Raw genomic sequence first — 144,179 nt, forward strand, 5'->3', positions numbered from 1 at the left:
CCAGCTCTGATCTATGAAAAGTGTGTGGAAGAGGAGGAAGGCTTTGAGGGGGCACTGGATCTGTTTCCTCCTGGTTACAGCACTAAAGCTGTGGAACCTCAGCTCTCTGGTAAGATCGCTGATTTGAAGAAAGAAAAAAAAAAATCAAAGCTTTGAATCTTTAATTTACATCCAAAGTAAAAAATACAACTTAAATCACGTTTATATATAAATACATTCTAAGTTTGTCATAATGTTTTATAAAAAGTTGACATATGTTAGTTATTGTGTTACCATGATAAAGCGTGGAGTCCTTTCTGGGCTTGTGACTTTGTACATTGCAATGGGAGGGTTTTGTCACAGGTTCTTTTTACTGACATCAGTTTCTTCTCTTCCTTTAGTTCCTCTTTATGTTCTTGATTCATTTTTCTCTTTATTTTTTTTCCTTCACTCACAAAACCTAAACATTGTTTCAAGTTTAACTTGACTTCATGCATCAAAGAGGATTAATGTTTAAATGAAATGTTGCACAGTGGAATAAATACAGCTGGTTGCTTCACTCATAAAGAATTAAAACAAGCAGTGAAGCACCTAAATCTTTCTCAAAGTTTTTTTTTATACGCAATTGACTGCAATATTTTTTAATCCATCTAAATAAGTTATTAGTATTGTACTGAGAGCCAACATGAGAGGTAACTACAGTGGTGTCAGAAATGTTGTCTGACTGTTTAACCTTGTTTTGTTTTATGTTATATGAAAGGCTAAGTGCTTTATCTAAGCTTTCATTTTTGTTAGAGAAACTGACTTGGCCCAGTCTACAAAGCTTTATCTTTTTTATTGGTCTTTTCCTCTGTTCCAGGGAAAATGCTAGTCCTCGACTACATTTTGGCAATGACGAGGAGTACAACTAGTGACAAGGTGGTGCTTGTCTCTAACTACACCCAAACACTGGATCTATTTGAAAAGCTGTGCAGATCTAGAAGGTGCTTTTGGAGAACACATTTTTAACATTTGCTTAACATTTAAATCATTTGTTAAAGTGAATAGTGTTCATCCTCTTTCTCTTTCAGATACCTGTATGTGAGACTGGATGGCACAATGTCCATCAAGAAGAGAGCCAAGATTGTGGAAAGATTCAACAGTCCATCTGTAAGTTTAAAACTCGTGTTTAAATACTGAAAGCTTTAAAAAGCACAAACAGGACCTGATTATATCTGTTTCACAGAATCCAGAGTTTATCTTCATGCTGAGCAGCAAGGCTGGTGGATGCGGCCTCAATTTGATTGGTGCTAATCGTCTGGTGATGTTTGATCCTGACTGGAACCCAGCCAATGACGAGCAAGCAATGGCTCGCGTGTGGAGAGATGGCCAGAAGAAGACTTGCTACATCTACAGACTCCTCTCTGTCAGTTAAAATACAAGCATAAGATAAAATGATTTTCACCTATTTTGTTTTTCTGAGTAGCTGTAAAAGTATATAATCCTAATAAAATGATACAATTTTGGCAATGACCTCACAGAAGTCTGTTGCTCAAAGCTGCAATATGTCCATCGGCAGGATTTCACATTAACAGATGTTTGCTTTCTCATAGACGGGGACCATTGAGGAGAAGATCTTGCAGAGACAGGCCCACAAGAAAGCCCTGAGCAGCTGTGTGGTGGATGAGGAGCAGGACGTGGAGCGCCACTTCTCTTTAGGCGAACTTAGAGAACTTTTCACTCTCAATGAGGACACGACCAGTGACACACACGACAAGTAAAATTCTTTTGTTCTAGCTGTTTCTGCTGCTCATATTAGCCACTTCGACATGTCAAACACATAAATATTGTACATGCCAGCTGGATGCTATGTGATCACATCACAGCTTCATTTACAGAGTACAGACTTTACTTAGTAGATGGTGCAGGTGTTGTTGTTATGCACATGTAAAGGTGGGTTTATACTCGCAAGGCTTCTGCATAAGGTTGGTTAAGGTGTTGTATGCTCAGCATAGACTCAACATGCACCTCTTCCAGACCTGACGTGCACTTTCTATTTTACCTTTGGTAATGCAGAAAACCAAACACTTCCAAGTCCTGGTAGTGTATTTATGTTCCACAGAGATATTACAGATTCAATGCATTTAAAGTTAGGTCCTAAGATAAAAAGCCTAACCTAAAATGCCTTCCAGCTTCAGAGGTTGACACTATTAAGATATGTAACCAGGGAGACTAAAACAACTGCTTATCAATCCACCTGATGTATTTTAGAGTGATTTATTTAAATTGACCCATGCCTTAAATCTTTCTCTAGGTTTCGCTGCCGTCGCTGTGTAAATGGCAGAGAGGTGCGGCCACCTGCAGAAGATTCAGACTGCACCAGTGATCTTTCCCAGTGGAACCATTGTGTTGATAAAAAGGGTCTGAGGGACCAAATACTGAAAGCCTCCTGGGATGCTGCAGTCTCCTTTGTCTTTCACCAGCGCTCTCACGAGGACCAGAGGGGTGTGCTATAGCAGAGCGTACTCAATAGACTGTCATTCTACACGTTATGTACATGCTGATATTTATTTTCTTCTTGAGTTTTCATATTTTTCTTCTCTTTAATTAAAAATGAAAAAATAAAGGGGGAATAATAAACTGTCCAGTAATTTCTGTACATAAGCTATATGATTGCACACATAGGACGTAGTAGCTGTTAGTTGTCTTTAAATTAAATGTCATACAGTTTGGAGGATGTTTGGGAAGCTTCAGTTTTCCAAATCCCTCGGAGGAAGGGAGAAGGAGTAGTCTGTAAAGTATCTGCAGGGTCACATGACATATTTTAAATGATATAAAAATAATTTGCAATTGTTAACTTGACTTTGTTCCATAGTACTTTAGCACTTAGCTCAGGAGCCAGTCAAATGTACTTCAGTGCATTCTGACAAGGTTATACACCATTTATATCAGAATTGGTACTTTAATTATTTATTTACATTTTATTAGTTTGATTAGGTGGTTATGACCTTTGAAAAAGGGTTTTCCAGCTAGTCTCCTACTTTTCTCAGTATAGTTATTGGTTAGGAACAGGAAACAACTTCTGCCAATGTTATCTGCAACAGCACCTAATCAGCAGCAAGAACATAGACATTACTGAGGCCCCTCTGAATGTTAAATTCCATGCTTGTGTCTGTTTATTATTATTATTAGTAGTAGTATGAAATTAGTTTTTAAACTAAAAATTAAAAATATAATATAACAATTTCATTAAATTAATGTATTAATAAATTAATAATATAATTTATAAGTAAATTAAAAAAAATCAATAATATAAAAATTAAAATTTTTATATTGAAATCAAGTTTGCCATTATCGCAACTCACCAGTTGGTGGCGGTAGTTTGCTCTTTTGCCGAACAGCAGCAGCTCAGCAGAGAAGAAGAAAACCAGCCGTTGAACTGATGTTTCACTTTTACATGTTTATTCTCGTTTAAACTTTGTAAGCTGTGATACAGCAGAAAAACATTAACAACCATGACACACAATTCCGCGGGAGGAAGTCTGAAGAAACTTTGCTGTGCTGCTGTTAGGGAACATTTCATCTCTCTCGGGACCGAAGCAATTGTCAGTAAGTGTTTACTTTTTAGAAACGCACAACTACTCGCATATTTTCTCGGGGGAGAGACTCAGACACTCAGCAGTTATGTCACCACATTTCTTTAAAATATTATTAATTACCACCTATTCATGAGTTTCCTGGTGGAGTTACAAACCAGTTACAAACTGGCTTCCTCAAGGCGGATTTCCCTCTCGGACTGGTTTACTGGTGGTTGTCATAGTTCCCCAGTAGACTGGACAGCCTTCTGTTGTCAGCCCCTTTTCTCTGGAACCAGACCCCAGTCTTGGCTTAAGATACAGACACCTGTACCGCTTTCCTTTTCAATGAAGCTTATCAACCAGGACAGTTTTTGATGATGTGACTCTTTAGAAATCCTCATTGTACCTGTCATGATTTATTGGTAGTATGACGTTATTTGGGGGATATTGTTACTCAGTAAAGATGAGTGGCTTTGTCTTCTAATGTTTCTGCTAAAATCTAGGTCTTCCAACACCTCTCATCAAGGATCTTCTGCCTCATCTAACAGTATGTCAACTGGATGCTGTCCAGCCAGCCTTGAATCAGAGAGGTAATAAGTGACTCTTCCTCCAGTTTCTCTGGACATACTTGTTTTGAAAAGTCAATTTGGGAAAAAAATGCTTTGTATACTTTGTTTTAGGTATATCCACTTCTGCTGCATGGTTGGCAATCTTGGAGGAGCTGTGGAGCCTTGACCATGTAAGTTTGACTTATTGAATTATGCAGATGTGCATGTTTTATATGTGTCTACCATATGTGACATGCCTATATTACATTTTCAGGCAATCAAGTTCCCCACAGAAAAAGAGGCCAAACAAGAAGTTATGACCTGTCTTTTCCGCCTTGTGCTTTATGGCAAAAGGAACCGCTACATTAATAAAAATCAATATAATTTAGACACATCTTTCCTATGGACTGCAGCTAATTGTATTACACATTTCTTTTGTAAGGCATGGCAAATAAGTTCCCCAAAAGTTTTTAAGAGTTTAACTTCAGGACCACAGTCTCTTCTAAAAATTTTGGAAAAGCGCATCAGGACTGTAACCATCAGTGATTCCATGGATTTATTAAAGGAGACCACACAGCCTACATTGTACATCCTCCATTGCCTGCTTGACCATGGACCTGCTACAGAACTTGTTGTAAACGTACCCAGTCCCATCATGCTGGCATGGCTCTTGCATGGAAGGGGATCACAATATGTGAACCTGGAGCTGAAGAACCTGATGGACAGTCGTGTATTACAAACTTCTTCAACCAGGGAAGACGGAGCTGGACATAGTCCAGGTCTTTTGACCATGGTTTCGAATGACCAGAGTGAGGAAGACATTCCATGCAAACGCTCAAAGTTGGATTCTGCATGCTTAGAGGATGACAGTGGAAAGCTCAGCTTTACTGTGCACCCACAGGTTCTCTGCCAGAACTTTTCTCAGTGTGGGAGTAATTCTGCAGTTCCTTGTTCGTCAGGACGGATTGAGGTTCTGAAGATCCAGCAGTGTGAAGCTGAAATTCTGAGAGTCTTAGTTTCTGCCCTGCCTACATTTTTCTCCCTTTGCTCTCTGAGTCTTCACAGAAGTTGTAAGTATGCTTTTTTTGTATCAGGGTAGATTCAATGGCCATGTTGGACTCATGACTAAACTAGTTCAAATGTTTTGATTATGCACACAGTTGTGTGTGAACAAACTTTGAAAAAGAACAATCACTGTGTTTAAGCAACACCTTTATAGCCTGTTCATTATTATGGAACAGTGTTTTTTTTTGTTTTTTGTTTTTTTTCTTCTGGCCTGCTAAAACATCAAACTGGTATTTTCAGACACACCACATGCATGTTTAGCAGAAACAGGAGATATGACACAAATAAATGATATAGGTGCAAATGAACCATTTCTGCCCATTCTTGTAATATGAAACACTATTCAGCTTTTTTACCATTATTGTCTTTCAGAGAAGCATCAGTAGATGACACTTTCGTTCTGCTGTGTGTTTAGCAAAATTCAGTGAGTCTGATGTGTTGGGCCTGGCCTCAGCCCTGAAGCAGCTCTCCAACAGCTCCCGTGGCAAAATCACTGATCTCACAATGAATGCCCTGCCAACCACCAAACTCATAGAGAAACTACTGGATGCAAGCACTACTCTGACGTCACTTCATGTGGAGGTCCAGAATATGATCTGGGGTCCAGGAATCCCACTTGATCTTTGGCCAGTTCAGTCACACAGGTCAGGTGCGGTCAAAGTTTGTAATATATTTTATTATAGGTTCAGAGTCTCTCACTTCATTTCCTAAGTGTTTTTTTTTCTTTTGCTTTAATACTCTTGCAGCCCTTCTTTAACCTAAAACTCATGATTGAGGATTGTAAACCATATTTTTTTAATAATGATAAAATAAACTTTTCAATTTAATCTTATTTGCAGTCCTAAGCAGCAGCTGAGAAATGTAAAAGATTTATAGAGAGGGCTCAAATCTTTCCTGAGCTGTGTGCAAACCTGGTGAACAACAACACAAAACGTCTTACTACTGTTTTTTGTCAGCAAGGGTTTCCCCACTAAGTACTAACTTGTGTTTTATTTGTGGATCAAATACTTATTTCACTCATTAAAATGCACAACATTTTTTAACTGTTATATTGCATACCTACAAACAAACCAACATTAAACATTTAATTTCTTCTTGCAAAGAAACTTACAAATTAGTCAGGGGATCAAATTTTTATTTCCCCACTGTATATATTAAGATTGTTTGTCTCTTAGATTACACATTTAATTACTCTCACACTCATTTTAGCTCCCCACAAAGTGGCACTTTGGTCAATGTTGTTGTTTTAAAAGTCTGTTATAAATAAATTTGCAGTTGCACACAGTTGGTCTTTATTTTAATAATTAGGTGAAGGCTGAAGGTAACTGATAGCACAAGGTTTATATAGGTGTGACTACATATGCATTTCAAGAATTTTTCCAAAATGTTTTTTAACTTGTGCTGCTAGCAGAATTTCTCCTTGTACATTGGACTTTTTCCTCAATATACTATGATTAATAACCATTGCTATGAAAAAGTTATTTATCAGTATGATCCACTGGTCCAGCTCTCTAAAACTAAATCAACAAGTAAAATAATACAGCAAATCCTGTACAACAAAAAGAGAAGGAAGTGGAGGAAATTTTAAATGATTTCTTCTAATTGCTCTAACATTCGTCGACCCATAATCGGACTAAGTGGTTCGGATAATGAATGAATGAATGAATGTTCTAACCATGAAATAGAGATTTCAAACTAACAAAATGGATTAACTAGAAGCACTAAAAGACACAGAGGGAATATAGAAAATATGATCAATGTGCTTGTACACTGCAGTCTTATTTCCATCTGTCATGTATATGTGAAATAAAAATAAGCAGAAAAGATATTTTGAAGTTGGAAAAATATTTGTTCAATTTGAAAAACAAAACTTTTTTGGACATGAATGCTAGTAGAATCAGACTGAGGTGACAGCTCCCCAATTTTTTTCCAGCACCGTGGCCCCTGCAGAAGCTACAAGTGAAAGTAAACGAATTCCAGTCAAGCCTGAACTTCATGACTTATGTGCTGAGACACTCCCCACATCTCACCTCACTTCACTTAGCTGGCCTGCGACTGCCCACCGGCTCCTCACTGAGCCCACTCCTTACCACTCTCTCAGGTAACGTGTCACATCTGTGTGAGATGGTTTTACAGTTGTGATTGTGTTTTGTGTATTTTGTGCTGCAGGTATCCAACTTGTGAAAAAAACTGCTTGCATGCTTGTTTGTTTCTTTTGTTTTTCTTTCTTTCTGTTATTCAAGCTATAAACATAAAAACCAACAGAACCTAATTTATAACACTAATTGTTCCATATAAAACAATTTGGACTGAAGGGGAACTTCTGATAAATGCAGTTGGGTAATATTTCTGTAACATAATATTTTCACTTGAACCCAGAAGTTTATTTTGATAAGAGTGAGTTTATTCGTTAATTTATGAAAAAGTGGACATGGCTATGCACAACAGACGTCAGGGCAGCTTGTAGATATATTTTCTGGTTAAACATTAGTTGTGTAATGCTGTATGGTGTCGTACGCTAATACATTTGACTACTGGCTGCCACATATGATGCAGTAAGTTGTGCTTATGCAGCAGCTGTGTATATTAATAAAGACTTCAGCCAATATTTTAGATGCGATTGTGTCTTGGTCATAGGGCTTTTATTTCTTTTAAGATTTTTATTTTCTAGTCTTGTAATTTTGCATTCTGTCTGGTTTTATTTAGTAGTTTTTGCCCTTGAGTATTCTGTTTTGCTTCTTGTTCATCAGCTTACTTGTATTGTTACTCATTTTGTATTGTTAGCTATTATGGATCGGTAAGAAACAAAACAAGACCAATATTCTTGACATTAATTTCAGACAGTCCATTGTGGCCTTGTTAAATCCTGTTCGAGATTTTACTTTTAAATGTTAAAACAATGACAGACTTCTGTGACATTTTTTATATTTTCCTATTCGTCTGCTGAATTTCTTAATTTTTTGTCATTTTGTAAATGTTACATTTTCATCACATAAAGTTATGTTGTATTATTTACTGATCAGTCTGTGTACTGTTAGGAATATCCTGCACTTCTGTGTTGTTTGCTCTCTGTTGTAGCTGCTAACATCAGACTGGCAAATTCTCATTTCAGAGTGCAACCACTGCTTGAAGACTCTCATTTTGGAGGATATGAAACTGTCTGATTGTCTCACTGAGATCCTGAATCTACTGAAAAACTGCCAACTGGAAGGTGAGAAGAAGAGGCGAGTCAAAAAGGGACGTTTTGACCCCTTTTTTTTTTTTTTTTTTTTTTTTTATTGTTTTGTTTGTGAAGCCATTACCTGGTCTTGCTTCATACCAGGTTTTAGATGTGTCAGAATACTGCAAACAAAAAAAGCATGGGAAAAAAAACAAAAAAAAGCATGAAGATTATAAGCAAATTCTTTAATTAAAACCGGCTGAAGATCCAGGTGCCTCATTTGGGTGCTTGAATTAGTTAAAGTAACATCCTAAATTCTGTCCTAAGAGTGAAATTTAGGATGGCCATAAATACAAAAAAATCTGTATTTTGGTGGGTTTGCATGTTGGTAATTAATCATCTGTTAATCAATTGGATATTCAGCAGAATACCAGCTGATATAACTTTGCAACACTGAGCCTAAATCATGGCAGAACTCTTAACAGGATCTCTGCCTGCCTGATGCTGCTGGAAATAGAATTTGATAACATCTGATAGTGATAATTTCTCACCTGTCTGTTACACATTTCTTTTGTAAGTTATAAAAACCGATTGCAGAAAAAAAGTGACGAATCTTTAACAGTAAATCGGCTGGCTGGCTGAAACCAGTGACACCTGCAAAAATAATGCAGGTTTTCTGTTCTACTACTAGGCTTGGTGCATGTGCATGGTCAGAAATGTGCTCAGATTGATGCATCTTCCAACGAACAAGCACAAGTTGATAGGTCCCATACTTTGCATGGTCGATAAACGAGGACCCAGAATAAATCTGAATGAGCTTAAAAAAAAACTGCAGTAATTAAAAAACATTCATTTTCATCCTTGAAGAAGAACTCTGTTGTCATTATGTGGTTGGAAGTGATGGAAATAAGCAGCTGGAACACAGGAATTTACTAATTCCTTCAAATGCTGCCAGGTGACTGTTTCCATAAGGGTCCACACTGTTAAAAATATTATTTATAAAGCCTTTTGACAGCAGCTACACAAAGTGCTGTACTGCTCATCAAATAACATAAAACAGAAAATTAGTAAAATACAAGAACATAAGAAAAAATGTAATACAGGTCCAATCAGCGTTCCAGCCTTCTAATGCGGTCGAATTCTCAGACGCCCTTTTCCTTTCCTCTCTCAGAGCTTCGATTTAATGATTGTCGTCTTCTGGAGACATGCTCGAATAAAGAAGAGAGTCTGCTGCAGCTGGTGACGGCTCTGAAGAAAGTTTCTTCACTCCACACACTGAGCCTGGCACAGAATCGGCTGGGTAGGAAGTATTTTCATACATAAATGTATTTATTTATTAATATTCACACAGGATTAAGTTGGACTACAATTTTACTACCCTTGATAATAAAAAATACTAAACAAAAAATGTAAAAGAGGAAAAGTCTGAGTAAATGTAAGAATGACTACTTTTTAATTTTGGTTGTATTGACTTTCTACCCCTTCAACATTTTTTGTGTTAATGTTGTATTTTCATGTATTTCTCTAACTGGAAGAGAAAGAATATATTGACATGGTTTAATGAACTTTAATGACTTGGTCAACAGCCAGGAATGTGTGTGTGCTGGCTGAGCTCTTCTCAGGACCCCCATCAAGCTCCATGAAACATCTGGACATCAGGTGAGCTCTGAACTGGTTTAAATGAATAGTCTGCAAATGAGTCCTTTCCTCAGACTTAATTTACTCTTTTTTTCTTGCCGAGCTCATACTTTCAAAAAGTCCCAGCATTGAGATTTGTGGAGTGACGCTTAAATGAGCTAAATACATCACATGGGGAACAAAGTGACAAGGGATTTTAATAATTTTCTAATAATTTTAAAAGATTATTAGAAATAATTTTTTTCTTAACAATGAAGTGTTTTTTTTATATCCATCTTATGAGTACTGTTCATTTTCTTCATGGACGCAAAGTGATCATGAAATCAGCAAATCTTCATTTTCTCACTAACAGTCCTGTTTGCTGTCCCAGGCTGTCATTGTTGGTTTTCCCTGCTCTCTCAGATGTGCTTGATTTCATCTCCTTTAAATTTTTTTTTTGTGGTAATTAATTCGTTCGTTCGTTCGTTCATTCATTCATCTCTCTTTAAGTCTACTGTAGGGTGTTGAAATCAGTCTTTTTTCTTCAGTGGAAAGTAGCTCCATTGATAATTCTTCACATTGTGCTCTGTGCATATAAATGTGAATGAACCGTGAAAACGGTGACCAGTACTTGGAAAAATCAAGTAATCTGCTTTTAAAATAATTCTGTCCTAAAAAATAGATAATGGGTTTCTGCTCATCTGAGTGAGCCCTGTTGCTCTCCTTATACTGTCTCCTCTGGCACAGAGCACCACTTCAGATTTCCTGTATAAAAAGAACAGTTGTGTGTCTAGAATATAATATTAGTATCCAGATTTATAAAAAGATATCATTTGTATTATAAAAGAGATTTTAGTCTGACCAGCAAGCGGTTGAATATATGGACAGACTTGGTATTGGACATCCTGTGATTGGTCATGCCAGAGGCTACTTCCCATAGCTGAATACTGATTGCAGAACTGTTTTCTCTTGTATAAACACTGGTGGACTGGCAAGTAAGTTGGCAGTTTAATTCACAAAGTGGCTCGCTGCTGCTGGCTTGTCACTGTTATTTTTTTTAATATAAAACATTCAGTAGAGTTATAAGTGCAGCAGTTAGAGAGAAACGGAAACAATTTCCAGGTGAAAAGTCACGGACGTCCTGTTTGTCCTGAGCAGCAACATCAGATGGTTAAGCACTGCTTGAGGAGTAAAAACCAAAGAAAAAAAAAAACTATAAGCCTGAATTTTTCTTGCAAAATACACTAGACATAGTTGTGCTAACCTGCTGGCAAGTAAAGTTTCTCATTTGTGAGGTTAAAGAAATGCTATATCTGTGCTGGGCACTGTGTGTCTGCTATGCTAAAGTATGTCATTGGGTCACACATATTTTCAAACATGAACTCACTGATATGGTCAGTTTATTTACATGTTTAATTTAACGTAAAACTATATTTAAGCTTACTTTGTCCATGCATAGACAAATTCCAGAAGAGAATGAAAGGGTAAAGAAATACGTTTTTTCAACTGGGGACATTGTGTCATCCCAAAAACCAGAGTTGCGGGTCCCACCGGCACCTCAGCCAACCCCCCTGCATGGGGTTTAGTGTAATAGTGGAACTGTAGCCATACTGATCTTTTCCATCTTTGGCATGAGTATTTAACTTGCGTGCCCTCTGAACTGGTTTTATCACATCATTAGCAGCAACATTGACTATCGCTAGGTTTGTGAAAAGTGTTGAAGCCACTGAACATATTTTTTAAAGAGTTATGTAGTTGTTCCTGAAATACCAAATGAACATTTATGGGGGAAAAAATGTTTATGACATTTCATGTTCTTAACAGCTCCAACTTCATTCAGCCTGCCGAGTTACTGGAGTTTGCAAAGAGACTGAGGACCTATCGACCCCCCCACAAGCTGATCATTGACCTGAGGAAAAACCCTGCTGACCGAGATCCTGACACATGGGATGCTGCCCTGCAGAGGCTCCGTCCTTTCACTCTTCTCCTGTCTATGGGATGGAAGTCCACCAATATGATGGTCGACCACATAAGCAACATGTGAACGCTGGAAGGAAAGCTTGTAAAGATTTGTATCTTTTGATCAGTTTTATAGCTTTATTTCTTCATTAGCCAGATACAGATGAATATGTTCGCTCTACGCTCAGAGCCAAATCTTTCCAAATGTGTTTGAGAAGTTTAAAAAATGTTTCATTGTTCTGCTTTGCAATTAATGCTTGTATTTTTTTTATTTTATGTTCACATCCAAGAATTGTGGAAATAAAGCTGCACACGTTTGACATTTGAATAATTTATTAAACCAAAGTCTGTTACACTTCCAGAGTCTTCTCTCAGACAAGTGTGAGTGATAGTGGACTTCATTTACATGTGGAAAGCCTGGAGGCCTCACACTGAGGTGAAGAGCAGCTCACAGCAGGTGTTTTTATTATTTTCTTACATTAAACAGTAAGCAATAACACCATCTACAAACTCAGTATAATTCAAGTAGGAAAAAATCAGAAAAATGGATTAGAAAGAACAGAATATTTTTGAGTGAATCTTTTAAGCTAAATACTGAAAGACTGCTTTCTCATAAATTTAGTCACATTTTAGTAAATTCCAGTTAGAGTGAAGATCCTATCTGCATGCTGATTGGTTGATTTGAAGAGTTTGTCTACAACCACTGCTTACATGAAACAAAGACACAAATACATCTCACACACACACACACACACACACACACACAGCAGCTACATGTTAACCTCACCATCTCTGAGGCGTCTCGTTACTAAGTGATCTGATCTGAAGTAAAAACTGCTTCATGATGAAATTTGTTGTCAATTATGGGACAGCTGGGAAATTTATGCATTGTCTTTTCTCAACCAAAAATAAAAAGAGCTGTTACAATGGACACTGTTACTTTAACACACCAAAACCAGATTTTGATTAGCATATTATGAAATAAATTAGGCTAATGTTGGTCTAATAGCATTTTGACAGATGCAGCAATGAGGACACAGTGTTGTGGCCAGTTCCCAAACCAGCAGTCTGTGACTTGAGAATGTGTGGAGGTTTCTGAAAATATGGAAACCGTGAAACATTTTCTGTCCACCATTAACATAATTCACAAATACAATATTTTTTCTCACACATTCAAAAGCAGCGAATAAGAATCCAGCTTTGAGTCATAGTATAGACAACATATCCAGTTGGAAATACCAAAGCATCTTGTAAGATTCATGATTCCAGTTGTCCACAGATCATTTACTAAGCAGAGTAAATCCCCCTCACATTGGATAGCAAGTCGTCAGAATCAGCAGTTTTGAGCTGAAGTCCATCCCAGCTGTCACCTGCCGAGGCAGGATACACCTGCCACAGCCTCCCACCTCCAGTCAGGTTAAACTCAACTAACCTAACAGCTCATGTCCAACTTTTAGAATTATCTGATCCCTAAATTGATGGTGGACAGAAAACTGTGGGGTTCTCAAACTTTTGGACAGTGCATATAAACTGTGAGCTGCATACAGAGGAATTTAGCTTTTACCTCCACTTAGATGCTTTTACTTCTTTTTAGTTTGTATATTGTGAATTTTGTCATTGTGAGCTGCGTATCACACACCACACACACACACACACACACACACACACACACACACACACACACACACACACACACACACACACACACACACACACACACACACACACCATTTTTTCACAACAAGGTTAATTTAGGCCACAGACTCACTGAGACAGAACACCAGCTGGTCCTCTAGTTCAGAACCCAGGCACCTACTGGGCACCTGAATGTGTCCATCAACCTTTCAGCCAAGAATCATACATGCAGCTAAATTCAGTATAGTCGTTTCTTACTACACTGACAACTACAAACACATTGGCCTTTTCACACATTCCCTCACATTCACACACCTGTGCAATAACAACACACACCTTTAAGCTTACAACACATCTCAAGAAGGCATTAAGAATATCTGAAATAAATATAAATAAATTAAATCATATAAAATAATGTGTTAAAAACCTAGAAATTCCATTACATATACAAAAGGAATCTAAATAAATATATTAAACAACAGTACTTGCTCACAGACAGAGTGGATGGATGAGATACACATTTTGTAAACAATGACAGACGGAAAGAGACGAGCACACAGACAGCTAAACATTCACAAACCATCAGTAAGCAGAAATGTGTGTTGGGGCTCAGCGTTGGTGGTGAACTGATTTGCTGCAGGGTTCAGGTGGCTCGGTAAAAGCTTTCACTTCTCATTTCCCTTAAAAGAAGTTCTGGACATGCTGTGTTCAGACATCATGGAGAGGATTACTGGCAGTGCTTTTCCTCCGTGAATCTGTTGCTCTTCAGTTCATGAAGCTGTGTTTAACAGCCAGAGTGACTGTTCAGCACCTAATACTGTGGCAGAGTTGACAAACGGCGAGATTTCTGCAAGACTACCAAACGCTAAAGGCTGCAACACTGCCATGAGATCACTTCGCAAACTACAACCGAGGAAAGGAAGAACATCCCAACTTTGCTTTTGGATCCAAAGTCACTGGTTCATTTGTTAGCACCGATTAAGCCAATCAAGAGGAATCAATTACCCAAAACCAGTATGTGTAGTGTAGAGGCTGGTTAGCTTTCCATGTATTAAGTGAATAAAACATGGACACCTAAAACCACTGCTTCTGCAGGACTCCAGATCTGCAAGATCAGTCATCTACGACTCTGCTGTTCAGTGATGCCTCAGTGTTGAAGAGGATGGAGTCTTGTTGACTTCATTCAGTGATGACCCCCCCAGCTTTCTGAGGCTTTTTATGAGTAAGTCTGAAGTAAATACAATATGTCTACATCGGAAGCAACAGTTGTTGGCTTAAAGTTTCCTTTTCCTGACTGTGTAAGCATAAATGCCTGAGGTGAAGGAGTTCAGGTATCTAGAGAGTGAAAACAAGAGGCTAAAGGCAGTACTGTAGATGTGATGGTTATAAAGTAAGCAGAGAGAGAGAAGTCTGGACAGGAATGATGCAGACCTGGACGTACAAACTGACAAATGGTACAACATTACAAAATCATTTTTAAATGAAACCTTCCCAGGAATGACCTGAAGTCAAACAAAGCAGCGTAGCTTCAGTGTCCATGTTGTCTCCACCCAAAAGCTTCATGATCAACAGAATAGTCATCAAAGTGTGTTAGCAGCCTGACATTATCTTTAGGTCGGTATGTTCTCTTTACCCGGTAGGGTGGGAGTCGTACAGATGGTGCAAAATTTATATTTGTGATAATCTAGTGCTAAATATGGATGCATTGTTTTGCCTGTAAATTTGTGAGTAGTCATGTATATTTATCATGCGCTTTGTTCAGTCATCTTATTGATGATTGATGCTTTACATTATATGGTATTGTACACTGCAAGACCTGGATGTAAATGCGTGCATGTGCCAGTGCACATGTATTCAAGCAGGGGGAAAGAAAGGGAAAACTTAATTCATATAAAACAAATAAATTGGACTTTAAAAAAAAAAAAAAAACACAAAAACACACAGAGAGGTCTGCAAATCTGCCTGTGAAGGAACTGATGAGATCCCTGCTAATATCTTCAGACTGAATGTGTGTACTGTAATAACGTATGTGAAGGCACACACAGTACTGTAAGCATCAGAAAACTGTTGACGGACCGCACCCACACATTAGAAAAAACAGCTGGTTCAACTCAAAAAGCAGAGTGGTCAAACTCAAATCAAGGCAGTTTCTGTTAAAGTGAACATGATGGAGATGTTGTTCACCCAGCAGCAACAATCTGTATGTGTGATGTCTCTTTGTGGGAGGGGGGGGGGGAGTGTGCAGGACCTGTGACAGCAGGTTAAAGGGAGCGCAGGGATGCTGAGGTTAAAGCACAGCTGTTGGATGTGTAGATGTGACCGGGTGGCTGGGACGGTGGGAGGGGGGCTATAGGATTCCATCCATGAAGCTCGTGTCCAGCCTCTGGATTAGGACCCGGATGAAAGACATTTCCTTACGGGTGTTTTCAAAGATCACCCTGGGGTCATCTGACTGGCAGCGCAGACAGTTGGGAGCCATGACCATGGCCAAGTTGTTCACATCCATCTTGGTGATGACCACGTTAGCAGGCTGGGCAAATACCTGTACACATCACACACACATACGGTTATCACAGGACTGAAGATTTTGAAAACATTTTATGCTCTGGGTCTTTACAAACTAATAGAAACAGTCAACCTGTTCTTATAATCTCTTTTTTGTGCACAGTAGTGTTATTTTTTTTGGAGGTGCTTCATTTTTCTATGATCTGTACAGCTTAAACTAAAAAGTTATGAAAGTCAGTGGGCAATAATAACTCATTAAAGTGTTAAAATTATGTCATAAATATGATTTGTCATCATATTTTCCTGAATATTTCCAATTGTACAAAAATAATTAAATGAATTCTTTACAGAAGTTAGTTTTTTTTTAAATCTAATCCTTTCAAACAGCAGAGTACAAAAGTGTTTTAATCTGTAATACAAAGCAACAGAAATATCTACATAGCATCTTTTTCTACTGTGGTATCATGTGATGAAGAATATTTTAGTACCTAATATCGCTGGAATATGTACAATAGAAACAAAAAAAAATTTTGAATCAGATTTCAAATTCAGATATTTTTCGTTTTCATAAAACTGGGTTGGGTTTAATCTTACTAAATGAACAGATAAAAAATGAAAGCAAAACACATAAATAAAATATCAAATAATTAAGTTATTTTAATTACATTCATTGATTTAATTTTTGAAGCATTTTTTTTGAATGATAGTGCAGGTTTATAAGTACCTACTGTACTAGTACTAGTAACTACTACTAGTAACTCTAAACTCCTTCACCTGCTCTTTTGAGCATTTCGTCTATGCTATTGACTCATGATGTGCAGAAAAATAAGAATAATAAAATTTAATCTAACCTAAATTATTATAAACTCAGCTAAAAACTACTTTTGTTGTGCCAAAAACAAAAAAACTATAAGTCTGTTCAAGAACCATAGTAAAGACAAGCAACTAACTATGTTGTGACAAAAACTACTGAAAACCAGTGGTAAAACTATCAAAAATACCAAACTGCAGACTGAAATAGTTTCTCTATCTCCCTCTCTTTCTGTTTCTCAATCTGTCTAAAAATCACTGCAGAACTCCGTGTCATATAATAGTAGAAAAAAAATGCTCTTGCATTTAGCTGGGGTTTTTTGTTGTTGCTTTTTAAGAGCCGTTTAAACAGCATTATGCTAATAGAGGAAAAATGCAGCAATTTTTTAGACCATGGGTTGCTGGGGTGTGATGTGAACTTAATGCATTTAGTAAAGATTTGTTTTCTTCTACAAATTGTGAGCACATTGAGTCAGGCTGCATCTAACAGGAATCTGAGTGGGAGTTTTTATTAACTGCAAGGTGATTAGTGTCCCATCTCCCTCCTGATTTATTCCAGTTTAATGTAAATATCAGGTAATTTAATATGGAATTAAGACCAGACCTTTGTCAATAGTGTCTGCAACTGTGTAACAGTGGGTGATACCTGGAGGAAGCGGATGAGGTAGCAGAGCACCAGTTTGTTGATGTGCGGCAGTCCCAGAACGACATTGACTGCTGCCTCTGGGTTATCATAGTGATTGATACACTCCTCGTAGAACTCGTGAGGAATCAGCGGCTCTTCCAGCTCCCTGTACCAGAATTTCAGCAGTGATGCTGAAACCCCCCCCCCCCCCCGAGGACACAGAGAGAGTTCATTTAAAACCTGTTAACAACCACACCGAGTCATCTCAACAGCTGATAGCAGCAACAGAAACATCTTTGAGCTACTTTTTACACAGATAGTTTGCTGTAATGGTGCTTAGGAGAACTCACAGTGACACCATCACACATCTCTGTTCACACCGACAAAACAGAGACAGTGTAGTAACATCCTAGTTTCTGCTTTAAGCCAGCATGGTTGATTTGTGATATCAGAGGCAGGGCGGCAGTGTTAGTGTCCCAAGAAGTTTTTTCCTTTTCAGTACTGATGCCTACCTGTGCTGTTGGCTCAAGGGAAAAGCAACTTTGACCCATGATTCTGTCTGTGTATCTCACAAACACACAGAGGTTCTGATGACAACGGACACCAGAATGTATTTCAGGAACTAGTGTACTGTTCATGCTAAAGATACACAATATTTGTCATCTTTTTTTTTTTCTTTTTTTTTTACTGTCCTTAAAATTCCATATTAAAAATAACTAACCTTTAAGATGTAGCTGTTCAAGTGTGTTTATCTTATTTTGTTTTTAATCAGGCAGCACTTTGGGTTACTATTGTGTTTTAAAAGTTTGGTATTAATAAAGTTGTGCTAAGTTAGATCATTTCTGCAGTTATGTGATATGTTTTATATGTTATAAAAACAGCTGCATTAAAGTTTTAGTTTGATGGTTAAATTTCAGCTGAATGCACAGTTGCAGCATCTGCTGTCTTAAGTTGGCTGGACCTTGCAGACCGATGCAGGGATTTTTATCACTCTGGCTCTGAACCAAAGTTGACTTGGAGAAACATGAATTAGCCTGAAGTACACCGGTCTGATAATCAGCTGTCAGCTCCATGGGAACAGATCTTACTACTGCATGTAGAATGAACAACCTGAAGCGCTATCAATAATTATGACTCCAGACAAAGAGATTCTGTTTTACTATGTTGGAAAACACAAAGCACACACAGCTTTATTGAAAATTTTCTCAATCTGGGCTCTTCTGCTTTCCCTTATTGAACAACATGACCTTCTCTGGTGAGATGCGTCTTCCTGTGCAGGTACTGACTGCACATTCTGAAAGGCAGCTAATGGTGATCTTTATGGTGAGTTCATCTACTGGTGTAGTGAGGACAGCTATTAGGAAGTATCTGGTTGATACTGGTTGTGTTTGTGTTTAAGTGGCCTCATGGTGGCTACAAAAAGCGTAATGCAAAATGGAGTGTCAGATGAGTACCTGGGATGTGTGGGTCTTCTAGTCCTGTGGGGATTTTCCATTGATCCACTTGCAGCTTCAGGGCATTGACTTCATCTATGTCTCCTGGTACCCTGGAGGTCAAAAGTCACAAGTCAGTTAGACTTCAATGCTTGGAAGTGGATATTTCCAAGCAATTCACTTAATTCCACAAACACGTCCAAGTTATATCCTGCCACTTGGGGGCATTGTCAGGAATATCTGAGCTGTCAGCTGCTCCTGGTTGTTTTGCAGCTATTGTGGTGCTTTAGCTCTGCTGCAGAAACACATACAAAGTATAAATGACTGCTTTGTGTTGGAGGGAAAGCAAGAGTTAAGTAATGAAGGTTTTATATTCATCCATCTGAGCTGCCTTGTGATTTATCTTAAGTCTGATCCATATCCTTTAAAAAAAACAAAATGTGCAGAGACATATTTGTAGATATTTTATCAACCTGCAGCTCATCTCTATGTCCTGTGTATGTGTGACAGTGTACAGCTGACATGACATCCATCCATCCATTTTCTTCTGCTTATCTGGGGTCGGGTCACAGGGGCAGCAGCCTAAGCAAGGAAGCCCAGACTCCCCGCTCCTCAGTCACATTTGCCAGCTCTGTGGAGGGCGGACCCCAAGGTGATCTAAGATATCTCATTCTTTCGGTCATGACCCACAGCTCATGACCATAGGTGAGAGTAGGAACTTAGACTGACTGGTAAATTGAGAGCTTTGCCTTCTGGCTCAGCTCCTTCTTCACCATGGCAGAGTCTGCATTACTGCAGAAGCCACAATCTCACGCTCCATCCTTCCCTCACTTGTGAACAAGACCCTGAGATATTTAAACTCCTCCACTTGGAGCAGGACTTCCCTCCCGACCCAGAGAGGGCAATCTACTCTATTCTGGCTGACGACTATGGTCTCAGATTTTGGGGGCGCTGTTTCTCATCCCAGCTGCTTCACACTCGGCTGTGAATCGGTCAAGTGAGAGCTGGAGATCACGATCAGATGAAGCCAACAGGACCACATCATCCGCAAAAAGCAGGGACCCAATCCTGAGGTCACCAAGCTGGATCCCCTCAACACCTCGGCTGTACCTAGAAATTTTGTCCATTTAAGTTATGAACAGAATCAGCAAGGGCAGTCTTGGCAGAATCCAACCCGCACTGGAAACAAATTCGACTTACTGCCGGCAATGCGAACCAAGCTCTGACACCAGTTGTACACGGACTGGACAGCACATACAAGAGGGTCCGGTACCCCATACTCCCAAAGTACCCCCCACAGGAATCCCCGGGGGACACGGTGGAACACCTTCTCCAGGTCCACAAAGCACATGTAGACTGGTTGGACAAACTCCCATGCCCCCTCCAGGACCCCAATGAGGGTACAGAGCTGGTCCACTGTTCCGCGACCAGGACGAAAACCACACTGCTCCTCCTCAATCCGAGATTCGACTATCCGGCGGACCCTCCTCTCCAGGACCCCTGAATAGACCTTACCAGGGAGGCTGAGGAGTGTGATTCCCCTGTAATTGGAACACACCCTTCGGTCCCCCTTCTTAAAAAGGGGGACCACCACCCCAGTCTGCCAGTCCAGAGGCACTGTCCCAATGTACACGCGATGCTGAAGAGACGCATGCTCGAGTTTTTGCCTTGGCGACAGCCGGAGCCACATGTCGCTTAGCCTGTTGGTATCTATCAGCTGCCTCCAGAGTCCCACAGGCCAAGAAGGCCTGATAGGCCCTTCTTCAGCTTGACAGCATCCCTCACTGCTGGTGTCCACCAACAAGTCCTGGGAATACTGCCATGACAGGCACCAACGACCTTACGGCCACATCTCCAGCTGGCCGCCTCAACAAGAAGCATGGAACACAGCCCATTTGGACCCACCTGACATGACATTAAAGTCTAATTTGATTTGACAATGAAAGAGCTACTTAATGCCTGCCATACCATAAAACATGCCGGGTTCAGATTTCTCCAGAGCAGAATAAAAATTATAAATGCCCAAGATTTCTACATCACCTTTCAACCTCAACTAGGTCTTAACTTTTCACGTCTGCAGTCTTTTATCCTTTTCCATTCACAGCTGCTTAACTTGCCTTCTCTCACTTACCTGAATATGCCTTCTGTTTGGTCTCCATTAAGGCCCAGAACCTCTTCAGAGAGACGAGTCTGCACCCAGGGGAGTTGGCGGTCTGGATATCGCTCCTTCTGAAGCACCATCACTTCCTCCAGGGAGGAGCCAAACATGGATGGACTGAAAATGGCATTCCTGGCATGCCTCACTTCCTCTATGCACGGCTTCTGCAGGCCCTACAAAAACACAACAAAAGCAATTAAAGAGAAGCTCCATCAAATACATTAATGTGTGAGAGAAAAACACACATCCACCCACAGTTCACACTGCTCATGAATGTGGTGTTAGCAACAATCACAGCAGTGATAACTGGTCTCTACCTAGCTTCCACTACAAGTTCTCAGAAAAAAGTTTGGTATCTTTTTTTTTTTTTTTTATAACTGCAGACAAATGACCTAGTTGTGAGGTCAATTAGCTGTTTGATCAGCTGTCATCAATCCCAACATACAAACGCTCCACAGATGTGATTTAAGAGACATTAAGAGATGGCCTGTTATCTGACTGAATATTAAGCATCTCTGAAATGTCTTTAAAGTGCAAGTACACCCCACTTTTACTAAGGGGGTACCCAGTACAGGTAACTTTCATCACAATTAGGAAATACTATATTGTTCACAGTAAAAGAAAAAACATTTTGGTACACTATCCTTTTACTAACATCTTTTATTAGGGCTTAAAGCAGCAATATGCAGAAATTCATTATTTCTGGATTGAAGGAATTTTAAAAATGGCTATGTAAAGAACTAGAGGTGTAATTTGATCTAGAGAACAGCATGACGTCACACACAATCTTTGTGTTGATCTTCAGATCTGTGTACATTTATGTGAATTGCCTGCTTCTCTCTCCTCTCACAGCCCTCAGCCCTTCCTATAAAATGCGGAAGCAAGCGAACATTGGCACTTTTGTATTTTCACAGTGAAATTACAGAGAATGGAACAAAATGTTCACCTGAAGACAACCAGGATCCAGCATTATCTTTAAAAACAGCTATGATCGTTGGCAAAGAAGTTATAGGATAAGGAAATGTACAGAACAGATGAACAGTGGCCTTGTATTTCCAAAGGGGCGAGTCATGCAAGAGCTAAATGAGCTACAGTTTGACTCGGAGCTAGCGCTTCTTCTACTTTATGTAACTGCATAAATGTTTTAAATCAGTTTGACATGTTCTACAAAGTGATGAAATTGTTTTGGTCTGTGTTTTTGCACATTAGTCTGCAGACAAGGCCAGTGGGGTAAGTGGTACATGGAGGTGTGGCTCATCAGCGCACTTTATTTTGGTCTACAGTCAGTGCGTAACAGCAAACCGTGTGGTGAAACAATTTTACTTTTTGCTCCTTTAAGAGAAAGAAACCAGTAAGACAAAAGCTGTCACTGTATCTTTACCATGTGAGTAAAAACAGAGAAACAAGCGGGCTATTTATATCATCATGTCACATTATTGTCAAGAGTGATAAACTTGTGTGCATGACAACATGTTGAAAGAAAGAAAGAAACTAAAAAAGAAACAGAAAACAAAGAGAAAGAAAGAGGCTTTCCTTTGCCTACCTTCTTGGCACCAGTCAGGGCAGCTTTTGTCAGTTTCCTGTAGCAGTATTTGGCATAGCTGCTAATGGCAACTCCTTAAACAACAACAAAAACAAAAATCAAAGAAAGAATTGTATCGTAAGAGGGCTTTCTAGTTGGTCAATTTTGTATAAATGTAATTAACTTGGACAACAGCTGTTCCCCTCTCATTCAGACACTAACACATTGATGTAGTAATAGATGACAACCAGTTAAGAGCAACTGGGGTTTCAGCATATTGCGACTTGTCAACACAACTCTTTTGGCACAGTTTGGGAGGTTTGGTAGCAGCTTAACATCATTCAAGCACAGCAGCCTACATGAGTACCATTGCTGATGTTGTCCATCCCTTCAGGACCAAAGTCCTATAGTGACCAAAGATGGATAAAATGCAATGATTTTGTACTATAAGACAACAGGCAAGGCCGAATTATCCAATAGGCATGATGGGCACAGGCCCACGCCCTCTTGGGGCCCATGTGAGACCCATGTAGGGCCCATGTAGGGCACACACCAGCAGTTTGGACATTAAACAAAATGTACATAAAATTCAGATAGTTACATCACAGTATCTAGTGTGTTGCTATTCCCACCACTGTCTGAGAGATGTTAGAAATGTTGTTTCACAGTGTATAATTCACAATTTTTACAATGGTGTTGTGGGGAAGTGGGCCCTTGAAACACTCTGGGACCAGGGGCCTCTGCACTTTTAATCCTGTCCGGACTACAGGTATTAATTTAAAAATGGCTGAAAGTATTTCATGATCTGAATATGATGACGGTATCAAACAGTCAGTTGATTCAATGTACACATCCTATGTTCCTGTGTCAAGGTGTCCTTCAGAAAGTTACTGAGCCTCACATTCATTCTGGTGTGTGTGTGTGTGTGTGTGTGTGTGTGTGTGTGTGTGTGTGTGTGTGTGTGTGTGTGTGTGTGTGTATGTGTGTGTGTGTGTGTGTGTGTGTGTCTGTGTCTGTGTGTGTGTGTGGGTGATGGAGAAATGTGTTCTGTTAACAGGATAGGAAGAATTTGTGTGTGAAAGCACTTTTGAGAGCATCAATGTACATTCCTCCCTCACCCTTGGTGTCGTTCAGGGGGTCCATGTGTCTGCATATGTAGCCCTCCAGGTAGGTGTGGAAGCGGGGAGTAGGTGGAAAGAAGGCGAGACAAATGGCCATCAGCTCCCAACCACGCTCCAGGCTATCATATCGGAAGTTCTCTGTGGTTTGACGACACAGCTGAATGTAGAGCTCATCACGAAGACCCTGGTTACTCCAACCCCTCACCACCACCTGACAGAGACAAGCAGACAGCATTTTGAATTAAAATTTTAATTACAGGATAGGGTTACGATTAGGATTGTGCATAATAAACATCAGTGTGCCATCAAAACGAGTCAGAAACACAGAGTTTAAGACTGAAAACTTATGTTTTGTTACCTTAAAAGGTCTTTCTAGTAATTTAAGCATTCCGTTTTTCTATTTGGGTTTACACTATACATTTCTTCTCATTTATAACACACAAATTTTCATCATTAGAGTAATATTAATTTTTTTCTTTTGTGGATGCAAGTATTGATGACTGAGAACTGATATCTGCCAGTGTAGCAACACTCGTGACCACATTAGGAAACAGTTTTTGCTGTCCACACACCTCAAGAGCCACAGAATTGGGGTCAGCCTTAGAACGACGGTCCCCCATGTAGGTCTGAATGAGCTTAAAGATGTCCACAGCCTCCTTCTTCACTGTGCGGTCTGAGGTCACAATCATTGGTTTCTTAATGGGCTCACTGCTCCAGGCCAGCATGTTAGCGATCGACACTTTTCTCCTGAACAGGCCCTTTAAGAATGAGAAGGAATGAACAAAGAAACAAAAAAAGTTCATACAAAGACAGAAAGACAGGAAAGATCTGGTGAGGAGTGGTTACCATTGTGCTTCCTTCAAAACCTGTTATAATCGTAATCAGTGTTCAACAGAAAGCACGATGCTTGGTGGCTTCTAAGGCAACAACATGCACATCTACAGCATTTGTTCCTGTGATTTAAATGTGTGTAACTTTCCACCATTGTTGGACTAAATATATGTTTGTTCAGCTAAATACAACTCAAGAAGGGATCAATTCTATGAATGGAGCTATTAAGTGGTCTTTAATTGAGTTTAGGTTTTTTGTTTGATCACAAACAAAAACTAAATTTAACAGCTCTCCCTCAAGACTGTTAACATACACTCACAAAATTGCTGATTGCATCCAAATATGTTATAATTCAACATATGTGTGTTGCTCTGTTGTCACAGTTAGTGTTTTGTTTTTATTTTTCTTCTCAGATTTAGTGTTGCAATGCAGGGGTCCTAAACTTATGCTTAAACACTTTTCTTCCACTCAAGACTCCTTCTACTACCAAGCATTTCCTTTTTGTCTGCTGCTCTTGATTCATCAAACCAATAGCGCCAAATATGATGCTGAAAAATTAAATCATCATTGCTTCCTTGTGGGTACGCTTGTTTTACTTCAGGATGACTCCAGAAAAAAGCAAGCTTCTAGGCTGTTTACTGTCATGCATTTAATTCTTTTCATCTTTAACTTTGAAGAATGTTAGACTGTGGTGAGGTAAACAGGCCTTTTTGTTTTTGTTAACAGCCTTTCTTTTAGAAAAGCACATGCTCTTTTATATCCATCCATTCTATTTTCCATACCTGCTTCATTCAATTCAAGCTTAGTTTTTAAATAATCTTTTGCTTTCACTGATTGTTATTCACATACTGTTCTCACTACTGCTCTGGTATGCTGTATCTTCTTGTACAGCTGCAGACCGATTGTCCTGCCTGGCAGTTTAAAGTCTTTGTGGTGTGTTCAAGGGCCAATTTCTTTGTTCAGACACTGGTGACATGAGACGACCCAGCAGAGGACTTCTGGTCAGAAACACCAACAAAACATGCAGGTTTGGGATCACCACAGGGCGAAGTGATTAATCTCCTTTCTGTAATACCTGTGTGTGTTTGTTGAAGTGCTTGGATGCCCAGTTCTCAATGTCAGTCTCGGACGAGGGCTTTCTCAAGCTGAATTCTTGGAAAATGCCACAGCTAGCACTGGGCATCATATTCCTGGCATTCCGACTGGCTTCAAACTGCACACAGGCTCCAAGATCCTCCGACTGGTAAATGGAGTCAGAGAGGGAGAGACAGGAAACATATTAGATCATTTCTGTGCAGATGTTGTACAGGAAGAGTGAAGATGGAGTCGGTACCTCAGACACATTTGAACCGAACTGTTAGACTAATAGACAAACATTCATGTCCTCAGTTAACACAAAATCCCTCATTTATGGTTATTTGATCCCATAATGGTTTGAATTGATGCCTTTCATCATGATAAGTCACTTAAATGAAACTGCATATTTGTATTAAATTTTGATGCAGCAGGAACTCAACCTGATCTCAAGGGATTGTCTCAGTTCCTCGTTTTGCTTTGTATTAATCACACAAGCCCAAATTAAAAACCAGTTCTTAATTTTCAATGTTCTGCAGCTACTTTGAAGAGAAATACCGCTGTCTGTTCACTGGATCTTACATCCTATTGTCTATGTTAAGATGAACATGCAGCAACCATCTGCATCTGCATATAAACAGCTTTATTATGATGAAAAATGCAGTTCCAGATGAGCAGATATTTTCATCCCAACTTTGGATGGTGGCAAAGGAAGAACACACTAATACAGCTAACATATTTAGTTTTACCTTTTGGCAAAACAATATATGCAAATGAATGATTTTCTGGCATTTTTCCCTGCTGTGATCCTGCTTGTGGTTTCAACCATGTGAAATGGAGGATACAGTCTGTCCAGTGTGTGCTCTGTTGTTCTTTCTCTTCTGTAAATGAAGAGCTCCTCTTCACAGCCTCAGCTTTGAAGTGAAATGTTGCGTCACTGAATTTAAAAATGGATAAAGTGGGAGGAAAAGTGTAAGCCAAAGCAGACAGGAAGGAGAAATGTCCTGTTCTGCAACTGGCAGAGACGTATCAGTTCATTTCTCTCACTAAAACAACGCAAAGCTTCACTGTTAACACAACATGGAGTTTAATTTCAAATATAAAACTGTCTCTGGATGCTTGTGTTTTATTTTTATATTTTCTTGACTAATGTTATCTGCTGAGTACCATTAGTAAAAAAGTGAAGAGAACCTTCTCTGGTGCAGAGATGAATGGTGAACATTGTTGGTCCACTGACTTTGAAGAAAATGGCTATTTTAAGGCACATCCACTTGGTACAACAACCAGTCTTTCTTAAAAAAAAATTACAAACAAGAAGCTTACCTGTGAGGGGTGGAGGAAAGGTTCAGGGGAGGCCAGGTTGGTCTGGACTGAGAGGCTTTTCTCCAGCAGGGCTTGAGGGAAGCCGAGCCGGTCAAAGGTACTGCGTTTCCAGTGGTGGCCATCGCTCTGTGCCAGAGCCTCGTCCTCACTGAAAGCTCTAACCACTGGTCCTGGTAACGGCAGAGGCATAGCCCCATCACTCTCATAGCCGTCTTTGGACCCTCCACCTTGGGCCTGCCCCCCACCCTGCCCGGAGTCCCAACTGCTCCTCTGTCTCATCACTTGTTGGGCCTCCCATGCCAGTCTGGCCTGGGCCAGCATAGCTTCTGACGCTGTGCCTGTGAGCTCCACATCCCCACAGCGTCCAAGCTCCTGGGGGAGAGATGGCTTTCGGCTCTTGCGTTTGCGGTTGCCACCAGGGGAGAAAGTCCCAGGGCCGGTTGTAGAGGAGGAGAGTGAATGGGTCTGGGTAGATGTCCAGGATATCGAGTCTTCATAAAGCAACCTCTGGCTTCTCTCTCCACCTTCCCCACTGTATTCCAGGAGTAGGCGGGGGTCTCGGATCAGAGATTGGCTATGCTGTAGAGTATAGGACCCCCCATATGAACCACCATAGCCTCCAGTAGTGCCGTATCGAAGTAGCCTGTCAGCTGTCTTGAAGCGGGGGCTGGAGGACGACTGTTCTACGTACACCAGCTGCTTGACGTACTCTTTTCCAACAGGACTGTACTCCAGACTCTGAGCCTTTTCTGGACATTTCTGCCGGGTCAGAACTAGATGGCCATAGGGTGATGGACTCTGCTTGGGGGAGTGGTAGAGAGGGACTGAAGACTTCCGGGCAGGTGACTTTCCAGAGCCATGAAAAGAACAAGAGTCAGACAGGTTCATGTCAGTGGGGGGCTCTTCGTAGATTGGAGGAGGCTGATATTCTGAAGGCGGCTCCTCATACAGCGGTGGTTCAAAGGCATAGCGGGGCGACGGAGGCTGGGAGTCGGCTGAAGGCCGCCGAGGGGTACCTGGGCAGCCCAGTTCAGCTCGCTTTAGAAGTGGAGACTGCCGGCGGTCAGCGTAAAGAACTGGGGAGCCATCGGCTTCTGTAGGGAGGTTTCCCCCAGAGGAATGGCGGGTTCGTGTGGCAGTTCCCCCTCCAGAGGGAGCACCAGCAGCTGGAGGGTCACACGGAGAGTAACCATTTCCCTGATGAGCCAAAAAGCTTGGCTCTCGGTCTGTCACCTTAATCAGCATTCGCTCCTTGGTACCAGTGTTCCACCTGAAGGGAGAAGTCCTGAGAAGAGAGGAGAAACAGTTTTATATTTGCATACCAGAGACCAGTGACATGAGTTCAGTTCTACACATTAAAACCTGTTTGTTTGGCTTAACTAAACTGTCTTTGTCCAAGTGGATAATCCCATGTGGTCGTCGGAGAGTAAAAACAAATATGATGGTTTCATTTACATTGATCTGTCATAACATTATGAAAGCCTGCCTAATACTGAGTTCTCATAGTGCTACAAAGCTCTGATCAGTCACGACATGACATGGAGCCAGTAAATGTGATCTGGAATGACTGATACAAGGACGTTAGCAGTAGATCCAAATAGAAACAGTACACTGAATCATAACAAGATGATGAGTGTCACTGACTTCACCTGTATGTGGTTTTATTGATCTGATTGATCAGTGCAAGTTTCTGAATAATTGGGCAGGGTTGTTGTTAGCTGTCCAGCAGCTGTCCACAACACTTTGAGGTATGCCTGTCATATGATATATGAAAACATTTATGTTACTCGTAAGTAAAATACAGATGATTAAGCTGCTCTTCAAACCTGACCACTCGAGGGATCTGTAATACAAAGTAGGATCAGTTTTATGGATATAACTTTGGGCTCTGGATTTTCAGTATCATGAAGCACCATGGCAACTGATGTTGGAAGTTAAGATAGGAAATAAGCAGAGATGAAAGTTCCACCTTCTGACCAATCAGATTTCTTAAATAAATGATAAAGAAAGAAAAAAAGATGTGTGTGTGTGTGTGTGGACAGTGATGGACTATATGCCTCTCTTAGACTTCCACTCAGGTTTCTCCAACTTGTTCCTGATGATCTGAAGTAATCCTTTTATTTGTCATCATTCTCCCAAAGTTAGTGGGGAGCATCAAACATAAATTGTATGTTTATGTCCACATGAAAAGCTTGAGTTAAAAATAGGCTAATTGAAACTTGTTTATCACATTATCTGAGCGCCAGGACAAAACTTGACTTTAGATATTTAGAGTACCGGTAATCACGATGGCAGCTTTAATTGCTACTATTTTCTCTTTATTTTGGTACAAAAACAAACTATAACAGCTGCATCTGGGGAAAAAGACTCAAGAAAACATCTGTACATTTATTTAACAAAACACACATTAAATATCATCAGATCTGGATCATCACATTTTACTGATGTGACAGTCATACTGATCTAATTTATTTAGACTTCAAATGATTAGCATTCATTTTCTGTTGTGTCATTTTTACTTCCTGCTCAGCTTTGCACTTCAACATCATTAAAATACATCATTGTGATTGATCCCCTGATGCAAACCTTGCTAGCTGTACATAAATGTGCACATACACAGAGGATGTCTAAATGATCCACAACATTGCCACTCTGCTCATTTTTGTGGGAAAGCTGCTGTTTGTGTGAGACACTGAATGCAAAGCACAGAGACAAAACCAAACACGGTAAAGTGACAACAATGAGTCGAACCATGATGTTTTTGTAGTCGCACAGATTCACAACAGACAGCTCCCACTGCTTTCAACACACTCTGGATAGAAAGGCTGCGGCCAAAAGAAAAATCACAGCAAAACATGAAGATGTGGGAGAAATTAAGCAGGAAATAAATCACAACGCATTTCGAGTGACCACAGACATGACTGTATAATTCTGAATGCTGTATGTTTTAAATCTGTGTTCTGAAAATGACCTCTGTTGTGTTGATCTTTTACAAGATGACATAAGAGCAGACTAACAAATTGCTTTTTTACTAGTTTACAAACATATAAATGATTTCAAAGTTATTAGAAGAGGTTCAAGAGAAAACTATATGTATGGGCATTTTAGCAACGGTTAAAACAAGGCTGATGCAGCAACAGACCTTTCCTTCATTCCTTCCATTCAGTCTTCCTCTCAGCAAACAGGTTCCCCTGTTCTGCTGGTCAGAACAGCTGAAAGAGGAGTAGGAGGAGGAGAAAGAGGAGGAGGGTCGTGTGGGCTACATAACAAGAGGTGAACGGCTGAGAGGGAGGGAGGTGTGAAATCGATTGCCGCACTGGCCACCAACAGCTTTCAGAGTGGTCCCCCGGACCTGAACTCAATGGTTGCTGCTGTGTGAGTGTGTTTACTTGTGAATGTTAATATGCGTGTTTGTGTGTGAGAGAGATGAACAATGATGGAAGGATTAAACCTTACTGAGCTGCTGCTAAATGGACTGCAACTTGCTGCATCCTCCAAGTTCACTCTATCTATCTATCTATCTATCTATCCATCCTTTTACATCTACAGCTTCCTGAGTTGTTCTAATCATGTGACTTCTTAAATTAATAAACATGTCCTGCCCATCTTCATCTCTCTATGTTATTGCAGCATTTAGCTGTGGTCTTTCCTCTAATTTCTCTTCTGTTGTTTATTTTGATATTTGTCTCTACTCTCGGGTTTCTCTCATTTTGTAAAGACATGAAATTAGATAATTCATATCTAGTTCACACATAAACACATAAATAATCAATTTAAGCTAAATTTCAACAGACTGGAAAATGAATACACATGCAATTAATTTGCAGTTTTCTACAGAGTAAAGTGTTTAAACTATGGGAGGGAGCCAGAGTATACAGAGAGAACACACACATAGATGAGAACATGCAAACTCCACTGAGAAAGACCCCAGCTGTGGTTCAAATCAAGAAGCTTCTCGTGACATTGCTAACCCCCACTCCATCATGCAGCTCATTTCTATGAATTGAAACTTAAATGTATGAGATTTGAATTTGTTCAAATATTAAAACACATGTATTATATATCAATCTATTCATCTCCTGCCATGAATTCAAGGGTGGACCGGGCTGAAAAGCTCCACTTCTTCCAGCTCATCTAGGGAGAATGCCACAACATATCAATCAATATCGTGACCATAAAACCTCTACATCTGCCTTTATAAACTAAACACAATATATTTTGAAGTGTAATAATTAAATTAGTTTTGATAAACTGGCCAAAAAGGCCAGGTGGAAGTCATGAGGATTAGATTTTAGTACAACACAGGCATGACAAGTAACAGATCTTATAGTCAGCAGCAGCATGAAATAGCATTTTGTTTATTTTCCGTAATGTACATCTTCTCCCTCCTATTCCTTTTATAATCTAATCCTTTCTCAAACAGATGTATTAGCTCCAACAAAACTGAAGTAACATTGTTGCCTAACTAGGCAACAATGTTAGTAGCCGGATGTGATGGGAATCAATACTTACATGATGGCATCTCATTCTACCATGCAACACAGTCTGACGTATCTTGTCATTCTCTACTGATAGATATCATTATATCAAATTTAATTCTAATTAAATGAATTTTTAATGACATAGAGTTCACAGAACTGCTGCTGATTAACTGACTTTACATTGCTTTTAATGATTTTTGAACATCTGACTGAAAAACGCTATTTTCTGTCCATGTCAGCAGACAGCATGACATCAAGGTGACACTGTACCACCTAGAAATAAACACTGAGGGTTTAGTTCCTCATTTCTCTTCTGGTTCTCACATACTTAATAACATACTGGAAGACACAGTCTAGCTATATAATTACCCTGGGTGGCTTTGCCTTGGCTTCCAGTACTACTGTGAGGAACCTTGGAGTTTTACAGAACAGGATCTGTCCTTTGACTCATATATAAAACAGGTTTCTAGGACCGTTTTCTTATACCCATGTTATATCAACAAAAATTAAGAACATCCTGTCTTAGACTGATGCAGAAAAACCATTCCATGCATTTGTCACCTCAAAACTGGACTACTATTTTTTTTTTTTTTTTTAAAATATATAATTGGGCTGTTCCCGAAATTCTCAGAAAAGTCTCTGGTTGATCCAAAATGCAAGAATTAACAGGAGACATTAGATTTCTTCAGGCTCTGGCATTGGACTTATCAGACCTGAGTGTGAACAGTGTTTGGGTGCTGTGTAATGCTCAATATTGGTGAAAATCAGTTTGCTTGTCTAACAAAAAATGAGCAGCCTTACCTGTCTGCTTCTTCTTTGCTGCTCTGTTTTTCAGAAAGCTCCTGGTCAAGAGAGGAGGAGGTGCTTCCCTCTCGGCTGACCCCACTGTTACGTCCCGGGCTGTTGTCAGCAGATACTCTCCCTCGTTCTCCACCTGTAGGACGAGGGTTGGTCCCATCTGTGTGCTGCTTCAGAGTCTGAAGCTTGGCCAACGGGATAATGTCGCATGCCTGTGGCCGGTGCCACACTGTCCGCTGGGTAGAGGCATTATAGTAATAGAAGCGTGACGTGTTGGGGTCAAACAGCTCCCACCACTGGTTGTCACCAGTCCGTTTGATGCGAACTCCCTGCGGAGGGTCCCACACGCACTCACCCGTCAGCAGGTTAGCGTACATACGCTCTCTTGTGCGTGGCTCAATGATTTCCACCCATTCCAACCTGCAGGGGGGAAGAGTTCAAAAGGAAACTTAATGTTAGTCTAGAAGACTGGATCTTCACCTCTGTGTAAAACAAAATGAGAAAAGCTTCCTGCATTCGCATCCTGGGTTAGAGGGTTAGGGGTTAAACATAAACACATAGATGAATATCTGATGACTTTTTCAGAAGAACTGACAAGACAGGAAAATAAGACAATTTTGAGAGATGGATGGACACGAGTGGGCTTTGGTCATTTCATGAGGTTATTTAATGACCAGGAGGTTTGTGTGTGGTTTGTCAGATAATGCAGACACCTCTAACTGCTTACATACACTGAGTCTATCAACCAGCTGACCCTGTTATTTGGGTTATAATCAGGAAAAAGCTCTCAGACATCCTGAGCTGCAGAACTCTTTCCTCACCATAACTGTTTACAAGCAGATCTAACAGCAATGAACACATAAAATAAATACAAGAGTAGTTCTGATGATTTCTCTGACTGTTCTCAAGAAATCTATCATACAAAATAATAACGTAGAAAAAAAAAATCCCTCTGTGTGACGTAGAGGAATACTTGGTAATGAAAACAAGATAATCGTCATAAAAAATATTGCAAATCCCAAAAAAGCTGCTGGAATGCTTTCTGTAATAAATCCAGAGCAAATCCTGCCACTAAGGCCCCAACGGACTCTGACCAGCTGTATGAATGTTAACTTCAGGTTTATTTAACACGATGGACAGTTAGAGAAAATGAAAGTTGAATATTATCATGGAAACTTCACACGAGTGAAGTTGTGGCTCTGGATTTGGAGGGTTTCTCATCATAACCTCCATGTAGGTTCAGGTTGCTCTTAGCCTGCTGTCAGACCTCCATGGGGAAAGAGAATTTCAAGGGTTTTTTTTTTTTCACAATCACAAACACTATAATTTAGTCTATACAGGTTCGATCGATGACTGTGCTTCCCAACGCCTCCATGTCTCTCTCTGTATCTGGTTTTATTGGTGCTTTACAGTTTTATGTTTGGTAGGTAGTAATTAATGTTGTTCTCAAGGGTATGTAAACTATAGGATGACTGCTTCAGAATGAATCTTTGCATTATTAGTTAGGCTAAAATGAAATTGGAATTTACAATGAATTTTGCTAAATCTTGTCCTTGAACATTATATTTATGATTAAATGGCAAATTAAAAAAAACATTTAAAACAGCTAAACAAAAACTAGTCATATTATTAGCCATTAGTCATGATTAGTCATATTATTAGTCATGATATAATCAACTAATCAAAAGATTAAGCAGAAGATTAATTAAGAAAGGAATTATCATTAGCTTCAGCCAAAGAGCCTTGTAGAGCAAAAAAAAACTGTGATCAGGTTTGATAAACCATCTCAGTGGTGGTGTTAACATTTAACAAAAAATTAAGTGAAGTTTATGTTCAGTTCAGGTTAGAATTGAAGAGATGTTATTAAAACTAGTACTGAGAATGAAAACATTAACTAAGATCTGATAAACAGAAGCAGGGAATCCAGCCCTTTGTCATATGATGATGTGTTTAATATGGATAGCTCCCTCTTTTTTTCCTTCCATACATGCATTTGTATTCATGAAAATAAAATCAAGCCTAGTTTAAGGATTTTTTCTCAAAGTGTTTAGTGTTTGGCTATCCTTCTGTGTTGGCGCACTTATATTATTTTGAACATTGCCCTGGTCCAGATATTGACAAAGCCCTGCCAGTAATTATTCAACAATCTGTCCGTACTAAACATAAAGCTGCTTGGTTAACAAGAAAAGTAGTGATAGAGGCCTTGCTGAATCTGAATCTCATGATCCACCCTGACTTGAGCTCTATTGACAGTGTAGCTTAAAGGCTTCATCCTCTTCTCCTCCGGTGGATGGAGGAAGATCCCACATCACCCTCAGTACCAACAGCTGATGCATGACAGAGCGACCAAAGTGCAAACGCTGCCAAAATGTCCTTGCCAATTCATAATGCATTTGTCCGAAAAAGACCATTATTCAGCTCCATTTGCAAGTCAGTGAATTAGATATTAAACTGGTCCTAATCTGAGAATATCCAGATATTAAAACAGAAATATGAGAGCAGCATGAAAGTTTTTAAAGGTGTGTCTTCACAACTTTTTTCCCTTTGTTGTGTCAGTGTGAGGGCTTTTTTATTTTTATTCCAGACTTTTCCATCACCCCGCAGACTGCTCCATTCATGTAAATTAGCACTGCTCTGTAATCAGAACCCGGTTAAGCATCAAAGCCTGTGTTGGTGAAAGAGAAGGAATATAGAAAGAAGTGATACATCAGCTGTCAGAGTAAATGCTTGTCAAACAGAGCAGAACAGGTCAGTAAAACAGGGAGATCCAAAGCGGAGATAGTAGGATTAATTACCCATAATTGGTTGATGTGTTGGCGTTCCAGATGACCCAGTTTGGATGGCTAACTCTTCTTTATGTGCGCTAGACATTCTGCATATTCCCAATGTAGACATAAACACTTAAAATCTGTTGTTTTTTGCTTGTTTGTTTGTTTTTTTTACAAACATCAGTGATATGTTACTTTTTTTTTATTGCTGATGTGGACCAATGTGTCTGGAATAAAGATGACAGGAAATTAAATAAAAATACAACCTTAAATCATAGCTTTAAAATTCTGATTTTGGCTGTATTGTAAGTTTGTCAAAACTAGATTTGTTTAAGACTTCAAGATATTTTCTCATACCTTCATACTTTTTAATGGTGTTTGCTTGCTTTGCGAAGTGAGGTTAATTTCATGTTGGCAGTGAGGTAAAATGTTTCTGTTCTGGTTGCAGATGACAGGATCCAGTTCCCACCTCTGCAGGTCTCTTCCTCAGCCAGACAAAGCTGCCTGATTTTTCTTGCGAGTTGGATTACTGATGGGTTCTGGCTCCATTTCCCTGTCAGTGCTTCACAGCAAGATGCAGCTCTTCCAACTGGAATATGGTTTAGGAAACACATTTTTAGAGCATTTACCACCTCCTGGATCTAAACTGAAGTTTTTTAGTGAATTTCAATAGTTTTCAAAAGTAGCAGAAAGTCCAGACTCTAAGTGTCTTTGTGGGGTAGAGTAAATGGGAAAATTGTGTGTCAAAAAATAATATTTTGATGTGACAAAAAATATTCATACAGCAGTTCAATTCATCATTTATCAATTGTTATCATTGTCTGATTTATGTTCTAAATAATAGTTTTTTGTTGAGATTATCAGATTTCCCTTTTCTCTGCCTGAAGCTAACATGACTTAAACTGACAGTTCAACCAGATGTCATAAAAAGTTAAAGCATTTCCCATTTTTCCAGTACAGTCTCAGGGAATTCTCTCTTGAAGGTAAGCAGCCAAAATATGTCAACACATGAAACTTTACAAGGCATGTGAAAGGAGTCATGCTTCAGAAATAAAACACAGAAATGAAAACTATTTATCCACAAACAAAATTTACACCCCAAATGGGCATTGTGCAAAATATTTAAGATTTCTACTGCGTGTCTAATGCTTGTTTGTAGATTAACACTGTTTCTTATTGTTTTGTTGAGTGTGCTGATGTTGTCAAGGCAGCTAACAGCACTTGAGTCCAAATTCCCCTCAGAGGACAATAAAGTGTTTCGAATCGTACCGTATCATTAGAAACATATAGTTAATTGTGCAGAAGAGACATTTCTCTCTCAGGCAGTTTGGCTTGGTGGACATTCCAAGAAAATGGAGCATCTTTTATCCACTTCAGTAAAGCCATAGAAAGAGAGACCAGGGGAGAATGTAATTAAGAACTTTCTGATTAAACAACCAGTCAGCATCAAGCATGACCTTGGAGAAACAGCACCATGCAGGTCTGAAATAGAACAACTTATAGCATGATCAAAAGTTTAAAACCGGATTCTCAATGTGGAAAAAAAAAAAAAAGGCGATGGTGGCAGATAACAAGCATACACACGCGATCAATCACATGATCCTTTTAATTGATGGTGCAGCTGGGACATTGTCACAATGTCACAGTCCTGGAGTTGTACCTTGCAGATGACCTGAGCTGTTAACACCAAAGTCATCTCTTTAAAGGCCCAACAGGCTCCATTACCTCCGGAGACTAAGGAGGACGACCACACACAACCCTTGCGTCTTTTTTTAGGGGAAACCTTCATAGTTCATGGTTTGGCATATGCAAGGCCACACAGTGCAACATCACAGAAACATGATGGGGGGGAAAACTGCAGGACAATCATCAATATCTCTCTACCCTGCTGTGATGGCCAGCAACACACATCTACACCACCAGTATATTTCCACTTTCAATTTTAAAAGTCTAAACGTTATACATACCATTTCACACATTATACTGGGGTTCTGGTTGTTCAAAATGTAGTAGCCATTTTATTGTGAGTTAGTTATGCTATACTGGTATTTAAGTTTCCCCCATTTGATTATTCAGGGGGTCAGTTTCTCTATGTTCATTTGTTTATTTGACTTCTTTAGTTCTGATTTCTTTTAGTTTAGTTATATCTTATTGTCCTATTATATCAGTCTGTTTATTTAAACAGAATTTTTCAATTGTAGGGGTAAAAAAAAAAAAAATCATTTTTGAACAAAACCTTGAGTGTCCTTCTTCCTTACTGCTTGACCCCTAACAGCTGCTTACAGGAGGTTTATCACATATCTGAAGAGTTGACGGCATCATTGGTTCATCATCTGAACTTTTTCTGCACCAGGCATCATACAATACACAACATCTTACTAACAGAATGATTCAGTAAACATTAGAAGTGTTATGCTGTTGTGGATGCTTTGTTTGTTTTGTTTTTCTGATTTAATTTTTGTGATATGTTTAGCTTGCTTTTGTCACTGGATGATAACATAAATTAATGTAATGCTCAGAAAAGTTATAAATCCATTTAATTTTTTTATCATACAGATACATAAGAACAAATACTTTTTTTTTAACCATATTAGCTCTTCTTCTAGCAGTTCAATGTAATTTAACTTTTCCTCTTTCACTAATGCTTCTGTAAATAATCAGAAATTGGTTAGTTGTATTTTTTCCATCTCTAGTCATACAATCAGCAGAAAATCATTCAACCCCCACCGTTTTGGACATGGGCAGTGTCTTTGCCATTTCACTGGTGACTGTCAGGTCATGTTTGTACAGTACAGCTTATCAGCTTAGCTTTTAACAAAGAGAAATACAAATAAATGCAAATCTGAAGCTTACTAATCAACACACAACATGCCATTTGTTCAATCCTAAAACCAGAGAGTATTAACTTAACAATGTAGTGAGCTTTATCATACAACCAATGGAAACATTTAGGAACACAGACACACACTCAAGCAGAAATTGTATACATGTGTGTTTTCTGTCAATACTCCCCCTCTTCCTCTTCCACCAGCTGTCAATGTCATCAATACACTGCTATCCCTGCTCTCTTTCATATTTAGATGGCCTGGCCTGTACTCACCAGCAATCTGTGTCCAGCAGCAGCAGAAAGAGTTTGACAGCTCTACGCTGGGTCACATTCACTTTATGACCTTAAACTGATAAATGAAATATGCCAAAGTGATGGAGGAAACATGTAAAAGTGATGAAAGCAGCTTACTTAAATGATGCTGACAACATGCTAAAGTGATGGAAGTAAGAAAGTAATGAAGACAATATGTTGCAGTAATGGAGGAAACATGCAGCCTTCTCAGCACTCCTGTTCACCCAGCTTGGCTGGATCTTTCTGCTCTGCAACCTGTTGGTACTCCTCTCAGTCTTCCCTCTTGTATCCAACTTGTGTCAAAGTACAGCTGTGTTATATTGTTGGCCAGAGAGAAGCATGTTCCTGGCATGTTCTACAGTTATTCTTTCTTAAAAAAAAGACAACAGTAATCACATAGATAAAACCACGCAATTGTCGGTATGAATCGGATTAGGGTTTATTCTGATCATAGGTAATAGGTGAGAGCCATTTCAGGTTATTAATGAGGCAGATTTTAGGGGACAATAGCATTCATTGCTTTTCCGGACCCACTCATCAGAAACTGTATTTGGTTCTGGACCAAATACAGTTTGGTGGCTCTTCCCCTTCACAAGTCTCGCCTTCTTTTTATATCTTTTTTTTCCCTCAAAATAATCAACTTCATGTCTGAGCACACTGTGACAGATGAAATAATGTCTTCAAAAGTTTCATCATCTCAGCAGTCACCGAGAGGCAAAGTGAAGGAACCAGTGTGTCACCAGCAGCATGGAGCTTCCAATGGAAAACAGCAGCACTGATCTTAATGCAATGCTTCAGCTTTTTTTTTTTTTTTTCACCCTGAATGGCTTGAAACCATCTGCCCAACTGACAGGTTTAATAAGAGACTTTGTGAGTAAGAATACACACATTAGGACAGATTTGTGTGCAGAAATTAACTTGGGGTGCAGCAACATAAAGTTAATTTCTGTACTCATGTGTCTACATTTTTCTGTTGTATATTCTTACCCTTGAAGTCTCTCTTTAAACCCATCTTTTGGGCTGATTATAAAGATGTTTTAAAGACTAAAAGCTAGATTTGCTGAATGTTCTGCCTTTGTTGTCTTTGTAGCTCATGAACTCAGGAAAACACTGTCTCATAATGCAAATAGTGAGGATGGCCTTACCTTGGAGTTATTTTAGGCCAGCAGCTGTCCTTTGACTAACATGTTTCTATCACCACCACTGATAGTATTTCTCCTGTTTTAATTTTTCTTGACTGGATATAAATGGCCCATTCTAAAGGGATAAAAACAGTAGTCAAGAGATTAGATACCAAGAGAAACACAGTCTTTAATGATATATTTATCTATCATTGACCTTGAATTTTGTTTCACATTGCACCTTTAACATTCAAAGCCAAACACCATGCAGCTGATGTGGAACATTAAGCTACACAGTGTGAGCACATTCCATGAAATTATAAAGGCTGATTTGACAGATTTGAAGCAGAAAGTTAATCTGAAAAATCATCTTCATATCCACCCTTTGGAAAATAAGCAGCAGCTGCGAGTTATTCTCAATGACTGGCCGCTGTTGAAGTTTGGAAATGAGCGTCTTAGTACAAGCTTGACAGGAGCTGATGGACACTGTCAAGACTGACAGAGTTATTCTATACAGACAGCAAGAAATGTAACCATTTAATGCAGTTCAGAACTGGTATTCAAAGAAATGTTTCATGAACAGCATGAATTACCAGGAAACAAACAAAAAGATTGCAATACCCAACTTTACAACCAAAGGGATCATTACACACGTGGACAACAATGTTGGTTCCGTTCAGTCAATGAAAGAAAAACTCACAATGGTCACAGAAATAACTTGCATCTGACAAAAGTAATAATAAATAAAAATTCTATGAAATTGAACAAATTAAAGCCAGACATTGCCTTTCAATCGTGCTTTAATTGAATTACATATAGAAAAAAAATAAACTCATGTCTGATTTTCACTGGTAAATTTGATATTATTTTTATTTATTATTACTATTATAAGATTCAAGTTATTTCTGTGCCCATTGTGAGTTTTTCTTTCATTGACCGAAGCCTACCAACAATTCTGTCCATGTGTGTATGAAATAATATATGATAAGAGCTTAATTAAAATTAATCTTTCATGGTCCCAAAATAATAAACAGATAAATAAAACACAGACAAATAAATTTTAAATTCTGATTATTTTAAAGTTTCATACTTGTGACAGCCTTTTTCCCCCAAATGCTTTAATCTCATTTACCACAATAATTCAGGGTTGTCAAGTTCTGAACACTTGTTCCTTTTGAAAAAACTGCAACGGGCTAAGTGGTGGGTGTTAGCTGCTTACTGGACCCACACAGGTAGATGGTAACCTGCATGGTTTTAACTTATCCCACCCACATTGTCATGACAAGTCTGGGTTGGTCACTCCTTTTGTTTCATTGGATATATTATGACTAGGATTTTTTTAAGAAAAAAAGATTTAAAAAAAAACAAAAAAACAGGAAAATAAGTAATTACGTCATATTTCCAAGACACATTGGTGTCATTTCCTCTTTTTTGTTTGTATTGTTTTTTGACTTTCCATACTAAAGCATACAATGACATGAGGTTTCCTACTCTGCACAACATCCTGTAAGGTACAAAAACAATCCTTCATGTCACTACAGTAATAAGCCATACAAATAACAGAAGTCAATACAAAGTAGATGAGGCACAGGAAGTAAGGGATAAAATACCACCATGATCTGGAGGTGACCGAAGGAGACTGGGCAAATTAAATAATGAGAGAGGACATTATGAAGAAGAAAGCCCTGTCATGTGATGAGGTATAGACTAAAACTCACCAATCTGGACAAAGGATATTCTACCAAATATTAAACCAAGATGTGAAAGTTAACCAGATACCAGGACAGAACCAAAATGACAGTAGTAAGTCAACCGTAATCAGGATCATCAGACTAACCTGCCAAAATCTGTATTTCCACAAACAACACCAAACCTTAACTAGCTTGGTTTGGGAACTTTTCCAGAAGGTTAAGGATCATTTTAGCCCTAGATCTTCTACAGATCAACTGAGGTTTGAAGTTCAGGCTAGATTAGGTGAATTAAACCCAGTGAAAGTTGTTGCTCCACCTGTTCTGAGCTCTTCCTGAGTTTCAGCATTTCCATAGACATAACAACCAGGAATGCAGCTAACACAAAGCCAGTCCATACTACACACAAAAACGTGTTATTTTATTTGTGCCTTCGAGCTTAATTTATGAAAAACAATCATTTCACTGTTCACTGCTCCGAATCACAGCCTTCTTAACCAGATTCAGAAGTTCCTCGGTGCTCTGCAGAAGCTCCAAAGTTCCATCCATGTGAGTCTATATTAATTCAGCACAACTCCCAAATAAAACTGCTGTCATTCACATGTTTTTCTGTTTTATTTGTCAAAACCTGTGGTTGAAAAGCAGCTCATTAATACGACAGCTCTCTGCACCTTACAGCATTACAGGACTGTTTCTCTGTAACCACAACTGTAAGATAAACACATGGCTAACTGGCATTTTAGCATATTACTGCAAGTAAACCAGTTACATTGCAGTTTGTGCAACTTCAAAGTAATCTGAGGGATGGATGGAATAAAAATAAAGTGACAAAAAAGGAAGCAATGAAAATATATGGTTCAGAGGAAATGGGTGTAAACTGAAAAATGAGTGGTTCATTAGAAAAGACTTTGATTCTGATCTGACTATAAAACATTCATATAAATACTTATGATTGACCTTCTGATAAGTTCATCATTTATCACCTGAAACACAAAGTCTACCAGGTATCATTTTAGGAAAGTGCTCTCAACATCATCTAAAACATGTCAATTTGTTTTAATCCATTTTTATTTCACAATTCCGTGATTAGTTTATCAGCATTTCTGTCTCTTCAGGTTCATTTAGTTGCTTTAGTTACTTCCACCCTTGAAGCTACTTCCATGAAATGATAAATGGGAGATTTAACGTTAAAGATTAAAATAATTCATTAAACTCTAATGGCTAAATGATAAAACATGTTGGGGTTTTTTCATAGTACTGCAGCTGTTATAAATAAATCAACTTCAAACAAATCAGTTTACTTGATAACTATATCACTGTTTTTTCAGACATGCATTTATCATGTTTGCACATCATTTTCACATAAAGTAAAGAAAGTCAAACATCAACACTCATCACCTTCTGCTACATCTTCTAGAAAATGAAAAAAAGACTTCAACAGTCTCCTCGCCCTCCAATAGAGAGCACGGCCAAAGTGATCTGGATCCTCCAAACCCTCTCCTTCACAGGTTCCCCAACATATATCGTTAACATATACATACATACATACATACATACATACATACATACATACATACATACATACATATATATATATATATATATATATATATAACTTTAAATCTCATGATCTGAGGGATCTCTATAGCACTATGACCTCTTAATCTTGACTTTCAAATTATTCTAGTTTGTCATCCCAACTCAATACAACAATGTTCATACCCTCCCCCAACCAGCCTCAAGTAACACATCAGCCTGAGTCTGGTTTTTGAAACTACTGCCCTTTTTCTTGCTCCTTTTCCCTCAAGTGTTAATAGCAGATTACAACATGGAAGAAACCGCAGGTGGTGTCGTTCCCTCATACAGCTGGCATATTCCTGAATGCCTGTTTGTGTGAACAGGCCTGTGTTCAGATCCAGGAATCCTCTTTAGTCATTAATTAGCTATACCAGACACTACAAGCTGATGATGTGTTGATCCACTCCACCATATGACACCAGTCATCAAATATGACTGCACGCAACAGTGATGATGCATTTTCAACATACCTCTGAATGAGTGAATGAAGCCTGTAATGTGTGGCACTATGACCAACACATCTATATTTGAATAATCCTCCAGAGCCACACAGCACACCTGCTGGGCTGATTTACATGAGGCCAGATGACCCCAGCAACATGCGTTTAGCATACATCAATTATTTACCCAGGCCTCTGAGCTCTCTGCTGAGGAAACTGCCATTCTCTGTAAAGTTTACATGGACAGGTTTATCAACATCTTTACACCATCTGACTGTTCATCAAGCACCACTCCTCTCTGCAGCATCCGGCATGCAGGTGCACTTTCTCCATATTACCCTCATCTTCAGTCATGGCCATCAAAGGAATCCCAGACCACTGATTCAAACACGGTTGGTCATCAGGGAGAATTTCTTACTGACCAGGCTGACAAGATGCTGGATGATCTGGGGATTTGGTGATGCAGCACACACAAACTAGTTAGTATTTTCACTTATATGGCAAGAGCAACGTTGAATAAGATCGTGTTAGTAAGGCAACAGGATTGTTCCACTCCTAGCGCTTCTACAAGGGAGGCGCCTCCATCCGTCATGACAAGGGATGCTGCGAGAGAGGACCTGGGAGATCCGGATAACCAAGACCCATCCTGAGCCTAGCGGGGCTCTGAAGTCAATGTGCTGCCAGCAATAAGTAGGCAACATAGGTTAGGCTGCTTTCCTACGAAGAGGTGGCAATTGAGACCGACAGGTGCATCACCATCAGCATCACCACCACCATCCTCCTCCTCTGCCAGCCAACAGAACTACCATCTACCACTGCTTTGAACCTCGGCAGAAATCTATGAGAAGAAACACCCAAACCCAGCAGCAAACACTCGGTCACTGGGCAGAAAACCAAAAAACAAACACGAGCATTTTTCCTGGATTTTAAAAAAAAAAAAAAAAAAAAAAAAAACGTTTAAAGGTAAGATCGTACAGCGGCGAGTTAGCTAGTCCGCGCGGACACCAAACGCACCACGGTTAGCTCCTGGCTCGTGCCTTTCCCTGTGATCGAGTTCAAGGGTGAGTTGGAAAACAGCACGAGCATTTCGTTAGACTCACCTCTCTGCCATTTTCCCTACGGCTATTAAAATCCTTAAGGAGTAAATTCCACAACGCCTCCCATGTTGCTGAAATTGCGGTAGCCGCAGTCACCGAGTCACTCCTTCCAGACACGTGTCACCGCCCAACAAGCACCACACAGCTTCCGGCATGGTCCTTCAGAACAAAGCCTTTAGCTCGTGCAGCTTAGTCACTGTCAAACATAGAAAAACTGCTAAACGTGGACGATTTAGGCAGCAAAAGCGTTTTAAATGTAATAAATTACTATTTCAGAACCAGTCATCGCATACATCACCTGGAGCTGCATCAAATTTAGGTGGAATTTTTTTAAAATTTGATATAATCTTCCAATTTGAGCTTTATTTATTGGCATATGTACTTTTTTGTTTATCAAAATGAGAAATACTAACAGAAATCATACATATTGCTAGTACATTATATTAACTTTGAATAAATTGTTATTTTGTTATGCACCTGGCGTTCACAGACTTTCTTGCCTTGTAAAAACAAAAACAGATAAAGATTATATGTGTTAAAATTAGTCCGATTTGCTCTGATTGACAATATTACTCTGTATTGCAGAAAGAAATAAGGCAAATTCAATTACACTGAACGCCACCGAAAATCTGCCTTTAATTTATTTAGTAAACTAATTAACGTCCGGTATGAACTCATTTCAAGCAGCCTAACTTAACTCAAAAGGTCACAAGCATTTTCTGTGGTAACGCGCTCGTGTTAAATGACAGGGACTACAAAGAAGCTGTAGGATCTTTGTGAGTAATTAAATCCCTGCTCAACACAGATTTCAGGGGACATATTCACCATGTTGGCAGGATGTAGAAGGTGGCAGCTAATCTAACTGCATCAACATCACCGCGCTGATACAGTAACACACACACACACACTCCTGATTAGGTTACCTCACTGATGTTTGAAGATACCCAATGATTGGACTGACAATGACACTCAGCCTCTTTAATATGAGGTCTGATCCATCAGCCCATCACAATCAGGTCCTCACATTTACAAATGATGATTTATTATGGTATTATTTCTTATGTTATAGTACATTTATCTGATTTACTTTGAATGGAGAAAGTTCTGCATTTTGTGACCAGGTCTCATGACTTGTGACCTCTTTGCAGAGACTAGATTAGAGGCTCAGCTTGAAACCAGTAAAGTAAAGGTTACCTTGAAAGGGTAAGAGAAATACCAGCTTCTAAGTGTAAATTAAATGTACCCTTGCTGTACAACATGTGAGCTTCTCTCAGCCATCAAACTCTATAAAAATTAGTACACGCATGGCTCGATATGTGAGCAGGCCCCAGAGGGAGATTCTAAGTAACACGAGAGAAGCAAAGCATTAGCTACTGATTGACGGAACTGTCACTCAAGACTGTAAGATCAGACATAAGAATCTATGCACTGTCTGGATTGACAACAAGAAAGCCTAAACTGATGCACACAGGGATGCTGCAATGATTGAAACTCTGCAGCAAAGACAGGACATTTAGAGTCATCATCAAAAACTCAATGGGATTTTGGAAGACGACCCAGAGGAAACTTCAAAGCTATTTGAACAAGTTACTATTAAGTGAAGCATCAATCAGAGAGTCGCTCTGTCCTGCTGATGTTCTGCAGGCCCGAATCCCCTCAGCCAGAACATCAAACAGATACAGATCACCACCTTTACATGATGATATAAAGTTGCATGCAAGGAAGACACTGACTTGCTGATTTACCTCACCAGGATATATTGCAAGGCAATTGTAATGTGATGCAGGCTGACAAATGGCTAGTTATATCAGTTACCTAGCTAGTAAAATAACCTGAACAAAGGAGGAGATGGAAGTCACTGATAAAGAGACAAATGTTCCTCACAATGCTTGGCAGGTTTTCACCACAAACCCAGTCTTATACTTGAAGTTGTCTTCACAATGTGTGTGTGGAAATGCTCTTTCCTTAACTTTTAACACTGCTGTTAGTTTTGCTGTTGACTGTCACTCAAGATTATCTTTTGATCACATTTTTTCTCAGCTAAAAATAGACAGTCCTTATGCAAATAATATTGTATGTCCTAACCACATAATTTGTTCTGTTTGCTTAACGCAGACCAGTAATTAACCCTCCTAAAACAGAGGAATATGTTTTACATGACCACAGGATATGTCTACAAACATTAATGTTTACTCTTTCGCTGGCGCTTACTGCTCAGTTAGTGTTTAATAATTCGTTGAAGGTCAAACACATTAAGGTTATTGCCTATTTCTTTTTGTTAGAACCCAAGATTTGATTAATTTGCCGCCAGGTACTGCATATGTCTGGCACAGAGGTGAATCATAAAGATAAATATCTCAGTGAAATTCAGCCTCATTCTAGGTGTGGAAGGACAAGATTTACTGCCAAGATTTGCAGGGGATAAGTGCAAAACAAGGTGTTTCAAGTTGGGCTCTACAGTAACTCTTATGCTGCTCATTCAGAAGGAGATACAAAGGAGTACTTAATTGAACTAAATCAAGTTTTTCCTTTAACGGTCAAGTATCCTATCTGTTTCCAATTTTAGGTGAAAAATACCACAAACAAAAGAGGAGCTGCACCTTATGGTATGGTTTGCACAGTTATTTAGGAGCAAGCAGGTTCCCGGTTCAAATTTTGTTTGACCTTGTATTGCCTTCTGTGGAGCTCTGTTGGTTGATGTGTGAGTTCTTTCCAGGTACTCCATCTTCCTCGCACGGCCCACAACATGCATGTTTTAAATTGAACCACGGAGTGAGTGAGTGTAAGGGGTAGTTTGTCTCTCTGATGAACTGTCAGCCCATCCAAGGTGCACCCTGCATCCTGCCCAATGGTTGCTGAGATAGGCTCCAGCAACCTCAGATGATGATGTCCTTAAGAATGATGATGAATGATGTCCTTAACCAGGTAAAGAAAATGGATGAATAAAGCTGGAATAGAAAGACAAAGTCTAAGACTCAGTACACAGATCAAAATGCTTCAACAAACTAAGAGGACATTTATAGTAATAAACTATTTGGAGTTTGTTTAGTCTAGAGTGCAGCTGGTGATTCTTACATGGTTAAAGTGATATGTAAAATTCAGGGCGTTGTGATGCTGTTAGAGATAGTGTGACAGTGGTGTCAGAAATGAGACAATACCTTCACCACTGCTGCCATGCAAACTGGAGCTGAGCATCTGTTTTGGAGAACCTATACTGTCTTACTGTGATATTGGTGGAAATTAAATTTCCAGGTCTGTCCTGGTGTTTTGATGCTGCAGAGCTCAAGCCAGCCCCTGGTCCAGTGACTGCAAACCATCAGTTTCAGTACTTGTCTAGTTTCACCAGCTCTGTGGCAGGTTTTGCTGACATGTCTTATATGCCAGTTTACATCTCGTATGACTCCTGAAGTGGTCATTGCCCAATGTGCTTGCCTGCATGCCAGCCTTATCTACCCCCACTCGTCCCACCTGTTCCCTGGCTGGTTCTCTAAGGGATCCCTGCACCAACTGTCCAAACTGCATCCCAGCCTTCTCCCTGATGACCCATTTCCCAGCCTGCTCCTCCGGCCCTGTCTGTGTCCATGTCGCCCCCTACTGGAACAGTTAGTCATGTCTACCAAAACACTGCAGTGGCCCGCCTGTCTGCACAGCCACTCTTTTGTGCCCTTTCACCTTGCTTCTGGCCAAAATGCATTGCTGGAACTGGCTAACTTAAGTGTGTCAAAAAATAAATAAAATAAAATAAACGTTTGTAATATAGATAAACACAACTTTCTTACACAAGTTATTCAAAACATCTAGAGCTGGTTGTCAGGACAACCAAAATCTCCACAAAGTCCAGTGATGTGTTGTGTTGCAATTTTGTACTTTATTTTCAACTAGAAGTGATTATCAACAATAACTACAGTTTGTATCCTATGAAATCAGGTAGTTTTTGAGAACTGATGGCATTTGAAAAAATCCTGGTCCCTCCAGCAGGCTTTACATTGTACCACTTCAATACAGACAGTTGAATTTGCTCTGATGAAGCTGGTGTTGGAAGAAAAGGGAAACCCAAACTTGTGTATCAGTGCCGCAAAGACAGAAACTTTACATTCTATTCATGTACAGGAGTACATGGCACACTCTTATAGGCTGTTGACCGCAGAGCTGTTGCTCAAACATCCATTGATGAGCAGGCTTAGCCTGCAACTATCGTAACATGCCTGATTTACAGATACGTAATAGACTGCGGAGTCTACACTAATCACCTGCTTCCCTCTCATGATGTCAACAACTCATATGATTATACTGATCTTTCAACCAAGGTGAAATGATCACATTCAAACAGAAGCAGCTTGCAGGCTTATTACAGGACCACTCCCATCTTGCTCACTACATGAGGGACCTGCAAGCCTCAGCCATGCAAAACAGGAACACACTGGTACTCAGGAAAAGTATAGTGATACCAGTGCAGTCAGTTCTTGTTGCTATTTATTTTAACTATTTGGTTTTGTTAACATTTTTGGGGGAGCTTTACATACAACTCAAAGCATTTTTCTTTTTTATTCTTAAGTTTATTAAACAAACAAAAGCCCACATGATTACGACGATGAAAAATCAAGTAATTAGAAATTTAAGCAATAATGAATTTAATGATTGTAGTTAATCTCTCAATATACTCAAAAAACATTTTAAATGTAAAATGAAAATTTTGTCTTTAGGGAGTTCCTACCAGCTCCATTATGGGACCACTGCTGTTGAACATTAATATGCTCCCACTTGTTTTGTTGAATATGATACCATAGTTATGCTGATGACAAACAAATTACATCACTATCTCACCAGGAAATAATAGTCCTGTCCAAACCCTGATCAAATGCGTTGAAAAAAATAAAAAGTGAAAGTGAAGGAAATCCCTTCAGTTAATTGAATTTTCAAGAATTTACTTCAAAACCTTGCTGTTAGTTTAAAAAACGGTTTGAACAAATCTTCTCTTCTCTACTTTTTTTTACATTCAATTTGAATATATTAGACCCAGCACAACTTTCTTCTCTCACTACTTATTTGTTTAGTTTGTTTCCATAGTTACCATAGATGGTAACTACCATGGATGGTAACTGCTGGTCAGGATGCAAAGTGATGTCATGTCATGTCTCTGGGAGAAATAGCTGCTCTTGCCTTTTCTCCTGACCCAGATTGACATTTACTGGCATTTATTTTTACTATTTCACAAAAACTTATCTTATTGCTATAAGTACTCCTTTAAGAGTCCAAGCAGAATTGACCGTCACACTGTAATAAAACACAGCTAGACTGTGTTGATCTCATATCTCCTCTGATACAGATAAGAACTTTGACTTGTTCAGATAGCTTTATTTGTTTTTTAGTCTGGAGGGATTTGGTCTTAGAACCACTTTTTTTAAAATTAAACTATCTTTATAGTCATATGCAGCATTCATGGAAGTAAACAGAGGCAGCTTTGAGGTGGCAAAAGCTTGTCCCCTGCCTCTGTTGATTTTTCCGCTTACAATTGAAGTAATAATTGAGATAAGATCATATGAGATTATTGCCCACCAGAGAGGAAATCAATCTTTCAACAGCTCCAGAAGAATGGTACACAATGAAAGCAAAAGTATGAAAATAACACAGTGCAACCTCTCAAAAGGAAAACAAAATGTCGAAAGGGCATTGGCTCAATGACAAGTTAAGCTGAGTCTGATTCTGATTTTGAAATTATATAAAATATACAGATTATTGGAGTAAAGTAAAAAAAAAAAAAAAAAATGCATAGTTGCTTAATCCAATAACACTGCAGGTTGAATGATTTACTGGTTACTTGTGCTGAGTGAAGAAGTGCTGTGTGGGAATGAAGGAGTAACATCATGTGCTCTTTTTGAGATCAAGGTTGTGTAAGGCTCTTGCTGAAGTGGCTGTATATTGCTCCCACAAACTTACACAGGGTTTACAGATGTTGGTCATGCATCAGTTATACATTTTCAGCACCCAGTTCTCCAATGTTCAAGTGGTCTCTATCAAGATTTGTGTACTTGTTTAGGCTGGTACAGGATACAACAGGAACACGTTCTGCTGGACTACTTGACCTGTGCAACAAACTCCAACTTTCATCATTGTTATGATTCATTTGCGATTTTCTCCATTTTCTTCCTTTGCTGAATCACCTCACTGTTAATGTATCTGCTGTCCTGACTCATCTTAGGAGACTGACTGTGGCTCTGTTTATTTGTCTAATGTGATTTTGTTTAAAATTTAAATGAGGAAATTCAACTGACCACCTCACTTAATGAATGAATGAATGAATGCATGAATGAATGAATGAATGAATGAATGAATGAAATGGATGAGAAATAATTAAAGCAACTGGTAGACAGAAAGAGAATAAAGAACTAATAAAAGTAAGGAAAAAAGTATATCTTTTAGTCTTATGTTTTGTGTCTTTAAATTTTTTTATATTTCAGCCACCAATTTTTTTTTCTGATATAATTTATTTTTCTATATAAATTTTAGGTCAGTAGTAATTTAATTTGTCCTTTAATTTCTCTTCTGTTCGTTTTTTTTAATCTAACTAAGTGCATTTCATATTTTCAGACCTGTAAATGTTCGACCCCAGGCACCCACAATGTCATTAAAACGGGTACTGAAAGGGGTGAATGTTTAATGCAGACTGCAGAGATTCAAGAGAACAGCAAATCCGATTTTCCCATGCATCTCTCTCCGATCTTTCCCGATACCGCACGACCATTTCCGAAATGTAACTCGTGGTCTATTTCCATTGGTGAATCCCTCGTCCAATAAGCTGCGGCCATCTGTGCAGGGCTCGACGCCGTAGAAATTCTCTGATTACGTTTCTTCAAGCTTCATTTGCTGTTTTCCTCTTTAGGTCTGTTGGGTTTTCTCCATAACCAGACTCACACCGGCATGATGACGCTTTTGGCGGCGGTTACAGCACTTTTCGTGTCTGTAACAGTCTGCGTTGACGCCACGGTCCACTTCAAGGAGCAGTTTGCAGATGGAGGTGAAGTACAGTATCTTATTTGAATGGTTGGGTTTAGTTTTTGGAGCAGCAGGCCTGACGTTCTGGTTTTCTGCCGACCAACTAAACTTTTGGCCTTTCTTTTTTCCTAAATTATGTCCTGCATTAGTTTCCCTCTACACCACCAGCTCTGCGCTGGAATTGATAAAGCTTAATAAAATCACAAGTTCAAGAGCTAATGGCGTTTGGAGTATTAAAATAGCCTGAATTCAGTGATAATGTCAGTAGTTTGTAATTCATATCTTTGTGTAAGCCAGACCATAATTTAACTTTATTAGTTAAACCATGTCTAATAGCTGTCATTATAAATGGTGAGGTATTTGTGTAAAAACTCTTACGGACAGTAAATGGGTTCTGTCAACTTATGTCTATTACTGTAACAAGTTCTGGTCCAAAACACTTACCAACTGAGCTGCTATTATGTGTTTCAGATGGATGGAAGAGCCGCTGGGTTGAATCTAAGCACAAGTCGGACTATGGTCAATGGAAACTGAGTGCTGGAAAGTTCTATGGGGATTCTGAAGCTGATAAAGGTAAGTTGTCTATATACCATCCTGCTGTGTCATCCTGCAGATCACCTGCTCTCAACAAAGCTGCTATTAAGACTGATAGCCCATCCAGGTGGATATTGAAATTTCCCAATGTCATGTCATTAAATTAAACTGTTGAATACACCCCCCCCCCCCCTAATTTAGGCATCTCAGAGTCTTAACCTTGATCATGTCAGTGGATTGTTTCTGTCGGTGTCCTGTTTTTTGAAACCACCTTCAACTGGTTGTTCTTGGTCCTTGTAGCAGTTGACAGAAATTGCATGCTACTTCTCCAGCTTTAGTTATATTCCATACAATCTCATACAGAGTTCAGTATCATGAACTTTGGAAATGTCAACTTTGGAACTTGACTTGGTCCAGTAGGACCCCCAGACCACTTCCTGAACTACCATACACTTATGAATAAGTGATGACTGAGTGCGAGTCCTGTTGTTAACAGCTGTGCACCTTCACCAGGTATCCAGACCAGCCAGGATGCCCGCTTTTATGCCCTGTCAGCACGCTTTGAACCTTTCAGCAATGAAGGAAAGACCCTGGTCATCCAGTTCACTGTCAAGCATGAGCAGAAGATTGACTGCGGAGGCGGCTACGTCAAAATCTTTCCTTCTGACCTTGACCAGAGCAACATGCATGGAGACTCACAATATTACATAATGTTTGGTGAGTTGAGTTTGAGACCTTTCTACAGAACATAAAGTACAGTTGGAAGGATGCTTTGTGGTTTAAACCTTTTTTTTTTTTTTTTTTTTTTTACAAGTTTCTTTACACTAAGCAAATTCATTAGCATTGTGTCTGTAATAAAAAATGAAAACATGACGTGACCTGTGTCCTCAGGGCCGGACATTTGCGGCTACAGCACAAAGAAAGTTCATGTAATATTCAACTACAAGGGCCAAAACCACCTCATCAAGAAAGACATCAAATGCAAGGTACCAAGCATATTGAAGAATTCTTTTGCATTTGGTGAATTGAAAGATTCTTATTCATTTTAAGTCTTCTTCATCCCCTTCAGGATGACGAGTTGACCCATTTGTACACACTAATCCTGAACCCAGACCAGACATATGAGGTGAAGATTGACAATGAGAAAGTGGAGTCTGGTTCTTTGGAGGATGACTGGGACATGCTCCCCCCAAAGAAGATCAAGGACCCAGAGGCCAAGAAACCAAGTGATTGGGACGACAGGGCCAAGATTGATGATCCTAGCGACACCAAGCCTGAGGCATGATGCTTCTTTAACTTCACATGGCCTGTTATCAGGGTTACAGTGCATGGGTTTGATAATCACTTGTCATGTCACATGCATGAATAGTGTAAAATCAAGTTTAGATACGCTGGAAAGTGTTTGTGTGGAACCTTGAAATTTTTACTAGAACAACCATTAATTAGCTTGATTTAGTTTTCCACACACAGGTCCAGGTCACACTCCTATTTCATTATTTATATCGTTTTCCTTCTTGATAGTTTTAAGAGGTTCTGATTCCAGTCTGCTGTATTCCAGGACTGGGACCAGCCAGAAACTATCCCTGATCCTGATGCCAAGAAACCTGATGACTGGGATGAGGACATGGATGGAGAGTGGGAGCCCCCCATGATCACCAACCCAGAATATAAGGTAAGGCTGTCCCCTCAAGATAAGAGAGCTGCAGCTTCCCACATGAATGCATATTTGGTTTGTTTAAACAAAAACTTACATTTACAATGCAGATGACATGTTAGTCAGACTGAAATTGCAGCAAATGAGAGCTGCAGGCTGAATTCCTCCTACATGCAAACTCTCTTGTCCTCACCGCTGCTGTGCTGTTTCCACAGGGGGAATGGAAACCAAAGCAGATCGATAACCCTGACTACAAAGGAGCCTGGGTTCATCCTGAGATTGACAACCCAGAGTACACTCACGATGCATCTATGTACAAGTTTGACAAGATTTCTGTTCTGGGCCTGGACTTGTGGCAGGTAAATCCTTAGTCCTCCTTTAAGCACAGTGTTGAGTTACTGACCATAACTTGAGTTATGGTCAGTAAACACGTTTGTTTGGTTCATGTTGAAATTAAACTGTTACTCAACAGTATCAAAAGAGAAATCAAAAATGTTAACATGTCCGTCTTGTTTACAGGTTAAATCTGGAACCATCTTTGACAACTTTCTCATCACTGATGACATCAAGGAAGCAGAGGAGTTTGGGAAGGAAACGTGGGGTGCTACCAAGGTACAGTGTAGAAGCTAATAAACACTAAAATTAACAATTAGAAATGGAAACTTCAACTCAGGCTCTGTGTACACCATAGCGTTTCAACCAAAACTGAAAAATATTTCCTTTGTGTATTTGGGGGGAAAAAAAAGTCTTTTTACATAAAGTGGAACAACAACACTGTGCAGGGGAAAACACAAATAGGATCAGAAACGATGTAGTGCACATACCAGACCTTTAATGGTTAGTGACACTTTGTAACAACACACCCCAGTGTGCACCGCTTAAGACTGGGAAACAACACAACAACAGAAGCGTTGCATGCCAACCTCTTGTCAATCTGGCCCATGTAACTTCTGTGTCTTTACCAACTGCATGAATGTTCTTCCCACAACAGGTTTTGTTTTAACAGACAAAAAAAAAAAATTCAATATACAAAAAGATGCAGCGGCACAAACATAACACGAGTCCACCACTGTTGATTTTCTCAAAAGTCAAGCAGGGTCTGAGTGCGCAAGTGCAAGACAATGTGAAAGATGTCCTCCAAAGATTTTCATTCCAGTTTACACTGACAGGACTCTCCTTGCATTGTAAGAAGATTTTACTCTGGAGGCTGTTGTCAAATCTTTGTGGTTTTAGCCACCCAAAACTCTGTTACCGTGTAAATGCGATATCAGAACACAACCAAACATTTGCGTTTTACTGTCTGTGGTGTAAACAGGGCCTTAGTATTTCTATACTAATGAGTATTGATGTGAAAATAAAGAAAACTGCTGACAAACAGGATAATTAAAGTCAGAGAGGGATTGCTTTGTTTCTGGATCACAGGTGTGCATTTGCAACCAAAACAGTTCCAGTTCTACTTCAGGACTGGCTCTAGAGTTGGCTTTTGATTTGGATTTCCACCAGCAGAGAACCACTACAGAGCCATGCCACTTTTAACATCTCCTCTGTGTGAGCTCTCCATTTAGTGTAGGAAGACTGTTTATCTTCACAGGAATAAGCACCAATTATAGTGGCAATTGGTTTTAGGTTTTGAGTCTAAAATTCCTCTTAGCAGAACTTTTTTTTTTCTTTTCATGTACATGAATTTTTTTTCCTGTTTGAAAAATAATAACATTGTCAACTTACCTCATCTTCATGTTCAAAACATCAAGGGACCAGAGAAGAAGATGAAGGAGGAGCAGGAAGACATGGAGAGGAAGCTGAGAGAGGAGGAGGAGAAGAGTAAGAAGGATGCAGGTGATGATGACGACGACGACAATTATGATGATGATGATGTCGAGGAGGATGATGACGTTAAGGACGAAAGCAAAGGGGATGAGGAGGAAGAGCCTTACATGGAAACGGATGAAGATGCTGGTCCAGAGGAGGATGATGTCAAACAGAAGGATGAGTTGTAGTAAGGAGGAGCAAGTTGGACAGCAGTGTGCTCTCCTCCAGGCAGAAACTTGAACCTGAACAGACTGGTTTCTGTCATGCAGCAGCCATTTAACCAGTTGGGAGATGAAGTGAAGGTGGGGTGGAGTGGCGTCTTTTTGTTTTTTTTTTTTTTTTTTAAAATTCTGATCAGAGAGAACGTTTACATGTTTTGCCTTTTTTTTTTGTTTTTTTTCCCCTTCGATTTGTGTGTCTGCTTTGGTTGCAAATCATTTTTTTAATTTAATGACTATTGTTAGTCTGTATATATGTGTGTGTGTGTGTGTGTGTGTGTCCTGCTATTTGTCATAAAACCAGTTCCTTTTTAATTGGTTTCATTTTTGTCCCTGGTAAATGGACTGTGCTATGTCTGGTCTTTTGCACTTTTGTGATGAAGTAATTTTTTTTCTTACTAATTTATTCTCAGTCCATCACAATGAGAACAGTTGTATGTTCGTACAGTCCTGAATCACAGAGACCTCCTATTGTAGCCCCTTACCTCTTTTTGGAGGTTTATACTCAAACTGCTTTCACACATGCTCTGAAGTGATTTCATGTCAGAACAAAAATGTCTGCAACATTCACTTCAGACTTTCTGCAGAGGAAAAAAAAATGAGCTCACCATCAGTTATAAGATGTGTGAATGTATTGGTAAATATTACGTACCATTTTCAGCAACTATGCTTATGAGTGTGTTTACCTGTATGCTGCTTTCCACTTGCTTCTGCTGTTGTGGATACGTAAGACTCATCAGCACAGGGAGCCTTTTCTGCTGGCAGAACAAGATTTACAGACAGATTTTTGCATCACCTGCTGCCTCCAGCTTCACCCCCTCCCTCACAGCTTCCTTTGGTGGAGCACATAGGAATAGAAGCTACAGCCTATTACGTTTTCTCCCTAAAACATCAGACTTTCATGTGTGAAAATTGTTTCAGTTCAGAATTGGATGGAGACGAGTGTCGAGTGAAACACTTGGCTGGAAAGAAAAAGTCATGTCAGTGACCTTAAAAATATGACAAAATGAGTGAGAGGTAATACAAAATTACAAAACTTTTTTTTGTTTTGTTTTTTTACAGTCCTTGCGTCTGCTTTGTTCTCAAGTTATTAAAGTTAAACTTCTATTGTGATGGTTGTGTATGTCTTCAGTGAAGTAGAAAAGAGCTAAAATAAGGTGACAGTGGTGGACAACACACGATCTTTCATCCATTCGTTTTTATTTTAACTCAAACAGGACATGAATTTATTCTCTGCTAAAAGGAAGATGTATTTTAGCTCTAGCTCCCTTCAGTGATTAAATAATGCAACTGGTTTAAGAGTCAGGTCAACAAATTGGGTAGCAGTGAAGGACTTAACTCAGGATGAGTGATGGGCATATGATTTGTCAGAGCTGTGAGACACTAGAAGGTCACATGACATTAAAACTTGGTGGAGTGAGGACAGGTGAGGTGCTGTAGTAGTGCTGTTTCAACTTAAAACACATTTCCGCTGGTCACCTAAAAGATTCACTCAGTTACTTTTTAACTATTTAAATGTTCGTGATTTTTCTTTTTGTCAGCTCTGCCAGAAATTTATATATATATATATATGCACACACACACACTCATTTGCTTCCTTTTCATTTCGGGAATGTGAGCTGGTGGCCTTCTCAGATCTTTGGATCAAGTGTGGTGAGCTCAGACATGTTGGTTAAATCTCTGACCTTCCTTCAGTCTTTTTATACACCAGGGGTCAGCTGAGAGGTCAGGAGCAGTTCAAACCATCAGCAGTCCTTTGTGGACACTAGTTACACTGATTTAATTTGAAGTAACTATAATAGTTGATATATACAAATACAACTAAGCTATGATTTTCACATAACACAGGTAAAGAACCAATTTGATATTTTTATATGAAAGAAAATGATCCATGCGTTGTTTTACAGGATGGACAGCTGATCAGTGAAACTATAACATTTTCCCCAAAAATACAGTGATGTATTAAAATCTGATTTTCACATAGGCTATTTATTAAAGAGTTTATTCAACATACATGAAGTAGGAAAGCTTTCAACCAATGAAACCTTTATATCCCTTACACATTTTAAAAAAAAAAAATCTGTCATGTAACAAGTCCAGAACAGAACAAAGACATTTTGACTAGTATATCAGTTCTGGTGTTTGAGGACTCATATATCAGTTCCTCATGTTTATTGCAAAGATGCTCCAATTGTGTCGTTATGTGACTTCAGAAGACCATCCTCTCCGTGAGAGGTTGTCTGAGCCTGTCTGGTAGAAATGTGACAGTGTATTTCTGCTCCTTGATGCTCTCACCATAACGGTCAATATAAGACGAGTCCGATGATATCGCGGGGTTTTGGACAGCACGTGGAGGCTCGGCGGCGTGTTATGTCTATGGTCCAGCAGCAGGTGGCGTCCGTGGTGAGCCTGAACTGAGAGAGCTGAGTCACACACACACAAAACATACACACACATACGGAGTTATTAAGAGTGTGAGGAAAGCCCCGAAATCCCTCTGATCACAGTGCTGGTCTGCGTGGAAACATGCTGACGGTCACGCTGAAGACGCTGCAGCAGCAGACGTTCAAGATACAAATCGACCCGGAGCTGACGGTGAGTACCGGGACACGACGAGGCCGCAAACACAAACACACCCCTTATTGTTTTTGTTATTCTTTTTCTACAAACATCGCGACGTAGCTGTCAGAGTTCACCTGAGTTTACTGCAGCCGGAAGTAAGCGCTCCCTTCCAAAGTAAATCAGCCCAAAGTTGTAGAGGAGACGTCAGTCCATCCGTAAAGTGGTGAAAACACGCAGCGGGATGACACTGCAATATTTCCACATACAGAACCTGATCCACTTCCCACTGGTTCCTTATTAACCAAACCTGCATGCAGTGAGATTATTCAGGTGTACTCAGGAAAAAAAAAAAAAAAGTCCACGTGCCACGTAGCTCCACATCTCACAGATGAGAAGCAATATTATGCAGATTGTCAAGGAGCAAGTGGGGATCTGACAAGCTTTTATCCAAAGATGTAATATAATTCACTTGCTTCATCTCTGTGGAAAACAAGAAATCATTTAGGCCTACTGTTTATACTGTTTGTTGTGAACAAGAATACTTAGAAACTTTGTAAAGTGGAAATAAAGTTTCATCTGAACCAGTAAGTGGCTTGTTACAGAACCTGAGGTTGAGCTGACACCTGGGATTACATCAAGATAACCTTTACTGTCATAGCACTGTAACCATGGTGACAATGACTTGTTGCCATGGTTATACACTCAAACTGTATAGTACACATTCAGGCGCTTTTCTGTTGTAGAGATGATTGTGCAAGCCAAAGGGATGGGGAGGACCTATGCTGGCCAAACCCATGACAGTCCAGGTTTCAGAACAGGGTCAGTGTTGGTTCATGCAAGAACTCCAGTTATTAGACAAGCTGCAGTTGCTATGAGGGCATTGTGCTGACAGTTCTTCAAAGCAGAAGACCTGTTCCTCTGCGTGTGAAAGCTGTAATGAATTACTGAGAGGACCCAGAAATTCAGCCACACACAAGGAGCTGTTAACCAGTTTATTTGTGAATCAGGAATGCATGATGAGACTGAACAGAGGATTAATCCAACTGAATGAGCAGCTGTTGGAGGCAGGAGGTAAAAAGTATGGCAAAGTACTTATCCAGGACACTGGGCAAGGCTCGGGGATCCAAAGACAAAGCAAGGGTCTGTGACCATAAAATCCAAGAAACTAGAGGTGTCCATTGTGGGCAAGGCAAGGTGGGTAATTCTGGGACGTGAAGCAGTAGGTCGGCAACTGGAGACAATCCATAGAATGCTGGAAAACAACTAGACATGAATCTACTGATAATCTTGCAGAGGGGAAGAGACTGGAGAGAGTTTAAGTAGGTTGTGAGACATGAAAACCAGGTGAACTGAATGAAACTGATGAGAACAGCAGAGGCAATTAGGAAGCCACAGGTGGATAGAGTTTCCACTGATGGGTGGCAGCAGATCATGGAAGAAAGACATGACAAAAGCGTGCTTATACGTGATAGAAATATCGCATTTGATAATTATCTTACATGTCAAAGGTTGGGTCAACTCATCCTTTCCAAATGCCTTAGACTGAGGACTGGGATTAGACAATCAACAACTAAGGGCTTATACAATTTAAATGAATTCAGTGGGAAATGATACTGAAAAGCTCAATGGAAGAACCACAAGCCACTGTCTCATCTCTTTTGAGTTATTAAAGTAGGAATCCTACGAAGCAAATCTGAGCTGGTAACCATGACTCTCATTACCAGACTTACTATTTGGGCTTCCATCTGTGTTTGTAATATGTAATATCCTGAGTTGGCTCTTGAGCTAAAACCAGTCCACCTGTTCAGCAGATTATCGTTCTCTCATTTGGGACCATCTGCCTTCTGAGAATCTTTCTCTGTAAAATCCCATACAGTTTGCTTTGGACTTTTCCTGGTGTCCGGTCTGGATTTTGACTATTTCTGTCTTTCATAGACAGAAGTCAGCTGGAGGGCCTAATTTTGAACAAAACCATGTCTCTGTGTCTCAGAAACCATGGTAACAATGACATCTGTCATTTAGGCAGTTGTCATCATCCTCAGAACCTGAGGATGATGTGATGGGCCAACACACACCATTCATTCATTTTCCGAACCGCTTATTCCAATTCAGGGTCGCGGGGAAGCTGGAGCCTATCCCAGCTGGCTTTGGGCGACAGGCAGGGTACACCCTGGACAGCTCGCCAGTCCATCGCAGGGCCACACAGAGAGACAAACAACCACACTCACGCTCACACTCACTCCTAGGGGCAATTTAGAGTGACCAATTAACCTATCATGCATGTCTTTTGGATGGTGGGAGGAAGCCGGAGTACCTGGAGAGAACCCACGCATACATGGGGAGAACATGCAAACTCCACACAGAAAGGCCACCGACCAAACCAGCCAAGGATTGAACCAGTGACCTTCTTGCTGTGAGGCCACAGTGCTAACCACTGTGCCACCGTGCAGCCCCAACACACACCAATTTATCTCTATTTCTGTGTGTGTGTGTGTGTGTGTGTGTGTGTGTGTGTGTGTGTGTGTGTGTGTGTGTGTGTGTGTGTGTGTGTGTGTGTAAAGTTCTGTTTGATATGCTCCAGTAACCCAAAACTAACACAGTTACAGCAGAAACAGTTTAAACACTGAATACAGAAACCTTTGCAGAAAATTGATGATGCAGTTTATATGATTAAAATCAGTCTTGAATTCTCAGTTTAAAAAAATCAGCTGCACTTCCCATAATGTTCCTCTCAGTCACACTGTTTGGAGATGTTGTATTTGGAGAAACTCTGCCCTATCAGTGCATTATCTCTCTGCATCTGTCAGGTGAGAGCCCTGAAGGAGAAAATAGAAGAGGACCGAGGTAAAGATGCTTTTCCTTCTGTTGGACAGAAACTTATCTATGCAGGTAAGCCAAAGTTAAACAACTAAAATTATGGCAGGGTGAAAGGAGGGAGGGGGGTTATTATACATTTAGATAGGTTTGAGTATTAAAAAATCCAAAATTAGCAGGACGTCATTGGGACACCTGCAGCTGTGGGAAATAGTTCAGCCTGCACAGGATACAGTATGGAAACCTGATGGATGTCAACTTCAGAACAAATTAAAAGCAGTTCAGATGAGTTGTATAGTATCTACTGTCTTTTCATTACAAATCTACTCATAGTGAGTAAATGTTTAACTCTGTTCATGACTGATGTGGTTTAAAGAGGATCTCCAATCACACACAGTAATCTGCAGTTCACAAATTTCTGTTGTTCAAGGGGGTTAACGCTGATGAAGAAAGCTTAGATGTTGTATCCAGCCTGATGAAAGAGCTTTGGGTGTAATGTTGTTCAGGTTATTTTGAACTTTAAAAAAAAAAAATCTCAGCTATGACATAAAACCTTTGTATTTGTTGTCATAGGCAAGATCTTAAATGATGACACTCAACTGAAAGAGTACAACATCGATGAGAAAAACTTTGTGGTGGTCATGGTTACGAAGGTTAGTGTCCTGTTAGTTTTGGTTTTAGACAATTATGTCCTGCTCACTCTTCTGCTGCTCTAACCTTTTTAAAAGAAGTATTTGTTTATTTCACCTCGAGCTTTAGTGGGAGTTTACCCATGTTGCTCCATGCAATCTAGCAGTTTTTCTGTGCATTTCTGCTTCAACACATCTACGCAATGCAACTCAAATTAATGAGTTATCATACAGAACTGGTATAAGGCGGTTAGATTAATTCAGTTATATTCTGGTGTGTTGGAGAAGGAATACATTAAAAGCCCACTGGATTGTGGTTCTCATGGAACCAGAATGAGTAAACCCTGGTTTAGCGCCTGAAATGGCCTTCAGTAGAATAAAACTTTCTTGGGAGGTTAAACAAATGTCTGTGACAAACACAAAGAGAGGACAACAATGCTAGTGGTGCTGATCATCTGCTTCACAGCTAAACCAGCTTCTAACCCGGCACACTATATAGAGTGAAAATCTTGGGTATCAGCAGAACCTGACTAAAACCTGAGCTTACTGACCTGCTGCCACTTATCCCGCTGCACCATCACCTGTCCCTCCATTTTACTAGATTTTACATTTTACCAACAAAATGTTTGGTTTGCTGTTGGCCTCAGATGCAGAATATCACAGAAGTAAAGGTTGTTTCTGTTCATCTGTTGTTACCTAAGACACACATGGTTAAGGGTAGTTTGAACACTCATTTTTTTGTTTTTGCTCCCCAGCTTTGGCAAATATTAAACAGCTGTTAGTGACTGAATCTTTTTTTTTTAATCTTTTAAACCTGACCTTGAGCAATGAGCAATGAGGTTAATTGAGTGTGTTTAATAACTTCGTTGTGTCTGTTTTGTCATCATTACCCCATCTCTAATAATGTGCTTTGAAATTCTTCTAGCCTAAACCGGCCCCCTCTCCACAAGTGGTCACTCAGCCACCCCTATCAGCTCCAGCTCCAGCTCCAGCTCCAGGTCCAACTCCAGCACCACCCTTAGGCACAGCTGCAGCTCCAGCCCCAACCTCTGTCACAACTCCAGCACCACCCTTAGGCACAGCTGCAGCTCCAACACCACCCTCAGCCACACCTGCTGCTCCAGCACCACCCTCTGTCACAACTCCAGCACCACCCTTAGGCCCAGCTGCAGCTCCAGCACCACCCTCTGTCACAACTCCAGCACCACCCTTAGGCCCAGCTGCAGCTCCAGCACCGCCTTCAGCCACAGCTGCAGCACCACCATCTGGTCCTCCAGCACCAGCTCCTGCAGCTCTGCCTGCACCACAGTTAGTTGTTCCCTCTGAATCTCCTCTCCCTGTTCCAGAAAACCCTCTGCTGGACCTTTCCTCTTCTCCAGCCTCAGTTACTGCTGACCAATCAGAGGACAAACCAAAGGAAGCCCCTGACAGCGAAACACCTGACACTGCCCCAATCCACTCCTCTGCTTCCAGGTGGGTGGAACTCACCTTTGTGTCCTTTGTCAAATTTAGCAGAAACCTGTTCAAAAAGACTAGTCTGAGCTGGAATTGTGGCACTGATCAGTTGTATATGATTATTGTTGGAGTTTGATTATGTTTCTTTGTTAGCTGTGTAGCCTCAATGAGAAAGTTTACTTCTGTTAAAAAGAATCAGACATTTCCAGTCTGTATCATTTGTAGCCATGTTGGCTGTGGGGGCTGTTTCAGTTAGTCATGGGGTGTTGTCAGATTCAGATAGTTAGAAAAGTTGTTTCCTATTGAGTTTATGTCACACTTGCTGCATTGTGGGGTAAAAGGATCACAATGCCACTAATCTCCATCATGACACCAGAACTGATGTCGCCTGACTGGTCCAACAGAAATTTCAGAATATTAACATCGCTGGATGTTTCAAGCAGCTCATATCTTCTTTCCAGATAGTTTACCTGTGTGTGTGTGTGTATGTATGTTTGTCATTGCACATCTTCATCTCAACAATGCTAACTTAACTTGTTTCCACACCAACACAGAATTACACGGATTTAAACTTTAATAGTCAGACATTTTAAAGGAACTTCATGTGTTTGTCCAACAACTGATATGAGTCATCATCCTCACAAAATGTCACATTCACAGGAAGTCCCTATAAGATGTTGTGCATCCGGATCTTTTCCCTCCATAGTGTAGGAAAAATAAGTGTACACATACACACAGAGCTGAGCTCATGTTGATGTAAGTATTGCTGTCATGTTGTGGTGTACTTCTTTACTCTTTAATCATCTTATTGGAAGTCACCTGTGGTAGAAGGTGGAGGACATTTCAGGTTTCAATGCAGCAATGTGACCCCATTCTGTCAAATGTCTGAGTGTGGCTCCAGTTGTAAACATCTGTCTCACCCACATCTGAGATAAAGCATCAAATTCAGTGTTAATGCATCATGTGTGACTGAATCCTGTCTGAATGAAAAGTTTTGTTGTGGGATGTTGATGCAGTGTTTCTTCATGTTTTTTGTGCCTCTCAGTCTTGTTGATGAACTGGGTCTCCTTGAGGAAGCAGCATCAATTCTTGGTAAATATTGATCTTTTTTGTCTTGGTTTATATTACAGAACTATGTACTATTAGATATAGCTGAAGATGAGTGTTGGTGATAAATTGACTGTACTTTATAAGAAGAGGATGCAAAGAATGGTAATGCATGTGAACAAAAACTGTAATAAATTCTGTGGAATTTTGACTGATTTAAAGCCAACTCTATTAATAAAATTTTTTAAAAATAATTTAGTCCTTAGAGTTAAATTCATTATATCACATCTACAAAATGAAATCAACCTTTCATCATTTCACGGAAGTGGTGCAAGTATGGAGGTACTAATAGTACCTAAGTGAAACTGAAAGGACAGAAATGCTGATCAACTAAGGGAATTTGAAACAAAAAACAAGTGATAATTTGACATTTTATCACTTGTTTTACAACTATGTGGTGTTGTTGAGAGCACTTTGCTAGAATAATCATTAACAAATTTAGTTGATGGTGATAAATAAATTGTTATGAATCAACTCAATCGGTATAATGACTATTTTATTATCAGATCAGACTTGACTTAATCAAAGTATTTGATAAGTACCCATTTAGTCACATCACTTGACATTGCACTGTGTAGTGTCAATTGTAACTGCAATAATATGCTAATATGCCAATTAGCCATGTACTGATATTATAGCAGCTACAGAGTGACAGTCATGAAATGCTGTAAGTGACCATGAGCTGACACGTAGTGTTAATGAACTGCGGTCCAAGCACTGTTTTTGATAAATGAAAGAGAAAAATATGTCAGTGAGAGCAGCTTATTTGAGAATTACACTGGAATAACATACACTTAAATTTCACTGGTTTTACACAAAGATGCCAAAAGATGTAACTTTGGAGCATTTTCAGAGCACCATGGAACATGTGACTGTGGTCATGATTTGCATCAGGGAAATCATTTTCTCATCGGTGAATGAAGAGTCCATACAGTGAACCTGCAGACGAATCTTGTCTGCTCTGTGGGAAAAATTTCCCTGACAACAAAGCTGCAGTTTTGACCAAAAGAACCTGGAACTGGGTTCTTTCTGTGCGGTCCTTTCCACACTACCTTCTATTTTCACTGCAAGAACCAGAATCATCTGGGAAACCGGGTACAAGATTAACAGATTCTGAGTTAATAAAGCTAAAGTGCTGGTTTAAATATCAGTGAATCTAGCTGCCCAGAACATAAAAAAGACACATTTGTATGTCAGCGGGCTTAATCTACTCTTAACCTTAGACTGGAGTGGAAGGACAGAAAGCTGAAATAATTTTAGCTTCATGAAAAGATTCAACAATCTTTATGTGTATCAGATTTTCAGGATGATGCAAAAATACACTGTAAATGACAGATTATACAAATTTGACATACAGTAAATGACTTCTGGTGTGTGTGTGTGTGTGTGTGTGTGTGTGTGTGTGTGTGTGTGTGCGCACAGTAACTGGTCTGGCTTACGAAAACCTGGTGTCAGAGATGATGTCTATGGGATATGAACGGGAGCAGGTTGTGGCTGCACTCAGGGCCAGCTACAACAACCCAGATCGAGCGGTGGAGTATCTACTCATGGTGAGGATGTGCGCTGCTTCTGAATTTTCTTCTTTTGCTGTATCTAAGTGTGTAGTAAATCTTTATGTCCTGTAGGGTATTCCTGCAGAAGCTCGTGACCCACCCCCTCCAGATCCAGTTAGACAAAGCGCTCCACCCAACCCCTCCACCCCTGCCATACAACAACCACAGCAGCCCCCAGCTGCCTCCAACAGTATGAGCACGTTTCTGTGTCCTTTATGGTCATTAGGCTTCCGTAGCAGAACGATGCACTGACAGGAACACAGTTCTCCCCACAGATTCTTCAATGGGACCATTAGCTGGGTTTCCATCAAAGTTATTTTGATGTCACAAGATGTGATTAAGAAAGGTTTGATAGACTAGTAAAAAATTTAAAATACTTCCATCGATATTCCAAAATGGTTTTGTGGTTGCGTGAAATGGGTTTCATTGACATCTGATGCATGAGGGTGGATGAAACGGAAAATGTGAATTAATGCTGACATACAGAAGCCATTGCTCATGTGAGCTGTGTGCGGAGAACATGACCAACACTTCAGCATGAAGCAGTTGAAAAGGACTCTCTTATATGTGACCTAGGCCTTAAGCTTGTTGGGTATTATCTACAAGAAGGATGGAGTGTGTCGTGCAGCATCTCTTGAACACATTTGAAAGATATCACAACTCTTTCTATCACGTCTTAGCAATCATTTGATGATTTTCCTTTTTTTTTTCTTTAGACATTTAATGAACTAAGCTGTTCAGAAACAGACTGAATAAATGAATAGTTTCTCTGGAAATAACATGTCAGGAATCAATCGCATTCATATGAGTGTGTTCCTCCACAGCAGGGCCAGTATCTGGCAGTCTGCCTCCCAGTGCTGGGGGAAGCGCAATCCCCACAGGGAACCCACTGGAGTTTCTAAGGAACCAGCCCCAATTCCACCAGATGAGACAGATCATTCAGCACAACCCAGCCCTCCTACCGGCCCTGCTGCAACAGCTGGGCAGAGACAACCCACAGCTTCTGCAGGTACAACAATCACACAGCTATATGTTGAAGTTTAACTTACTGTGAGAACGTGAAGTAGCCCAGCCACCCATGCTTGCTGTCCAGTTTGATTTCAGCCCTGATCATATATTCTGAGCTAAGCACCAGCAATTGTTGTTTGTTTACTTGTAGCAAATCACGCAGCACCAGGAACATTTTGTGCGGATGCTAAATGAGCCACAAGGTGGAGACACAGGAGGAGAAGGGGAGGAGGTCCAGGAGTCACCACACACCAACTATATCCATGTCACCCCACAAGAGAAAGAGGCCATAGAGAGGGTCCGTTTCCAAACTGCGGTCTCAGAATGTGATACTATTTATAGAAAGGATGTTGTTCTGCTGTCTAAACTGCAATGACTCCATGAATCAGCTGTGTCACTGTTTATGTACAATAACTGAACATGTTGATTGTGTTCCAGTTAAAGGCACTGGGCTTCCCTGAAGGCTTGGTCATCCAGGCTTACTTTGCATGTGAGAAGAACGAGAATCTGGCAGCAAACTTCCTTCTCCAGCAAACCTGGGATGATGAATAAACAACCTGCACCTGCTACACCTGCAGAGGGCTGCACAGCAGACCACAGGCCCTCTGGGAGGAAGAGGACATTTTTATTCATGAGAGTGCGTGTGGTCTGATGATGATAAAGATGTGTGTTTAAAGTTAGTCATGCTGCTTACTGTCCATACAGCTTCAATGATCATCATCTGCTGCTGACAGAGGTCACATCAGCATCGCCTTATGGGCTGGAGACGGTATTATCAGCCTGGGTTCAGCTCAACATATGCAGCTTATGCTCTGTGTGGAGTTGATAGCTACAAAGAGAGATACACATTTGCAACTCTCCATGTTACCTGAGTTAGCTGCGACACAAAGTGCTGCAACAGTGTGAGAGAACTACAGCTGTTTTCTGTTTAAGTTCAGCTGGAATTCTCCAATTCCTTCTTTTTACCTTAAAATATCAACTATCCAGTTTGTCCACATCCACACAGAAGGATGGTTTTTAAGCCATACACGTAGCTGTTGCCATGGTGAAGTGGATTCTGCATAGCCACAAATTCAACTTAGAATCATTTTTTGAGATTCTAATTTAGGTCAAATATTGATGATGTTTGGCTGATAACTGTGAGCCAAGACTTTGCGTCTTTGTGGGCTTGGCATGTCAGGATGTGGGCATGTGTTTGTTATTTTTTGTTGTTGTTTTTATCTTTCCACTGTGAGTTGTTCTCATCATTGTCACACCAGTACTGAATGTCAGGGCCAGGAACAGTTTGGTCAAAGGTATCTGCTATAAGGTAGAAGTAATGAGTAACAACAAAAACAGTTCTCTGATGTGATTATTTAATATAATCATGTATATTCATGGAACTGACCCAGATGCAGGACCTAGATGGGGTTTGTACCACCATGACACTTTTTATGCTCTTTATTTTCCAGATGGAAAAAAGATTCATTATGAGTTGAGCACACAACATGCTTTGCAAAGTACACCTTGACTTTATTCCAAAAGTTGTGTTAATCTAGAAAAATTAATTTATTTAATCAAGCAAAAATGTATTTCCTTTGTCCCACCTCACCGCATCGTCTCTGCATCTTATAGCTGTGAGCAGTTAAGCTGTTGCTCGTTCGTGTTTTATGGTAAATGACCACAGTGACATTGTTGGTCATGATTAATTTATTGCACAGTTTTTCTCTGATGGACTGAAGGGAATTTTTGCTAAATTCTGAACAAACATGCAAAAACCTTCAGCATGTACTTTGCTGTTTGAGTGTTTAAAACTGGCTATTTCTTTTTTTTGCTGCAGGATAACAGAGTGAGGAGGTACTTCATTGTGACAGTTTTTGCATGAGACGATTGTTTGGAGCATGGCTATGGCTGGAGGAAAGAAGAAACTCCTCAGTAATTTATTCAAATTTGATCTACTTTCCTCTTTTGGTTGATCGGAAAAGACTTAACCATGAATTCAGCAGTTTGTGAAAATGTTTAAGCAATGTGTAAAATAAAGAGCTTTTACAAAAATTAAGGGGCTGATTGACTTTACAAGAAGAAGCCACCACGTTCTTCTCCTTCATTTTAACTAACAGTTTTAAGGAAGTGATACAAGCAAACCCTCGTCCAGATAATTGAGATAACCAGTTTACCACTCACATGGGTCCCTTTCTGTAAGGGTGGGGCCTAATGGGTGGGTGGGTGGTGGTGGTGGGGTTTGTGCTTCGTTCCCCCCCAAGTACAAACCTTTTACCTAGATAAACATCAGATACACTAGTAGTGCAAGCAAGAGCAGCATATTATGTACTTCTATATGATGTTCTACATTAACATCTTCTTGATCATAATGCAGCTTTCATACAGCGTCTTCTTGACAACTGCCTACGCAGGTGACAATATTTGTCATTATTTAAAGAGGATCTGAAAGTAATAAAACATCTAGATGTGATCACTGTACAAAGTTAGATTACCAAGAATGCTGAAAAGTTTATTAAAATTCTGATTAAGGCCAAAACAAGATTGTTTTCATTATCAACTAAGTATTTATGCACATCATTGGCATCATTATCATTGGCCAGTGCTACAAATTTAGCCTTATCTTTAATAGCCTACATTAAAGACCAATTTGGCTGCAATGGTAAATTAATTTTCTAATATATTTAGCCTTTTTAAAAGGTATTTGTAACCTTTTCCTGGTCTACTCAGGCCTGGGTCCCCCATTAAACAATGTCTAGATTGTCCCTGATTGCCACACTGAAAACCCTGTCCAACAGGACCGTGAGGACGTGTCTGACAGACTATCGTTTCTGCAGTCTCGGGACTATTCACTCATACTCATTTGAGTAAACAGCTGCTGTAGTGAAACTGAGGTCCTGCAGCTGCAGGCTCCTGTTCCACCTGCACGATGCGGGGTAGCCATAGACTGTGGTGGTGGCATAGCTTCGTCCAGCAGGGGGCGTGTGGTCTGGAGAGGGGCTGGGGGTGGAGCGCGTTCCCGCAGCAACAGGGAAGATGGCAGCCCTCACATCTCTCACCCAGGTAAAGATGCAGCATTTACCTGAATTTGCCTCAGCGGGAGAATAGAATTGGCACCGCTGTGACCCGGGATATATAATTGATCAGGTTCTAGCTGAGCTGAACACGGAAAGACCCCTGAGCTTCCTCTGAAGGGCGTCTCAGAATGAGGCAGCCAGTCCAACAAGGCCTGGTACTGTACCGTTAGGTCGCGGCTGTTATCAGCAGCGTTAGCCGTGTAGCTTTTAACCTGCGACACGATGAGGCGGATTATATTAGGCTGAAATACGACACAACACGCCGAGACTGAGAAAGGCTGACACGAGGACGTCCAGGAATCACAGGAGTTAGCGGTTAGCCTAGCATGATGCTGTGAGGAGGAGGAGGAGGAGGAGGAGGGTTAAACGTGATGAATGATGGCGATGGGAACTGATTCTGTGTCAATGCTCTGAGCAGTGATAGTCATTCCCGTAATGCTGAAAGGTGGATTGTGTCCACCTAAAGACACAGACAGATATTTTTATTAATTTAAACAAAAAGTAAAGTTAACTTTGTTAGAAATTGCCATATTTTCCTTTTATCTCGATCTCAGCTGCAAGTCAGAGAGGGCTTTGTATGTGTTTGTCTATGGCCTTTGTTTTAGCTTTCAGGAATATAAACAATAACTTTTCAGTAAATTTTTTTTTTTCGTAGCTGTCGTGTGGGAACCCTGTTTATGAGAGTTTCTACAGACAGGTAAGATGAGCAGAAGCAGGTTAAAGCTGATATGTTTGAGACAGCTGACAGATCAGGATGAAATGACTGAAAACTTTGAAACTGTGTGTTTGCTTCCAGGTGGATCCAGGGAACACTGGGAGAGTTGGGCCAACAGAGGCTGCCTTGTTTTTAAAGAAGTCTGGATTATCTGACATTACACTCGGAAAGGTAGGTGACCAAAGCTGTGTATCACTGGGCTGAGGTCATGCTAGTGTTATAAGCAGCTGACTGTGTCAGTAATAACAAACTGAGCAATGACTTTCAGGGAATAGACATTCATTTCTGATATATTTACATAAATAGAATACTTTTGTCTGACCCGCTTTGCCATAACCATCTCTGCAGTTCCTACAGCTTTGGTTTTACTTCCAGCAAACAACTCTGACACCTGTACTACTCACCAGACGGTAGTATGAGTTCAGACTTGTGATGTTCCCAATATGATCTCGGTCCTAAAAGATTTATACTTGTATTCTCATCCACTGCAGAGTTTACCCATATTTTCATGCATTTTGGGTTTTAATTATCTATAAGCCATAATCATCAAAATTTCAAGAAATAAATGTTTTAAATATTTCACTCTGTGTAATTAATCTATACAATGTATGGGTTTCACATTCTGAAATGAGTGACAAAAAATATCAGACTTTTTTTTATGATATTCTAATTTTCTGAGATGTACCTGTAAAAGAGAGGCTTTGAGCAGCATTTGGCAGGATGTGTGCTCATAATATCCTCATAGCAGTACAGGAGCTGGGACATTTAATATCTTCTTTTAACTGCTTCTTTAGAGTTGCATTTTTACAGTTGAAATAAGTGTATATTATTATTTGGAGGATAAACAGCTTGTGCAACACTGAGGTTTATTTCAGGGTTCCACACTGCCTTCGCTTGGATGTTGTATTTTATTACTGATCCTCCTTTAATTTCAATTTATTCACCTGTGTGCAGACAACGCTGTTGTTAACAATTGTAAATAAATGTGTGGCTTTGTTTATATCTCAGCTGTGTGTTATGGTGAAACTGCTGCAGGAGATGACCAGCTGAGCAGTGTGGGGTTTATTAGTTGCAACTCTAATGATCATACAAGTTCATACAAACAAATATTAAAGTGTAGCAAGCAGCATAGTCAATACAGATCTGAGGTCAGTTTATCAAATCAAAGCAAAGTGAACTGACAGGCAGTGTGACTGTGTTCAGACTAGTGTGAAATAACATAACCAGTTAAAAAGCATTCCTTTTAGGTAAAAACACTGGCTTTTAAAGTTTTTGTGTAGTTTGTGTTTCAGTCAGAAGTGCAAGTTCTACTGCTGCCATTTCTAACAGCCTGACAGAGTACTGTAGAAAGAGGGAAAATGGTATAAAACCTCCTTACTCTGATTATATAAACCTCCCCACAGTCTACCAGCAGCTGGTAAATGACTACTTGTGTCACTGACATGTCATTTAGTGTGTGCAGTGTGCCAGGATATATATAATGATTACATGGTGCGATTGAGGGATGATGAAGAGGAAGGTTCTGTGGGGATGTGACGCATGTTCTCTGGACACACTTACAGATAAGAGGGAGAAAAACTGTAGTTTATGCCAAACATGTAGCGCACTGAGCTTAGCATGTCTTTCATATGTGTTTATGTTTGTTTCTTCAGATCTGGGATTTGGCTGATCCTGATGGGAAAGGCTACCTGGACAAACAGGTGAGGAAGGAAGGATCCCCCCCCCCCCCCCCCCCCCCCCCCCTCCCCACTGGAACAGCAAACCATAGAAAACTTCAGTTATCGTAGCAGCCTAGCTAGATTACACCGTCTTTGTCTGAAAATAAATAAATAAAAAAAAGGCAAACATAAATTTGATAAGGTTGAGAAATATGTTTCTTAATTTGTGTCTTTCAATGTTAATAAACTGTGTTTTATGTGTCAGGGGTTTTACGTTGCCCTCCGTTTGGTGGCCTGCGCTCAGAGTGGACAGGAAGTCAGCTTGTCCAGCCTCAACCTCACCGTTCCTCCTCCAAAATTTGTGAGTATGAATTATTATTATTGTAATTATTATTTTTTTCTTTTTTACATCATGCTACTGTTTCATTAAAGCATTTAATGAAAGTCAGTGAATGGATCATGTGATGGGCTTTGAAATATAAATGTTGCTTTATTTCAGAAGGACACCAGCAGTCCGTCTCTGAGCAACACATCTGTCTCTGCTGAATCCCACTGGGCTGTTAGGGTGTGTTCAGATACACACACACACACACACACACACACACACACACACACACACACACACACACACACACACACACACACACACACACACACACACACACACACACACACACACACACACACACACATATATATAGACAAAGTAAAACTCCCCTTTTATGGACACAATAAATCAGGAAATTATTCCTGGAGTGTTGGTAATAAATCCTTTTAGTTTCCCACTAAATACAAGAACAACTCCAGACGGCTGACAGTCTGGATCAGATATAAATAAACCAGATTTTAATGATTTACAAATCCTATAAACTCATATTTTATTCACAATAGAACATATACAACATATGAAATGTTGAAAATGAGACATTTGCATTTGTGGTTTAGCATTGCCTTGTTGACCCATGCAAAGTCTTTCCTGAAAAAAGATGATTGAATTGGAACAGATTTTGATTTAAATCCTGCATCTACCTTTTTTTTTTCACGCTTCTTACATTGCCAGCTTTTACAACTTTATGGGCTTTATTGCTGCAGTTAATTTCAAAATGAGCAGATATATTTATTGAAATACTAAAATGCCTCACTATCAACATTTGCTATGTGTTTTATGTGTGTGAGTGGCTGAATGTGGCTTATACTGTAAAGGTGTAAAACAAAGAAAACTGAAATAAGTTATGCTTTAACTTCAGATGGATAATAATCTATAAGTCAGTCGAATACTTGCATATCGCCTGTTTCACTCAACTGTCGTGCTTTTGTCTGTGTAGCCCGAGGAGAAGAATAAATTTGATGGCATTTTTGAAAGTCTGGCTCCAGTCAACGGCCTATTGTCAGGAGAGAAGGTCAAGCCAGTCCTCATCAACTCCAAACTGCCTCTGGATGTGCTTGGAAAGGTATCTGGTGCATTTTTACCTGCTTTTAGACCTTGTTCACAGAAGCTTGTTTGCAAACCTAATTTTTTTCATAATCCATACTATCCTCACACAAATGCCATTCTTAGCCACTGAAAATAAATCTAGAAATTAGAGACTTCAGGATTAGTGAAGTTACGTGGACTGGGTGTCCAGAGTTTTTGACCTGCTACTATAACTTGTTGTTTGCTGTTTGAGGATGTTTTGATCTCTCCCTTGTTTCCATGGCAATGCCAGACACCCATAAGATGACCTTGTAAACAGGACGTCTCACATGTTTGTTTTTATTTGTTTAATATGTTATATAAAGATTTGAATTAGTATGGATTCATGGTCGACATAAAGGACACGTCTGTGTTTACTTTCTACTGCTAGGTTTGGGACCTGAGTGACATAGACAAAGATGGTCATCTGGATAAAGATGAGTTTGCTGTGGTGAGTTTGATTCTTCATTGTTACTGTGAGGATTCACTACTTACAAACTTAGTCTTTCGAGCTCTCAGCATAAAATCAAACTGTTTTAAGACAAAATGTCACTTTGATGAAAGCTGCTGGTGAAAATGAACAGAAACACGGTGCATCAGTCAGTCAGCTGATCTGTCAGTGTGAAGTTACTGACATTGGCATAAAAAATTATCCAGAAGAACAAGGAACACCACCCTTGTGCACAAGTCAAGTTTTTACATCTACTGAACATTTCAGGAGCGCCACTTAAACTTTAATTCTCTCCATTCTCCCATTTTCTTCCACTTATCCTGAACTGGGTGTTTACTGTGTAGTGAAACAGTCTCATATCCTCAGACCTCTGTTCCCCAGCCCCCTCCTCCATCTCTTTGGGGGATTGAATCACACTTCGGCACTTCACCCAGAAACTTTCTTCCTTGGGAGAACTTCCCAGGGTTAAACTGCTCCTACCACTGTGGTTGAGATCCCCGCAGCCCCTGGCCACCTCCACCAACATCAGGTTGACGTATGATGTATGAACACAGGAACAGAAATGGACTTTTGTCGCATTTTGCATTGCTTTGGGTTTTTTGGGCTTTTTTCTGTGGTCAAATCCTAACTGATTGTATCAGCTATCAGTCTGGGATTCATCAAGTTTTCATCATCTGTCCATCACGATGAATACTTTTCACCTCATTCTCTGCTGTTGAGTTGCTGTCGCCAAGCAAAGCTACTATTGATACCCTTCTAATAACTTGAAAAGGTCAGAATCTTCTGTTGAGGACAGTTTCTTGTTACCTCCTCCCCTCCTGCTGGAGCATAGAGGGATGGATCAGTTCAGTCCAAATATAGATCAGCTCGTCTGTCAGACTAAATGTGGCAGCTGAGGAGCAGAGAGGACAAGGACATGAACATGAGTGTGACAGGAAATATGACTCAACTGGAAACAGATGAGCTACATTGCCATATATCCAGCAGGTACAGTAGTTGCAAGTGAAGGTACAACATCATTCTGGCAACAACTGTCACATCTCTTCCTGTCTGAATACTACGTGCTGTATTCTCTGAACTCTCTGTGGCTTTGACTAAGATCAGGGTTGGAGTCATGGCAGAGATTTTGCTCTTTTTAATGCACATCTGCCCCCTAAATTTCCTGTTCCATCTCTGATCCCAGACAAAGGTATGAATGAGACTCAGATATGGAGGGATCAGTGTGTGTCTAGAAACCATCATACAGAAGAGGATGGTACCATTTTGGATTGTTTTCTGAGATTTTAACCACAATTTTTAAATGTAAAAATAGTCTGATAGACAGCTGCAGGAAACCAGCTGCCATTGGTTCAATTTGAACTGTGCAGGTTTACTGTTAAAGACAAAATGAGCAAAACAGAATAGGTGATTTCTGACTGGTCTTCAAACGGATGTGAGTCCTGTTACATATTGGATGTTTAAGCTTCTATCTGAACTTTGATGTTTTTAGAAAAGCTGTAATGCAGCTATTGATAGCAGGATGTGCTCTTCAGGCTATGCACCTGGTGTACCGAGCTTTGGAGAAGGAGCCTGTTCCTGCGCTCCTACCATCGACCCTCATCCCGCCATCTAAGAGGAAGAAGAGTATTTGCTCAGTGACTGGACCTGTGCCTGGGCTACCAGCAAGCCCTCCACCTCCAAAAGACTCCCTGCGTTCCACCCCCTCCCATGGCAGCATGACCTCTCTCAACAGTACTGGCAGCCTGTCCCCCAAACACTCACTGAAGTCAGGACAGGTAAAACACATGAAACTCTCACACACTACACACATATTCTAAAAATGTGACTTTTCTTGGGTCAGGTCTTAAAGGGTTAAACTTACAACCCTGAATGTCACAAATTTAGTATCTTTGTCTTTCTCAGCATTCATTGAACTGGGTGGTGCCAGTGTCGGAGCGTGGTCGCTATGACGACATCTTCCTGAAGACGGATGCTGATCTGGATGGTTTTGTCAGTGGGCAGGAAGTAAAGGATATCTTCATGCAGTCTGGACTCTCTCAAAACCTTCTTGCTCATATATGGTAGGAACCCAGCTTCCTCCCACTAATCATCATTTCAGATCATCATCATTAATACCCGTTTTAACCAGTGTGACAAGCAGTGCTTATTGTTGTGCTAATAACAACAAATGTTGTTAGTTATTTTAATAAATTCTGGATTAGAGAAATGTCCTTGTGTAGGGATGGAACCCCATCATCAGAGGTACTAAACCACTCAACCTGGGATCATGTCTATAATGATTTGGGTTAATGATTTAAAATGGGACCTCAACACTTCTGCTATTTAGACATTTTCTTCATAAGTACTGCTGTCTTGTTAGGCACACCTATATGTTCATCTGTCAAAACAAATACTATTCTGAAATGATCCGTCTCTAATCTACAATGTGTCATCAGTCACTTATCACTCTAATTGTAGTAAATATAATCAATTTAGCTGTATTTGGCTTGATGGGGAAATTTGACTCTGCATTTGATCCACCACTGGATGTGTTGGATAGCAGTAGGCTTCCATGTTTCTGCGCTCAGCCCCCAGTACTTCATCTCCACTGGCACCCTGGTGACTGTAACATGGCTTCCCCAGATCCAAGCCCACTTCTTTAACCACTAAGCTACCCCAGTGATGACCCTACTGAGTGTTGTTGGCAATAGGTTTACAATACTATACCTTTTATTCCATATTTTTATGCAGTAGCCATAACAATCAGCTTCACAAATATTCTAATCATCTTTAACTACAATATCTACCTCTGACAAGGGTTTGTTTCTTTTTTGTTAGTTTTGTAATGGTTAACTTGTCAGTATGGTTCTTCGCATGTTTCATGAACAGAATCAGCTGATTTTGAGTTTGTTTCTTGCGTTTGACTTTCTGCTGATCTCAGTTGAACTATGACAGCTAGTCTCTGTCCTGTCCTTCCTGCTTCTGGATGTCACTCTCTTGTCCAGCCATGTTAATCTTGCATGTCATTTTCTCTTTCTTTATCTGTCCACTCACCAGCACATTTTGACACTTTTCCTGTTCTTTACTGACAGCTGTTACAAGCTCTCGTAATATTTCATCTTAGGCTTTCCAAGTTATTTTTAGTAGTTATTTTCTCATTTTTATACTTTCACAATTCAACCTTCAGTATGCCAAGCTTTATTTACTCTTCTTGTGTTTAAAATGTAGACAACCAACTGGCTTTTTTAATATTTTGGATATATCATATTAAGCTTTATATAAAATTCTTATTCCCTTCTTTATAAAACTAGTCTTGTTAAATAGCCCTGATGCATTCAACGTCTCAGTGATAATTCTGGTAGTTTTAATGTGCTCAGATTAATCCTCTTGTTTTTCCCTGCAGGGCTTTGGCAGATACTCGGCAGATTGGCAAACTAACCAGGGAGCAGTTTGCTCTCGCCATGCACCTCATTCAACAGAAAGTCTGCAAAGGCGTCGACCCTCCTCAGGTCTTGACCGCTGACATGATCCCCCCTTCAGAGAGAGGCACTCCTGTACCAGTAGGTTTAATATGCGCAAACACTGAGAGAGAAGTCATTATTATGCACGTATCATTGCATACAATAAGTCTTTATTGCAATGCAAAGGGAGAGGAGACATTTTTATTTTTGATGACTGACCAAAAGAAAACATGTAAAAACAGTCAAATGACAAATTGTAAAAGCATGTTGAAGTGGGCTGGATGACCTCATGTTGCATCCTTGTCAGAGTAGATATGTGGACACTACACTGTGTGATGTTGTGTAGCGGCTGTACAGTGTTATGCGTCAGTATGTGACCTGTGCCAAGTTCAGTCCAGGTTAGCAGAAGTGCATCAGGCTGCCTCAGGCCATCGTAGGCTGGCTGTCAGTCAGTGTGGCCAGTAGGTGGTGTGAAGCAGAGCTCTTCATCTTTTGTTCAGAGTCAACCACAGTCCAGGTTTACAATTTGTCTTCACAGCAGGCTAATTGTAGCCCTGGCTAACACATCTTCTATGTGACATCTTGAAACGATCACCAACAGAAGATCCATATTAATTGGGACTGTTGACTGGTTGAAGAATCACTTCACAGCTATTAGCAAACAGTTTATTTGCACTGCGGAGAAAACAAGAGTCAAATGATGATAGGTGCAGATGGAAGGAGAACTGCAGATGTCACATGCCTTATTTCACTCCACCACTCTACCTGGTGTGATGGTGTTTCTGCTGGAACTTTTACATCAGAGCTTTAACCATGAGCCAGGAGCTTCTTGTTTATTGGTTTACACAAGTCCACATTTGAAATGAGATCAGACTTTGTTTCACCTCCGGGTGCTAATTATCTATTTAGACTTTCACACTGTGAATGACGCCTTATTGACTTTATATGTTTAAACAAAGTGATCATAAGGTAACAGTATCAAATCTGCTACTGAGAAAATTGACCTCCTTCAAACTTTATTTGCAAAGTTGATGCTTCTTGACCCAACAGCTCTCTGTTCTCTCTGTTCCTACATTTACTTAATGCTGTGGATGTTGCTGCACGTTTCACATGCAGTGTTTAACTTAGTAACAATGTGATTTGTCTCTGGGAGCAGAGTGTGTCTGGATACATGACTCCAGTGGGATCAGACATGGCTGCTCTGTCAGAAATGAGAAGGGTGAGTACAACTTCTTTCCTCCTCCTCTCTCTGCTCTAATGTCTTTGCCCTTTCTTACAGATTTGGAATGAAGTATATCTATTTTTTTGTTTATCTAAAGCTGCACATCTGGTGTTTTAACCTGCACCGATCTGTGCTTGCTTAGTGGGAAATAACCCCTTGTCCCTGGCCTGCAGAAACCACACAGAAGATGTGTGGGGAGGTTAATCAATTCACAGTTAAACTCACTGTCGTTCTTGTTTTATATTTTAACTCTCTTGCTGCTGATGTTTCTACCCCTCCCTCCTCAGGCTATAATATTCAAGCTGTGGGTAGGTAACACGGACCTACACAGTTTTAACCCATGAATGCTTTCAGTGGCTGCCAGGGACTGGAAGCATTTGTAAGAGTTTTCAGTGCAGTGACAGTGTCTCTTCCTGTCAACTGTCTACTGATGAAGGGAAGATTCACGATGATGGGATTAGTGATAACTCTTTAGCATCTTCAGATGTATGATGGCAGCCATTTGTAAACCTTAATGTAGTCAGATAAGTCATGTTTGTATTTTTTATCTTTTTTTGTGCTGCTTTTTCTTTGAAATACTACCTGATGGTTGGACCAGCATAAAAAACAATTGTAAATGGGCAAAGTGCTGCAGTTTAGTTGACAACTATGAGTCTTCCCAGCTCATCATGTTCCTAATGACATAGAATTCCTAAAACGGACCATATCCAGAATCTTTCCTCGGCAGTTTGTCAGCGGTAGTGACACCTCACATGTCGGTGACTGACCCAGCCCCACCTGTCGGTCAAACCTCTGTACTGATCCTCGCTCCTTCACCACTCCTATCTTTCCTTCAGTCTCTGTTCCTTGGTCCGATCAACCACTGCTCATTTGGTGCCATTTCTTCATTCTGCCATCTTTAAAACAAAGCTCCACTTCACCGTCCTGCCTTCCTCCTTTTCTCTGTGTTTGCAGGACAGCTCCAGTTCAGTGGGTTCAGGAGAGTTTACCGGCATCAAGGAGCTGGATGACATCAGCCAGGAAATAGCTCAGTTACAGAGGTAACCAGCAGTTTAGCCAAGACCTCAGAAATATGACAAACTTCCTCCATGACATGAGTGGAACCTTACAGTGAAACAAACTCAGATTTTAAACTATCTGTGTGCGTGAGTGTATTTTTCTGTATTTCTTCTGTAACTAGAAAATTACACGTTCACTGTGAGATGTTCTGTATTTACTGTCATCATCTCCATCAGAACCACAAACACACAAACATGAAATGGAGTTCTATCCATCCATCCATCCATTCATTCATTCTTTGATGCATGTATTTGATCAATTTTTGTTTGTTCACCACTTGTTCTCCATGCGGCGTCAGCACTCTTGCGTTTACGCAGTGGAATACGTTAAGGTAAACTTCTTGGCTAATCAACATACATGAACTAAATCTGTCAGATTTACTGGAATTCACATTAAAAATGTTTGTTTTTGCTGTGAATACTTTACACATTCTTCTGTAGGATGTGCTTGTTTGCATCTACACAAACTGCCCGGGACAGGACAGATTTCAGAACTTTGAAGTTGGTCAAAAAATAGAGTGAAAATCTGGTGAAAAGGGACAGGAAAGTTTGATTATATGACTGTATGTGAGCAGAACGATTATCCTGGCTGGAAATGTCATAACTTGCAAAAAAATGATAAACATCCTGCTTAAGTACAAAAAGCTTTCAATGATTTATACATTTTTCTCACAAAAAACACAAACTCTAAAAGACACATCAGAACCAGCATTGTAATTAGACTCTTTCAGGATGCAGAATCTTTACGTATCATGTCAGAAACCACCTGCTTACTATATCCGAGGGCCTTCTGACCTCTCATTTTTTCTTTACTCTCACTTTGATCTCTAGTTCTTTATGGATCGGATTCAGATCCAGGCTTGGCCAAAGTTTTATTAGTAGTCAACTATTGTTCTCTTTGGATACTTGTCTTGTTGAACTCTCCAAAAGGAGTTAATACGTAAGCGAAATGAGCAGTTGTCGGAGTGCCAAGATCTTGCTCTTTAAAAGGATCATCAGTGGAAGCTAAAATAATTGTGTGATATTAACTCTGAGAGTTATTTTTTTCTTTTATACAGAAAGGGTGAGTTGTCTGTGTTTTGGTCGAACAAGTTTTATCATTCAGATCTTGCAAACATAAAGTTTCACTATGAGTTGGACATCTTCACGCCCTCAGAAGTCACTGACAAAGGCCGATGCTATGACTAAACATAAATTCTTCCAACACTGATTTAAGAGAGAGGCAATGAGACATTCTGGACATGGCATCTTTAGCAAAATTTGTTAAAGTTAGCCAGCCATGGTTTCCGATGCCGAGATGCCCAGTTCTACTTCTGGAAGGCCAATGTCCTGCTTATTGTACATGTTTCACTGCTTAACATTACCAAGTCATCAACAAGTTGGTCCCAAGATTGAAAAGCTGTTGGGGATCCATGTCATTTGAACCAGGTGTGTTGGGGCACGAAGCATCTAACACCTGCAGGACAGCAACCCTCCACAACCAGAACTGGATGCATCTATCATAGGATCTCAGTCCAGTTTCTTTTGTGCCTTTTTCGTGTGTGCATCTGGGTTGGTTTGATTTTAATCCTCTTCAATAAAAAACACTAATTCTGTTTGTGTGTTTTTGTGATTGTGTGTCTTAGGGAGAAATACACTCTTGAGCAGGACATCAGGGAGACAGAGGACGCCATCAGATACAAGAGTGCGGAGGTTCAGGTGAGAGCACCTTCTGAATATCAGTGCATATATTCCCATGAGAACCAGACATTTGACCAGAGATTTTTATGTGAATATTTATTCAATCAGGTAGTTGAACTCTTGAGGTTTAAAATCTCGTTACCAAGATCCCAACCAAGACAAGCAGCCCATTGACATGCGGAGAACAGTAACAATGGCGAGATGTCACATCAGCATATCATATTACTGACCTAAACAGTTGTATCAAACATGGTGGAAATCTGACTTTGCAACTATGCCGAAGCTAATTGATCAGTCAGTGTCACAAAGCTGCTATGAATCTATGGCTCCATAAAACTAAAGTTGAAGATTTATTTTACCATGACAATCATTTCCAATCAACAAATAGGCAGCAGTGAATAAAACTGAGATCAGGTGGATGGAGCAGCTGATAATATTGATTTATAATCAGAAAGAAGGCAGAAACTGAAGCTCAGACTCAATGAGAAAAAAAACACTCACTGCTGCAGCTGAGTATAAAACCCGGAAGGACGAAAGTTTTAAATGCGCTCTTATTCACTTATTCAGCATTGTGATCTGTCGAGTCCGACTAAACAGAAGCCTGATTGACCTGTCAAAATTGATCTGTGCCAACTGATCAGACTGTCCTCTCAGAAAGTTACAGAGAATCACTCACATCATCAGTTACTTGTTATGTGTCAAAAGATCACCTGACTTATGTTAGCTGAGAGCTACTGACATATTTTCATGATTGGTCCATCAGGAGATGCAGAATGACCTAGACAGAGAGACAATCAGCCTACAGGAGCTGGAGGCTCAGAAACAGGATGCTCAGGACCGCCTGGATGAGATGGACCAACAGAAACATAAACTGGAAGACATGCTGAATGAAGTGAGGATGAAGTGCCAAGAAGAGTCTCAGATGGTAAGGAAGGGCAAACTGGTTCTTGTGACAGTTGTGACAAGTGATTTGGGAAAATTGATTTGAAATGTCTCATTTGCAGAAATGTTCAGGTACTTTACTGAGTTGCATCTGTAGTTAAAGCTTCCTGAGGTGTAACAGCAGCTCTGAATCTGTGCAGGAGTTCAACAGTTAGCAGGGATTTCCACATAAACACAGAGACTTTATGTTTCCTATATACTGAACTCACAGATGTAATGGGCAAGATATTTCACCCTGTAAGTGTTTTGAGTGCTGTTAGTAATAATGCAGAATACAAATCTTATCCAGTATTGTGATTCATGTCTGGGCAAACTAATACATCTGATTTGAAGATTGCTGCCCTCTCTGTTCTTGTGAAATCATCTCCCACCACTATTAATGGATCTCATTAATGATTGACTTTAGCTTCCAGGTTTCTGTCCAGGCAGATAACACAGCCTCATTCATTATCTTTGAATGTTTAGGACTGTTCTTGAGGTGGACTGCGTGTTTTTTTTTTACCCTGCTTTTGCATGTGGCTCAAATTTATTCAATAAATATTGACACGGTGTCAAATGAGTTGTTGATCTGAGGGTGTAGTTGGATCATTTTAAGACCTGGTCAGAACCAGATGATTTTATCCATGCGGCTCAGGTAGTGCACGAGAGATTTCAAAGTGACTTGGAATGGAATACTTTCATGTTCATCTGCATGTAGATAACAACCCTGCAGAGCCAGATCCACTGCCAGGAGTCTGACCTACAGAGCCAGGAGGAAGAGCTGAGCCGGGCCAAGGCTGATCTGGGCCGCTTGCAACAGGAGGAGAATCAGCTGGAGCAGAGCCTGGCTGCAGGCAAGATTCAACTGGAAACTATCATCAAGTCTCTGAAGTCCACCCAGGATGAGATCAATCAGGTAGTGTTTGTTTGTCTGAAGGCTGCCAACAGGGGGCGCCACTGCACTTTGTCACCTGATGCTTTGTTGTCATTTGTTTATGTGATAATGTCATCTGTGTCATGCCAACCTCTCTCTCCCCTTTTCTCACACGCATGTACATGGTGATGAACTCTGATTAATTTTGATTCCACTGAATACCAAACCTTTGTGGCCCTCATAAAACTGTTTGGGAAAACATCCCAATACACCACAATTTAAAATATTAAGCATACCAAGAATTTTATTTTGGTGGCAAAATAGTTCCACGTGTGTTAATTTACTTTAGTTTTGTACAGATTACACCATTAAACCAAGAGTTTTTAATCTATGTTAAATGTATATAAAAGCAGGATGTAATGACTCAGAAATCTCATAAAGCATCATTTAATTCAATAGAACTCAGATAGCGAATGTTGAAAGTTAAGACAATGTACTGTTTCATAAAATTTAATGAGCTTATGGAATTTGATGACAGCAACACCTCTAAGTTATTACAGGACAATCTCTCCATCTATGCAGCATTCTCTCTTTTAACAGACTTGGACCTTTGATAGAGGATTATTGTCCTGTTCTGGCCTTCTAGAAGATTCTAGCAACTCAATTTACTGTTTAATTTACTTAATTGTTTAGCTGATGTTGTAGATGAGAACCAAAAAAAAAACACTTTTCCAAAGCTTTAATGATAACTGATTGCATGTTTATTGAAAAAGACATGAAGTGAGAAGATAAAAAATAGGCTGCAGAAGGTCCGCTAACTGAGGAAACAGCAGGGCTGTGTGGAAAACTATTTTGCTGCTGTGGTTAACCATTGCAAGCTTAGCCTGCAGCTGACACCATGTTTAGGAACATGCTGAAGTCACAAATGACTTGGCAGAAAAATGTTGAGTATTTTTTTGCTGCTTGTGTACCAGAGATTCAGCAGCAAGCTTCAGTGTCACATCGATGTGTCCTTTTAAAAATTGTGTTACACCTTGCAGTATTTTAGGCTTTAAGGCATCTGCCTTGTAGGGAGCTCAAAATTTCCTATGTTCAGAGACAGGAGAGGAGACTGGCACACGGAGAAAGTAGCGAAGGAGAAACACAGTTGTGTGAGAAGTTATTGACTTGTGTTTACGTCCTTTAGGCTCGCAGCAAGTTGTCCCAGATTCAGGACAGTCAACAGGAAGTGTCAAAGAGCATCGAGCAGTACAACCGCAGCCTGAACGGAGCCCATGGGGGTAGCATGACCAACCTGGCCGACATGAGCGAGGGCTTTGGTGACAGAGACAACGGAGGCTTCTCAGCCATGGGGAGGGCAGTACAGGTTAGTCATACTGTTAATGACTAAATGTTTAATTTAGGAGGAAAGTTCTTGACTCAGGTTTTACACGCAACAGTGCTTTGATATTTTAACGAAAATCCCTCATCCTCTGTTTGTCATGTTCATTGTTTCATTCTGTTTCTTTTTGTCTCTTTCCTTATAAACATCATCTGCAGTTTGCACATCTTTACTTCTGTCACTAAATCCATATTTTACTGAAAACTCTAGTGTTTCTTATGTCAAACTATCAGATCCCATCGTTTTCTTGACAAGTCAGGTTATACAGTATTTCTTCTCTGTTTCAATCAGAAATCATAGCAGAGGGTTGAAATATGAGCTGGCCTTGCTAGCACTTACACATTTGCATGGAAACATTGGGATGTACTTACATCAGTGTTTCTCAGTCCAGGTCCTCATGACCCACTTCCCTGCATGTTTTAGACATGTCCCTCTTCCAATACACCTGAGTCAGATTATTGAACTTCCTCGCCAACTTCTTTGTAGCCTGTTAACGGGTGATTTTTTTTTTTTTCCATTCAGGTGTGTTTAAGTAGGATTACCAATAAAACATGCAGGGCAGGGGGGGCTGGGAACCTGGATTGAGAAACACTGATCTACTTGATGAGGAAACTGTGAATAAGAAGAACTGGATTCATTTTAGCAAAAAGTGAGGTAGAACCGAAGGGTTATAAGTGACTGTGATCTGTGGATGCTGAGTAGATTGATTTTATGCAAAGCTGTGGTGATGTAGAGTTTAGGATCACCACCACCACCCACCTCAATTTTTACCTGATAGTATTACTAATTTAATCTGGAGATGTTTGAGATTAAAGTGGAACTATTATGTGCATTTCAGGCTAATTTATTTTTTATTTCTGAGCCCAGAAGGGCTGGGATTGATCGAGTCATTGTCACAAATTGCTTTATTTACTTCAGACCGACCCTTTCCGTAGGCTGTCAGATCAGCCCGTGGGCAAAACGAGTGGATTGAGACTCTTCCGCATTAAGCCCCGCCTCCCGCCACTGTGCTACATCGGGAGCGCGCACCGCAACTGCTTTCGCCGTCATTCTAACATCTCATGAACAGAAGGATTAGACTAATATGAACTCAATAAAAAAACAAAATACAATGTCAACACATAGCATACAGCCCTACATGTTGGAACCTGAATCAGACCCTGAAAACAAAGTGGAAAACAGCAACCCACAGCAACGAATGCAGCAGGATGTCTCTCTTTGGTAAACTCACCAGCCATCGTTCGAAATAACTTTATCCGACGTTTTCCACCCGCCTGATGTATTGGTACATACCCTTGTTAACCAGTAGAAGGTAACCAATCATCGAACCTTATCCCCCGGGACGTCACAAAGATTTCCAAATAGAAAAAACTCTCTAAAACGACGCATCTTTTGTTGCCATGGAAACCGAACGCAGAGAGTGCTGGAACTCAAACTCAAACATGCTTTAGGTGATAAAAAACAGTGCCGTTCACATGTCTGATGAGGATTCAACACTGTAACACTGTAGAAAGCTCAGAAAACTTGAAATACCATAATAGGACCCCTTTAATAGATATTTCACTGCCATAACTATGTTATATAAAGATTATCGTTGGGATTTTGCTTGGGTTCCTCTGAAACAATGCGGGTCATTTAATGCAGTTTCTGTTCAGTATTGCGCATTTTCCTTGTTTGGAGTACTGATTTGTTGGTCAATTGTTTTACTTGTGTGTTGTTAGAGTTTGTTGGGTGGGGTGGTGGATGAGCTCTTACGCCATGTTCATTCCACAGGAAGACCCATTCAAAGTGAAGCCACCAGTCTTCAACAACCAGCCACAGGAGATTCACACAGATCCTTTTCACTCTGAAGACCCTTTCAAAACTGACCCATTTAAAGGTTTGACTGCTTCACTTTGACTATTTACCCTCTCATGACCTCTGCCTGTCTCCCTCACTCCTCTCTGTGGTTATTGCTTTTTTTCTGTCCAAACAGCTTTTTTCTTTTGTTTGCTTGAGTTGCTTACTGACTGTCTTCTCCCTTCCTTTGTATTCTTCCTGCTTTACATGACTCCTTTCTTATAGGTGACCCATTTCAAAATGACCCTTTTGCAAAGCAGCCATCATCGTCCACAGGTATTTACTTGGAACAGTGAGCTCATTTTTTCTAATGAACTCAGGTCGTGGGTATGGGGTTGTTGGTGTCGCCCTGTTCGCTGGATGTTTAAAGGAGATTCTGTCATTTCACACAAACAGCTGGCTGTTGCACTCATACTACACCAACACTATTGTAACTGTTTACACTGTTCAATGAGATGTCGCACTGATGTTATCTTCAAATGAACTACTGTAAATCAACAAAACTAAGTGACTGACAGCACAGTCCTTGTTCTGTTATGGCTCACACATAATGGTGGTGTGTAACTCCTGGGTTGAAGGTTTAAAGATAAGGTAGATCACATCTTAAACTTGAGAAACTCACTCAGTGCCAGGTACCAGAGCTCTAACTTTGGCTGACACGTGTGTGAACTGGAACTCTTGTTGCACTTCCTCCTTCAGCGATATGGTGCAGTTTCAGTTCTCTGCTCAGTTGCTTTTCATGCATCAAGGAAGCCCACACCCTGGCATGGTCTGACTCCAGTCTATAGACCCATTCCTGCTTTTTGCTCCTTTGGTTTTGGATCAGATGTTTGCAGTAATCAAAACAAGATAGCCTCCCTGTCAGAGATGATTGAATACTATATATTTACTGGGACCTTTTGCATGTTCTTCAGTCACAGAGACCTTTGCCAAATTATTCTCAGGAAATTACATTTTCATATTAACAAAAGTATAATTTATAAACTAAATCTGTCATTAAGTTTGGAAATATAGACATTCTGAAACACATCCATTAAACTGATGTGAATACACCATAGGTTTATCACAGGAACTGTCTTTGTGGCATCCTAAATGCAAACTGCTGAATGCCTGAGAAAAATGTATACTTAAAGTGCTGCTGGATTTTGTGGAAAAAAAGATCCCTATGTGTTTTCTAGCCAGTGGAATTTCATTAATTTATCTTATTTAGCCTTAGCTGGTTTGGTTAGTGAGAAGTTAAAGAAAGCAGATGATGCAGTGACTGATGTTGTTTCTACCACAGATCCTTTTGGAGGAGATCCGTTTAAAGAGGCAGATCCTTTCAAAGCTTCATCAGAAGATTTCTTCAAGAAAACCACAAAGATGGATCCTTTCTCCACACCAGACCCCTTCAGTAAAAGTGCCACTTTACCATCCAAGGTACCTTAGTTTCAACAGAGCCGTGTTTTGAAATTAGTCTTAGTTTTTGTCAACTTCATCAATAAATTTCTAAACTGATGAGAATGTTAATATGACAGTTTTGCATCTTAATAGCTCTCCATATCAGAAAACCTTTTGGAATGATTCTGATTTAGCCTGACTGAAATGTGTCTCTTTCACTGCTGAGAAAATGCAAACCTCTGTGTGACCTTACAGTGACTCAGGCACCTGCCCTTACTTTTACCTTTTTTGCCTCTGCAGCTGGTTTAAAGGAGTTCTTTCCACGTTAACTGGAGCAGCAGTGCCCTAAGCAGAATCTATAAAGCAACAAATAAGAGTTTTATAGGATTTTTTTTAACATTTAAAAAATGGATTATTGATATTGTACTTATAGATATTCACTATCTCATTACAAGCTAAGCTGCCTGGTTGGTAAACAGTAGCAGGAGCTGCTGCACCGCATATTTGTGCTGCGAGAAGTTCATCCCATGTTATGAACAAAGATGTTTCGGCATTAAAATGCAGTTTCCAGAAAATTTATTATAAACACTGTTATTTTACTTTAGACAGCAAGGTGGAGGTGCTTTACATACAGCCTCTAAAAAATGATGAAAAAATCCCTCGTTTGTTCCACTGCAAAAAAAAAAAAAAAGACAATTTTTTTTAAAAAAAATCCACAAATAGTTTTTTCTGTTGTTTTTTTTTTTACATTTCTTTTTCAGGTTAAATAGAGGTAAAATGGTGAAAATTGTTTATATTTCAAACAAATACCCAGACATGTTCAAATATGTAAATAAGTCTCAAAGAGCTTCATGAGCTGCTGAAGCTGCTGCCTGACAGGAGTATGGCTCCAGCAAGAACGTTGTCAGTGCAAACAATGAAATGGATGATTAGAAAGAATGTGAAAACAAGATTTTGGTTCCCAGTCAGCTGTATTTAACTTCTGGAGGACATACAAATAAATAGGAAGACTACTGGGCAAAATAGTTGAAACCTCATTGATGAATATTATTTTATCAGTGAAATCCTCAATTCAAGTTGTGATCAGGAAACAGAGAAAGGAGCTGAAACTGAGAACCAATTGGGATTTTCTTTTTTCTCTGCTTCATTCTGTCTGAAAAAATACATTGATTCAGTCTTTGTCAGCTACTAGATTGAATAGTTTTGTACTAGATTTGTGAGGAGTTTTTGAAACTTAAATCGGGTGAACAAGTTGCACTTTCCATCATTTTTGCCAAGGTTGTATTTCTTCTTGTTGCCACCTGCAGCCTACTCAAACTGTAAAGATGCTAATATGATCAGAAAAGATTTTGGAGGTCTACATTTCTGACACAACTTCAGTAACCTCCCGGTTGGAGGAGGAACATCTGAACAGGTCACAAACAGGTTTGGTTTTGACTTAATTGCATTCATTGATAAAATAGCATTTATTTTATGTTTTATGCAGCAAACTGGTCACTTTCCAGCCGCTGACCCATTTTCTTCAAGCCACCCAAAATCCAGAGGACCAGGTATGATGTCTTTCTTTATTCCATCACAAAACCTGCAGAAATATATCAGCTTCTTAAAGTAAAACATGAAACACAAGGTGTTCAGACTGAATTCAGACTTTAGTTTTTTGTGTGATTTGACCTCAGCTTGAAAGGGTGGACAAACCTTGAACCATGATTGTAGTCACATTAGCCAGCTTGCTGCTCCAGGTCTCTGGATCACTGAAATCCATACAGGTCTGAGATCAGAATTCAGAATCCTACTGCTGCTTTTACCCAACTGAATCAGCTGGTTCTTCTTTAATTCTAACCAATAACAAGAAGCTTTTTATGTTAAAGCTAAGAAGGCTAACATGCTAACATATGTCAGCTCAGTTTATTCATGGGGATTGGTTTGGCAGATTTTAATCATCATACATGAAAACAACAGTTCATGACAGGAAATCCAAGACCTGTGTTGAAACACAGCAAACAGCCGCTTTGCTGATGTGCAAATTCATATAAACGGTGCATGAATGTAAAAGATGGTTTCAGTAATACTGAATAAATGAGTTGAGGTACTAATCTAAGCTTGTGACTGTTAATTTCAGACTTGTTTGGCACTTTAGACCCATTTGGGAGCAGTTCGTTCAATAGCAGCACAAACAGCTCAGCAGGATTTGCAGACTTTAGCCACATGTCCAAACCCAGAGACACCTTTGAAGGACGGGCCAGCTGGCTGCCAGACTACCAAAAGGTACATTGTTTCTGTACAGAAATGCGTTGCCAAGTGTGATAAGATTCACAGAGAACCCACATTGTTTAGTTTCTCAGAGCTGTTCCTTCAGTAAAACAGCTTAAAATAACCTTCATAACATAAATATATTGGCAAAAAAAACTTTGTAACATCATGCAAAATATACCAATCTTCTCCAACCCTGTTTCATTTCAGCCTGTGTTTGTGGACGACCCATTCAGCAGGAAAAGTGACACACCAGCTCTGCCTCCAAAGAAGAGTGTCCCCCCTAGACCCAAACCACCCAGTGGTGAGAGCTTCAGTACTTCCAGAGCTTTAGATGGTCTACCAAACATGTTGAAATAACTGTCGTCACCTCTGTCTGCGTTCAGAGTGTGAGAAACTCAGACCGAATGCAAAACTTTGTGAAAATATGTAGGCTTTAAACAAAAGTGTGACTTTCTTCATCACAACCAACTTGGTGTCTAAGAAGGCATTGTGTAGAAGTAGTCACAGATAGATTAAAGGAAGTTGTGAGAACTGAGCATGATTATTAATGAACAGAACTGGTTGCTGATCAGTTCTGCCAATAAGTGAGAACTGTTCTGTGTGGTTGGTATAAAACAGAAAATGGCTTTCTGCATCTCTTCTGTTTGCCAGCAGGTGTTCAGTCCTGCCACTCCCTCAGACAGAGGACAGCATACCTCTCTTTAGTGAGTTATTTTGAGTTTAAGGAAAATAGCATTGATGCAGTGAAACATGACTACATGGTAAGAAGTAATTGTCTTACACTGTACTTCAGATGTGAAGAAGCTCCTGTAGGTTCAGCATTTCTTCACACCCGTGATGATGCGACAAATCCAGACCAGTTTTAATTTCAGTTGAAACTGCCTCCCAGATGAATATTTGGTACTGCTCCTTCCCTACTTAACATATTGTGATCTGGAGCCACATATACATTGATTTACCTTTTGAAACTTAGACAAAGATGCCACATTAATTACACAAAAAAACTGTTATAATTTTTAAGATATATTGGTTAACGTTAGAGTAGAATCATACATTGCATGAAAAGCTTTCAAATAGTTTTTATTTCATGTTTCTAGTTTCTGCAAAGGCTCAGACCCGAACCCTAACACGCATGGTTTTGGTCTATGGAAGGAAGCTAAAGCATATCGAGAGAACCCACACATGCAAGAGGAGAGCATGGAAACTCAACACAGAAAGTACCAGCTGAGATACCAGAAGAGCTGTGCTGATATTAAAAGATAATATTCACTGATATATGGACTCCCTGTGACAGCTGGTGTTGGCTATTACAACCACAGCCCAGCATCAGGCCAGCCTGAGCAAAAATATTTGTTTTGTTAGCTTCATTGCTACAGATTCTGCTACTTCTGAGTGTTCGGAGACAGCATGGGTCAACGCTAGAATGTCATGTTCAGCGAATTTCCAGTACTCGGTTAACAGGCCGAGTCAGATCATGTTGAGGGGAATTAGTCTGTTATCTGCTGAGAAAAAAACAGACTAAAACTGCCCCTAAATGTCACATCAGTTTTTTTTTTTTCTTTTTTCTACTTTAATCTAAAAAGTTCTGTTGTGTTGTTTGTGAACATGCTCATGTCGAAGTGGTGAAGTACGGGAGATGGTGTGCGGTTTCCTCTGCCCGTTGTTTTCAGACACACCCTGAGTTGCTTCCTTTATGTGGGTTTAGGTGGGGTGTGTGAATGCTTGTGGGCGAGTGCTGCAGGTCATCATGCAGGCTGTATACAGTCAGTAAAATTCAGCTTATCTTGAATTTAATTCCCTCTGGATTTTGTTCTGCTTGGATGCTTTTTTTTTAATGGGTCATCAGGTAGACGTGAGGCCATGCAGGTCTCATGAGATTGTGCAGTAAAAGTTCAAATTAGATGCCACCAAAGTCACATAGAGTTGTAAAGCAGGGTGGAGTCGATGGTTGTGGTTTCTCAAGTGTGTGTTTGTGTGCTCGGATGTACACAGTTTACAAAAAAAAAACTGATTGGCAGGCTTGCTGCTTTGCTCAATGTGGAGTGTGAAATGAACTGCTCACCCCAACCAGCTGGTTATCTGGCAGCAGGTCATAATGTGACTGTGTTGCTTTTGTGGTTTAACACCTACAACGTTCCCACAGTCTTCTGCCAGGCTCAATTTCATCTCCATATCAGTAACAGAAGCTGCTATAATTATAATTACTGGTACGCTCCTTGTTTTGTTTCTGCACATGTTGACGTGAGGCCATGCAACATGACTGAGTCTGATTTTTTTTATTTTTAAGTCTTTTTACAAGTAGTTTACAGTGTGAAAATGTTGCCAGGAAGCTGACAACATTTATAATTCTAAACTACATTGATGTCTTAAAAATCAGACAGATAAAGCATCCAAATAAATATCTTAATAATTGTAAGATGGGAGCCAGTAGTTATTTCTCAGGATTTAGTGATTAGAAAAAAATGCTAGCTGGAAATAATATCATGCAGATCCAAACTGGTGTGAATATGTTCACTCAGTAATGGTTGTTTATAAAATAAAAAGTGAATAAACACTTCACCTCTGACTGTTCCAATTTATTTTTTTTATTTTATTTTTTTTTTTAACTCATTTCCAGTATTGGTTACAAGTTAAATGACAAGGTTGTTGGTGAAATATTCTGCTAAATGCTACTTAACTGAGTGTGAATACTTTGTAAATAGAAAAAAAAACATTGTGGAAAATTTGGTATGCCACTGTTTGGTGTTGGGGGCACAGTGAAGTGTTGAACACTTTTTGGTTTCTGGGTTATCTCTTCTGGTTTTGGCTCTGTGGGCGTTCTGTCTTCTGTTACCAGCTGTTTGTCAGTGTTTCCTGTTTTTAGGGGTATGCATTTCCACAGGTTATAATTAGATATTTGAGTTGATTTGAACAATCTGCATTTATTTGTAAGATGATAAGTATCTGAAGTGAATGCAGGTAAGTCAGTGTTCAGATAAAGTGATGGAAATGGGAGTTGTAGTATTTTGATTAAATTAGTGATACTGGTGTTATTGATGTAAGGTGAGAATTGAGATATGAAGGTAGATCTGATCAATAAAGCTGTGTTACAGCTTTTTGTGCATGTTTAGATTAGTCTGAATTTACTGGGCAGAAAAAGTCACAAACAACAAGTCAAAAATAATAAGTCTAATTTTCATGATCCTCATTAGCGACTGAAACATGAGCTTCTATTCTTCCTGTGGTCTCTTCGACATTACATTACAAGTTTAATTATTTATATAAAATTTTTACACCATTGGCACCCACATGCAGACAGAAACAGGACATATAATACAATTGCTATTCATTTATATTCATTCACAAATCAATAGGTGTCTCATACAAGTTATAAGACATCAGTCAATATTATCAATACTCCTTCATTATCAAATCTAGTGTGAACAAAAAAGAAAGTTTTGATGGCTTTTCAAAACATTATCTATTATTTTGCAATAACATAAATACTTGCAGTCCATTCCATGCAACCTGTGTGTTTTGTGTCCTCAGGTAAAACAACACCAGTTAGCCTGACTGGTGTTGCAGATTCCTCCAAACCATGTGACCCCTTCCAGCCGTTCAGCGCTGACCTCATCGACCCATTTCAAAGTAAAAAGGGCCCAGGAGATCCGTTCAGTGGCAAAGACCCCTTCGCTCCCTCCTCAGCATCAAGTAAAGCACCTAAAGACTCTACCTCGGGTTTTACAGACATCAGCTCTGTAAGTTGAGATTGGTGATACTGCCAGTGTGCACCCAGTCACACACACACACACACACACACACACACACACACACACACACACACACACACACACACACACACACACACACACACACACACACACACACATACACACTCACACACACACAAATACTGGTACAGATACAACAATTTAGTTCATTGCAACAAAAATTGCAGATGAAGCATGAGATGCAACTGAGCTCTGTATTGAGATGAGAAGTTATGAATGAATACAGCTTTGGAGGTGTGGTCAGCACTAAACACGGAGCAATGATTATATCGTTTTGAAATGTACTTATGTAATCACAGTTCTTGTAGAAGCTCCCATGGTGGTTTCTTTTTGCTCTGTTTCAGGGCTTTAGAAACATTTTATTTTCATCAGTAATGTGTGGAGAAGCCTGAGCTGCAGCTGCTGCTGCTTGTGTTGGTGCTTTAGCTATAAGCTACTCTGTGATGCAGACTAAAACAACTGACTGTCCAGTTCAGCTACTGGAGGAGCAGCTGCTTCTTGTTTGGGATGAAATCTGGAGTTGTTACTTAAAATCAATTCAGTCAAGCCACCATTTGATCTGTGTGTAGCATCCTGTCTGAGGGCAATGTGTTGCTTATGGAGGAATGCTCAATCAGCAGGTTTCTGTTGAGGGAGCGGGAATCAGGGTGTTTCTGCAGTGAAAATAACTAGCAGGATAAATGAGTGGTCCATCAGACCACTGACTGGTTTGGTTCTGGTACAGACTGTGAAACTCTTGTGAATTAGAATTTATAACATCAGAACACATTTGCTGAATATAATCAAATGTTTGTAAAGCTGTTTTACTACATGAACCATGGAAACATTTAGAAGAAAACTCAGACAGTTTAATCTTGTATTTTTCCACAACAGCATGTCCCAGCAGGAGGTTTTCTGCTGGAGATGTGAGGGAGATGAAGTAAGAGGTACAGCAGTGATGCAGGGCAAACATACACCTTCTTTTGTTTCTGTCTGGTTAGAGCTATATTACTTCTCAACAAAACTCAATCTAGATGTTTATCAAGTTATATATTTTTATTATTGAAAACATTCTACTGCTGCTCGGTATCATTTCCTTCTGTTGCCTCAACAATGCTCATTTCTTGGTGTCAAACACTAGAAACCATGAGACATCTGTTGGCCGGTTGTTCATGCTGCACTATTCTCTATTGGGAATCTCTCACTGTTCATAGAACTATTTTATATAAGATGGTGAACCAAACTTACTAAAGGTTTTTAAAATGCTTTAAAAGTTTATATGATTCAGAAGGTGCTTAAAAGTGATAATTTTGAACTACTGCAAGTGAATTCCTGACATACACCAGTGTAGGTGTATAGCAGTGAGTGGGAACCCTGCCATGGTTCACTTTTTTAGACCACAGTATCAGAAAAGCTACAGAAGTGTGAGACTTCTATGTCTCACAACATAGAAGTGAGACCTAATATCTGCTAGTGATAGAAAACATAAAGTCAGCACACATGCAAACGTCTAGCCCCCCTCCATTCCCATGTTTACATTAATTTAGAACGAGCCTTCTAACCCAACATTATTCAGTTAACTTAGTGTTAACATGTTTCCTGACACAGTCTCATTAAAAACAGCAGTATCACCTCTCAACTGTCAACTGAGTCTGTTGGCCCTGTAGGACCTTCTTGTGTGTGTGTGTGTGTGTGTGTTCATGTTTATTTCTACTCTTTGTTCTGTCATGCATGTCTTTGTGTTATGATGTTACTATATTTGGGCTTTTTCTCACCATTCTCCAGAACCATTCTTCCTCCAACTTGCTGACAGCAGCTCCTGTAAGCACTCTGCTTCCCCATCTGATTTCAGACAACAACACATACAGATATTATAGTAACATCATTTTGACTAAAGCAAATTGGAGCAAATTATCTGTATGAAAATATCACATTTAACTTATGTTGAATGTTTTTTGTCTATATTGGTTGAAATCATCACCACAATAACTCTTAAATCAAGTTTATTATTATATCCTGCTTCTTGTTCCCCTACAACTCCATTTAAATATCTTCAGCATCCAGCATTTCATCTATCAGTCCTGCAGTATGGACCCAGTTATTGGTCACCAAGCAGGAAAATGCAGTGAGTCGTAGAACCTGAACTAAGCAGATGTTGTAGAAATCCTTATTTGTGCACACCTGAATCCACCAGTGTCACCAAAATAATTGTTCATCTGCATGTCATGTGTTGTTGTCAGACATTGTTTGTCTCATATTAAGTTTTGAGTGTGGCTCATGTTTACTTAAAGGGATTCTCTGCCAGTCCTCTGTTCATAATTCTCACAAGCAGCCTGCCTTGGCCTCAGCAGCTGCCAGCATCTCTTAGGTTTAGTCTCACACCAGCAAGATGAAGCAAGTACAATGCTCGAAATGTAAAGCTATTAAAAGTTAAAGACAGTATTTAGAGGACTGGGGAGAAACTCTGCATGTTTCCCTCTTTGCATCTGTGTGGTGTGCTGTAAACTAGCCTAGATCCACTGAGTTGGGTAATTTCTGCTGTAACTTCTCTGTTTTGTAATCCATCCCCCTCTGGCAGGACCTGATAAAGCCAAGGTAAGAGATTCAACAAAAAAATCAACACTAAATAAAGCCTCTTTTTTTCATTGTTTTGCCGTTGCCAATCTATGTTAACTATACAATAGATTTTGTGCTAAGATCAACTTTAACAAAGTGAAGGAAACAAACGTCAAGGCTGCACAGTGTGGAACAATACAGATACAGTCTGAGTCCAACCTCTTTGCTGATATGTATTCAATATGAATCATGGCTCAATCACAAGACCAACTTTCAAACAACAGGAGAAATTGAGGTAATAAGTTATATATAAGTTATGAACAGAATCAGTGATTAAAGAGCAGCCTTGGCGGAGTCCAACCCTCACTGGAAACGAATCCTGCTAGCAATGCGGACCAAACTCTGACACCTGTCATACAGGGACCAGACAGCTCGTACAAGGGGGTCCAGTACCCTATACTCCCGGAGTACCCTCCACAGGAGTCCCCAGGGTACACGGTTGAACGCCTTCTCCAGGTCCAAAAAGCACATGTAGACTGGTTGGGCAAACTCCCATGCCCCCTCCAGGACCCCAAAGAGGGTATAGAGCTGGTCCACTGTTCCACGACCAGGACGAAAACCACACTGCTCCTCCTCAATCCGAGATTCGACTATCCAACGGACCCTCCTCTTCTGGACCTCTGAATACACCTTACCAGGGAGGCTGAGGAGTGTGATTCATCTGTAATTGGAACACACCCTCCGATCCTCCTCCTTAAAAAGGGGAACCACTACCCCAGTCTTCCAGTCCAGCGGTACTGCCCCCGATGTCCACGCGATGCTGCAGAGGTGTGTCAGCCAAGACAGCCCCACAGCATCCAGAGCCTTAAGGAACTCCGGGCGGATCTCGTCCACCCCCGGGGCCTTGCCGCCAAGGAGCTTTTTAACCACCTCAGCAACTTTAGCTCCAGAGATAGGAGAGTCCACCCCTGAGTCCCCCAGCTCTGCTTCCTCATCGGAAGACATGTTGGTAGGATTGAGGAGGTCTTCGAAGTATTCCTTCCACCGACCCACTACATCCCGAGTTGAGGTCAAGCACAGACAACAGTCAGAACCCGTCCCCTCGCCAGAAGGCGGAGGGAAACTACCCTTTCATCCACCGGGGTAAACCCCAATAGACAGGCACCAAGCCGGGGGCTGATGAGAATGTCCACACCTGCTTGGTGGATATCTAGTTGGAATCGCTCAACCTTGTGCACAAGCTCAGGCTCCTTCCCCACCGGAGAGGTGGCATTCCACGTCCCTAGAGCCAGTTTCTGCAACTGAGGATCAGACTGCCAGGGTCCCGTCTCTTGCTGCTGCTCAGCTCACATTGCACCCGACCCCAACGGTTCCTCCCGCATATGGTGAGCCCATGGGAGGTGGGGCCCGAGGTGGTGGGGTGATCAATAATATGTAAAACAAAACACAGAAGAGGAAGCATTTTATTTGTGAATTGCCTTCCATCAAAGTTCTTTACTGGAAACACATTGACAAAGAAAATGGTTTGTTTAAAATGTTAACTGAGCAGAAACAGCAAACTCTGTTTGCAGGCTATGACATTCCGACATTGTTTATAGATGTCATGTGCTTAAGTGTCTCTTGAGAAACTTATGTGGTCTTGCATGACATGAAATTGAAGCTGATCTTTATAAATGTTATAATGGGGAGAAAAAAAAGAATCACTGCTCCACCAGATCGGATAATGACTCAGTTTAGGTCAGCTTTATAGATGTGATACCAACTCATGATAAAAAAAATATATATATATACTCAAGGCACTTTAAAGATTAAGTTCAATGTGGTTAAAAACCAGTTCAAATCAGTTATAATCCACATCAGTATAATTCATTGCTGTTGTTTTAATATGAATCCAATTCATTAGGAAACCAACAGACCCATTGAATCTGTATATATCGCTGGGATTGTAATCTTCTCTCGCTTGTGTCTTTTTACAGTTTGGGAATGAGGCTCAGCAGCTGGAGTGGGCCAAGCGGGAGAGTGAGCGAGCCGAGCGTGAGCGGCTGAAGAGGCTCCGACAGCAGGAACAGGAAGACCTAGAGCTGGCTATCGCACTCAGCAAGGCAGAGATGTCAAATGCGTGACCTGAAAGCAACAACACGCCAGCATGCCCACAGCTGTGACTGACATGAGGCTCATCATTTAGTTTACTCCTAACTGTACACACACACTCAGAAACTGTACATTATGGTAAACTTATCACTGTAAAACCTCTGACATAGAGATGGAGATGGACATGGACATAATAAAGTATAGAAGGTGGGAAGAGGAGCATAGAAAGACTAATTACCTCAGCAGTGTAAGCTGAGTGCTGGCAGTTGTAGGTTCCGCCTCAGTATTTGATCCTTCAGCCGAATACAAAATGACTTGCCGTACAACTGGATACACATATGTTTTTATCTCACTGTAACACGGTAACAGATGCACACTGATGTGGTCCAGCAGTGTTTGTCCTGGAAGGCTGTGGAAGACTAAAGGTCTGCAGTCTCACAACTGGATTTGTTGGGGCACTGAGCTCTACTGGAAGAACAGCCCTGACAATGTTTCCCATGTTCTTATCAACCTGATTCACCATGAGACCAGAAAGCCTCGCTTGGAGTCCAGACTATGGAGGCCCACCAAGTGTCCACATGCCATCATATACTCGGATTGTTGTCCAATGCTGAAGAAAATCCAACAAAAACTGAAGTTCGAAAGGCCTGCAGGTCCTGGATGTGTTCAAGTGGCTCCTGATAGGATATACAATGAAATGCCACACCACGTGTGGCTCTTGAGGCTTTCTCCCTTATGTTTCTGCTCTCAGGCTCAGTGTCCACATGATGTTTTTTCTCTTGTTGTGAATAAGGGGTGTGTGTGTGTGTGTGTGATGCCACATGAAGCAAAACCCCTGCAATCGACATGATTTGACAGACCTTTTCAGAGGAAACTGTCACCACAGTAACCAAGAGACGAGCAGAAGCAGCTCTGACTGAAATGATCTGTCAGAAAGAGGACGGCATGAATGGAAGAGATGTGTGGAGGACTTTGAGCTTTGTGATTCCAGCACTTGACCTGTTGAAATCTCATGATGAAAAGCTCCTCATTGCCCTTCTCTACCAGAGAAAACCACCATGTGACAGACTGGCCGAGACAATCCAGGAAGACCACAATTAGATAATCAGTTAACCTGGTAAAACCGTCATTGTTCTCAGTGGTACTGACACACTGTGAAAACCAACCCTAATGTGTGAATAGATGGATGTGTAATCATGTGTTTTCATGAAAACTGTTTAGGGTTACAGAAGTAGAGTCCAGAGGCTTTCTGTGGATGTTGTGAATCTGGAGAAGCTAGTTAAAACAGAGACCTCCTCATCCTCAGTGACTCTTGGTTTAACTAACATCTCATTCAAGCTCCGTTGGCCTCCTGTGATGTAAGCAGGCAGTAGCGAGTATGAATTGTGCTGAGGTGGATCTTGCAGCAAACAGAAGAAAGGCAGATGAGGGAACACTTTCGTGCATATTAAACCTTTTTTTCTATTTTTTAAGTGAGGATTGTAACACATTTTTGTAAGCTGGATAAGTAGTTTTTGTTTTGTCGGGTGGTTTCTGTAGTAGCTGAGTTTCAGTCTCCAGCTGCAGCGTCCTGCTTTCTCAAGGTTTTTGACCAACAGATTTCATGTGTCATAGTTAGATGTTTCATCATGACCACTTATCTTTTTTTAATATATTTAATTGATTTACTTGAAGTTAGAGGAGACAGACTGAAGGCAGTTTTTCTTCAACTAAAACAAAGGGTCCGGTTCGTTTTCTGAACATTGTCTGCTGTAGTTGTTCTATGTATAACTCTAAACTGGCTTTGCAGTGTTGGGCATCGTCTGATAGAACTTGCATAGTTTCAGGTCTTTAAAGTAAACAATCATCACTATCTTTTATTACGGGATGAATTCTGAAACTGAAATTCACTGAACTGACATCTAAGTAAGCACCTGTAGATATACACAGTGATTTGATCTGATCTCCATGTATCGAATGTCATCAGTGTCTGGAAGCCCTAAGATCAGACTGCAGAGATAAAGATAAACCCCAGTGTGACTGGATTTAATGATACGATATGTTTAACTCAGAGGAAAGAAACTAACTCTGTTTCTTTAATGCTGGAGTTGATGATAAAAAGTGACTGGTTAAGGTGACCTAAGGTGTCCCTCGATTGAATAATGAAAGAGGCAGGATAACTGAAATATGAACATGAGATATGTTCATATTTATGAGGAATTAGACATGTTTAAGCAGCTAAAAGTCTTCATGTCAGACCACAAATGTTCAACAAAAAGAAATGTGAACGGTGCCCGTTTTCATCCAGCAGCTTGGTTCTGTAGTAGTTAGTATTGATACAGAAGTTGGGTTTATAATAAGATGACAGACAGCTGATAAGCTAGCTTGATGCCAGAAATGAAGTGATGTGGCGTCTTTTTTGTTTTGCTTTTTTATTTATTTAATTTTTTTTTGTATTTACATGATCGCTTTTATGTCCCATATCATTTGTTTTCCGACATGTCCCATCCTGACCTGAATGTTGAACCTAGAACATTTCTATACAGATGAAACTGCTGCTGCTCTATCAGAATCAGTGTGGCCGCAGGTTTAGTTTCCATTTCTAACAACGTCATAACAATCTGAAGGTTTCTGCAGCACCTTGAGTGAGTGTTTCTGTGTTGGAAGTTGGAGTCTGGTTGGTCTCAGTTTAGAACAACGCTGTCCTCACTCTAACTGGGTTTCATTTGGAACTAGTTGAGGTGATCTGTGGAGCTTCCAGGACAAATACTGAGCCATATGATCAAAGAGATGTGTTCGGTGTTCTGTGGGCATCTGATTCCAGCTGTTGGTACAACACCAGAGTACCAGAGAGAGAAACAATGGATGGTCTAACATCTGTCTACTGTTCTACACTGGTACCATCTTTCATTCTGTTTGACGTGTTCAATTCTCCACTGTGCAATAGTTTTGTTTACTTTTCTGTGTATGACTTCAGACCAGTCTGATGTTGATAGTTTAATATGTAGAAAATGTTTATTTATGTGTTTCTCTGTTCCTGTCTTTCAGTTGGTTCGACTACCTGCAAGTTCATTAAGCTCTCTTTTGCTTTCTGATGCTCAGTATTATTTAAAAAACGACAGCTGAAAGAGAAATATTTATGAATTAATGATGAATGAAAAATATATTTACGGCTTAATGTGTTTAGATGGAGAATATTTCATTTTTATATAAAACCTTTGAACTTACACACTCATGTTTTAAAATTAGGCTTTTCTAACAGAACTTGTTTTAGTCTTGGTTATCTTTAAGTTAGGTGAATTTATTCCCTCTCTTCCCTGTAGCAACATAATCTGATCTGTCCTCATCCAGAAGCTTCTAGTCTGAGTTGAGTTCTGTTGGTAGTGTTTGTACCATGATCAGTGAGACCTGATGGGGAAAAAGTCAGATTATAGAGAACCATTTGTAGTTAATAGTAATGGAGAGTTGGTTTGCCGTAATGTAATCCTCTCTTCATGCTCACTGCTGTTTTACTATGAAAAAATAATTCATCTTGAAGGCTGAGCTGCTGCCTGATATTTATCTGTGTGGTGAAGATTGTTCCAACTACTCTCCTGCAGGCTTCATTTAAAGTCAGAAATCTACTCTGAAAATACTGATTTTGAGTCTAACTTTGGTACTTCATGGTGTAAACTGGCACAAAACCTGCTGGGCCCTCCTACACAGCACCTCCATCGTCATCATCATCATCATCATCATCCTCTTTCTGGTTCTAGAGCTGTGTTACCGGGTTCAATGAGCGAAACGGAAGAAACAAGCAGGAAAAACTTAAAAAATTTTTTTTTTTTAGAAATGTGTATATGTCTGTTAACATTTATTGCTGTTTTACTATCAGAGATTTGCACATGCAGAAGAAATGCAGCATGAGACAGGCTGAGTTTAACAATCAGAGATATCTTGTTTAAATGAAGATCAGGCAGCAGCATCCCCCTCATAGAGGAGACAAACATACACTGTGACATGTTAAAGCTGTATTTTGTTTGTTTGGTTTTTTATTTAGACTGGAAGTTTGTTGTTATTTTTGTCATAACTGAACACTCACCAACATCTCTGTTTTTGAAGTTTACTCCTATTAGCTTCCAGCAAAATTATACTGTTGAGTTAGTTAGGATAAACCATATGGTTAGTGTTAAGAAGGTATTGAGTTGGACCTGGTTTTTTTTTTTTTTTTAAAGGTTCAAAATTTTACTTTTACTTTGTCACATTGCTCTTTGCTGAGTACTGTAAGGGAGGGGTGGTCATGGTGGGTTGTGATGCTGTTAGGGAAAAAGAAATGCTGCTGTTCCTGATGATGTCATCAACCCTGCTACTGGTGAGCTCTTTGTAAATAATCTGACTGCCAAGTAAAAAATCTGAGCTCTTGAAAAACTGTTGTTGTTTTATTTTGACAACGTCATACAACTTAAACACAGCTCATGTTCCTCCCGGTTTAATTGTTCTTCAATGTCAAATATATAATCCCATCAGTTTGGTGCCATACTTTCAATTTTTATAGGCAATTACTAAAACATTAACTGTTTATATTCATTACAGCTCTGTGATGCAACAAACCAGCTTTTATTTTCAAACATAGTCTGCTGGCAGGATGAAGCAAACACTACCAGCAAACACGGATCTGGCAATAATGGAAGATAAAGAAAAGGGGACATAAAAAAACACAAAATAATAAAGATCAGGTTATCCGAAAAGGAAGGTTTGTGTGCAGAACTGTCACATGAACAGGTGAGGTGCTGATGGTCAGATAGCACAGGCAAAAAGAAGGGAGATGCCAGAAATGTTACAACCTCAAATCTTTTTCTTAACTATATTTATTTCTTTAAGGCTAATTGTCCAGGTGAATTTTCTTCCTGCAAAGATCCTCATCAATCCATCGTTTGGGCTTCTGAGAAAATATGTTGTTACCTTTCATTAAAAGAAAAGCATTTACTCCTTGAGTAATCAATGGGTTTTCTTTTGCAGTAAATGGCCCTTTAGGATTTAGGCCCTTTAGAAAGGCAAAAGAACAACTGATGTGCATTTTTCTTTGTGAAAGCCAAGATTATATTTGACAGCTGCAGCTCCAGTCAATTTATTCATTTTGTTGACATATTGATTTATTAGAAACAAGTATACTGTAGGAAACTTGTCTGTAAAAAAAGACTGAATTGAATAAAAATAATATGAACCCTCACATTTAACTATATTTAACCAGTTTATTTATCCGGATCATGTTGTTTGGATCCTTAATGTGGCAGAACCTTGCATAGCTGAAGACCGATGAAAGGCAGATACACCTGGACAGGTCAGCAGTCCATCACAGGACTAAAACTGACACAAACAAAACTCTCACTCACTTAACTAAAGTGCATGTAGTTGGAGGAAGCTGGAAAATGTACAGAAATCAGATACTTACAGGAGGAAAGCATCAAACTCAGCACAGCATAGTTCAGATAAAATATATTGATTCCAAAGTGTTATCTTCTACTCATTTACTGGTCTACACTTTAAATGCATTACGACACATCTTATCTTCATTAGGACTGCTGGAAGTTGATTAGTTTGGTTTTTTTTCCATGTTTGTTTCTGAAACAATAGGTGCCCATGTAAACCAGTAAACTTGTTATGATTTCATCCTGTTTTGACTCTACTTATTATATTTCCTGTGTTCAATGGTTGGAGATCAATCTCCTACTGTCACTTGATAGATATCTGTGACTCATGTGTGTGATGATCAGTTGAATTTGATGTGACAAAATGGCAAGTTTTAAAACTTATTTTTATTTGAAAAGTGAGCACGAAAAGAGGAGTCGAGGGTTTATCGAAGGAATTGTAGCATTAAAAAAAAAGTCTGATGAATGGGATTCTTGCAGCAGTTTCCAGATTCATGGAGCGTTGCTATCCCAGTAGATGGCAGTGTTTTACCAAAAGCAGAATTCCCTCTTTTCCCAAGAAAGTGCTGCATGGTACCTGCAACTCTAGGAATCTACAGATAGGATTTTTCCCAAACAGCTGGTAAAGTTCAAACATCTGGAACAGAAAAATATTTTTATTTTGGATTTAATCCTAAAAAAACAAACCCACTACTCTAATAAACTACAGCATCAATAAGATCAGGACAGTCTCAGTTTATGATAAAAATTAATCATCATTTCTCAGTTTTCTTCACAGACCTGGTTTTCCTTGGGCTTTGGTTGTACAATAATATAACAAAGGGTAGTTCTCTCTCAGAAGAGCTGCTGCTTCGATGGGATGAGCCTCTTTTCCTCCTCTTGTTACTGTAAGTCCAAGTATTAGAACATATAACAGTCTGCTGAGGCAGAGTGAAAACAATTTGTTGCATCAGAATTGGGGAGAACAGTTTACTGCAGGAATGTCAGCTAAAGATTTACTGGTGAGGTTAATAAATTTATGGTGAAGGAGTTTCTGTGCCATTGCTCTTGTGTCACATGGTTCATGTGCAAACAGACAAACAAACAAAAATAAGAGTGTTTTTGTTTTTCAGTAAATTAAATTAAGTCATGAAACAGCGGTGAAGGAGAACAGGGAGCCATCAGCTGCATCAATAGCTCTATGAGCAGATTATATTCCAAGGCCAGAGGTTTCTAAGTGCTCCTCTTTGTGCCAAAAAATGACATTCAACAGCAATGTGCTTGTAGAAACCCTTCAACCCTGACAATCACACCATTATATTACTGACATACTAAAAGTCTGTCAAGTCTCAACAGGGTCAGAGCCACAGTGCGTAATCAAAATATTTGTTGGGTTCTTTATTGACATTAAAATAAATCCACATTTAACTGTAATACACAGGGTTGCAGGGTTTCTGGACACACTCTACTGCTGAATGTGTTAATCATATGACATTACTCCTGATGGTTACTCATGCTTGCAGGCTTGCTTCTACCATGCGATAAGTACAGCTAAACTTTATACCACGATGATAATAATATTACCTATTCATCCATAAAGTATCGATCCAAGCACAAAACCTAGAGGAACTCCACAACTTGCTCTGCAGAAGGAGGACTCCTATTTCACATAAATAAATTGGAATCTTTCAGATAAATATGACTGACCAGCCTAATGTGGTTTGTTTTAACTCAAAATAATATGTTCTGGTTTCTGTCACAGTATCTTGTGATTGATCAGATCACAGTACAGTACACTCCATCAGCTGACACAAATACCTGCACATCTAATAAATGTAAACCATCTGAGTCTCACAGCTTGTAGTTCACATGCTCTGCAACCTGCAACTGCCAGCACTCATCTAAAATGCTAAAATGATACTTGGTTTTTCACTTGAGTAAACAGGCTAATCTTAGAGGTTGGGTTCTGCTGAGACTGAACGAGAAAATATAGATATAACATAAACATAGTAGTGAATTTAGTTGGTATGATTATTAGAGTGCAAAGTGTGAAGTGTGTAACTTTCTTCTACATGGCTCCACCTCATCTGTCCCTGATTGAAAATAGATCGATTGAATGTGTGTGTGTATGTGTGTGTGTGTGTGTGTGTGTTAGTTTAGTTTACGTTGTAGTTGGTGTCATGTAATATTTACTGAATGTTTCGTGTGTTTTGTGTATGGTAATAAATTAATCATTACAAATATTTAATTATATTTGAAAAATGTAAAGAGAAGTTCATTGTAGATCTTCATTATATAGACACACACACAATTTGTTTCCCATTTGCCAAATTATTTATTGTTTAGATATAAATGCAATCATGATCTGGGGAGTAACACATCATTGCCATCCTCTGCCTCTCATCAGCCTCACAGACGGTTCCTGGAGATGCTGCTGGTTCTCCTGCTGGTTGTTCACCAGCTGCCCTCCTGACATCATCATCATCTGTCTCCAGAAGGTCACCGCTGCTCATGCAGATGTTGTGGAGGACGGTGGACGTACTTCACCTCCTTCCAGAGCCTTTAGGAAGACGGACCTCCACCTGGTCTTTAGGATCCTGAAAGACCTCTCCACACACACCTGACTTCTGACAGGCAGCATTTGAAGCGAGCTTGCAGGTGGATTCAGACAGGCTGCCTGAGGAGCGTCAAGAGGAAAATGGACTGCGACAAGCAGGGGGAGATTCAATAAAGGATTCAATAAAATGTTTCAATAACAACTTTGCTGCGTCCCTGTGTCTGAGCATCTTCTTTACAGCATTGCATTCCCTACATTATCATTTATAATCCGTTTCCTGTTGCCTAATGTGCACAGCATCAGAGTAAACACCAATTAAAACAGATGTGTTTAATGTAAAGGACATTTTTACATTGACAATATCTTTGCATATTTAAAAGCTGTTTTATTAGTGTTTTGATTTGCATTTTATTATACTAATAAGCCTGTGGGAGACATGCAGAGACACATGAGAGTCTGATGTTGCTTTGTATTGTTAACAACTGAGATAGATCACTCTAGTGTAGGCCATAATATATGATGATATGATACATAAAGTTATGTTTGCTGGATTTGTTCATTTATTTTTTACAACTTCCTAAAAAGAATTTAGTGGGACGAACTGTCTCTGAAACGATAAGCCAATAATGATGCGAGGCTGGCAACAGGTACGCACTCTGGGCACATATGCAGGCGGGTCATACACGTTACAAGTAAATAAATATACGTACCAGTTTAGCCAATCGGAGGAGGATCCTTCTTCACCTTTAATGCGATGGAGTTTCATGAGAGCAGCAAATTCGTTCTCGTAATTTAGCGCTTTGTTTTACTTTTGGTGGCAGAAAAATGGTGGTCAAATGTGAGTTCGTCACTACCGGTTAGTTCACTGCGTCCAGTGTTCCATTTGGGACAGCACTAACCCACCGTAGTGCGCACTACAGAGAAAAGTGCGTAGTGCACACTACGCACTGCATTCCAGTGCACTAACGAATTGAGACACAGCCAGTTTCTCTTAAAGCAACCTGATGACATTTATCCAACAGACTTTGATGAGCTTAATTAACCTTGACCTTCATTTTTTTTTTACTTTTAACCCCTTGTGGACTGTTTGTCTTCATCTTCATTGCTTCATACTAATCCTGTCGGCTTTGTGATGTGCTCAAACACAGCCTGCCAAGTCAGTTTCTGATCATGTCAATATAATGTTTGTGTTCATTGTAGTTGCATTGTCCCAGAGGCTTTGGACAAATAAGTAAATGTGTTGACCAAGGAAAATGATCATATCAAATGTATCACCGCTGCCTCACAATAACTGCCTACAAATAAACCTAATCATTAGATATGACTCAAATCAGATTCCACCTTTATAAAAAGCCAACACAAGCTTGCTATGAAACATTATATATTTCTAGACGCTCTTTTGTTGGCCAATTTCCTGCAGGAAATTACTGCATACTTATTGTAAGTTATTCTGAGGAAAGAATCTGATAGGAAAGAATCAATTGTTCTTCAATAAATAAACAGTAAATACCTCAGAAGATTTCCAGATACTTACTGTATGATGTTAAAAACTGACCTTTTTAATGGGAATATCTATGTGTATGTTCACATCAGCTCATAACTATGCAACTCTATCAAAATCATACTCAGGACTCAGAGACCCAGTTATCCATTTGGTTTAATTTGTCTATTAAAATAAACTATTCACAAAGTATAAACATTGTATTTACACAGCAGAACATTTTGTCAAGACACAGACAAATGCTTTTTCTTCATCCAAAATCGGTGTGGCCCCTCGTCAATCAAAATTGAGATGACATGCACTTCAATGAGACTTCACTCACAACACATTTTAATTTCAAGTCTTTAAGGAGAACAGAACCAATGGCTGTTTGCAGCTAAACATTGTCACAAAGTCTGCCCATGTAAATATCCCCAGAGAATGACACTTTGATTTTATCATAGCCACTGGAGAATATGGCTCTCGTAAGATGTGCAATAATGTGACACTGAAAGCACTGATGGCCAAGTAAAAACACATACTTGAATTTCTGGAGTGTCTGAGACTTATTTCAGCAAAGAGTGTACACATTGTCCAATATAAACATGTAGTACCAGCTACATCATTGTAAAAAACAAAACAATAAACAATTGCTTGAACAGAAATCATCTGTCTTTGTCAAATTTGCATAACCTTTCTTTTCAATTTGATCTACTTTTATTCATATGTGACATTTTCTATTGTTTTCTCTTTATTTAAAAAAAAAAAAAGATGCTGACTTTATTGTGTTCTGTATAAAACAAAGTGAAGCTAAGCCCCATTTAAAGGCTTCTTGTCTTGATGAAGAAGTAATTCAGTTTCATTTCAGGAATACGTTATAGATATGTTTATTCTCTGGTGGTCCCATCACACAGTTTACGCTGCAAAGACACCACATGTTCCAACAGGATTTCTGCAGACTTGTTGCTCAGATTCTCACGGCTTACTTGCATCAGTTTGGTGGGTTTCGACACGGTCCTCGCACTGATGCAGTCTTTGTCGGTTGTAGCTTGCTTTCTGTCCCAAGACACCTTTCTCACATATGCCTCTTCATGTGCAGCGCGAGGTGGTCTGACCGGGAAAACGCACGCTCACACAGATGACACTGGAACGGCCGATGTCCAGTGTGCTTCCGGAAGTGACGCGTGAGCTCGTCAGAACGCGCAAACTTCCAGCCACAGCCTTCCCAGCTGCAGTGGTATGGTTTCTCTCCTAGAAACACATGAACACAGACGGTTCACGTCATTATTTGAATACAAATTAGGTGAATTAACGACTGTCAGCATGATGAGCATGCAGGTGTTTGCCTACCTGTGTGCGTCCTGAGGTGAGCCTTCAGGTGTGAACTCTTGGTGTACGTCTTCCCGCAGCCAGAGAACGTGCAGGTGTGCGTCGCAGTCCGTTTCCTTGGCCAGGAACGGCGACCCCTCTTTGGCTTGGTGTCCATGTTTTCCAGTGGGGAGGACGGTGGGGTGAGCAGCACTCGCTGGCCGGCCACAGGCTGCTGCTGCACGCTCATAGCCGCATCCTCTCCGTAAACACCGGGGAACTGGGGATGGCTGTGCGCCCCGAAGGAAAGTTGGATTCCAGTGTGCAGGTGAGAAAATACCCCTGGCGCAACGTGGTGGGAAAAACTCTGCGGGAAATTCAGCGAAGTGGAGTTGCACATTTGGGGTTGTTGGCACTCAGAGCTCCTCAGGTCGTCAGGGCTCAGCGGCGGAGTCATGCTGCTCGTCGCAGCTTGGGGAGAGTTGGCCAACCGCGGCTGCTGCTCGAACATCATACAGGAGACGCTCCCTTCCTGCTTGATGCAACTCTGAGGCACCAGACCGCTGACAGGTCCGTAGTGGTCCATGGATTTGGGCTCAATCTTAATGCTTAAGTGTTCGGAAAATAAATCCTGAGAAGAGAAAGGTGTGGAGCTGATCAAGAATCTACCCTGGATACAAGAGCTGTTGCCAGGGATGAAAGTTGTATCCACGTCGGAGCGAAGGAGCTCCGCCATCAGGCTGTTGTAGGGCGGTGGAGGGATGTTCATGTCTGGGACTGAACTGTAACTGGACAACTGCTGGGCAGCCCCGCTGTGTTCTAGCTCTTGCTGGTGATACACGGCTTCCCCAGACTCCTGAGGTCCATATGACTCAGCTGCCGTCTCGGAGGTTGGCACATTGTTGCATTCGGTGGTGTTTGCGAGAATAAACTCAAGATCCAAGAACTTATCCAGGTCCTCTTCCTCTTTGTCGTCCAGACTGCTGCTGTCTCTGTGTGGTGAGCTACTCATGGTACATTTCCACCTCTGGAATATAAGAAAATAGTCAGCAATTAAAAAAAAAAAAAAAAGGCAGTCCTTACAATATAACAGGTTGATAGAAATCTTAAAGTGCATAAGAACAGCCAAAATTAAAATGTAGCAAATCCCTTTATGTATTCAGATATGTGAAACTAGGGTCAACTAAACAAGTTCATGGTCCACTGTCCGAACCGAAAGCAACAAGGTTAAAAGTACGAAGTAGACTACTTACATCCTCCCAACATTTCTCTCTTTGGCTTGAAAACGTGGAAATCGAAGGTAAAATGGTCCCACTTGAGGCCATTTCCACGCGTTATCATGAAAAAAAAGTTTTTACTGGAAAGGCTTCTTTGTTAGCTATTGTGGGAAAAGCGAACAAATTCCACAGAGCCTCTGAAAAATCACGGGGAGCGTTTTGCTTCTGATGCTGTCCGAAATCTGTTGCTCTTATAATCAGCTGTTCTTTCTGAAATGAACTTTCGTTGTTAACGTAGCAGCATAAATCAGACCAGCTAGACTGGGGAAGGATGTGCGTCCAGGATGGGGCAGCTGCACATCCACCACCCCCCTAAATTTAACCTCGGTATAAAAAGAGTCAGTCAGCCGACGAGCCAGGGCAGAAAGGAGTTGAGAGAGTCCGATGAGGATCTGAGCGGAGTGCTCTGCAGCGGAGATCTACTGTACTTAAACTTCTCAGGGAGGATAAAAACCCGCCTCTCTCTGAAAACTGTCCAACAACTGGAAGCAAAGAGATGAACAGAGACCGCCCCTAACATTAAAAAAATAACTCGAGCGGTTGACTAAAAAAAAAATAAGCAAAGCTAAAGTACTTCTAGGAAGAAAGGTGCTACAGGTGTCAGACGCCACGATTCATATTTACGCAAATAATACGCAAATTTTAAATGTTTGTGCCACTTATTTACTGCGTCTCTAAATAAAACCAAAACTGTCAGAACGTGCAATCTGTGGAGATTGCACGTTCTGAACTTCCAGGCTCTGATATTGCAGAGGTATAATATAATGAACATCTTCTGCTATCCCTAAAGCCTTTCTCTATTGATCTTTCCATATCACGGGGCTCAATGTCTCCTAGCCTGATTACTCATTAAACTCCCAAACACATTATGAGAAACATTCATTAAAACTGATGTAAAAGCTGTGAGGAAACTAAAAAAATAAAAGAAGATATAATGTTGTATAACGTCTCTCTTTCATCATAATTGAAAGTTTAATCTTTATTTTTCTCTCATTTATTGTTTAATTTTAAAGTACTGAAAAGTATTAATACCTTTTATCAGCAGCAAGTCATCCTATGTCTCAATCCTCAGCCCTGATGTCTGTTTTAATGTTTAATTTATTCTAGCAGTGGAGCAAAAAGACTGAAGTTGCTCCATCATCAGTATTGACATAACGTCCCTTTTCTATCATCTGACCACTGAGAAGTACCTGTACCCCAGTTATTTATGCTGTTATGCAGGCGTTAATGTCTGCAGGAGGAAAGAGATTTGCAGACAGGTGATAAAAAAAAACTTTAGTCACTATTCTATTCTATTCTATTCTATTCTATTCTATTCTATTCTATTCTATTCTATTCTATTTTACAGTCATTTAGCAGATGCTTTTCTCCAAAGCAACGTACATCTGAGAGTGAGAACAACACAAAAAGTAGGGGACATCAGTGCTAGTCAGAATGCTGCGAGTCCAGTTAGACCCGTTGTTGCCATGTAGTGCTCTGCAGAGACTTAACCGAGCATACAGGCAAACCTGCCAGTAAAGAATTGCAGTAGTCAACGCACAAGAGGATCAGAGCCTGAACCAAGAGTTGATTTGAGTGTTCTGTCAGGTACAATATGATTATCTTGATGTTGTAGAGAGCAAATCGGCAAGTACAGGAAACCAAGGTAACATGGACCCTGAAGGTCAACTTGTTGTCCACCATGACACCAAAGATTCTTGGCAGCAGATGTAGGCACAAGTGTGACTGACTTAATACTTATTTGTGGAGTTAAGGATTGATTGGCTGGGCAGATGATAAGCTTGGTCTTGGACAGATTTAGCTGAAGGTGGTGAGCCTTCATCAGTTCAGAGATATCAGAAAGGCATGCTGATATTCTCACTCAGTTGTGAGTTGTGTTGTAAGATGCGAAGGAAAGGAAAAGCTAAAGAAGAAGAAAGCAGCACACAAAAAGTCCTAAAACATAAAAATCCAGAGATGAAAACCATCATAAACAAAGAAGTTGGACAGTGACAGGAAGTATTTGGGTTTATATACAGGGATCTTAGATTTTGCTGCAGGTTTTTCCTTCTTCGTCTCAGCAGAACCGAATCCTCCATTTCCCATGTCACAACAATCTCCAGACCTTCAGTAGATACCAACGGGACTTTTTCCAGTTTTGAAAAATCCAAAGTCATAATGACATTAAACCATCAGTTTCTGGTGGGTTTTAAATATTTTGGATAAACATTGATACCCTTGTCTTTTTGTCCCTATTTTGAACAGACAAACACCAAACTCTCACTGATACAATAATGTGTTGTGTTTCATCATTTCACTGGTCTGGTGTTCATGTTTGAGTCCAAATGCCAACATGAATGCCAACATGTCCCACTGAACCTCTGATATGTTTATGGGTGTGTGTGAGGGGGAAAAAGCTTTTATCCTAAGATCCACCTAAGATGTGTTATGAGTTAAAATGAATGTAGATTATAAAGTGTGTAAAAGTTCTTTGGGAAGTCAACAAACAAGTCTTTTCAAGTGACGCTGTTAACAAAGGAGCCAAGTTTACTTGAATCTAAAACAATGGAATAATAATTTCACTGCTGCTTCTTCTGCAAAATGAATATGATGTGATATTTATTTCCTTAAATCTATAAGTTTTTAAAAGGTATTTATTGGTCCATGTCAACTTTGACTGAAACTGGCCTTTTCTCTACCTTCAGTCTCTGCTAAAGATGAGCTGCCGTATTGCAGTACAGAAAACAGGATGAGGATGTTTTCTGAAAAATCATATTAAAATAAACACATAAATTGTTTAGGGGAAAATCAGCACACATATGTTAATGGCAGAAATGCCTGCTTTTATTTCTCTGCTTCCCTGAAACATAAGAAAGTTGGGCTATTCTGAGTGAATGTGTGTGCTGGACAGAGAAGAAGTGAGCTTCTGGCATAAGTACCCTGGTTTTCTATCTCAGACTGAGACTTGGAGAAGGAGAATGAGCTCTCGTCTTAGCTTATATAGGCGGGTTATTTTTAACCAACACCCCCTTCCTGATTCCTTATTACTGCACTTCCTCTCCTGCTCTCTGAGGAAGCCTACTTGGCTGAGTTTCCTACCGGCACGCCATGCCGACTCCGAGGGAATCATGGGAATGATTGTTCAGAGAGGACCAGGCACTGAGAGACACAGACACAGAGAAGCTGTAGGAAAGGGAGAGAGGGTGGGCGGGGAACTGGAACTCGTTCAGCTCATGACATTCAGAGGCCTGGACCTCCTCCAGCACTTGTTATGATGTCGCTCTGAAATACCTTCAACAGCCAAAGAGTGGGAGAGAAACACGGGGAGACAGGAATGATGTGAAGCAGAGACATTAGTAACATAAAAAATGATCTATTACTGTGATTCAAACAGACCTATTAATGTTCTTTTTTTTCTTTAAGTGATTTTTATACCATCAGCACAGACTGATACTGGTGATGTCCACTGAAAAGGTCATGTTGTGTTATTAACCCTTTAACTTTGACACTGACATAAGGGTCAGAGAAAAATGTTTCTCTGTTTTTCCATTTTTTTGTACAAGAATAAAGAGAATTAATGCTTTTTAGCAAATGGTTGAGGTGTTAAAAAGAAGAAGTTAGTGACAATGTGAAAAACAGTGAAATGGTACTGTCACTAATACTATAACCATCTGCTGAATTTTAACAATGTCAAATATTCCAAAAACTTGAAATGACTGTAAATGACATGAAAAATGTGCCTAAAGTGGTTTTCTGTTTAAACATAGTGACAAAACAGGTTTACATGAATTATATTCATTCCTTTTTACTACTCACAAACTTCTTGAACTTATGTGGGAATGACAACGAGCAAGAGCATGTGTCCCTTAACTGCAACAGTGGCACAGATTGCAATTTATTTTATGAAGTTTCAGTACAATTTAGTGTTTTGAAGTCCTCTGTCAATTACTGTTTCTACTGTGAGAAATAGCAAACCTATTTTGTAACAATGCTTCTTTGTAATAAATCTTATATGCTGTTGGAAAGCAGTATATAAGTATATATCTATTTTCAAATCTTCTCTGCTAATGCCAAGCAGACTATTCTGCGATTGACTTTTTTTGTTATTGTTTATTAGGTTGGAATATGAAGTCTGAAGAAAGAAAACATAATGATAAATTAATAATTCATTATTTAACGATCAGGGTCCTTAATAGCAGCCGAGTATCTGATCCAGGGCATCGGCTTTATTGCACTCTGCTGTATGAAGGCATCCAATTCTTTTACCAGCATTTCTTACCAGTCAGCCAATCTCATAAAAGTAAAAAAGTAGAAAATAAAAAAATGCTTTTACATTGACCCATTGGTTTAGATATAATGTTTACTACATTATATGGCAGTCTTTGGTTAGGTGCGCTGCCTCCTATGTATTTATAAATAACTCATTTTAAGCTACAAGAGCTCTTTTGTTTGGATAATGAGAGCATAAAAAGCCAAATAAGTTACTCATTGTACCTTTAAATATTACATAAACTTTAATGCAATCCACGCATCAATACAGTGAAGTAGTTGAGAGGACGCTTGCTAAACTTCTTGTTGATGACATCCACCACGATACCAGTGAAGTGGTGCTCAGACTTGCCCTACTATATTTTTACAAGCCCCTACAAGCTTTCCCATGGTCACAGTGCACAAGTCTTTGACATAGCCTACTTTGGAAGCTTTGGAGAGAGTGGTCCACCTTGGGATGAATCCTTCCTTGGCGTCCATCCCCATTCTGATTTTGAACTGAATTCAGGGCTTGACCCCACAGACAGCCACATATCTATGGATATGTTCTGTTAATGCTGCTTGTGTTGCTGAAATCATTTACATTGACTACTCTCCTTGTGCAAAAAGTGCTTGATGAGCTTTGTTCACTTGAAACAGTGTGCAGGAATGACTGTACATTATTACAGTGTAAGGTTCAAGAACTTAGACATTCTCTGCTGTTTTTACTTCAGGCATGAAGCTCAGTTACCTAAACACAGGTGTCAGTTTAGGAAAACTTCCCTAAGCATTAACTTGAGTCCTCTTTCCCCTGTCAGCAAATGAGAATGTGGTGTCTGAGCCATTGAAAGAATAGGAGAAGGGTTATGTTCAAAGTTCCTAATCTTTTATCATGTCTGGCTGAGGGAGACACACATTCTTTATGTTTTCAACTTTCATTAATATGAAATCAATAATACTTTGGCAACTGTTATCCATTTTAAGAGTTCTACTTCAAAAGACGTTAATGTGGGATGTGATGAAGGCCTGTGGTGTCTCAGTGGCTATGCAGAGTCATATAGAGGGGGGATTAATTCAGGTTAAGTGCATGTGTGTTGGTGGACACACATGAGTCCCAGACCTTCCAAACATTACAGATCTTTTGTTTGCTGAATGGTCAGTAAAGTATCCAGCAAAATTATTTTAATATCTAAAGCCTCAAAAATCCCAAAGCAGTCCTGGCACATGTCTGTGTGCATGTGTGTGTGTGTGTGTGTGTGTGTGTGTGTGTGCGTGTGCGTGTGTGTGTGTGTGTTCATGTTGACTGGCAGATTTTACAAGCTCCATGTGGATCCTGTTGGCTGAGTTATGATCCAGAGAGAAAAGTCATTTGTTAGCTGTTAACACTCCCACAGTTAGATCAAACACACACACACACACACACACACTCAGATCAGCAAGATTAATTCATTCCTGAGAGCAGGAAATCAGTACTTGCTTTTTGTGTCTTTGTCTTGTCCCCTGTCTCATCTTGTCTTGCCTGAAACTGTATCCAGACCAGGTTGTGGATCAGAGCTGCTGCAGGAAGTGGTTTTCCAGGACATTGCTGCTGATGTTTTCTATCAGAGTTTGCTCTTGATACTTCACATCACATTTGGACTGAAAAATGATATAATAACCCTGGAAAATCGGAAATTACAAACAGACACAATTTGTCTGAAGATAAAATGCCAAATATGAAAAAAAAAAAACATTTTTTGTGTGTGTCTGTGTGTGTGTGTGTGTGTGTTTTATTTATTTATTTACTAACTGGATGATACCAAAACAGATATTCAAACACATTAATGAGCTCAGTAGAGCTTTTATAGGAATAAAATGCTCTAAATAAGTGTGGTTCATCAGCCATGACCTCAGTGATTTCCTTATACTTCCATAAAGGTTATGAACCACAATTAAAGCACTTGCTTATCTCTGGTGGCTATATAGGGCTATTTTAATAATTACTTACAAACTGTTTTACCAGACCGTGTTTAGTTAATCAGCAATAAGAGAACAACACGTTTGTACATTTTTCCAAATTTAATCGATTGATTGGTGTCCAGAGAGACAAAGTTTTCTTTTACTTCAACATAACCACATTATGGATTATAGTTTTATTACATTTTGTCTAAGTGTTTTTAAAATTACCAGTGGTTAAAGCCACAATGATCTGGTTAGAAGCTGGATTTCCTTCCAGTAACAGCCAGCAGTTGCTGTCTGGTCAGGTATTAAAAATGGTGTTCTTATGGAAACCATAATCCATCCATCCATTTATTATTACATCCGCTTAGTCCTATTCAAGGTCATGAGTGGTGGAGCCAATCCTAGCTGCTATCGGATGGGCGGAGTGGGACACCTGGACAGGTCACTAGTCCATCACAGAGACAAACATTCATTGAGTCCTTGGGTCAGAATCACAAGTTAACTTAAGAATTGCTTTTGGTCTGTGAGAAAAGCTGGAGTACCTGGAGATAACCTCCACATACACAGGGAGAATATGAAAATTCTGCACAGAAAGCTGAGATTCAAACCAGCAACCTCACTGTGCAGAAACAGAACTGACTGCCACAGCACCCTGCAACATCGGAGAAGCAACCTTTTCGCTGAAAAACATACTTTTAGTTGCAATGTGTTAAAAAAAATTAAAACGTCTGTCAGCAAACACGACATTTATTCCTTGATGATTTCATGTTTTGCTGTGGGAACAGGTTGAGGACAGACACAGTTTGCCAGACTGTATTCTCACAGCACACAAGCTGTCTCTGAACCTGGTTTAAACTGCATCACATGAGTTGGGAGTTTGGGATTGTCCACAGGCTGTTTAAAGAGGAAATTATAAGGTTTACTTAAAATTTTTGGAGCTGAAACTTAGTTGGAAGCATTTAGGTAAACTCAAACATCCACAACAAGCTCTTTCCCTCTTTGACTCTTTCTCTTCATTTCTCCCACCATTTCTCTTCCCCTGTCTACTTAAAATGCCAAAGCCACAGGATTGCTGTTGGATGGCCTGCCAGAAACCAAGGCTCCTTTTTTATTGAAGGATAGGAATTACAGATTGAATGCTCAAATTAAGGATAGTATTTTTCACAAAGAGATGAAGAGAATATGGGGGGAAGAAAAGAAAAGAATCAGAGCATAAGAAAGCAGAGATGGTCAGTCTTGTGGCATTTTCATGGGCAGCTCTTCTCACAGTCTCTAGCATATCTTCTTAAACTGAGTCAGCTGTTCAAATAGTGTGTCCTGGCTGCAGAACAGGTTCTCCACTGTGATCTGACTTGAAATTTTCTGTTAAACCATTACTATTCTTACTACTCCTGCATTTTGAGACACAGAAAAACCAAATTTTTCCAACCACAAATTTGTGAAGTATTCTTCTCCAGCCTTGAACAGGGTCATTTATACCAACCTTTACAATACTGGAATATGTATAGTTTTGTGTTTTTTATATTTTAAATTTTTATTTAAGGGAAAGGGCCAACTGTACACAACTTTACAGGAACAAAAGTATCTAAATTATATGTACAGTAGGTAATCAGTGACATGAGTGTATTGGGATTTCCATCTACATTAGGAGGATTATTAAAAAGGTTTTCCAGCATGATTGGACATCATTGAAAACTTAACTTTTTCATCCAATTATTTAATCAAGAGAATAGGATTCTTTGAATTCAAAGAAGCTTAAGTATTCCCTGTGACACCACTAAAGACCATTTTAAACGAGCTTCACTCTTATCAGGAAGCACTGTATGAAAGTCACCATTTCTTAGACACCGTCTCAATTAGCTGCACTTCTGCTGAAGGAACCTTTTCTCAGTACCAGAATTTTTACAGGGACTTTTTTGTGGTCACTTCTCTATGAACTGCAGGGATTAAAAAAGTTCTAGTAAAGACATAGTACCTCTTAAGGAACCTTTAGGGTGGGGCTTGGAGCAACAAACATTTCTAATTGGTCAAGTATTTCCAGAATTTGGTTTCCACCTTTCTGTCCCAGTCATCTTTGATATCCACAGCAGTAGCTAATAACATCATTTAACTTCAAGTTGCCCTTCAGGAACCCTGGTTAGTGTTGTAAACATGAAATTTAAACTTGTATAATTAATTTTGGAGCTTTAAGGAGACATAGCTCAGATGTGAGTGGGGGAGCATGTGACACAGAATTGTGAATCAGAGGGATCAAATATTAATCTCTGGTTATAATAAAATGTATTTTTCTTACTATGCAACAAAGAAAAAGACCTAACACACCAAAGAAGGTGTAGCATAGGCAGGTTTAGATTAAATGACTGAAGCAGACTTTCTTAGTGTAACAGTTCAGACTCTGGTGAGCCTAGACAAAAAGGAGCAACACCCCTTAGCAAACAATCAGTTTAATTTATACCCAATGAGCTCAGTGAAAAAGCAACAGACCGGGGTCTTAAATATTCTTTTATTCCAGAAATGATCATCATGGAATAAAAACATTCTGGGTTGTTTGAGTTCAGGTCCTGTTGGTATAGAGCAAATATAAATCTTGTTTATGACCTCCATAACTTTGTCTGGCTAGTTTTGATTTCCCAAGTTTGTCTTTAGTGATGCAACAAAGTTTTTACTTCAGTAAGAATGATGAGTGATGAATTACTGAGCCCAAACAGCTAGAGCTTTGGTTACTTTCAGTAAAGGAGAAACAATGCAATTTCCTTTAAATTTTGCTTTAATCTTAAATGATAGTACTTGGTTCCACCAGCATTTTTAGGTTAGAGTGTTGGTGGAATGTGAAACAAACATGTCTTTAAAAGAAATAGTGTAATAACTTCTTTTGCCACCATTTCTTTCTGAGATTATTGGTGGGTTCATTTTTTCCTTTGTAAAATGCTGTTCAATGCCACACATGCAGATGACTCACGAGGTGATCTTTTTTCCTCGTAAACTTTTAAGATCCATCAGAGCTTCTGCTGAACATCTGTTCAGCGGGCCAAAACATTTCAGACCTGGTGTCAAACTGTACTGAACAAAGCATTTAATGGTAAACAAATTAATCAGTCTCATATCTTGTCATTGTTATTATAAACAGGGAATTTAGCATATTATTTACCAAATTTAATTTTTAATCATTATGTTGCTGTTTTATGATTTAGGCTTTTACACAGTAATCACTTTTCTTTCATTTTGGATGACACTTTTATTATTATTTTACTATCAGCTGATACACGTACAGGATGTTTAAGATCCAAGCTTTTTTAATGTATTTAAGTTGTTATGGTTCAAAAGAAGAAAGAAAAAGACTTCCAGCAGAATCACAATCAGGTAAGCAAAACATTTACCTGGATTGGTTGGGATAGAGAAAAAGTCAAACAAGTACAGTAAGACAGAGGGGGAAAAAAGCAACAGAAAACACTGGGCAATGCCAGTTATTGATCTAAACGGAAACATCAGACCAGAAACATTCAATTCTGGAGACATTTACTTTAAAAGAGACAGAGACATAAATCAAATGGAGGAGGTTTAAAGTTCAGAACATGCAGTAATGACACATAACACATCTGGGTGAGCGAAAAAGGATGCCGGGCATGGTGGGAAAATGTGATGGAGAGACCTGTTTTGTTGATTGCACCTATAAAATAGCAGATGAAGATGATTATTTTTGTTTGAATAACTGCACATAGTTGTATGTTACCATTTTTGATTGGTGAAAGGAAAATAAGATGCGTCATAGCATAAAGAGGATGAAGCAGTAACCCTTACCAGTGGGTATTCAGCTTTAGCTGGCTGGATGACCTCCACAGAAAATCTTTACACTAAATTAACTGTGAAGAAAAGTTCAAACACTAGCAACTGGTTGTTAGATAATGCTGCATCTTGACATCTAAAAGATGAGGTGGAGCTTGGCCATCAACAGATTTTTACATTTGCGCTCCTCTGGATTTCATAGGAAGCCAGTGAGCACGGAAACATTTCATGATTGAAGGCAGTGTTTCTCAGTCCTGGTACTCAAGTACCACTGCCCTGTTCATAACCTACTTTAACACACCTGAATTAAATGTGTCTTGTTAGCAGATTTGCAAAGAACTTGGTAAATGAAGCGTGTTGGTCTAGAAACATGTCTACGACATGCAGGATGATGGTAATTGAGGACAAGATTGAGAAACACAGATTGAAGCAATTTTGTGCTCAAGAGAGAGCATGAACTCCAAGTGGAAACTGGTAGACAGTTCTACAGATAGACAATAAAATGTTTACGAAGGAAGGCAAAGCTGGTCTTTCAGTCCACTTGTGCACTAAACTGTTAATCAACGGATGTTATGTTAAAGGAATACTTTATTAAAGAAAACTAACTGCTTTTATGTTGGAGAGTTCAACAATGTCCTCTAAAACACAACTAGTTTTCCATTCCTGGTTTGTCCAATACAGGAATGTGGGGCTGCGTATGGAGCAGTCTGGCAGCTCTTTTTAAAATTGTAAATTAATTTAAATAGCACTAACTGAATTTATTTTTAGCCGTGATGTGATCCTTCTGATCTTGGAGCTTGTTCAGAACTTTAACTTAACCGGTGGTAGGCGTGTGCCTGATTGCTGATCACACCCAGCTCAGACTTTAGGATTTATTCATACTTGGTTGGTATAATTTTGTAATGATGGCACATTCACAGATTTAGTGTGTGTGTGTATTTATGCATTTCAAAGAATAAGTGTGCACATAAGACCACATGTTGGTTTAGTGAGCTTGTTGCAGCAGGATATTTGGTCTACACACCACAAAAATTCTTTATTTATATTTTTCTTTGTTAATTCTGGTTAACACTTAAAGTTTTTTTTATGCAGCTTGTAAAAGTATTTGTGCTAACCACAGATGAAATTCTTGTAAAATTTTAGTTAATTTTTCTATTTAGGTTTTCATCCTTTGCTTTACAATGATCTCATACATCCTTTGTTGGACTGATTTTTCATATTTATCTAAACATGGCAGATATTTTTGGATGCCCTTAGGAAAAAAATCTAATTTGAAATGTTTTCAAATCTTTTTGGATCATTTGCGTCTGTTGTTTTTTTAAATTGTGCATAATACCATTTTTTATTGCAGTTGGGCAACTAATGGATTTCTCCAAAAACCAGAAAATTTCAGAGGAAATTTTAATAGGTACAAATACAGCTACAGTTCACACCCTAGTGTGGTAGCCATTTCATGAAGATGGAGCACATGTGTGGCTGTTGTGATGGCAAAGGTCCTAATAATCAGATTTCATCAGAGAACTTTTTCCGGTTCTTTGAAACGATTCAGCACTGAATAAGCTGGGCCCAAGACATATTGTGGGGTCAATTGTTTCTTGTATTTTAATAAAGGGACTAGTGCTGGGAGGGCCGGGAACAAAATACAAACAAACAAAAAGAAAGGAAAAAAGTCCATGTTTTATCTTTCTTGACTTCTTGAAGCTATGAATAATGTTTCTAGGTCAAAGTAGCCTGAGCTGTAAGTTTCCAAACTATAATGGGTTTTTGATTCATGTCGTTCAAAATCCATTCAATCCTACTGGAAAACAAGCAGTTGTATTTTGCAAAGTACGTAAACACCATAGGACTTTTGCATAGCAAAGACACAGATTTTGATAGAACTTTTGGGGATAGAATCAATGCTGCTGGTAGAGTTAGGTGCTGAAATTTTTAAAGTAAGCTATTGTAATATGTGCCTTAATGCTTTCAGCATTGGCACCCATAATAAAAGGGACTTCTGGCATGGCATTTGCCTAGGGCGTAATGCAGGTCAGGACCCCAGTGCTTCAGTATAAAAACTGTAACTTTTCCCCACAGGATGTGGTCATGTGGCATGCTGAATTTAAATATAATGTCATGACTTAAAAGTTTTCATGAATTATGCATCCAGATGGTGTGAAACTTTCACTGTTTAATCATAGCCCCACCTTGAACACTTCATCCTTTGAATGCCAAAGCTCTGCCCACTGGGGACAGGAAGCAACTGTCATGGATCCACAAATCTGATGTGTGGCGTTCCTTCTTCCCCTTTTCCTTGTGTGGAATGTGCTGTCTTCCCCTGGTGTGTTTGCATTAGGCGTGTCCTGTGGTTAGGTGGCACGGCTGAAGGGATTCAGACTTATTGCACCATGCCTGCTTAGAAACCCCAGGCTGACCATTATTCAATGTTGGTTTGTTGCCACATCAATGTGGTGTAATGGCTTCTCGTTCTTTGAGTTTATTAACTGTATTTCATGTAACTTTAACAAATTTCCTGCTCATCTTAGATTATCTCAGAGTGATGCAGAAAAACTAGTCCATGATTTTGTTACTTTAAGATCAAATTACTGCTTCCTTGTTATGGGGCTGTCACAAATATGTCCTGAAAAGTGTCCAGCTGATCCAAAATGCTGCATTGAAGCTTCTGATGAGAACTAACAGGAGCAAAGAAAAATTCTGGGCCTCCAGAAAGAATTCTGCCATGGTTTCTTTTACCCCAGGATTGTTGCCACTGTTTTATGTCTGTCAATTATGTTCTTCATCATTTTCCTTGATGGTGCCTGATGTTATGCATCCAATTTGTTTTTTCCTTAAGATGTAGTAGTAGTGTTGGATTGGAATTGGATTGAGGTCAAGATTCGATGCAATCTGTTGGATTTTCATATGGCTATCTATTATGAACTGGCTTAAATTGATTGAATTTCATCACAAGTGAGATGAAATTGTCATGAAGGGGGCAATACAAATAAAGCTTAATTAAATTTAATTAAATGGTCAATGCAAAAGCGCGGCTCTAGCGCTCTAGTCAAAAGGAATGGTTCCACCAGCTGCACCACAGTGTGTTTTCGTAGAAGAACTCTCTGCATTGGTATAGAGCAAAGTGGGGTAACACTTTAGAATAATGGGACAAATCATATACATAAGTAATGTGTAACTCATGATGAACTAATGCATTAATTTATGAAGACTTTATCATGAATTCCTGTTGCTCATCATGAACTTATGATGATCTTAACGTTGATTCATGTGATTACTTGACCCCTAATTGATCATAAATTGATGAACATTAGTTCACTGTTAATTCATCAATATGTCAACAAATTTGCCAGTTTAGGTACAAATATATAATTTAATTCCCTGCTACTTTTTAATTTTTATTTAAAGCAGGACACACTCAAAGAAGTTCACTCTGGTGACATGGATATGTAAAAGTGCTTGGAGTGATTATTAGAGTTTTAATATCACTGTATGAATGCAGTACATTTAGATTTAATAAAAATAAGACACTGGTACATTAAGGAAATACTTTATATTAAATACATAGCTGCTTTAGTAACAACAAAACAAACAAACAAACCAACCAAAAACCAAAAAACCTACAATAAACCTTTATTAATAGTCACTCTATGCGCTTTTACATCCACGTTCACCCAAATGAGCTTCTTTGAGTGTGCCTTGGATAAATAAAATTTAAAGAAAATCAGTAGCAAGGAATAAATATGTTTCTATTTAAACTGGCAAATATGTCATCATACTGATGAATTAACAGTGAACTAATGTTCATTAATTGATTATCAATGAAGGATCAGGCAAACACATGAATCAACGTTGAGATCATCATAAGTTCATGATGAGCAACAGGAATTCATGATAAAGTCTTCGTTAATCAACACATTGTATATGATTTGTACCATTGTTGTAAATTGTTACCCAAAGTGGATTTTCCAGGCAGGAAGTCAGTCGGTAAGAAAAGTCAAAATAGTAAAAAGTAAAGGGAACCTGGTCAATTGGACAATTATATATTACATGTCCATGGACTTTGGGTCTGCATTCTAATCAACATTTCCTCATTACAGGGGGCCCTGGCTACAAGTCATCAGATGAGAGAGTCTCACTTGATATTTGATGACGAGGCATTTATCTTGGAGGTGGAAAGCTGCACCATTTTATATTGCTTTGACACCACGCATCCCAACTATAACAAATACAGAGCTTGTACGTCATGGGTCAGACGGTCCAAATAACTTCTTTGTTGGTTTATTGTTCACTTTAAAGACAACTGACAGAGATTTTGCTTCCCATTTAGTTTACCAAGATATTTACATTTACAAAGACAATATCACAGGGAGAGATTTAGCTTACGAGTTGGTACGAGGTTTATTCTCATGACAGGATGGGTATCAGACCTCAAACTGTGAAAAGTGGCCCAAACCAAGTATTTCCTCTTCATGTCAAAGTTGTGTTAAAAAAAAGAAAAACTCGGAATGATGATAATATAAACCTAATGTAAAAATTAAGACTGTCTCAATATGATGAGTTATTACAACTAGTGTAAAAAAAACACTGCTATTTTGACTATAACAACGAAAGCAGTCTACCAACACTATGGTGCATCACTGTGATTTATTTGGTTGGTAATCTTCTATTCTTCTGCACTCAGGAACATTGCAGGTATCCACATGAATAATGACATTCCAAGTTTTGAACGCCAATAAAAGAAAAAAGAAATCATATCAAGGATAAAATGTGGAGCTGCATTGAACTGTAAGTGACAAAGCCAACTGGACAGTTCAAACACAGCTGCTTATAATGAAAGCGTCGCTAAAGATGCTGGAGAGCAGTGATCATGACGAAGATCATGTACTTTGCTTTGGTCTGCTGTGGTGCAGCTTTAGTGCCAGTGGTACCAGCAGCATCAATTAATCAAGATATCTCAGTCAGTGTGTCATGTTCTGCCATCCTGATCGGCTGGCGCTCATCATTGGTAACTCTATCCACCTGTTGGCTTCCTAATTGCCTCTGCTGTTTCATTCACTTCACCTGGTTTCCATTTCTCACTGCCTACTTAAGCTCCCTCCAATCTCTTCTTCTCTGCCAGATAATCATCAGACTTATGTCTAGTTGTGTTCAAGCATTTTACGGATTGTTTCTCAGTTGCCGACCTTCTGCTTCACGCCCCCGGATTACCCACCTTGCCTTGCCCTCGACGGACACCGCTACTTTTCGGATCTTCTGGTTACCGACCCTTGCTTGTCTTTGGATCTCCGAGCCATGTCTTTGCCTGGACGAGTAATTTGCCCTTCCGTTTACCTCCCATCTGGAGCCTGGTTTCTTCAACAGACCAGTCACCGGGAGTGATCCTCTGCTCATTCTCCTTCACCAATAAACTGGTCATTTGTCCAGAGCTCCTTGTGTGTGGCTGTAATTACGGATCCTCACAGTAACCCATTACACAGTGAGGAAGAGGAGATTATGGAGCAAACTGTTATTCATCAGCCATCCTTCCCACCCCCTATTTGAGACCTGGCATAGGAACATTAGCTCTCTGACATTTCTCTGACAGAAAAGTAAAAAAAAACAAAACAGTTTAGTGCAGGGGTAGGCAACTCCGTTCCTCGAGTGCTACAGCCCTGCAAATGTTAGGAGTTTCCCTGCTGCAACACACCTGATTCAAATCAATGGCTAATTAGCAGACTTTAGCAGAGTTTGACGTCAAGCTCTTCACAAGCCTGCTAATTAGGTCTGATGTGTGCCAGGTGTGTTGCAGCAGGGAAACTCCTATCATTTGCAGGGCTGTGGCACTCGAGGACCGGAGCTGCCTACCCCTGGTTTAGTGTTTGATGGGTGAAGAATAAAATCCGATGGACACATATTAGGAAACCTTCAATATTGCAGTGGTTAGGAGAGGCGGTTTGGTTTAGGCAAGGATTTTGCCAAGGTGGTCTTTCACCAGCTGTCAAAACAAACACAAAAAAGTTAAAATGATGCCTGCAGGCAGGTGGCTGCAGACCTCTCTCTCTCATACGCACACACACAACCACCCAAATGGACACTTTTAAACAGAGTAATTGTATGTTTTTGATTTTGTGGAACATTTAGGCTGGCTGTGGGGTGTAATAGTGGGCACCACAACACTACTGCATGGTCACCAAATTCTGGAAAACACTGGTTGGTTCTATATTTGTTTATCTGAGTTGGCATGAAAAGGAAAGCACAGAAAGCAGCTCTGTGTGTGTGTGTGTGTGTGTCTTACAGGCTTCATATAATTGTGTCTCTGTTTTATGTCTGAGTTTGTTTAATTTACATAAGAAAAGGAAGGTAAGGGAATGTTGTGGCATTTGGGTGCTGAGTGACTGAGGCCCCATGTCTCTCTACACAAACTGAAATGTGTGTTTGTGGCAAAAGGTTTTTTTGCTCTGAAATTTACCATTGCCATGGTCAAATTTACATGAAGTCAGAAGATATTAAAAGGGCATTTATAAAATCAGTAAAATGTGTGTGGAAAAGATGTTGGTCTTTTCAAAAACTTTCAAATAATTTCAAAACAGAGAAAACAGCTAAGCAGGTTGAATAAACTACATTTTGGCTATAACTGTTCGAGCATGTGGAGTCAGTGCGATGATCTGGGATTGCTGCAGTTGGTCAGGTTTAGGTTCAGCAGCAAGACGTGCACAAACAATGAGGTCGATGACCACCTGAATACACTCAATGAATAGGTCAAATTGAGAAAGAGTTGTTCATTTATTTAAGAGTTGACATTTATTTTTACGCATGTATTTACACATGTATTGACCACCAGAGAGACCTTAACTAAATTGAATCTTTGGGCCGTGCTTTGCACAGTGGCTGGATTCTCCCATCATCACTCCCATCATAATATGTGATCTTAGTGGATAATAAATGCTACTGAAAAATAAAATAAATCTTGCAGAAGCTTACAGAAACAATACCACAGATAATGTGTGCCATAATCAAGCTAAAGGCCGTCCAATTAAATATTACTATGTGTGACTCTTTTGGCCAGGCAGTGTAAGTCACAGCTTTCACATTGCTGTTACCGTTTTTATCCCAGGTTCAGGCTGACGAGCCAGTTTTTAGGGTCTGAAGTTCTTATTTTTAATGACAATAGTGTCATTATGGAAGGGCTACACAAACTCACAGCTACTTTATTTCTGCATACAAAGTTGGACACAGACTTGTCTAAATGGAAAAAAAAAAGATTTGGTGATTAGAACATGGGGAAGAGATTAATTGCTAAATCCATCATCACACACCACCTGCCTGACTCTAGAAAACATGTGAGATGCTCTAACAGAGACGGGATTCGTAATAACGCACTTATTATCTCAACCAAGGAAGGTATGTTTTTACCGGCATTTATCTGTTTGTTTGTCTGTTTGTGTTCAAGATAACTCAAAAGGTTTTTGATGGATTTTAATGAAATTTTCAGAAGTTGTTGGAAATGTGAAAAGGAAGAACTGATTTAATTTTGGTGGTGATCTGGATCACCGTTTGGATCCAGGAACTTTTTCAAGGCCTTGGTGGAGGTTTTCACTCTGAGTGCTTTTTTAGTTCGGTAATTAAATTATCTATCAAGTTATATTGTAACTTATCTATGATGTCACTTATTGTTTGATTTCTTGCTTGTGCTGTTCTTACTCTCAGATGTAAGTCGTTTTGGAGAAAAGCGTCTGCTAAATCATGGTATTACATTTGTAACCAGAGTGTTTCAAACCTAGTCAAGATATTGAAAGTGAGTGAGCTAACAGGATTTGAAATGTGCAAGAGCTAAACATTTAAATGTCATAATTTACATATAAACTTAACTTTTTTCATTAGGTTCTTACCACCATGAAGATGCTGATATTTATTTTTGCTTTGGTGTTTTTACTGATTTTGTGTTGTTTTGTTTTGTGATGTAGGGCTTTTAATGGGTTTTTTTTTTTTTTTTTTGGCTTTTTGCTTTATTTTGTTTTATGTCACGTGTCTGCTCTTATGACTGTTGTTAGTTGCTTTTATTTTAGTTTCTATACAGGACTTTGGTCCAATGTGTCTGCTTTAAAGTGCTTTATAAATTATACTGGAATGGACTGGATTACAATTACACATTAATGTTTACTAATGTATGCACAGATTTAGGATTTTCAATAGTGCTGATAAAAAGGATAACCATGACTCATCAGGGAAAAACTGAATACCTAAACTTGCAGTACCTCATTGTGAGGCGCAAAGAAACAGACAAACATGCTTTAGAGGCTCAGTCTTATTTAAAGTGGTGGGTGTTCATCTCACTGCTTCATTAAGGTGTTCCTTGCCTTTCATGAAGTCACGAGATGACCTGTATTATTGCTGGGGGGTAATTAACTAGCAGACAGACTCTGCTGTGGACTCAGATACTTGAAGACCATCAAACACACACAGGCGCACTGTTTGCTTTTATATTGCTTGTAATTAGTCAGAATAGTGGAGGGGTACTCCAGATGAAACACACTTATATTAACCCACTCATCTACAGACTTGTTTGAGACTAACACATCTTTTATTTACACATCATGACCATCATTTGTTTCCTTCTTGTTTTGACTGCAGTCTCCACCAGCAGAAGTCTGGATACAAAGATGACAAAAAAAATGAAAAGTGTTTTCAGCTTAAATAACTTACAGCAATGTAGAATTTTTTTCATTGTTGTTTGTAATATTAAGATAAAATCGGACAGACTACTGCAAGAAAAAAGACAGAAGGAAATCAGGATTTCACAAGTCAGATACACTTAGTAATTTTATGAAAGCAGACAAAGTGAATTCATGGCGCATGGGAACTACTTAGTGCTTTCTTCTGTCTGCAGATTGCACGATTGCTTTTAGCAGCCCTGCTGTTCACGTAGATGTTCTGCTCAATTTTATTTAACTAAACATACATTATATTTAATAATTAAGGACGAACTACTCTGTCATAAACAGTGTCTTTCCGACTTTGAAATAATGCATATGCTTGCTTGCGTTGGAGCCTTTTTGAACATGAAACTATGACTCATGAGGCTGAATGTAAAAAATTATTATGTGTAAAATATGAATGTTTGTGCACTTTTGTAATTTGAGTATGTGTAACTTGTGCATGTAATTTTTAGATATTTGTATGTACATTTGAAAATACATTTGCAGGTACTTAAAGTTGCACAAAATTGTTTGAATGGCTGATAAAGTAATACACATAAAAACTACCCAAAGTTACACACAAATCAGTTTACACAGTTTGCAAATCATATGTTACACATACACAATAATATTAAGTCAATTTTCTCTTTATATTCATGTGCTTTGTGGACTGTTAAAACTGTCCTTTCTGCCTGTGATGGACTGCTGAGCTGTCCAGGGTGTACCCCGCCTTTCACCCAAAGACTGCTGGAATAGGCTTCAGCTTCCCCGCAACCCTTCATTGGATTAAGCAGTTAGGATAATGAATGAATGAATGAATGTGTCATTTGTGCACCCATTTAACAACATTTGTTTAACCTTATATTTCTTATCCTCATCATGCAATGAAATACAGAAAAAGAATGATGTATAGGAGATGCTTCAGAAATATGAGACATCCATCATTGCTGCCAATTTTTACTGATTCAGTTGATAACAGTTTTAACAGGATTTGTTGGCACAACCAAGGTTTCCAGTTTGGTTTGTTTCGGACATCATCTTTGCTTTATGAAATTTTGGAGTCCTGTTGGCTTAACTGATTGACATCTCCATTATGTACTGGAGCAGTTTGGAACTGGAAAGTACAAAGCAGCTCACATGAGAATGCATCTCCAAGAAAATGAGGAAAAGTTATGCTGCTGCATCATTGCTGGAGAGCATCCTGGGCAGGAAAATGTTGAGAACCTGCCCGATTAGAGCTCTCGTAGAACTGGACCAAGTAATTTTGGCCAGAACTTTCTACCCCATCACTAACAGTCTGCCATTTAACTGGGAGTCACTTTTCCTGGACTTTGAACTAAAGAAATTAATCTTTGAGCCTACGAACCCTGTCACAATATGAGCATTTTCTCAAAACATGACACAATCAATAAAAGCAGAAATGAAACTGTGGGCGATGACCCACAGTTACGGTGCAGTCTTTGCACTTATTTATACATATAGTTGTGGTTGTCATGAATATCGTGAATCTCAAAATCACAGAAGAATTTTTTTACTGGTTTTATTTCCTCTTGTAAAACAACTAGTGATGGTGTAATAATGTAAAATATATAAAGTTTATTAACAGATTAGAAAATGCCATTGTCAAAAGATTAATGGAATTTGGTCCAAAGTCTCATTTTGCTGTGCTTACTAATAAGAAACTTAAATTAAAGCCGCAAGCGGCATCCATCGGGTCCTCGCCTCATGCCGAACCCTCCACCCGAACTCGCCACAAAGCTTCCGGGTGGATGTGAAGTAAAAGGCATGAATCCAAAACTAGCTTGTTCAAAAACAATGCACATACAGTGCTAAATGGGCATAAACGCCAAGATGGCGGACACCCCATTGCCATGGTAACAGGTGGTTAATTGAGTTTTTTGCTCGTCTTGGTTACTTATACATGTGTACCAAATTTCGTAGCCCTAGGTCAAAGTAAACGATCGGGCCCCTAGGCCCCCCCCCAAATGTGCCTCCCCCACAGTACACATTAAAATAGGTTAAGGACCTACCAAATATGAATGCTTTCCACTTTGGTGCAGATCGGATGCATTTCTGCGAAGATATGAGTAAACCGTGTTTCATGGCGAGAACGCTTTTTTCCATGGGTTGCCACGGTAACATGCTTTGTCCTGTTGGAAAGATTTCACTAACTTTTGCTCCCCATCTTGTCACGAAGCTTCCTGCTGAGTATGGAGCCATTGGCATGAATCCCCTCAGACTAGTTCGTTCAAATACGATGCGCTTAAAGTGATAAAAAGGGCATAAACACCAAGATGGCCGACACCCCGTTGCCATGGTAACCGGTGGTTAATTGAGTTTTTTGCTTGTCTAGAGTTGAGACACATGTGTGCCGAATTTCGTAGCCCTAGGTCAAAGTAGAAGATCGGGCCCCTAGGGGCCCCCCCCACAATACATATTACAATGCGTGAAGGACCTACGAAATATGAATTAATTTAATTTTGGTGCAGATCGGATGTATTTCTGCGAAGATATGAGTGAACCGTGTTTCATGGCGAGAACGCTTTTTTTCCATGGGTTGCCACGGTAACATGCTTTCTCCTATCAGAAAGATTTGAATAACTTTTTGTCCCCATCTTGTCACGAAGGTCCATGGCGAATGTGGAGCCAATAGCATGAATCCCCTCAGACTAGTTCGTTCAAATGCGATGCGCCCAAATCGACAAAAACGGGCAAAAATATGGTCGTAAACGCCAAGATGGCGGAGAGCCCGTTGCCATGATAACAGGTGTTTCATTGACTTTTCTACTCCTCTTCAGGTGGTAGACATGTGTGCCGAATTTCGTTGACCTACGTCAAACTAAACTTTTTTGACCCCATTCTAGGTGCCATTTTTGGCGTTTCTAGGGGGCGCTGTCGAGGCATTTTTGCATTGGCGTGCATACAAACGCCAGATTATTGAAATTTTCGCCGGATTTGAGGTGTGTGCCAAGTTTCACAACTTTTCACGGGGCCTAAGGGGGTCAAAATTGAGTGAGTTGTGCTTAGAACGAGAATAATATAGAAGAATAAACATTACAATAACAATAGGGCCCTGCCATACTTCGTATGGCTCGGACCCTAATAATGAGAAGAAAAAGATCAATCAGAAAACCAGCAGGGCTTCTGCGGATTTGTTCAAGCAATAAATTGGACTTATTTCTGTTTATTATCATCTGAGCTAGCTGCCATGTAAACACTGCACATTCCTTTGCCCACAAGTCAGCAAGTCACACTCCCTTTTTGCTTCTAAATTTTCAAAGCAATGTAAACAACTGCGAACCACTAATGTTCCTCTGAAGGAGTTGATGTTACAGCAATGCAACTAATAAAACAATTAAAGTCATATAATGTTTAATTGACTACATGTGGTTCTCCAGAATATTGTTCACTTGTTATTTTGTATTTTTGATGTTTCCATTTAAAAAAAAGCAATGAGTTCATTTTAATATAGTCTTCATGAAATGCAAGCTGACAGCCATAAAATCAATTGCAATGAACAACTGCTATTTTCTTGCAAAACAACACACACACTAGAGGTGTTTTCCTCTTACACAGAATGAGTAAAACCACATCCTGCACTCGGTTGTGTATACACACAGAGCAAAGCATACATTTTATATAAGTGTGTGTACATATGCAATCTGTTTAGCTGAATTTTTTTTATGCTGATATTCAGGGCAACCAAACCTCTTGCCAGTCAAACCTAAAAAACCACAGGCTGTATCGCCCATGAGAAGCAGTGAGATGAGGTGTGATGAATAACTGCTCACAAAAGCCCTGAAAACTTCTGCTCATATTCACAAACACACTGTAATATTTAAGCTAATTTCCACCTATATTTTGATTTCCAGTCTTTTTTCTAGTCCTACTTTACATGTACGCTATACACAATTAGATTACTAGCTCTATTGAGAATTAACCCACTTTGTCTTGACTATATTGTTGTGTGTTGTATTTCTAGCATGTTTATATCTTAATTTGTTCACTTGTAGCGATAAAAATTCCAATTTGTCCTGCTCTGGATCATAGTATACAGAATTTTGCCAGCTTCATAATTTTGATATCTTGTAAATCTTGTTGGGAATTCTACTGTATTCTTTGGCCAAACACCCTGACAATTTTTTGTGGAGTTATATGCATATATACTGATATCTTGCAATGGTGAATCCTGCAAAAGATTTCTGGATCCAGATGTTGATCCGGCTCGCTCACAAAATTTGATGAAATATAAGTTAGACCAAGACCTGCTCAAAAAAAACAAAAAAAAAACAAATAATCCATCCAATAGTTTTTCTGCTAGTTGCTAACAAACAAACAGTTAGCTAAATATTTATATCTTAAAATAAGTAGTGCACAGAAAAATAAGAGTGTTATGAAAAGATACTCATTAGTTTGTACAATAACACCAGGTGTAAGCATGATGTCAAGTAACCTTTTATAATAAGAATTGAAGAAAAAAAACAGAAATCTGAGGAGATAAACAGGAAAAAAAAAAACAAGGGAGAATTCCAAGCATAGCTGTGGGTCAAATTGAACTGAGCTGCTCCCTTTCAGACCACAGCTGGAACTAATGGGAGACTGCAAAGGAAAATACATAGAAGGACATCCACATAGAAAAGTGTCCAAATGTACAAAAGAAGCTATCTTGAAGCAACAGCATGGGTTTACGTTTATACTTTGGTGCAGACAGAAACGATTTCAAGAGTGTGGCTGAGCACATATCTGTGTTAATTCCTTAATCTGTTGCCTCTTTTACTCATTCTCAGGTAAACAGAAGACAGTGGACGCTAGATGGAAATGTCCAATGGAATATTTTCATAATTTATGCATACTTGTGCATGCTGGTAGCTCCCTACATAAGGATGTCATGATAACTATTCTGTATAGACTTTGAGGCTTGTCAGGGCCACACTTCACCTTTACAATAGTAGGAAATAATAACATTAGGATCCAAAAAATTGGAAGCCATCTTATTATTTATTGTCCTAATGCGATATCATTCAGTGTGGTATAATGATGTCCCATTAAACTACAATGAATGATATTTCCTCAAACCAAGCAAATTTTACAAGCCCTTACCCTGTCACTCCTGACTGGCTGTTGAGTGATTGGTGGTGGCAGAAGAAGCATCTTATTCTATAACAAAAAGGTTGAGCTGCATCACGCTTTGCTTTGTGCACTGACCCTGTGAAGCTGTTTCACTGAGTTTAAAAAAAGCAATTTGGCTATTTATTGGCTTTGTGCTGGTGTGTGTGTTTGTGTGTGAGTGTGTGTGTGTGTGTGTGTGTGTATTTGAGAGTGTTTGTATATATATCCAAACACTAGGAGAATCACTAATTGTACAACAACAGGTGTTTCTTGTATGCTAGATAAACCAAACTTCTGCGCATCTGCTATATCTGAGCCTTGGCTATTTAGAGTAAACTAAGAGCTCAGACCTCATGGCTGCATAAAATCCTGAAATGTTTGGATAGTCTGTTAGAGAAAAAGCATCTGGTTTTTACCAGAGCTAAACATCAGAAACTGTTATGGATAAGGAAGTAGAGGACACGGGTACATATCACAGAATCTATAAAGTATGAATTTGACATTAAGAGTGGAAGTCTAGGTATAAAAAAGGTGTTTGAAACATTTTGATCCACAATCCTAAAGATAGCATTTGTTGGTGTTTCTCCCGAAATGATCCTGGGACTTCCAGTTTGGGAAAGGTTAAGTTAATGTCCACAAAAAAATTCATCTATTCATCCCATAATGACAACCCTAATTGCACCAATATTTACTTCTTATAAAAACATGTCATAAATTGTTTGTTGACGTGGCCGTATGGGTAGTGCATAGCCTGACTGACGTAATTTACCTGGAATTTAGAGCAAAACAGTGGAAACAACATGATGATAGTTATATATATATATATATATATATATATATATATATATGTGTGTGTGTGTGTGTGTGTGTGTGTGTGTATAACACTGTAATAAGTCACTAATTAAATCATCATCATCATCATACAACACAGGTGGCGTGAAAGCCAGAACTTCACATTACCCACATTACCAAACTTGTTTGTTTTTGTTGTGTTTTTTTCTTTTACTGTCAGATTCAGTACTTGAAAACATGTTCTTCAGCCCATTATTAACACTGTCATGAACCAAGCAATAAAGCCATAAAAACACAGAGATCATTTCAAAATCTGGGCTTTTATTGCTACAAAATGAATGCAAAAATCCAAAGAAATTGGTAGAGCCTGATGAGTTGGCATCCAGACTTAAGGCTCCTCAGCCCCTTTCCACAACTTTCATCCTCCAGGTAAGAAAGCATTGTGGGGCTTAGACCATCACAAACACGTTCACCTACATCAGCGCTTTTCAATTCCAGTCCTGAGGGCCCCCTGCTCTGCCTGTTTTAGTCATGATCCTCCTCCAAAGCACCTGAGTCAGAATATTGAACTTCCTCATCAAGTTCTTTGCAGCCTGTTAATGAGCCCTTTATCGTATTCAGGTGTGTTAAAGTAGGGTTGCCTATAAAACATGCAGGGAGGGCGGGCCTGAGAACTGGAATTGAGAAACACTGGCCTACATGCAGACACACAGTAAGAACGAATGTGATTTCTAATGGTTTTCTAACTGTGACTGACTCTATTGTTATTCTGAACAATCATTTCTGTAATATCAGACATTATCAAAAAGGATATATTCCCAACCTTGGCCTGTCTGTGAAATGAACAAGCGCTTTTACATTGATGAAAACATTGGATTGCTCTGTTGGTGCAGTTAAAGCGTTAGTAGCGCTGCTGATGTTGATGACATCTGCTTTGGGTTATACTCTGGGCCCCTCACATGATGAAATCCAGCCTTTTGCGCAACAGCACACTAAAATATTGTCATTGGTCTCTCCTCCTCCTCCCACATGAGCCAATCACCAGCCAGCAGACCTTGAGGAGACATTACACAAACTCAACAGCCCATCCTCATCCAGCTTTCATACCTCAGACCCTCTCAGCCTGCCTTCATCATGCAATCTCTTCATAAACATCAGGCTTTACTTTATTTAATTAGGGTAATGAAGTCACAACACATTATGACTGATAATTTAAGATTTTTTTGTTTGATGTTTTATTACATTTGACACAGTTTTATCTTAGTAAACATAGTACAGATATAGATGTAGATGTAAATATTCTTAGTCCTAAAATGCTTGCAGGAGAACTAATAATCTAAAACCCATATTTTAAAAAGCTGCAATAAATAAAAGCATAATGCAAAGCAAAGAGAGAAGTCAGAGTGTACATTTCATACTGTGTATGACGTCAATGAAACATTAGCTGGACACCAGCTGTGTGGGTTTCCCCCCTCTGTTGCCTTGACAACCAGAATCTGCCACAACAAACTTGTGAACATTTCTTTCTCTCTTGTTTTCCTGCATTGAATCTTGCATCATCTCTCACATTCTCTTCAGATGGGATCCATCCCCTTCCAAACCCTCAGCCCTTGCTAACACTGACTCATTATCACCATCACTTTTTCTTTTTCAACCACAGGCTCTCCATCAGTTCAGCCTCATGAATTTATGTAATTCAGTTTGAACTTCTTGGATGCTTTAGTAAATTTACAAAAACTAATAGTAAAGTCTCTCTTTTTTTTTTTTTTTTTTATAGATTCCTTTTTTCTCCCCTCCTGCCTTCCTTTAACCTGCTGTTTAGTTTTCTTTTTGTCTCAACAGAGGTCAAAAAGACATAATCACCCAAAAATTTAAAAATGGGGATCCTGAATGAGATGCAGAATGGGAGTTTAAAATGTTTTATGTTGTGAAAATGTAGGATTTTAAAATTTGCAGGGGGGGATTGTGCACCACAGGGGACTGTACCTGTACCATGTCTACTCTGTACACATCAGGCTTCCAGTATAACTCAGTCCTGTCATCAACAGAAACAAGATAACTGTAATTCTGGGTTATATTAGTTGGTAAAGAATGTCAGGACAAGGAACTGATCAAAGATTGTGTGGGATGGTGAACAAATCAAAAGAAACAATTTTGGATTTGAGGATGGGAATGAAGATAAAAATCACTCTCCATCCTGAGAGGAGAGGTGGGGGTGGTGGAGGACGACTACAGTGGTCCATGTTTTGTGTCTTAGTGCTAAGGTAATTTGGTTACCTTACCACTAAATAACTAAGTAAAGTACAATTTTTTTCCTAACCTGGTATCAAACAGGTATCAAAAAGTTAAAAAATTAAATGATAGAGTTTTTAAGGAAAAGGAGAGCAGAGTCTTTCTGAACATACAGCTACCATGGATTAAACTTCAAAAACACAGAACAGAAACACTGAATAATGATATTTCTTTAGAGACAAGTTTAATTAATAAATATTCATACCTGATTAATGCCTTGCTAATACAAATTGGAACTTGTGTCTGCGACTCAAGCTGAGTTGCACTGAAGTTACAGGTGCTACTTGGACTCAAACTCAAAAGACTTGCATCTCAAATTAGATTTATTTTTCATGCTTTCTTCATGATCTTCCGTAAGATTGCCTGCCTGTTGTTTTTGTGGTCTTTCCTCATGTTTGACACTGTTTAAATGTCAGATAAACACAGATGCATATGCATGGGCAATAAGAAAAACCATAGTAACCCCAGCAAGCCCACCAGCAACAGCCACACTTTTCCTTGTAACTTTTGAGCATAAAAACTTAATAATGGGCCAAATACAAAAGCAGCAAACTTCAATGTCTGTGGCAGGATGACTGGTTAATTTGAGTCACGTGTATTGAATAGGGTTACATGGAAAACCTGCAGGATTGTGGGCCTTGAGGACGGGAGCTGGCTTAATGTTAGCACCTATGTTAGCAAAGAGCTTAGCACCACAGGAGTCAATGTTAGCTTGTTACTATCTCTCTACTAATGCCATGTCAACTCAGCTTGATGACACTCACAGAATGAGTTCAGAAGAAGAATGGTACTTTTTCCCGACAGAGTTTTGATTAACTGCCAGTTTTACTAGTTTAGAAAAGTTTTCTGTGGGTTCAGATGGATTTTACTTCATGTTTTAAAAACTGGTTAAGTTAAATATTAAGAGCATATTTACCTATCTGAATAAATTTCCATGTTCATCTACAGAGAATTCAGCAAAGCCAAATAACTGGCCAATATTTAGGGCATTTATTTTAGTTTAAAATAATGATCCATAAAGTCTCAAAATAGTGTTAAAAAAGGGTGAAAATTAATTTGAAATTTCTTGGATATTACAACGCAGTGTTCTGAGCAGACCAGACACAGCCGCCTAATGATACATTACTCATTACAACTAAAAATAGTGACTTGACTTTGACTTCAGCTGCAAAACTTGGGACTGTACTTGACTTGACCAGAAAAGTTGAGCTTTCAAAAAAAATATTGGTTGGCTCTGATCAATATTAATAGCTTACTTTAAGGAACTGATATTATCTTTAAAATCGAAACATTTTAATTACCCTGTTTCTAAAGGATCACCAGTACAGTTATACTTTAACGATAAAATAAAAATGCAGGAGTTGTTTGAACTCCTGCATTTCTACCTGTAGCCTGAGTGTGCTGCAGCTCCAGCTGCATACAACCACATTGGCAGGCCACACCTGCCACAGGGCTCTGTCAGTCTTCGTGTCTTTGATTGAGGCCAGCTTGCGGTTTAGTACAAACATGTTCATTGCTGAAGCAACATTCTGCTGATAAAGATGTTGTGATAAACATACAGGTGCAGCTCTTGTTTCTTGGTGAAATGGATTGTAAGAATGTATGACACAACACAATCTCAGAGAAAACATACAACCCCACTTCCAATGAAGTTTGGATGTTTTGTAAACCGTAAATAAAAACAGAATACAATGATTTGCAAATCATCTTTATATTCAGATTATTACACTAGACAAGATATTTCCTGTATAAATTGATTTACTTTTTTCCTTCAAATAATCATTTTGAGTAAAAATGTAAGAAACACTATTTAAAATTTGAACTTGTCAGACCACAGCACACTTTTCCACTTTGCGGATGAGCATGGTGCCAAAGAGGCCAGCAGTGTTTCTGGGTGTTGTTGATATACTGCTTTTGCTTCATATGGTATAATTTTAACTTGAACTTGTAGATGCAGCAAAAAACTGTGTTACTTGACAATGGTTTTCTGAATCTTTTGATGATATTGTGAATTTCAGATCATGAAACTCATCAATTTCTTGCAATTGTATGTTAACAAAGGTTCTTAAAATTGTTAGACTATTTGCTCACGCTGTTGTCACAGAAAGTGTTGAACTTCACCCCACCCTTACTTGTGAACGACAAAGGTTTTCAGGGATGGTCCTTTTGTATCATTGTCTTCGTAATGTATTTATTAAAAATAGGTTTAAAAGGATTTGCATATTGCTTTATTCTGTTTTTATACAACGTCCCAACTTAATTGGAATTGGGGTTGTAACATTTTCCCTTAGAAAAGAGGCACATAAAAATTGAACATTTCTGTTCAGTTTCTGAGAAATGCAGAAACTTTGCAACTAATATATAGCCTTTGGACACTGGATTTGAGGTGTAACTTTGTATGCACAGTGAGCAGCTTCTGCGTTTTAACATCTGTGGTCTCAGCTTCCTCCTTTAGCCAGTGTATTATCCCAGCAGGAATCTGAACACTGGGAGTGCATAGTTGCCAATTGCCCAGATTGTGTTCTTGCCATTGAGTTGACTTCTCAGGACTTGCCTTAGTCTTTGCTGATATTTGGCTGTGGCAGCTTTCCTTGTGGCCTCTTCATGGTTGCCATTTGCCTACAAATGTACACCAAAAAGGATTACAACGTACTTGTAGCTCTCCACAAAATCTGCTAATTTGCCCTCTAAGAATGAAATGCCCTCTGTATGACCCACTGTCCCTCTCTTCGTCACCATTTGGCCACATTTCTTCAGTCTGAATGACATTCCAATGTGACGACTGTAGATCCTGGTGGTGTGGATCTGTAAGTCAATGTCTCGCTCATTCTTAGTGTGCAGCTTGATGTCATCCAGGTAGAGGAGGTGACTGATGGTGGGCCCATTCCTTAGTCGGCAGCCATAGTCAGTCTTGTTGATTAATTGGCTCAGGGGGTTCAGGCCTATGCAGAACAACATCAGGGACTGAGCATCTCCTTGATATTTGCCACATTTGATGGAGACCTGTGAAAGGCCTTAAGGGTGGTTTGCTACAGTCTCATTGAGTTTACAATGAAGACTGTTAGACTACTGAGCCACATATGTGGCATTGAGTCATAAGCGTTTTGATAATCAGTCCAGGCAGTGAAAAAGTCTGTCTGTCTGAGGTGAGATTGAACACCAAGACTCACACAGAGACAGGCAGACCACACATAGGTTTAATATAGCTTGATATAATTCTTTTATAGTGCTTATTTGAAAATGTCTTGAGATGGCTTGGTGTTACTGCACGCAAATAAAACACTTAACTTGTCTGCAGGTTTGTACACACACACACACACACACACACACACACACACACACACACAAATATATGTGTATATATGTGTATATATATATATATATATATATATATATATATACATACACACACACACACATATATACATATATATATGATATATCTATATATATATATCTCTATATATATAGATAGATAGATATATCTATCTATATCTATCTCTCTCTCTCTCTCTCTCATATATGTTATATATATATATATATATATATATATATATATATATATATATATATATATATATATATATATATATATATATATAATATATGTTCAACTGTAATCTACACGAGTGTGTGTTCATCTCCATGTTTGCCTGTGAGGGCTTTTACTTGGTGGCAAGTATTGTTTACAGTACCTTAATGACAGGACGAGTATGATGATGCATCATTTCTACACTTAACACCCCCTTCCACGCACACACCGACATACACACACAGAGACAGGCAGGAGGTCATTCACAGTGTGACTATGGCATATTAAGGTATTTTAGTGTTATACAACAAAAGCCACAACAGCACCAGTGATTCAAAAAGGAGTCTAAATTGCCCATAAAGACTGTAAATGCAAACAGTCAGGGAGTCTGCAGCCTAACGTCAGACATGCGTCTAAACACTGTTTTAAGAGCTGAAATTACAGTTTGACTGCTGCTCTGTCAACTACCAACACAACAATTTTAGGAATCTGCAGCGTTGCTCACTGACGAGTTTATTCATTCATCTCTCAAATTAGGGGGATGATACATTGCTGGGTTCCAGACTAACTTTTACTATCGCTTGCACTAGTGCTCCCAAATTGGTCATGCTTCTTTTACTGCTGTAGTAATATATATATATATTTTTGCCATCTTTCAAACTCATTGGTACGTATGTAAATACGTTTGAAGGTTTTGGTAAATTCTAGTTTTTATTTGTATCAGAGCACAATCAAAACTTACAAAAACTGAATTATTTTAAAACAGACTTCCACACCTTTCACATGCTTTTAGATACAAAACATAGATAGATAGATAGGTAGATAGATAGATAGATAGATAGATAGATAGATAGATAGATAGATAGATAGATAGATAGATAGATAGATAGATAGATAGATAGATAGATAGATAGATAGATAGATATAGATATAAATATAGATATACATATAAGTTGTTATATATGTCTAAGTTGTCAGGCTGTTTCCTAAAATAAACAATATGTGCAGGTAACTGAGTGAGTTCCATAAGATTTTAGGATGCTTACATAAATCTGGTTTATTGGATTATAAATGGATTGCTAAGAAAAATAATACATTAATATTTAGTTTTCACACAATTTACAAGTATTAGATCAACCTCAGTTAGCCCAACATGGAGAGATATTCAAAAGGATTTTACATAAAAAAGAAAACAAATGAGCAATAATAAAAGACAACTCGAAATAGTACAATTTACCATTGGCTGACTGGGTTTGCAACTGGTGGAACGTTGTAAATATGGTCTTCATTCCTGGAAGTCCGAGGGGTGGAAGTCACCTTTTTCTTTGGTTTGGCTGCAGTGATGGCTTAATTCTGGACCTGTTTCCTAGTTTACTGGTCCCATCACGCAGTGAAGCATCTCAAAAGTGGACATGTAAAACCACATCCATTCCCACTTTTTCCAGTCTTTTTTCACTGTTGCTATGTTTCCTCTTTACTTGCTTACACTGATCATTTGGTCTGCGTTTGTGTGAACCCAGCCGTTGCCCATTGATGACATCTCTATTTGGTGCCAGAACACTATTTTTTTTTTCAATCTGAAGTTGTTGGCTGGTTCAGAATGACGTTTAGAAACCTGCATCAGCACAAACATGTCTTCTGAGCAGGATAATGCACCATGTCACAAAGCTCAAATCATTAGAAACTGGTTTCTAGAATATGACAATTACTTTACTGTATTTCAATGACCTCCACAGTTTTCAGATTTCAGTAGACTAGAGCAGTGATCCCCATCCCTGTCCTTAAGGCCCTCTATCCTGCAGATATTGGATGTTTCCCTGCTGCAGCTCACCTGATTCCAATTAAATCTCTGACAATTGCTGCAGAAGTTTGCTATTAAGCCATTCATTTGTGTATGGTGTGTCAAAGTAAACACTGAAAGTCTGCAAGACAGTGGGCAATGAGAGCCAGAGTTGGAGATCCCTGCAGTGGAGCACCTTTTGGATGTGGTGGAAGAGATGATTTTTATCGTGGATGTGTAGCAAACTAATCTGCAGCAACTGTGTAATGCTATCACGTGAATATGGACCAAAATCTCTTAGGAATGTTACCAACAACATCCTGAGTCTTATACTACAAAGAATTAAGGCAGTTCGAGTTCTATGTACCTTGTTGTGTATGTTACTATTCTGGATATTCATATAAACCTCAACAAATATCAGGCTAATGCAAGATATTACTGGAATACATCCTGCTCAAATTCCTCATCTGAGGATGGCACAGCAACACTGACATTTTCTATGACATATAGCAGGTCAATTGTGAACTATTTCACTGGGAGTGTGTCTGCTGCTGACATGACCGGAACCTGAAACAGAAGGGTGTATCTAACTCCAAACAGCTTTTGTTAAAAAAAAAAAAAAAAACAACTTAAAAATAAACAAATAAATAAAAATGTAAAACTTGGTAGACTTAACTAAATTTAAATAAAACTTGGTAAACTAAACTTAAAAATAGGTAAATGTTTAGGAACATTAAAGATCCTCTATTGTCATAAGCTGAAGAAGTTAAAACTGGGTGTAAAGAGCTTTTCAGACTGCATGTTTGCTTTGCGCTAAATGAACATGATGGCTGCATTTAGCAGGAACAGGGTTATTATGGTGATGTATTACCAGGAGCTGTTATGATTGGAACTGACAACTGAGGCCAAATATTTTCTCTCGGACCTGTCAGAGGAGAAAACTGTCAGGTTTGTTTAGGCTGAAAGAACTTTGTGGCATTCTGTCAGAAATCTCTGTCTTTCTACCCCCTATGTGCTCTGATTGTTTTCCTGACTTCAACCTTGGTGGCCTGCCTGTCTTTTAAGTATGACCATTTGTGTATGCTAGCATTCTGTATATTCACCTGCACACCTACCAGCACAAAATATTCACACATTATACCTGATTTTATTATTCAATTCAATTCAGCTTTATTTGTATAGTGCCACTTCACAACAGTGTTGTCACAGGGCACTTTACATACCCGAATCAGCATACACATCATTTCAAGCCAATTCATACATAGCCTATAATAGAAACCAACTGATTGCATTGAATCATGACTTCAATCCAATCACCCATCCGAAGCATGCACGAGGCGACAGTGGGAAGGAAAAAACTCCCTTTCAGCAGGAAGAAAACCTCCAGCAGGACCCGGCTCAGGGAGGGCAGGGGTGGACTGGTTGGGGTGGAGAGGACAGGAAAGAGGCATTATAATGGCTGCCTTGCTCTGGGCTGTCATGGTATTGACTGGATGTTTGTGTTTAGACTTGTCAGCTGGCTCCAGCTGTGGCAAAGACCTTGGCAGGAGCTGTGGTGGGAGGCATGACAACTAGTGGTGAGGTAGGTTAGAAACACCACTTGGAATCTTACAACTTCCTGGAGGACATTAAAGCCAAGGTGAATGGGAGCTGTCTTACTTTAAAGTGGCAGACAGAGGAGCAGGAGGACTGAACAGTGTGGAGACTGGAAAAGAGTGCTTGGCGTTGCACTCTCTGACTTTCTGGGCGGGGCGGGGGGCATGTACTTGGCAGCGTGGAGTCTGTTGTATTCTCCATACTGTATACTCCAAGCTATATACTTCCACAAGTATATAGCTTTGTCTTAACGTCCACATTAGACTGGGGTGGGTCATATTTATCTAATAGATTCTGGTTTATTCATGTAAAAATTGAGTCTTCTTCAGGCACCAGAGTA

The 144,179-nt window shown here is 39.5% G+C and overlaps 7 protein-coding genes across 9 annotated transcripts in view; 5 read left to right on the top strand and 2 right to left on the bottom strand.

Moving 5' to 3' along the window:
* Window positions 1–2,474, top strand: part of rad54l (RAD54 like) — a gene marked incomplete at both ends in the record, with an annotated part of 6,949 nt that extends 4,475 nt beyond the window's left edge. Inside the window, 6 exons of the mRNA XM_079245624.1 lie at window positions 1–109; window positions 839–962; window positions 1,050–1,128; window positions 1,205–1,384; window positions 1,572–1,735; window positions 2,273–2,474. The exon at window positions 1–109 is cut by the window's left edge and continues 2 nt beyond it. Coding sequence (XP_079101750.1) covers window positions 1–109; window positions 839–962; window positions 1,050–1,128; window positions 1,205–1,384; window positions 1,572–1,735; window positions 2,273–2,474 — 858 coding nt within the window. The remainder of the gene's footprint in view (window positions 110–838; window positions 963–1,049; window positions 1,129–1,204; window positions 1,385–1,571; window positions 1,736–2,272) is intronic.
* A 4,384-nt stretch (window positions 2,475–6,858) lies between these two features.
* On the top strand, window positions 6,859–12,034 carry lrrc41 (leucine rich repeat containing 41). Its single transcript, XM_079244781.1, has 5 exons — window positions 6,859–7,250; window positions 8,262–8,360; window positions 9,481–9,609; window positions 9,896–9,968; window positions 11,751–12,034. Exons 1-5 carry the CDS (start codon window positions 7,145–7,147, stop codon window positions 11,968–11,970), a joined length of 627 nt encoding a protein of 208 aa, XP_079100907.1. The 5' UTR covers window positions 6,859–7,144; the 3' UTR covers window positions 11,971–12,034.
* Window positions 12,035–15,867: 3,833 nt separating this feature from the next.
* Window positions 15,868–44,028, bottom strand: arhgap39 (Rho GTPase activating protein 39; the record flags this gene model as incomplete). Its single annotated transcript, XM_079245625.1, has 12 exons — window positions 15,868–16,062; window positions 17,482–17,651; window positions 18,915–19,006; window positions 21,025–21,224; window positions 22,595–22,668; window positions 23,692–23,905; window positions 24,267–24,452; window positions 25,601–25,765; window positions 26,923–28,207; window positions 32,205–32,621; window positions 43,639–43,755; window positions 44,018–44,028. 12 exons carry the CDS (start codon window positions 44,026–44,028, stop codon window positions 15,868–15,870), a joined length of 3,126 nt encoding a protein of 1,041 aa, XP_079101751.1.
* A 6,836-nt stretch (window positions 44,029–50,864) lies between these two features.
* Window positions 50,865–56,303, top strand: LOC306759368 (calreticulin-like). Its single transcript, XM_079244998.1, has 9 exons — window positions 50,865–51,029; window positions 51,479–51,580; window positions 52,055–52,258; window positions 52,433–52,527; window positions 52,611–52,820; window positions 53,100–53,213; window positions 53,411–53,554; window positions 53,715–53,807; window positions 54,947–56,303. Exons 1-9 carry the CDS (start codon window positions 50,933–50,935, stop codon window positions 55,190–55,192), a joined length of 1,305 nt encoding a protein of 434 aa, XP_079101124.1. The 5' UTR covers window positions 50,865–50,932; the 3' UTR covers window positions 55,193–56,303.
* A 1,294-nt stretch (window positions 56,304–57,597) lies between these two features.
* On the top strand, window positions 57,598–68,371 carry LOC306759086 (UV excision repair protein RAD23 homolog A-like). 2 transcript variants are annotated; one of them, XM_079244584.1, is made up of 10 exons: window positions 57,598–57,817; window positions 60,592–60,673; window positions 61,172–61,251; window positions 62,153–62,700; window positions 63,728–63,774; window positions 65,212–65,339; window positions 65,415–65,532; window positions 66,170–66,351; window positions 66,502–66,648; window positions 66,789–68,371. In XM_079244584.1, the coding sequence occupies exons 1-10, from the start codon at window positions 57,749–57,751 to the stop codon at window positions 66,900–66,902; spliced, it is 1,515 nt and encodes a 504-aa protein (XP_079100710.1). In that variant the 5' UTR covers window positions 57,598–57,748; the 3' UTR covers window positions 66,903–68,371. The 2 variants fall into 2 exon arrangements, with proteins under 2 accessions (XP_079100710.1, XP_079100709.1); XM_079244583.1 differs by having other exon boundaries at window positions 57,599–57,817; window positions 66,167–66,351.
* Window positions 68,372–69,342: 971 nt separating this feature from the next.
* LOC306759820 (epidermal growth factor receptor substrate 15-like 1) lies at window positions 69,343–102,358 on the top strand. Of its 2 annotated transcripts, XM_079245560.1 has the most exons (27): window positions 69,343–69,392; window positions 70,062–70,103; window positions 70,203–70,292; window positions 71,774–71,821; window positions 72,045–72,140; window positions 72,279–72,344; window positions 73,105–73,230; window positions 73,624–73,683; window positions 75,216–75,458; window positions 75,586–75,743; window positions 77,066–77,222; window positions 78,280–78,342; window positions 79,300–79,385; window positions 81,029–81,101; window positions 81,847–82,008; window positions 82,723–82,920; window positions 84,065–84,244; window positions 86,033–86,138; window positions 86,324–86,374; window positions 87,381–87,517; window positions 88,965–89,028; window positions 89,598–89,743; window positions 89,939–90,032; window positions 93,260–93,421; window positions 95,266–95,301; window positions 96,059–96,075; window positions 98,013–98,059. In XM_079245560.1, coding segments are annotated over exons 1-26 (2,673 nt in total). In that variant the 5' UTR covers window positions 69,343–69,365; the 3' UTR covers window positions 96,061–96,075; window positions 98,013–98,059. The 2 variants fall into 2 exon arrangements, with proteins under 2 accessions (XP_079101686.1, XP_079101685.1); XM_079245559.1 differs by lacking the exon at window positions 95,266–95,301 and having other exon boundaries at window positions 98,013–102,358.
* Window positions 102,359–107,689: 5,331 nt separating this feature from the next.
* Window positions 107,690–110,464, bottom strand: LOC306759038 (Krueppel-like factor 2). Its single transcript, XM_079244522.1, has 3 exons — window positions 110,092–110,464; window positions 108,881–109,865; window positions 107,690–108,781 (listed from the first exon to the last, which is right to left on the bottom strand). The coding sequence occupies exons 1-3, from the start codon at window positions 110,161–110,163 to the stop codon at window positions 108,606–108,608; spliced, it is 1,233 nt and encodes a 410-aa protein (XP_079100648.1). The 5' UTR covers window positions 110,164–110,464; the 3' UTR covers window positions 107,690–108,605.
* Window positions 110,465–144,179: the final 33,715 nt, after the last annotated feature.

This window comes from Telmatherina bonti, assembly GCF_933228915.1.
Source record: "Telmatherina bonti genome assembly, chromosome: 8".
NCBI classification, from domain to species: Eukaryota; Metazoa; Chordata; class Actinopteri; order Atheriniformes; family Telmatherinidae; genus Telmatherina; species Telmatherina bonti.

What these genes read in the sequence shown, in the direction of transcription:
- lrrc41 (XM_079244781.1), top strand. Translation starts at nt 7,145, where the DNA reads ATGACTTATGTGCTGAGACACTCCCCACATCTCACCTCACTTCACTTA. An exon ending in CCTGGCACAGAATCGGCTGG is followed by an intron (nt 9,610 to 9,895) that starts GTAGGAAGTATT and finishes CTTGGTCAACAG; the next exon opens with CCAGGAATGTGTGTGTGCTG. An exon ending in ATGAAACATCTGGACATCAG is followed by an intron (nt 9,969 to 11,750) that starts GTGAGCTCTGAA and finishes TGTTCTTAACAG; the next exon opens with CTCCAACTTCATTCAGCCTG.
- LOC306759368 (XM_079244998.1), top strand. Translation starts at nt 50,933, where the DNA reads ATGATGACGCTTTTGGCGGCGGTTACAGCACTTTTCGTGTCTGTAACA. An exon ending in AGAAAGACATCAAATGCAAG is followed by an intron (nt 52,528 to 52,610) that starts GTACCAAGCATA and finishes CATCCCCTTCAG; the next exon opens with GATGACGAGTTGACCCATTT. An exon ending in TCACCAACCCAGAATATAAG is followed by an intron (nt 53,214 to 53,410) that starts GTAAGGCTGTCC and finishes CTGTTTCCACAG; the next exon opens with GGGGAATGGAAACCAAAGCA.
- LOC306759086 (XM_079244583.1), top strand. Translation starts at nt 57,749, where the DNA reads ATGCTGACGGTCACGCTGAAGACGCTGCAGCAGCAGACGTTCAAGATA. An exon ending in ATCCACTCCTCTGCTTCCAG is followed by an intron (nt 62,701 to 63,727) that starts GTGGGTGGAACT and finishes TGTGCCTCTCAG; the next exon opens with TCTTGTTGATGAACTGGGTC. An exon ending in CGGTGGAGTATCTACTCATG is followed by an intron (nt 65,340 to 65,414) that starts GTGAGGATGTGC and finishes TATGTCCTGTAG; the next exon opens with GGTATTCCTGCAGAAGCTCG.
- LOC306759820 (XM_079245559.1), top strand. Translation starts at nt 69,366, where the DNA reads ATGGCAGCCCTCACATCTCTCACCCAG. An exon ending in ATAAAGATGAGTTTGCTGTG is followed by an intron (nt 73,684 to 75,215) that starts GTGAGTTTGATT and finishes TGTGCTCTTCAG; the next exon opens with GCTATGCACCTGGTGTACCG. An exon ending in AACCTTCTTGCTCATATATG is followed by an intron (nt 75,744 to 77,065) that starts GTAGGAACCCAG and finishes TTTTCCCTGCAG; the next exon opens with GGCTTTGGCAGATACTCGGC.
- LOC306759038 (XM_079244522.1), bottom strand. Translation starts at nt 110,163, where the DNA reads ATGGCCTCAAGTGGGACCATTTTACCTTCGATTTCCACGTTTTCAAGC. An exon ending in GAGAGAAATGTTGGGAGGAT is followed by an intron (nt 109,866 to 110,091) that starts GTAAGTAGTCTA and finishes CTTATATTCCAG; the next exon opens with AGGTGGAAATGTACCATGAG. An exon ending in TCACCTCAGGACGCACACAG is followed by an intron (nt 108,782 to 108,880) that starts GTAGGCAAACAC and finishes ATGTGTTTCTAG; the next exon opens with GAGAGAAACCATACCACTGC.